The 144,179-nt window shown below is 42.9% G+C and overlaps 1 protein-coding gene and 1 long non-coding RNA gene across 5 annotated transcripts; one reads left to right on the top strand and one right to left on the bottom strand.

The window, feature by feature from the left end:
- Positions 1-11,329: 11,329 nt before the first annotated feature.
- SNX21 (sorting nexin family member 21) lies at positions 11,330-80,291 on the bottom strand. 3 transcript variants are annotated; one of them, XM_073606283.1, is made up of 4 exons: positions 79,884-80,291; positions 37,157-37,340; positions 34,459-34,613; positions 11,330-15,008 (listed from the first exon to the last, which is right to left on the bottom strand). In XM_073606283.1, exons 2-4 carry the CDS (start codon positions 37,338-37,340, stop codon positions 14,328-14,330), a joined length of 1,020 nt encoding a protein of 339 aa, XP_073462384.1. In that variant the 5' UTR covers positions 79,884-80,291; the 3' UTR covers positions 11,330-14,327. The 3 variants fall into 3 exon arrangements, with proteins under 3 accessions (XP_073462384.1, XP_073462383.1, XP_073462385.1); XM_073606282.1 differs by lacking the exon at positions 79,884-80,291 and adding an exon at positions 69,723-69,837; XM_073606284.1 differs by lacking the exon at positions 79,884-80,291 and adding an exon at positions 50,545-50,681.
- Positions 79,910-87,686, top strand: LOC141113265 (uncharacterized). 2 transcript variants are annotated; one of them, XR_012236760.1, is made up of 3 exons: positions 79,910-80,678; positions 83,511-83,656; positions 85,627-87,686. It is a non-coding gene; the product is annotated as an uncharacterized lncRNA (long non-coding RNA). The 2 variants fall into 2 exon arrangements; XR_012236759.1 differs by having other exon boundaries at positions 79,910-80,529.
- Positions 87,687-144,179: the final 56,493 nt, after the last annotated feature.

Below are 144,179 nucleotides of genomic sequence, written 5' to 3' on the forward strand. Positions count from 1 at the left end.
GTTCATCTCTTTGTGTGTTAATTGTTTATTGGTCAAATTGAAGGTGCCCTCTACTCCGACTCTCTTCTTTTTTTGGGCCCTAGATCCTGCCCTGCAGCCCCGATATTTTCTTCCTTTGATTGTGGGTACTGCAGAGGGTCTTTCTTTCGCTGGAGATATTGATTTTTCCAATATGGGGTATTGAGGTTGTCCTGGGGTTGCTGGTCCCTGTGTTGAACCCACGGACGGGGTCTCCCTCCGTGCGGGGGTTGATTCTGAACTTTGGATGATTGACCCCTTCCTTTCCTTAAAAAAGGACGAGGATGTGGGTAATTGTTGGCATAATTCTCTTGATTGTTTCGATATTCCTGCAAGGGCTGAAATCTGTTATGTATAGGTATATCATGGGTATTGGGTTGTGAATATCCATTCTGATTATTCCGTCTACCATTAATCTTTGGTTTCCTTCCTCCTTTGTATATGGGAGTGGAACACCTAATCGGTGAACTCACATATGCGGTGTCCCCTGGGCGAACATTCATGTATCCCGGATGGTTAACAGAAGGCTGTATCGGTATAGGTCGTCTGGACTGCTGTGGAGGTGCAGGTGGCTCTTGAGTGGATATATCTCCTGCCTCATTTCTACAGGGTATTTGTTGCCACGAATAGATGGAATTTTTTTTAAAATCCTCCAAATCCCTATGATATTTCTTCAGTTTCTTTTTTTGCGTCTCTCTGTCAACTTTTTCCAATTTCTTTTGAATTCTAGCATTAAACTCAATGATTTGTTGACTATCTTTTATAGGGTCTAATTGCTGTTGTAGGTCATTTATTCTTGATTCTAAATTGGCCATTTTGCATTTTTTTCTTTGGAGGACTAACTGCTGTAGTTTGAAACCCACACCATTAAAGAAGTCCAACCATTCTTGTATGAAGCCTTGGTCCTCCAGACCATCCTGTGGGGTAACGTCCCATCTAAGGCTCCTAATAATGACCTTTTCTTTAATGTATTGTTCCAGACTACATATGTCCCACCAAGTGCGTACTTGTTTTGCTAACACATGGCTTAGTGCTGTCATTGCTCCATTGTAATTGGTTTGCGTGGTGGTCGGTTTATAACTAGTGAACAAAGCGTCCACATCAATGTGTCTATTACTTAAATACCGTAAGACGGCCATAGCTGCAGAGAAGTAGAATATGTAACTCAAATATAATGTTGTGTGCGCCCGTAGCAAAAAAACAACAATGCTCTGCGCTTAGTACGCTGTATCTAACAGTATATCTATAGCACATAAATAAATAGATAAATGAATAATTAGCAGCCGCTTGGATAACAGATAATGTATATATATATAGGCAATATTAAATGAATTAAATAAATGAATAAAGTCCCTTCAGTATTGCAGCAGCGCTGTGCGCCCCAATTCAATAGGGCCTTCTTCTCAATCCAATTCAAAAAAGTTCAAACAGTTCAAACATGGAACCAACGGCAAGATTCCCACCAATAAACACTATTGCTGTATTCTTGTGAGGGCAGTATTTACTATGAGGGTAGTATTTTCTTCCACCAAGCAATACACCACGTGCTGGGGTCCCCAATGAAAAACACACTCACCAGAAACCCAACTAGTATAAGCCTTGATTATTAATGGTAGATCTACACCGCTTTCCAATACGACCACCAGATGTCAGTGTTATTCTCGGTAGTTCCAATAGGGTATATGGGAGAAAGAGAACGTCCACATAGTGTAATACTGCTAAAACATTTTATTGAACCTTCCAAATATCCCCTTTTAAAACATGCGTACCACAAATATGTATAAAAATGAGCAAAGATATTTAAGTGCACTGTGTCTGTTTGCGTCCTCCAATCGAGAAAACTTGTCAGGAGCGCTCACTGTGTGTAATCACAGCCGCACGCTTCCTGATTCCTCAGTCATTGGAGCGCATACCTCACTTCCGGTGCGTCAAATCCCTGACGTTTCGTCCCTTCCTGGACTTCTTCTGAGGGTGTGACACACCAAATGGGAGGCCGGTATTTATATATGTGACAGGCGCAGCGGCCAATCAATAGAAGCAAACGTCCGGAAGGCTCACAAACCACCGCCCCAATTGTTGAAAACTGTCAGCATTGTATGAAGCTGCTCGCTCCGGACATTCCGCTCCCATGGGTCACGCTGAGCGTGTCAATCCCAGTTGATTGGCCGCTGCGCCTGTCACATATATAAATACCGGCCTCCCATCTGGTGTGTCACGCCCTCAGAAGAAGTCCAGGAAGGGACGAAACGTCAGGGATGTGACGCACCGGAAGTGACGTATGCGCTCCAACGACTGAGGAATCAGGGCTGTGATTACACACATAGTGAGCGCTCCTGACAAGTTTTCTCGATTGGAGGACGCAAACAGGCACAGTGCACTTAAATATCTTTGCTCATTTTTATACATATTTGTGGTACGCATGTTCCCTGCAATACTGAAGGGACTTTATTCATTTATTTAATTCATTCAATATTGCCTATATATATACATTACATTACATTACATGTTAAACATTGGGCCTTGGGTGTTGGTGGTGCCCTAAACCAAAAATATTGTAGGAAGCTATCATCATCAAGATTCAGAATGGAATAGGATAGGGGAGCATAGGCAGTCTTTAAGGGATTCCAGATCCCTAGCAAATTCAATCAGTTACATCAGCATCAGGGGCTTGATAGCTGCTGATCCAGAACTGATTCGTTTTTATAAATGTGAGCCTATCAATGGAGTCTGTGGACAGGCGCACTCATTGATCCATTACAAACCCTCCAGCAGCATTGAATGTCCGTTCAGAAAGCACGCTGGATGCAGGACAGGCCAGTAGCTTAATTGCATATTGAGCAAGTTCTGGCCAGTGATCCATCCTCAAGACCCAGTAACCCAGTGGATGCTCAGTTGGAAAGATCTCCAGGTCTGCTCTTGCCCCTAGATATTCCTAAACCATATAATGCAGACGCTGCCGATGGTTGCTTGAACCTATCAACCCTGGGCACCGAGGACTAAAAAATTTAAAAGCATCGGTCAGCCGGCCACCTTCTCCACCGCTCTTCCTCTGACCGAATGAAGCCTTAGAAACATTGTCCAGCACCAGGAAATGGTAACCTCCCAGGGTCTGGAAAGGTGTTACACAAACTTTTCTGCAAGGCGTCCTGTAGATGTTTCATCCTCTGCTCCAGGGCCGTCTTTAAGGCAGGGCAAAAGGGGCAGCTGCCCTGGGCCCTGTCATTGTTGTGGGGTCCAAAGCAGCTAGCTCATACTGGCAAACTATCCTGGTTTAAACTCCCCCGTCCCTTAAAGTTTTAGTCCTGTGCTGTGTCCCGATATCTCAGTGTGAAGTGCTGCTACTAATTCTGCCCAGCTCTGCCCTATTGTTGTGTACAGATGACTCACCTGCAGACCCTGTGTTTATATATAAATAACCGGCATTGATATGTAAATAGGCGCAGCCGGCGGCATTGATATGTAAATAAAGGCGGCATTCATATGTATATCATACCTCCCTGAGGTCATATCTGCCATCACCTATACTGAATGCTGCCCACTGGGGAGACAAAGGGGCATGCTTGAAAGTTCTACCTGCAACTGTGGTCTTTAAGCCTAACATCAGCCCGTTCTGCAACGGTAAGCAAATTGGTGGGGGAAGGGTAGTTTGGGGTGTGCAGAGGTAGGCAGAGAAGGAATTACAGTTTGGGTGCACAGGTGAGCAAGGAGGGGATGTATAGCGGTAAGAAAGGTGGGTGCAAAGATATAGGAGGCAGGTAGAGTTAAAGGGGTGGAGAGTTGGAGTGGAGATAATGGAGGAGGTTTGGGGTGCAGGAGTTTTAGGTGTACTGACAGGGTGGATAAAAATGTAGGTAATGTGTAGGGCAGCTCATTCATTTCAATGGGCTGCTCTATGCGCTAGAAATGCAGAAGAAAGTCCCTAACGCATTTTCAAAATCACATGGTGCCATAGCACATGTCACCACATGTCTGTGGTGTCAGGAAAGCGATTTTGTACAAGTTCCCGACACAAAAAAGTGAACACAGGCTAAATGTCTCAGTTACATAGGTGGTCAGTGTAAATCTCATTACATTGGGGCTTGGTGTAGAATTCTTTCATTCACACTAGTGGCCAGTGTGAATGTCCTCCTTACATTGGTGGTCAGTGTAAATCCCTCCTTACATTGGTGGTTACTGTGAATGCTTATATTACATTAGTGGTCAGTGTAAACCCCTATTTTATTGGTGGCCATTGTTGAAACCACTCTTTATATTGGTAGTCGGCAATAAAATCAGCATTGCCATTGATCACACCCTTCGCCCCTTACCCCCCAGCCCTGCCACTGATCCCAGGAGTTCTAGGATCTCAGTTTTCTGTCTATTAATGGGTCCCCTCACCTCCCCAGTCCATGGTGTGCAAGCAGTGAGGACATAATGTCCTGTAACCACTAGCGACCAATGAGTAATAAAGTGCAGTAATCTCTTGCACCCAATCAATAAGCAGAAATAATGTGCTGCAACCTTTAGCAACTAATCAGTGAGCCGTAATGTGTGCTGTAACCTCTTGCAACCAGTCAGTAAGCGGTAATGATATGCTGTAACCTCTGGCAACCAATCGCAATCGCTGTCTGATCTGTATCAGTAAACTGATTTTGAGTCTAGCTGCTATTTATTGTGTATATATATCAGAGCAGATGGAGAGCGAAATTGCATTGGGGGGCCCAAGAAAATGTTTGCCCGGGGTCCAATCAGTATTAAAGACGGCCCTGCTCTGCTCCCTCTGCAAAGGCAGGATGAGCTCAGCAACTTTACCCTTGTAACATGGATCAAGAAGGGTTTAGGGTCCATTCGCAGGCTTTGCAGAATCAGGGAGCCCATGCAGCGTAAGTTTGCAGAGGCATGAGATTCTGAGTCCTCTGGGTCACTAAGGATAACATTGTCAGGAACTACCTCCTCCCAGCCACGTACAACTTCTTGGGTTTCTGGGGACTGAAAACCATCCCTTGAAGACTGCTGCGTGTTATCCTTTACATCCATGCTGACACAATCCTCCACCTTCTCTTCCTGTGTGTTTGGCGGCCCAGTAGGAATGCTATCTGCATAAAGGGGTCCTTGAGAGGAAAGGAAGTCCTCCTCTTCCTCCCGCTTTTCTGCCTCAAGTGACCTGTCCAGGATTCCACGAAGCGTGTGCTCCAGCAGGAAGACTAGAGGACAGAGTCACTGATGCATTCATTGTCGCTGCTCACCATCCTTGTGGCCTCCTCAAATGGTGACAGGACAGTAGATGTATCCTTAATCAGTAGCCACTGGCGTGGTGAAAAAAGAAGCCAAGCTCCCCAGAGCCTGTCCTGGTGCCATACTCACACAGGTTCTCATTAATGGCCCTCTGCTGTGTGTGCAGCCATGTCACAAGTGAGGCGGTTGGTGGGCAGGTTGAATTCCCATTGAATGTCAACCAGCTGAGCACTGGCATTGTATGACCGCTGGAAATTACCACAGACTTTTCTGGCCTGCCTCAGGAGATTTTGTAAGCCTGGGTACCTGGTCAAGAAACGCTGCACCACCACCACTGTCGTGCTGTACAAGTGTGAACCCGGCCTAATTCAGGTAATGGTGGGGGCAACATGTGGGATTTGGGGATAGAGTTTGCAGTAATGTTTCCTGTTATATCTATAATTTTGGTGTAACAGGAAACATTGTCTAAAAGGTGGACTATGCTTTTCAGTAAAAAATAGCCTACTAATAACCATGAAGGCTCTTTCACATTTACCATCCCTGCAAGAGCTATCTGCATTCAGAACGCTTTTCAGACAGCATTTGACAGGCAGTGAGGAGGCATTATATTGCTTCCTCACCGTCTGATTACCCTGTATCGCTGCGCAACTATACTGCAATCGTGTACATTGCACCTGGTTGCGGTACGGATGAGCGGTGCCACGTATTGAACTCTGTATCCTAAGTTAAAAATGATGTAGCATATCTCTTGCCCTGTCCATCTGTATTTCAAGGATTGGGGTGGGCAGCTGGTGGTAAAACCATGGCTCAGTCACCTGTTTTTACTGTTCCCTGACCACATATTCGAAAGAGCCCTTTGTTTGTTGCTTAAATGTTTCTTCCTGTTTTTAGAACGTCATATGACCTATCCCTCAGTATAATTTTTGAAACATCGTAGCCTTTTTTAAACACTTGCTGACTGTACTTTTTTCTGACCTTTGTTGTTTACTGCACTGCTGAGGTGTTATGGAAGCCCAGGTTGCTTTGATAGCGGCCTTCAGCTCATCTGCATTGTTGGGTCTGGTGTCTCTCATCTTCCTCTTGACAATACCCCACAGATTCGCTATGGGGTTTAGGTCAGGTGAGTTTGCTGGCCAATCAAACACAGCGATACCTTGATCATTAAACCAGGTATTGGTACTTTTGGCAGTGTGAACAGGTGTCATGTCCTGCTGGAAAATGAAATCAGCATCTCCATAAAGCTGGTGAGCAGAGGGCAGCATGAAGTGCTCTAGAATTTCCTGATAGATGGCTGCGCTGACTTTGGACTTGATAAAACACAGTGGACCAACACCAGCAGATGACATGGCTCCCCAAATCATCACTGACTGTGCAAACTTCACACTGGACCTCTTGTGACTTATATTCTGTGCCTCTCCACTCTTCCTTCAGATTCTGGGACCTTGATTTCCAAATGAAATGCAAAATTTTCCACAGTCAGTGATCCCATGGTGAATCCGCCGCTGGGATCACTTTTATCACGTGCTTAAAAAAAATAAGAAACACCCCCCATTGGAATTCATGCATCCGGCACCCTGCATGTAGATTAGTGGCTGGACGCACAGATAGGGGGGCGGAGCACACGTGCCCCTTATGGACGGGCCGCCACTACTGGATCTGCTAATCATTTTTTATATAATTATATTTAAACTTTACAGACTGTCATGGCAGATTGAGGCAATACACTGATTAATTACACTCTAACACAGTGGAAAGACAGGTGGGATCAGCCTGTTGGATCAAGAGAGATTTCTCTGTAACACCGAGTACTGTGCTCTTACAATATCTCACGAAAGTGAGTACACCCCTCACATTTTTGTAAATATTTTATTATATCTTTTCATGTGACAACACCAAAGAAATGATCCTTTGCTACAATGTAAAGTAGTGAGTGTACAGCTTGTATAACAGTGTACATTTGCTGTACCCTCAAAATAACTCACACAGCCATTAATGTCTAAACTGCTAGCAAATGTCCAAATTGGGCCCAAAGTGTCAATATTTTGTGTGGCCACCATTATTTTCCAGCATTGCCTTAACCCTCTTGGGCATGGAACTCACCAGAGCTTCACAGGTAGTCACTGGAGTTCTCTTCCACTCCTCCATGATGAGATCACAGAGCTGGTGGATGTTAGAGACCTTGCACTCCTCCACCTTACGTTTGAGGAAACCCCACAGATGCTTAATAGGGTTTAGGTCTGGAGACATGCTTGGCCAGTCCATCACCTTTACCCACAGCTTCTTTAGCAAGGCAGTGGTCGCCTTGGAGATGTGTTTGGGGTCGTTATCATGTTGGAATACTGCCCTGAGGCCCAGTCCCCGAAGGGAGGGGATCATGCTCTGCTACAGTATGTTGCAATACATGTTGACATTCATGGTTCCCTCAATGAACTGTAGCTCCCCAGTGCCAGCAGCACTTGTGCAGCTCCAGACCATGACGCTCCCACCACCATGCTTGACTGTAGACAAGACACACTTGTCTTTGTACTCCTCACCTAGTTGTTGCCACACACACTTGACACCATCTAAGTTTATCTTGGGCTCATCAGACCACAGGACATGGTTCCAGTAATCCACGTCCTTAGTCTGCTTGTCTTCAGCAAACGGTTTGTAGGCTTGCTTCTGGGACGACAGCCATGCAGACCAATTTGTTGCAGTGTGCGGCGTATGGTCTGAGCACTGACAGGCTGACCCCCTTCACCCTTTCAACCTCTGCAGCAATGCTGGCAGCACTCTTCCTTCTATTTCCCAAAGAGATCCTCTGTACATGATGCTGAGCACGTGCACTCAACTTCTTTAGTCGATCATGGCGAGGCCTGTTATGAGTGGCACCTGTTCTGTTAAACCGCTGTTGGGTCTTGGCCACCATGCTGCAGCTCAGTTTTAGGATCTTGGCAATCTTCTAGTAGCCTAGGGCCTAGGCCATCTTTATGTAGAGCAACAATTCTTTTTTTTCAGAGAGTTCTTTGCCATGAGGTGCCATGTTGAACTTCCAGTGACCAGTATGAGAGAGTGAGAGCGATAACACCAAATTTAACACACCTGCTCCCCATTCACACCTGAGACCTTATAACACTAATGAGTCACATGACACCGGGGAGGGAAAATGGCTAATTGGGCCCTATTTGAACATTTTCACTTAGGGGTGTACTCACTTTTGTTGCCAGCGGTTTAGACATTAATGGTTTTGTGTTAAATTTTTCTGAGGAGACAGCAAATTTACACTGTTACACAAGCTGAACACTCACTACAATGTAGCAAAGTGTCATTTCATCAGTGTTGTCACATGAAAAGATATAATAAAACATATAAAAAAAAAAAACAAAACATGAGGGGTGTACTCACTTTTGTGAGATACTGTATACACAGTGGCGGCCCGTCCATTGGGGGCGCATGGGCGATGACCCCCATCCATGGGTTTGGCAACCTGATCTACATACAGGGTGCCGGACTATGGATTTCAATAGGGGGGGAGGGGTTTGGTTTTTTTTTTTGAAGCTCGCTATTAGAGCCAAAGGCTCTAATCAGCTTCAAAAAAGGGTGGGCTTGGGGCGCAGAGTCCAGCGCCCCGATCCCACCCAGTTATGTGCCGATTGCAAATGAATATTCGCTATTTTCACACTAAATCCCCTCCCCCCCAATCAGGAAGCGGGTCGTAAGACCCGTTTCCTGATTGGCCAATACGTCAAGCGATTCTATTGGACGCCTAGGATGGAGGTGAGAGGAGGAGACGGTGAGGACACCAGAGCCTGCCGTCCTGGAGGACACCGAGCTGCAGGAGGAGATGAGGAGAGGGGAGATGGAGAGGAGCCACAGCCTGCTACTGCCCACTGTGCTGGAGGACACCGGAGCCACGAGATGGAGAGGACCCTGTGGCTGCAGCTCGCCACTGCATATATCACGTACACACAATTGCAGTAGACCTGCATGTAAACTGAGCTACACACAGTATGTCATAATGCACCACTTCATTGGAAGACGCTGGTGCTGGCAAGAGACCTGGACCGTTAGGAGAGGTAAAGTGCCTTTAGGTCCACTTTAAAGCAGAGTTCCACCCAAAGTAGACTTCCTCCTTCCGACTTCTGACTGCCTAGGCGATTCCTAGGTGGCCCCTCCCTCCTGGCAATGTTCTGGGACACATGACAGGTCCCAGAACATTGACTGGCCATTGACGGAGCGCAGCACGGCTCGCGCATGCGCAGTGCGCACCCGGCTGTGAAGCCATAAACTGTCACAGATGGGTGCCCACAATGCAAAGAGGAGGGGGAGAGAACAGAGGCTTCGGGCGGCCGCATCGCTGGACCGTGGGACAGGTAAGTGCCTGTTTATTAAAAGTCAGCAGCTATACTTTTCTTTAGTTGCTGACTTTTAATAAACTCAAAAACCAGTGGAACTCCGCTTTAAGTTGAGGTTACCTAATAGATAAAATATATAAAATATATATTATTATTATTATATAATATATATATATAAAATACCTAATAGATAAATATATTAATAGATAAAATGTATTATATATATATATATATATATATATATATATATATATACACACACACACACACACACACACACACACACACACACACACCTATTAAAGTGGAACCCTAGTCCCCACAAAAATAGGAACATACACTAGTAGAATTTTGGAAAGAAAAAAGGAAGCTGCGCTAATTACTGGAAAGTCCAAACAATTGCTTGTAGATAAATTAATAAACAGTTCAATCTTAAATTGGATCAATTGGGTGAGCTAAATCAAACAAAACGTGCCGCCACCTTAAAAAAAACCTGCTTACCAGCTGGCAAGCAAAGTCGGGCAAGTGGCTTAAACCCAGCCAGGGCCTTTGCTTGTGTAGAAGATCAGCTAGTAGGCTGAAAACTAGTAGAATTTTGTTCAATTAATTTAATTATTTTAATTTAATTAGAGGGATCCACTCAATGTTTGTTTTCAATCACAGTGATGACAAAATTAGAAGGCGCAGGATGGAAAATTTTTTTTTTTCATCATTTGCGGTTTTGCATTGGCTCCTGGGATTGGGATCTTGGTCAGCTTGGCATCTATGGAAATTCTTGGCCAGCTTGGCATCGTACGGCTCCAGTAAACATTTAACATTGGCATCTATGGAAAATCTTGGTGAGCTTGACATGCCTGTGCCATGCCAAGCTGACCAAAATTGCACCGCACTTTACATGCGTGAGATTGGCAGGTGCATGCTGGCTAGCCAGCATGCACGGAATCCAGGAAGGAGGACACTGTGGCTTCAGATGCCCACACTGGAGATGGTTGTGCAGAAACCACAAAGTAAAAAAACAATACTGCACAGATAGAAAATTGTATGAGGCATGAGTATTCTAGGGGTATTTTTATCCTGAAAGTCATATTTCGGCTGGAACTCCGCTTTAAGATGTCAAAAATTGAACTATTTAACTTAAAACATCTGTGGCTGCCTGGTGGAAAATCTGGTAGAGGACATTAAGCCTGGAAGAAGACCAGCAAATGTCAGTGGCTGTGGACAAAAACATTGCTTGATTGTTTTGTGGTCGTCCCTCCGGCTTTCACTTTTTTCATGCAGATTTGTGACACATTTCATTTAAACAGGGTCCTTGAAACTTTGGCTGGCAACATAATTGGCTGAGGGGCCAAATTTATTCAGTAGTATCCTGATACCAGCATGCATCTGACTCAGCGACGTTTGTCACAATTGCCTAGGCTGGGGGTGGTGGACCACAGTTTGCAATCATTTCAATGTCTGCCATGGCTGTCAGGTCATCCTGTGACATGCATTCTAAATTTTTCACAGCTCCCCCCCACTTCCACAGATTCGATCTGCATTGTACACTAACCTAGTGAGTATATATAGATGATATTCATTTTTTTTTAAACCAAGTTACATGAATTTATGATCCAGTAATGCCTACCTACTATTGTCATTCATCCTGCTGTCTCAACATTGTCATAATCACACTGCAATCAGATGCCTTCATACACATTTTAGTACAGTAAATTCCCACTGTGATATTTTTTCGTTAAGGTTAAATAAACATTCTGAAGAATTAATATTTTTCATTAAAATGGTTTTATTAATTTGGTTATTTGTGTATAAAATAGACATATATAAAAGTATATTAAAATACAAGTTTGAATATTAAGAGTACAAATATAAAATAAAAATTCTGTTCCCCTTTTTATCCAGTTTTGTAGGTCCTGGAGACATGAAGTTGCACTGCTGTGTAGCTGCCTAAATTTCAGATTATTCCTTCCTGGGAACAGCCGCCCTCCCTCACCTTAATCTTCGCATGGCATTTGTGGCTTCACTTGACCACTCTATGTGGTTCCATGCTCCGTTCAGGGCGGATGACTGGATGCTGTACGAGTATGAAAGCCACTGGGCTGGTAAAGGGCAATGGCATGTGTAATGAAGGGAAAAAACACAAGGCAATTTCAAGGCTCTGACCTTTGGAGTGGGTGACCGAGGGTGCAAGGGAGTGCTCATCAAAGTGCAGTTTTATTAAATAATGAGATGATGGTCAACAAACTATTACATTTCTTAGTAGCAAACTGATCACCTGTAAACCCATCTTTGGGGCCATGTGGGATGGGGTGATCACACCCTGATGTCCAACACATCACCAAAGAAAGACAACCCATTTAATGGATTTTCTCCCTCACTGGCCCATGATGCTGCAAAATCTTATTAACAAAGGAGTAACACTTTGCTGGTCAGCCCAGTGAGGGAAGGGCACAGGAAAAAGTATGTAACAAAATTTAGAATGTGTGTGTGGGGAAGGTTCTTGCTACATATATGTGCTAGTGGAGGGTCTCATCCTTGAAGTCAATTAGTACAGTAGTATCTAGGTAGGATTTTAGATACCCCTCTCATTAACATAGAATACATACTTTTAATAAAAATTATGTACAAATCTTTAATTAGATCCAACAAAACATACATAGATTTCTCTTGTGTATTTTTTTTACATTGATATCCTCAATCAATCATTCTCCACCAACTGAATATAATCCATGGTGGTTTCAAGTTGAGACAGGGGAAAAGATTGACGCGTTTCGCAGGGTCACAGCTTCCTCAGCACCTTCTGTCTCTTGTATAGATGTAAGAGGGCAACGCATGCTCTGAATGTAAAAATTACAAAAAAATATTGTATTGTTGCTTTTAGAGCATACGTTGTCCTCTTGCAGCTATACAAGAGACAGGAGGTCCTGAGGAAGAGATGACCCCACAAAACTTGTCAACCCCATCTAATCTAGAAACCACCATGGATTATATCCAGTTGATAGAGAATGGTTGAGGCTATTAATGTAAAAAAAAAAAAAAAAATAATAAACCCACCACACACACACACGAGAAACCTATGCATTTTTTAAATGTTTATTGGATAAAATAAAGGATTTGTAAATACTTTTAATATAATTGATGTATTTTGTGCTCATTGGAGGGGTATCTAAAATCCTACCTATATACTACTTACAAGGAAAAGTATGGTGGCCACACACAAATATAAATAATTCATCTAAACTAAGCAAAATAAAAAAAAAGAACACTGAAATGAAAGACCATTTCATTGATCTTTTTTTTTGTGAGCTCTTGATCGTTTTGCCAACTCTTTTGACTGCAACAAAACTGTCAATTGCTCGAATAAATCTCTGCTTGTGTGGTGGAGAACTAGTCGTAATACAGATCAATGAACTAATCTTTTTTTTCTTAGACTGTTTAATGTTATGTTTTATTATTAGTATTTTAATTAATGATGAATAGTTTGCCACCATTAGCTAACCTGTGCTGGTGACAGGAGCACACATCTGATGAGACTCTTGGGCCTCCTAGGCCATAGGTCTATAATGCCTAGAAGTAGTTGTGCAAAGAACATTCTAATTACTTATGTTGGGGAATTTCATATGATGAATGGGAATTGTAGCCAATTTTTTGTTACTTTCCATACTCAGGTAAGTTATAGGCTACTGTATGGCCACTTATGGAGAAAAGATGGTGTCCTGGCCATCATGTGCCCAGTAAGGTGTATTCCCGATGTATGCGGATAGTCCCAACAGCAAACTTTAACCCAAAGCATGCTGATCATACGACTAGCTGAATAAAGACCTAATCATTGCATTTCCTTCCCAGCAGACCTGATCATTGCATTCCTTCCCAGCAGACCCGATCATTGCATTTCCTTCCCAGCAGACCTGATCATTGCATTCCTTCCCAGCAGACCTGATCATTGCATTCCCTTTCAGCAGACCTGATCATTGCATTCCCTTTCAGCAGACCTGATCATTGCATTCCCTTTCAGCAGATCCGATCATTGCATTCCCTTCCTGTAGACCTGATCATTGCATTCCCTTCCAGCAGACCTGATCATTGCATTCCTTCCCAGTAGACCTGATCATTGCATTCCTTCCCAGTAGACCTGATCATTGCATTCCTTCCCAGCAGACCTGATCATTGCATCCCCTGCCTGCAGACCTGATTATTGCATTCCTTCCAAGCAGACCTGATCATTGCATTCCTTCCCTTATCTCACCCTGTCTATGGACATCTATGCACTAATGTTTTCCCATCATCCTTAACTTGAAACAAGCGCTCAAATTGTAAATAATTAGTAAATTGTAATTTATTTTATCCGGTGAGGTTAGAAGGGTTAGTGTATTTACCATGTTCCAGGACTATGGTTTCTATACTTGTGACCTCTGAAACTGGTGAAAAGGAGCTCAGTAAAAATGATCTCCTGTATAAAAACTGGAAGAAAAGTAAAAGAAAAATGTGTTGAATAAATCGCTGGCTATAATTTTCAAGCTAAACTAGGCAGAAGGTAGGTTTGGCACATTTTACACTATCCTTCATCTAGAGTTTCAGGACCTGTCTATGCTGTCTAGCAGAAGTGTGGATCACAGGACTTCCTGAATAGTATTGGGGTTCATTCACACGCGCTAGGGGGCAGTAAAACTAGGAGGTTGACTGCAGTTTTACCACGTACCTGAACAAGAGCAAAAATAGAAATGTATAGAATGTAGTGATTTATCTGCAAGATACCTTAGGTGTTCAGTTTATGGTCTCTTTAATTAGAATCTCCTTTAGGGTGGGAGCGTTGCTTGTACTGTGTCCAGCCTCTTTCAGCTTCAGCAAGGCAGCCTCAGAGGCCATTTTGTCTCTCCCCACTCTCCAAGACAACTGGATGTGGGCCTGAAGGAAAGGAATAAGAAAAGTCATGTTTTGCTCTTGCGATTCCTGCAGAAGAGCTACTGCCTGTTCGCTGTATGCCTGTGCCTCTGCCAGAGTATCCAGCTCCTGGTGGCACACCACCAGCCCAGCAAGCACAATCAGTCTGTGGGTAGATGCCCACGTCGGACAAAGCTTTTCTTGGAGACGCCAACAATTTGTCAATTTTGGGAGTGCTAGATTATATAATCCTGTACATGTAAGCTGTTGGGCCTTCTGCATGTCGCTCAAGTAGAAGAATCCCAAGAATTGTGGAGAGTATCGTAGAGTGGGTACTGAAGACACATGGCAGAGGAACTGCTCAAAGGCACGACTGCGTTTTGCAATGGTTTCCGCTGTGAAGTTCTTATGCAGACGCTTACGAGGAAAAGACACATTGTTCATTTGTTCAGGATAATGAGAGCGTAGACTTTTCCTCAGCCGCTCTAGATCAGAGTAGCGACAGGTGACAAAGGCAGGTGAAGGATCATATTGTCCTGAGTGTAGAAGGTAAATGGTGTACATCTGAAAAGGAAAATAAAAAGAGGCTAAATGATCATGGCTTGTGTAAAAGCTACACTGTATATTTAACACAGGGGAACCCTTAAAAATTGCTTTCAGGCACCTGAACTTTCTCTGCTGCAGTTTCACTTTCATTTACAGATCTCCCTACCCTGTGAAAAGCAGCATACTGATTAACTCATCTCAGGCAGTCATTCTGCTTTTTCCTCCTATCAGCATGGCTTCTTGCACTGTAGCACACCTAACAGCTGGCTTCTACAAAGAATCAAAGGCTCCATTTACACCTGATCACGGGCGGAATCGTTGCGGGCGAAAAGTGCTGCCCGCTTAAAGTAAAGCTTCAAAAAGAAACCCTGCTGACTTTTGTTTATGAAATTTCTCTTTGCTTGGCTGTCACGCTGACCCTATTGCTTCTGTAGTGGAATCACAAATACAGAACTATGAAAATAAGAAGTTACAAATTGATTTTGACGACTTCCAGTTTATCTACTTGTCCCAGGACAGTAGCCACTGGTCTAACCACGCAATTACCGTTTTCAGAGGGAGGTCAGCAGTGGCAATCCCCATAGTTCTCTCAGGCTCAGGTTGACTTCAACATGGAAGCACAAGAAGACTCACCCAAGCTCAACCACTATGTAGATGGTTGAAGAGTAGAGTAGGTGTACTGGCGTTCACTTAGAAGTCCATAAAAAAAAAAAAAAAAGGATGAGCCGGCAACTCAAGGACTTTATTTGATTTATTTTTCATTTTTTTAATTTTAATTTATGGATATGCAGTATGAAACAGTACTATGACAAAACAGCAATGTCCTGAAAAAGGTCATCTGCTGTAACATAATAGAGATTATCCAAAGCACGTACTATACCACTCTACAATATAGTAACAAATCACAACTAGCACTTCAGGACAATAGAAAAAAAAATTACCATGTAATAAACAAAATTTGAAGGAACATGACTCATATGAACTAACTGGGAGGGTAAGATAACCTACAGGCTCTTATCTATTGTCAGGTAAGGCCATCCATCCAAAGGGATCCAGTGTTCTGCAGGTGACACATTCCTACCAAACAATTGGTGCATATCAATAAGCATTTTCCGATATTTTCAGACAGACATGAGGACACCTTAGGTGTTGAAGAAAAAGGAAAGTAGTGAGGCAAGAGGAATGCATGGGTAAAAAAAATTAAAAAAGGGAGGGGGGAGGGAACTAGGATGAAGTTGTCAGCCAGCACAAGTAGTCGCCTCTCAGGATTGAGTACCCTCAATTAAGGATAGGTTAAGAATTCACAAAAGCTTCTTCTTAACAGGATTTATTAGCACAAAAAAATTCTAACACGTTTCGGCAACAGCCTTCGTCAAAGCATAAGTATAGAATAAAATCAAACTTTGTGTGCATGTGAACAGACCAAGTGAGGTAAAGAGATCAGTGGGAAACTTACCTCTTCCCACTGATCTCTTTAATTCACTTGGTCCGTTTTTGATATAGAAAGTTTGATTCTATGTGCTTAACTTATGCTGTGGCCAAAACGTGTTAGCATTATGTTGGATTATTCATTACAGTTGTGCTAATAAATCCTGTTAAGAAGCTTTTGGGTTGCCGGCTTATCTTTGTTATGGACTTCAGAATGACTTTAAAAATTTTTAAAAAGAGAATGGGGGAGGGTTAGAGCCTCAGATAAGTTTTTATTGCCATCTGTGTCGTTAATGGGGAGAATTCCCTCAACTTCCTGTCCCTTTGTAATAGGGACAGAAATCTCATCCATATGATATAAAAAAAAAGTTAGCTGCTCTATCAGAAGAAGAACTACAAAAAGCAGTGGAGTAATACTTTATTCAACCTATAGGAATTATAGATAACATCTTATTGCAGCCATAGTAACCCCTCGTTACACGCACACACAGTCTGATGTCATTTGTAATCTGAATTTTAAAGAAAGCAGATGTTTTAAAAAAAGCTGGGCATGCTGAACGTAGGACTGACCTTTTATAAAATATGACCAATGTTGCCAAGACCTGCATTTCACATGACTGGTACTGTAAATCCAGATGTTGGATGAACAGCGGTGATGTGGCTTGTTCTGGCTAGGTTTGAAATGTATGCAAAACCCCAACAATTAATTTTATTTAATTTTTATTTGCTTAATTTTGGTCTGTTAAATAGATCAATGAAAGGGTTTTAGATCTGCTCTCATCTGTGCAAAAAAAATAAACTGTTGATCTTGCCAAAAATCTTGTGAGCTGATAACTTCCTGTGCCATTATCAGTTGTCATTGTGGTCAGTGCCTTTTCCTGTAGTTTACACTGACACTTCTCTACTTACTAATGTAAAAATCTCCCATCATTAATGATTTATTTTACTTGGAGGTTACATCACTAAGCAAAGCTTGCAGCAACTCCCCAGCTTATGTAACAAATTATATAATCCTGACAGTGTGCAAAATGTGGAATTCATGCAAAGTGAAGGGTTCAAAGGAGTGATCCATGTGTAATTCAGCTGTTGCGGAACTACACATCCCATGAGGCATTGTAAAACACTGACATTCACAGACATGACTATGCATGATGGGAATTGTAGTTACTGAACAACTGGAGGGCCATAGTTTACAGACCCCTGGTATAGAATGTCTAGAGCGATGAAGATTTTTGTAAACATAAATTACATACTTTGTATAAATTGGGATCAGTTCACAAAGCTGTACACAGGAATGAGGATTTTCAGCCATATGACTAAGGGTCTGCTTCTTTTTCCATACAAGTCAATTGGAAAGTAAAAAGCAGCCTAAAGCAGTTTGCTGCAAATTACAGCCAAACTGTAGGTTTACTTTTATTTTCCACATTTTACTTTTACTTTTTATTTTTGTTTGGACCAAACTGGTGCATTTTCTTCACCAATACACGTGACTGCTGTCAGAACTGTATAAACTGTATGTATTTTCAGCTACATACAGTGCTGTGTTCTGCCAGTCCTGTTCCCAGAACAAGATGGAGTCAGGCCAAGTGCTGCTCAGCCAGGCATTCACAGAAAGCTTTGTATTTTACAAATGAATACAAGTCTCTCTAATTGGCATGGAGAGGCAGACAAATTACATCAAAACCTCTACCTCAGCTAATCATAGGAAGCATTGTATGCAATCATAAAATACAAAGCTTCCTGTGAATGGCTAAGCAGCATTTATATTTTGTTCTGGGAACAGGACGAGAAGTCCTGGGCCATTCACAGGAAGCTTTGTATTTTATGTATGAACACAATGCTTCCTCTGATTAGCTGAGGTAGGGGCTGATGTCATCTGTCTGCCTCTCCACCTCAGCCAATTAGAAAAAGCCTTGTATTCATCTATAAGAATACAAACCTCTCTGTGACTGGTTAAACAGCTCTCAGACCGCCTCCATTTTGTTTCGGGAACAGGACAGAAGTTTCTGTACCACTGCTGGAACACAAATCTATATACTGTATGTAGCTGATGGTTCTCTGGCAAAATATCTAGAGTTCTACAAACTTTAACAAACATCCCCCCATTGTGGAAAGTGGGGGTGTACATTCATTCTGATAAAAGCTTTTCTGGGGATATAGTATGTTTCCTACCCTAGACTTTACAATTAGGCCTCTCACACTTGGTTCTCTGGCCACCTGCACACACCCCAGGATTAAAGCAACAAAAGAGATGATATGTAGTAGACCTTGCCTAGACTTTTTGCCCTGACGGAGGCAAGTTCTTTTGCCTCCAGTGACAATTCTTGATAATGGTATCAAGAGACTGTTTGAAGAGATGTTGTCCCTCAACAATACGCAGGTCAAGTGCTCATTGAGTGGATTTCAGGGGCATGGCACTCCCAAAGCTAGGCTGAAGAAAGGCTGCAACCAGAGACTAGCACTGATGTAGAGAAGAGTCCTGATTAAATAAAAAAAAAAAAAAAAAAAAAAGAAATTTAGAAAAAAAAAATTAAAAAATGCTAGCAGGGAGCTAGGTTGTCCTTTGATCCCCCCCCCCCCCCCCGGGGTTCCTGTAGGCAACATTATACTCAAAAGGTGAACTCCTGTGACCCCCAGTGGACAAGAAAGAAAAGTGCTTTTTGTAATGGATTAATATTTATGGCATTGCAGCATAAGGAAAAAACGGTTGGTCTTCTGCTTACAAAAAAACTATGGGAAGGGGACGTGTCAGTTCGAAGCAGTTTTTTCAGGCAATGGCATCATTACTGCACAATTTTGGCATTGGCCCAGCATGCTCTTGGCACAGAAGCTCCAACAGAGGACAAGCCAAGTATACAGAGATTGAGCATTAAAAGAAACCTGTATGGAAATGATACATAGGGCCACCATTGATGAACTCTTTTGGTGACTAGTTGCTAGCTGTCATTCTGATCCAAATTGCCAATCTGATCCTAGCAGAAAAATCTGATCACTTTGAAAATACTGTAGTTTTTATTTCAGTCTTTCAATAAACTGTATTGAAGCGGTCAATGTATTGCCCAGGTTTGACTATTGGCTGACCGAAATTGACTAAAAATAGCCAAGTCTATGGCCAGCTATTGGGCTGGAGAAGTTTAAATTGAAGTCACAGATTATAATATGCAGGTGGAGGACAATTCATCCATTCACACAGTCTGCTGGGAAAAAAACACAAACACAAACACAAAAACACAACAGTGTACGTCAGCTTTACTCCCGTAATCTGTTTAGCTGCCACACACCTTTGCCTAGCCCTATTAGGCCTTGTTCACATGGGGCAACTCAAAGCGGATCTTAAGCCCGGTTCACACCTATGCAAATTAGATGTGGGTTTCCCCACATCTAATTCGCATAGTAGGAGACTGTGACTGGCTCCCTATGGAGCCAGTTCACATATCTCCAGGGCGGCTGCGGAGCGCACTGCACAAAAACGCTGTGCGTCTTTGGCTCCGTTTCAGGGCCGAATTCAGGCATAGCGGGGAAATGGGGAAGAGGGACGTACAGCGCTCCTGTGCGATCCGCAGCCCGGTATAGTGTGAACCCGGCCTCAGTCATTTTTTTCTGCCAGTAAATACCTTATACAGCCCACTTTCTGTTTCTTGTCTGGTCATTAGCCTAGGCTTATGACATCATGCACAGCTCTCTCACTCTGTGAGTTTGCCAGGAAGGGAGGGGGAGGTCATAAGAGGGCCAATGAGAGCTGCAGAGCTGGAGGTGTGCCTGTGTACATCCAGGAAGTGAACAGGCAAGCAGCTTCAGGTGCCCACAGTTAAAATGGTTGCAACCAGACTCAGTGGGAGGGAGATTTCTGCAGCATATTTGGCAAGAACAGAATCACAGTATATATAAAATATGAAAAGTGGCTGGAGGAAGGCTTCAGAATGGCAAAGATGTTTTTATTACACATTATGTGAGCAGACTGCAGTTCCTCTATAAGCCATGCTTAGCCGCATTAGGATGCACAGGTGTTCCGTGCAGGCAGTCCTATTCACGTACGGCTAGAGCCACTGCTCCCAATATGAAATCCATGCAAGTGCATGTCCTCGAACTCACAAAGCCCCCGAATGCACCCAGGGTACCCGCATGGATGTTGCATTGGGAGCAGCGATGGTCTCTGTGCTCCCGCTGTGTTTGGTATGGGGACGCATGCAACACCTGTGCGTACCCATGTTGGTAAAACAGGGCTCTACACAGCACTGATCAAATCACCTTGTGTGAATGAGGCCTTAAGTTGATCGACAATGATTCCCAGCAGGAGCCCCGCTATGAAACTGCAGCCACTGGTAGCAAGTATAGCAGCTGCACTGGCTAAACAGGTCAGAAATACACTGCTTACCCAGCTATGGAGAAGAGGGATGTGAATGAGACTGTGCGGCTATGTGATTTTTTTTTTTTTAACAAAGTAAATGCATTTTGAGTCATAAAATACTATTTGTTGTAATCCAGTGGGTTCTCAATGGAGTGTGTTTAAATACTTTAAAGTTGTGTGTGTGTATTTTTATTAAACAGGAAATGTGCCCTTCCTTTCTCGTAAAAAGCAGTCCAAGCCATAGGTCACAGGCTATTATGTAAGTTTAATTAGATCTAATTTGCTTCCTCAGCAATTGGGTGTATAAATTCCACATTTGTGTGCAGTTGTCTGTCTAGTGCTACAGGTTCAGTGACTTGTGATGAACCAGACTCACTGAGGGTGGATGAAGTGTGTACAGAAATGTATGTTAGAAGGCTGGCCATTGGCTAGCCTATATTTCTAGGAGGATTCCGGGCTTATGATCCCCCCTCCTTCTCCCTGCGATCGTCGGCCAGCATTTCTGGGTTTCATACAGGATAGCAGGTGGCTACATCATTTCAGGTGTTCTGTCGAGAAGTGCCCCCCATCAAATAGTGCCCACGCATGTGCAGGACGGAGCCACACTTCAGCTGAGTTGCCGATCAGCTGGAATGACATGACCAGGGCGCAAGCGCACATCGTAGGAGTCATCTCTCGATGGGAGATACCATTTCACGGCCAAAATTGAAACCTATACAAACAGTGGGGGGAGACCATAGTTCTCACATTGTGCCTCGCCGTTGCGGGGCGGCTTTACAGTGTGCTGATTGGTCCCATTTTGTCTGTGTTGCAAGGCGGGTTTGCTGTGTTGTACAGCTGGTTTTGCCTGTGTGAAAGGGCGGGTTGCGACACAAACAAAACCAGCTCTTCAACACAGCCACTAGCCGCCCTCCAGCAGCAGCAATGCACAATCTGAGAACTACAGTCCCCCCCCCACTGTTTGTATAGGTTTAAATTGTGCCTGTAAAATGGTATCTCCCAGCGAGAGATAACTCCTACGATGTGCGCATGCGCCCTGGTTATGTCAGCCCAGCTGATCAGCAAATCAGCTGTTGTGCTGTTCCCTATGACGCATGTGCAGTAGATACCGGGCACTATTCAATGGGGGGCACTTCGACAGAACACCTGCTCCAGTTCGGTGGTAGGACAAGCACGGTGGACGTTTTGTTTTTTTTCCGGTTCTCACATGACTATCAGGCTCGGCTGGCGGTTCAAATACTAGCCACGGTTTTACTGGGAAAGCTTTGTCAGCACCGGGGTGGAAGTAGGTGCTGGACAGGGGAGATGGTGGGGGGGGGAGGGAGGAAGGTACAGAGGTGCTGCTGCAGGTGCATGGCTTAGCATGATGGTGGACGTGAGCTGGCACACTGCAGCTACCAGAGCACGTTTGTTATTCTGCTTTGGGGGTTTCACAGAGTCGCTTGTCACCTCGTGCACTGCCACTCACCGAGTTATCCATGAGTTAATTCAGGCTCTCCATCTTGGCTGTGCTCTCAGAGGCCAGGGAACTGGGAGCATCACCAACTTCATCCAGGTCAGGCCTGCTGAGCCCTGTAGTTCCACAGCTGGTGGCCACTACCAATCATTTGGGCCGTCTTTCGTCACATGCACTGCACATACGGGTTCATGCATTACGGGTACAGGGTACATGCATCCTGCTTCACTCAGCCCCAAGCACAGGGGGTCTCACAGCATCCATATTTGGTGATGCATGCTGCAGCTCTCAGGCAGGCAGCGTCGTGAGCACAGGAATTCATAGCTATGTGTTCAGATCATACAGGCTTCCGTCAGTGATGTCGTTTCCAGGTAGCGGTCGGGATGCTCCTCTTTCTCCGGTGTTTGTTTGGAATACACAGAGGGAGGTCCTGTGATGAAAAAGCCGTCAGACACAGGTACAGCGTTCTGCTCAGGTAGGTGCAGGGCGAGGGGTTGGGGGGGAGGCACACTTCTGGGTTCAGGTCTGGTGTGACAGGCGGCACTGTCCTTGTGGCAGTCAGGGTCTGCTGCACCATGGTTTTGGGAGTTTGCCTAGTCACCAAAAACCACGCATGTAGTGTTCCATGCCAGTCCTTGTCGTGGTCAGCCACTCCAGCACCTGGGGTCATTGTCATAGAATCCACTGGCATTCCCAGGCATTCTGCCACATCTCATCATTACCATTTGGTGGCCACTTGTCAGCCCCTCACTGGGCAGCCAAAATCGCGTCATCAGTACTTTGTTTCATGGCGGGCGGGGGGGCACGAGTAGCCTGGTTCAGGTGATCCCTTCATGGCCAGTGTAATTTCTTGTTATTTTTCCCCCATCATTTCGGTGCATACTTCATGGTTTTGTTGCAGGTGGATTCAACGTTTACGCGCTGGAGCAGCAAGGCGTGTTCGCTGTATCATTCAGTCAGGGTCAGTTAGCTAGGTGCATGGCATAGCAGGATCTGTCACGTCTACAGATCCGTGTGGGCTGAGCTTTCGTTTATAAGAATTATATTAGCTACAGTTTTCTCACCCGTACGTCACTTTCATTTCTATTTTCTGCCTACCACGGTCTGTAGGTACCAAGCCCTGAGTGTTCGTTTTTAAATACCTATCTGGGCGCTGCAGGTTACTCGGACTCGCTCACCACACACGCGAACACACGCACACATGCACACACATACACAAGCTGTTTCAGTACCACACACTGTTACTTAGTGTGTTAGGGTATTGTTGGTGGTTTAGTCTGACTGACCATCTCCAGTTGGTTTTTCCCACAGATTTGAACATGTCACACGTATCAGAGTGACAAATTTGCCTTCATCAAAAGTAAAGTTATATAAAGTTGAATCGCTCTAATTAATTCTCAATCAATGCACATCTCACTTCATATAGCATGCAAATAAATAGTGTAATCAATAAAAGTACATACAGTATATGAGAGTGATTAAAAAACGTACTACTAAATCGATAAATATAAATGCGCTCCACCAATCAGTTACTACACGGCTCGCTCCATATAAGTGGAAGTGGGTAATGTGGTTAATACAAAGTGCTTGAAGTGCATACAAATTCCCTGTAATGAACTTGATCCAATAATCAGCCCAGCAATCCATCCGTCATTTAGAAATGGGGGGTTAAACACTATGGTGATTATCCATCCTGTTCATAGCTTAAGTCACTGAAATTCAAAAGACACTTTTCCATATGAATAATAATGATGATGAGTTTCGCTTTGATTCAATGTGTAGTCTCAACATGATTTATGCAAAATATGCAGAGACGATATCATTGCGTAATAATCTAACTCAATAAAAGCTAAGGTTTTAACAGCACAGTGATACACTCACAAGCGCCCGGTTTGTTCAGGCATAGAGGCATAGAAGTTGCAGTCAGCCGCTGTGAAGCAGATGTATCAAACAGCAGTGATCCCCACTGGCTCCTCCCACGCGTTACGTCACAGACCATATGACTTTCTCCTTGAGTTAGATTATTTTAATGAGTTAGATTATTGCGCAATGATATCTTTTCTGCTTATTTTGCATAAATCTATCGCATGTTGAGACTACACATTGAATCAAAGTGAAACTCATCAGTATTATTCATCTGGAAAAGTGTCTTTTGAATTTCAATGACTTAAGCTATGAACAGGATGGATAATTACCATAGTGTTTAACCCCTCATTTCTAAATGACGGATGGATTGCTGGGCTGATTATTTGCATAACTTATCATCCTAATGTTTGATTGATAGTGTTTTCCTTTTTTTCCTTATTCCACTTAAGGACATTGCTCATTCAAATGTTTCAAATTGATAGTAGTATCTACATATTTGTATTATCTCACCACATGGTTTATTACTGATATTTATATCAGTAATTATTATTGGTTTCTTAAATTGATATATTGGCACGATTTTTGTTCACTTAGCATCATTGGATCAAGTTCACTACAGGGAATTTGTATGCACTTCAAGCACTTTGCATTAACCACATTACCCACTTCCACTTATATGGAGCGAGCCGTGTAGTAACTGATTGGTGGAGCGCATTTATATTTATTGATTTAGTAGTACGTTTTTTAATCACTCTCATATACTGTATGTACTTTTATTGATTACACTATTTATTTGCACCTATTTGCATGCTATATGAAGTGAGATGTGCATTGATTGAGAATTAATTAGAGCGCGTCAACTTTATATAATTTTACTTTTGAGCATGGCTTCTGTCCACTTTTATGATTGATAGCAGCTTAATTTATTTTTTCAATCACCATTTTTTAATAACCAATCATTTTTTTTTAATCACCAATTATTGTACCATTATTTATCTCCATTTCAGCGCTTGGTATTCATATACTTTACTAAATTTGCCTTCATCCCTCCTACTCCAGTTAGGGGCTCAGAGCATGGAAGCACTCCATCCCTGAGAAACTGGACTATTCCAAAACTCATAGCTGAGCTCCAATGCAGGGGCATTCCATTCTCGGCCACGGCTAGGAAAGCGGAGTTGTTCAGACTTCTGTTTCCAAACCTGGCCCAGCCGTAGCCATCCACCAGTCCAGAGCACGTGTCGTTACTCACATCTCTGACTCAGATCCATACAGTTTTAAATACACTCTCCACTTCAGTTCAGCAGTTACAGGATAGGATGGACGTGATGGAGGCCAAAGTGGAAGTTTCAGTGGCTTCTATAGGCCCTGTGCCATCCGGAACCTCTGTAGGTAATACCAGTGTGCCGTTACCTCTTGCTGTTCCTTCACCACTATCAGTACTACCTTCCGTTATCTCCTGTGCACTTCATCCCGGCCAATCTTAAAAAAAGACGGACATTCTGGAGGGGAAGGACATTAACCTGGCATCCCTGCTCATAGCTTTGCAGAACATTGTTGAGAGCAAGGCTTACGCTTGCGGGGAAGTCTCGGTGGTCCTCAAAACCAGGGATCCGAGGCTTAATTGCAAACTGAGCATAGCCAAATTTGTTCTCTCCTTTGGTATTTATAGGGACGTTATTTGTGCCGTCAGTCCCGGCAGGAGAGAGGAGTTCGACCTGCATCTCCACAAGGTGGTGGATCTAGCTCACAAATAGGTGGTAATCATAAAATGTAGAACCACCATATAGTTTTCGGCAAAGGTCGCTGCCACTTGGGCGCAGTTTCAGTTAGTCATGTTGGAGCAATATAGACACGGAGCTATTCTGTAGGCATTTCGCCAGTCAGAAGTCTCCAACTTGTGGTAATTGCCAGTCATTTTCTCAAACCTCCAATCGGTGTCCTAACTTGGAACATCCCATACCTACCGGGTCCACCAAGCAGGGGTCCATTGGTTCCTCCACAGGGCAGTCGGGGCAGGTTGACAATCTGGGCAGACCTATACACTATCTTGGCAAGGCTTAGCTGTGCAATAACTTCAACTACATGGTCTGCAACTACAATCAATGTAGACTCCTCCATATTTGTTCCAACTGTTTCAGAGCGCACCTCAAATCTGCCTGTCCCATCAAGTCATCCAGTTCATCATGACTGAGCCAAGTCAACATATCCAGGTTAGATTCTGGTGGTTACACCACCCATCCCCAGCTCTTAGGCATTTTCTTGTGGAAGGTTTTTCTGATGGGTTTCATACGGACCTCATCACTTTACCTTTGGAGTCTTTTAAGTGTGCCAATTTGTTATCTGCTGCCAGGAATGCCCGGTTACTGGATGAATTATTACAGATCGAGTTAGCCAAGGGGTTTGTCATAGGGCCATTTTCTTGTTCACCATTCAGCATGTGGAGGGTTAGCCCCATCAATGTGGTAAAGGGTAAATTTTCAAATAGATTTTGGTTAATCTATGACTTGTCTGCTCCCCATTCATCACACATACTTAGTCTAAATTCTCTCATTCCATCAGAGGAATTTTCGCTGCAATATTCATCAATAGACTTGGCCATTCAGCACATTTTACAGTCTGGTAGGGGCACATGGTTATCCAAAGCGGATATTTCGGATGCCTTCAAACCTTCCCTCTGGCAATGGCATGGGTTCAAATGGTGGGACCAGTATTATTTTGCCACAAAATTGACATCTGGCTCCAAGAGCGGTCACTGGCTTTTAATTATTTTTGCCTCAGCTCTCAATTAGGTATTGTCCAATTGCAAAGGGTGTCGAAAGGTGATTCACTACTTGGGCGATTTTTTGTTATTAGAAAGCCCTGAGCAGTCTCCCAAGGACCTCATAGCACTCACAGAACTGTTCATAGATTTGAACGTCCCCCTAGCTGCACACCAGGTTGAAGGGCCTTCCACTGTGATCACCTTTTTAGACATCTCCTTAGACACCAACCGCATGGTCGCCAGTTTGCCTCAGGATAAGCTAGATAGGATTCGAGGCTTCATTCACAATCTGGTCAGGTCCCGTGTGTGCTCCAAGAAGGAGTTGGTCGCTGTTAGGCATGCTCAACTTTGCCATGAGGATTATTCCTCAGGGCAGGTCATTTGTTTTCAGGCTGTTGGCTCTTCTTCCCCTGTATCAGGACACTGATTCGGGTGTGAAATTACAAGCCGATGCGTGTGTGGATCTGTCCATGTGGGATCAGTTCTTGTGCAGCTGGAACTGGATCACCATGTTTATCCAGCTGCCTATGACCATGTCCCCCAGAATTTTTTCGGATGCCGCAGCCTCAGTGGGTTTTTCAGCTATATTTGGATGCCAGTGGTTGGCCGGCCCATGCCCCCCCCCCCCCGGGCACACAGTTGGTTTCTTTACCGATAACTCAGCCACAGCTGAGATTTTCAATAAAGGTAGATCCGGGTCTCTCCCGGTAATGTCCTTCATGCACAGGTTGACATGGTTGGGCCTCAGGTACCATTTTCATGTTCAGGGGGAGTTCATAAGTGGTGTCTATAATGTGGATGCTGATGCCTTATCTCGTTTTGATTTCCAGCGTTTCTCCCTACAGCATCCAGAAGTAGATCTGGTAGGCAAGCCGGTTCCACCTTTCTCCCCTTTGACATTGGATTAGACGCACTCAGGGCGCAGGCAAGGAACACTCTCAGGGCTTACAAGACGCTGTGGGGATATTTTTGTGGTTTTACATCCCTCTATCCCTGCAATTGGGTTGAGGATGTCAAGTACATGATGGCTTTCGCGGCTTATTGTCATGGCAAGTTATTCCTGTCATTTAACACCATCAAGTTGTACCTGTCAGGTATTTAGCACTTTTTCTCACTTCACAATCCTGACAGACTGTCCATTTTTGCCTCTCATCCCATTAAAGCCCTTCTTAAAAGGTATCCAAAAAAATCAGAGACAGGCATGCATGTCAACCGTGTCTCCAGCCACATCTTCCATGGGATAGCGGATTAGTTGTCTCTTTCACCCTTTGGGTCAGGCCCCAGCCTTGTCCTCAAGGCAGCTATTTTCCTTAATTACTTTAGTTTCCCCTGACCCAGGGAGGTGTCCCAAGCCAGCCGTAATGCACTTGTACTCCTCAAAGGTAGTCTCACCAGGTTACCTGATAATTTTTCACTTCAACTTTCCAACAACAAAAACCGGCAGACAGGTCAGAGTTTTGTGATCAATTATTACAAAACCAAATGCTTTCTGGCGTCCAGTTGAAGTCTTGGATTAGCTCTACTCCATGTTTGTAGCGGCCCCTCTCGATAGCCCTTTACTCCCTTTCCCCTCGCAGCCTCTTGCTTCCGAACAGTTCATATCACATCAGAATTTTAAATGCTAAATTGGGGTTAAACCTGAAACAGTTTTCCGGTCATTCATTTAGGATTGGGGCGGCGTCCGCAGCATCCAAGCAAGGGGTCCCATCCCATTTCATCAAATACATTACATTCCTGATCCTCATGTGGAAGTTAAACAAGCTTTAATGGAAAACATGACAAACAACTAATCCAGCAAAGTTTTTTTTTTTTTTTTTAACTGACAATTTTTTATTAATTTTTCAAGAAAATAAACAAATCTTCAGCACAGGGTACAGAAAATACAATTTGTGGTATTACAGGCATTTCTGGCAAGTAATCAACTAACATTTGGTCGATGGAACATTTCGATGTAAACATATATAGTGATTGACCAAAAGGAGTATGCAGGATCATCATACATCTCTGGTAGTACATCCAATATTACCCTTTACATAGGTGCACAAACATATAAAAAAGGGGAGAAAATTATAATGAAGAGGTGGAGAAAGTAAAAGAGTAGATAGGAAGAGAGAAGAAGAGAGGACAACCACCCGTCCCCAGAGCCCAGGATAGCCCGGGGGGGAAGCCAGCCAAAGGCACTCAAGAAATGCAGAGCATTAGGTCGCAAGAGTCTCCAACAGGACCCAAGGTTTCCATATACGGTTATGTTTATCAAGAGTATCATTTAATGAGGCCGTGAGATATTCCATTCTTTTAACATCTCTGATCCTGGAGTGCAGCTTGGACAATGAGGGGGGATCCCTCTTTTTCCACCTTAGGGCCACCAGACACCGTGCTGCAGTAAGCACATGGGCTAAGAGTTTTTTTGATATTTTAGAGAAGGTAGCAGGTGGGAGACCTAAAAGAAAGATCATCGGGTCGAGAAGCACCCCAGTACCAAAGATGGATTGGAGCAGGGATTGCACCATACACCAATAGGGGATGATTAGGGGGCAGGTCCAATAGACATGAAATAACGTCCCCCTATCTTTATAACATCGCCAACATCGGGGATCCACCGAGGGGTATATGGAGTGGAGCAGGTCAGGGGTCTGATACCAATGGAATAGAATCTTATATTGATTCTCTTTATAGAGCATGCATATGGAGCTCTTAGAGGCTTGAATCCATATGGACTGCCAGGTCGTCAAGGGTAGATCTGTGCCCAAGGCCCGCTCCCACTTATCCATATAGGTATGCCGCGGTCCATCTGGTGAAAAATCTGTGATCAGAAGCTGATAGGTGAGGGAGATCATGCCCTTAGGGGACGAACCCTCTAAACATAGCTTTTCAAAGTCGATTAGGGGAGAGAATCGCAAATTCGGCACTAGAGATTGTGCGTAGTGACGTATTTGTAAGTAACTGAAAAAAGCCTGTTTGGGAATGTCAAAGGCGTTTTGCAGTTCTCGGAAGGATCTTAGTAATCTGGTTTTAGGATCAATTAACTGACCATAGCGGAATAAGGCCTTATCCATCCAGAAATGAGACATCTGTGAGGTTAAGCTGTCGGGAATCAAATATAGAGGTAAGTACAGCGCTGCGCTAAAAATGCAAAAAATATATATACCAATTAGCAGCTAACACACCTATAGACTCAGGTTAGGGTTCAAAATAAAAAATAATAAAAGTGTAGCGCTATATATATTAAACAGGAGGTCTTACATGCGTAAAAACAGTGAATAAAACCTAATCACCCCTTGTAGAACAAAGGTATGAAGTGCATAATAAAGTGACACTGTGTAATTCAAAACAGCAATTGAAATACAATATAAATATTGGTGACCAATTATAAAAAGTAATACAATATATCTGAAAAACTGTGAAGGTTCGGCAGGTCAACCACTCAAATTCATATAAAAAGTCCAAAATATAAATGAATAATAAATTGTGAAAAAGAAACCACCACCGAAAGTCTATGGGGGTTGTGCATTGAAAATGATGGAAATATGACTCCCAAGTTCACACGTAGATGAAATTTGTCACATCCGGCAGGTTGGTAAACAATGAAGGAACCAAAGGTGAACAGAGGGTCTAGATGGGTGGCAGTACCATCACCGGAACATCAAGAGGCTTACCGGAACTTAATGACTTGAAAAGACCTACGTCTTACAAGTCAAAAAGGCTTGTTGACCAACCGGTCTGGACAGGGTAACTCGTCAGATATCCTCAACTTGCAATGGGAAGAGGGGTATCAACACAGCTGAATAGATGATTTTTCATTGTTCACTGCATATAATGAGAGCTAGTAACTCAATCCAATTTCCAGAACTGTTCTGTCATTGGGTGCAGCATGAGCTGGTAAATGTGTCACATGACTTCACATTTACCAGCTCATGCTGCACCCAAACAATGACAGAACAGTTCTGGAAATTGGATTGAGTTACTAGCTCTCATTATATGCAGTGAACAATGAAAAATCATCTATTCAGCTGTGTTGATACCCCTCTTCCCATTGCAAGTTGAGGATATCTGACGAGTTACCCTGTCCAGACTTTCGGTGGTGGTTTCTTTTTCACAATTTATTATTCATTTATATTTTGGACTTTTTATATGAATTTGAGTGGTTGACCTGCCGAACCTTCACGGTTTTTCAGATATATTGTATTAATTTTTATAATTGGTCACCAATATTTATATTGTATTTCAATTGCTGTTTTGAATTACACAGTGTCACTTTATTATGCACTTCATACCTTTGTTCTACAAGGGGTGATTAGGTTTTATTCACTGTTTTTACGCACGTAAGACCTCCTGTTTAATATATATATAGCGCTACACTTTTATTATTTTTTAAGCTGTCGGGAATGTTGGGTGTAAATAGGAATGAGGTGACTGGGGAAGAGGTGGTGGAAAGCGGATATGCCGATTTGGCACGTCGCCATAGTGTACGCTAAAGGGCAATTGGTCCTAGTAGTTGTGCGCTGCCAGGCGTTACATCAGAACTCCAAAGCATGGAGTTCGGATGAACGAGGGCTAACCGTAACTTTTCAATTTGTGTCCACCGATTATAGGCATGGAGAGTACACCAAGAGGCATCCAGCAAAGTTTTGAAACTTTGCTGGATTAGTTGTTTGTCATGTTTTCCATTAAACTTCACATTACTGTACCTAGTTCGTGTCCTTTTTGCCCTCTTTTAAGCATACTCTTACATGCAACCATGGCACACCACAGGTCACCATAGTTGGGGTAATACGTTCCTCCAGTATCCGGACTCTGACTACAAATTATGTTATAATGCTATAAATGATGAGCTGCTGGGTGGTAAAGGCTGTAGGGTACATGTGATGTTAAATTGTAGAAGCATGCAAGCCACATTCCTATACAGATATGCTTAATCCACTACTATAAACTAAGTTTGTATTTTTAGTCAGAAGGATATTCGGAGGCGTAGTATTGGAAAGGAGAACATAGTTGTCAGCAACCTCTCTACCTCTCTAAACAGCTGTTGACTAAGGAACCTGAGCTACAACCTGCTAAACTTCCCAGTCAATGTAAACAGCCTGACGTGGGACTTCCCAGGGTTACATACCCAGGTTAAGGGCCAATTCCTGTTAACTGCCAACACCATGTCAAAAAAAAAAAAAAGAGTTCCTCAGTGACCAGTAAGAGCAAGCTCATTAGACAAGGAAATTGAACTTGGCAAGGATTAGCCCTGAAGTCCAGATTCTAATAGCATACTAAAACTAGTTTTAGCCTTGGTTCGCACTGACTGCTGGCATGAAATCGTGCGAGTTCAGCTGAACTCGCACAATTTCATTCCCACATGTCAGTCCCAACTTCAGGGGCTATTTCAGAGACATCTGTGCGGGTTTATGCACAGATGTCACTGGAAATTGCACCACGAACATTGCCAACAGTGGTACAGAAACTTTTGGGAATTGGTGTGGCACCGAAAATGCGGGGATCGCACCGATTCGAACACTGCCATTGCCGGCAACTGCCGCCGAATTGGCATGTGATTTGACATGTCAAATCACATCAATGTGAACCAGGGCTTAAAGCCAATTCACACCATAGAAAACGCAGTCCGGATGCGTTCCAGATGCTTTTCTGCATCTGCGTTTTTGATGCAGTCCAGTGCATTTTCCCCCTCTTTTTTCTTAACCTTAAAGGGATTGTAAAGTCCTGTTTTTTTTGTTTGTTTTTTTTAAATAACAAACATGTTATACTTACCCCCTTTGTGCAGTTGGTTTTGCACAGAGCAGCCCGGATCCTCCTCTTCTTGGGTCCCTCTCCGCTGCTCCTGGCCCCAACCTCCTGTTGAGTGCCCTCACAGTAAGCAGCTTGCTATGGCGGCACCCGATCCAAGTCACAGCTCCCTGTGTCCATTCAGACAGAGCCACGCCCCTCTCCCCTGATTGGCTAACAGCTGTGGAAACCAATGGCGCCGCTGCTGTGTCTCAGCCAATCAGGAGGAGAATCCCAGGCGTCTAAGACAGCGCTGGAGAAAGATGGGGCTCAGGTAAGGAATTAGGGAGTGCTGGGGAGGCTGCTAAACACAGAAGGGTTTTTATCTTAATGCATGAAGATAAAAAATCTTCTGCCTTTAAAACTCCTTTAAATAAGGATATGTGCGTTCCAGTGCGTTTGATACATTTTGCAGTGTTCCAGTACAGTCCAGTGCAGGAAAAATGCAACACATTCTACTTTTTTTTTCTGGAACTGAACGCACTGGAACTGCAAGCACAAATACTGCAGCTGCTGACTTTTAATAAATGGACACTTACCTGTCCTGGAGTCCAGCGATGTCGGCAGCCGAAGCCGATGAATCGCTCGGCTCTCGGCTGCTGCTGCCATTCTCTGTGAGGGAATCAGGAAGTGAAGTGTTGCGGCTTCACTTCCCGGTTCCCTACTGCGCATGCGCGAGTCACGCTGCGCATCCTAAGTGGTCCCCGCTATCTCCTGGGACCTGTGTGTTTCCCAGGAGACAGCGGGGGGGGGGTGCAAGGGAGCAAGAAGGGGCGTGACTCCCGCAGGAGTCTATTCCAAGAAGTGGGTGCAAATACCTGTATTAGGCAGGTATCTGCACCCCCCTCCCCCCTAAAAGGTGCCAATTGTGGCACTGGAGGGGGGCGGAATCAGATGAGTGGAAGTTCCACTTTTGGGTGGAACTCCGCTTTAACTATGCCATTGAAAATCATAACTTACTTTCCATGCTTTTTTGATGCAGAAAAAAAATAAAATAAAAAATCACTGTGTCCTGTAAAGGCCAATGGATGGTACCACAACAGGCAGTGGGGGACCAGGCATGCGATAACCCCTGGAAGTGTTGGATGCACTGCCACTAATCTATAGCCCTGGTTAACACCAGTGCAGCTTTGAAATTGCGCTACTTCAAAGCCACGGATCAGTGTGATTTGGGCCTCCAATTTCACTGCAACTTGAGACTTCATTTTACAGAAGTCTATGCAAGTCACAATGAAATACCAAAAAAGTAAAGCAGGAACCTTTTTCAAAGTCACTGCGACTTGAGTTGCAATGATTTGGGCGGTTCCATTGCTGGCAATGGGGAGCGACTTGTCATGCGATTTTGAACTGTCAAATCACCTGACAAAATGTACCAGTGTACTCTCTAAAAGCTCGATGGAAGCTGAAAACCCTTGCGTCAAACACTAAGGGCGTTGAATGCCTGGTCCCCAGCTGTTTGATTCCATCTGTCAGCATCTACATCACTATTGTGTCCTGCAGTGATGTAGGGGCCAGCAAATGGTACCATAGCAGGAGATCATGCCTTAGACACTCCCGAAAGTGTTAGATGCAGTAGATTTTTCAGCCACCAGAGCTCTTCAAAAGAAGAAAAAAAGGGAGCACTGTAGGCAGCATTAAACATGTAAAATGGTTGACATGATAACTTAAATAGACCTTTACGATTAAAGTGACCAAGCCATTATACAACAGCGTTCTGCAGATTCAGCTAGAGATAACAGGGCAGAGAAGAACAAACTAAATAGAAAAGCCGACTAGTGCTAGCATTATTTCTAACACCTTTATATATGTCATTAGGAAACATACATTCTGCAGTACTCACCACATACTTGGCATGTATGTCACGCACAATATTAGCCTCCGTCACCTCGAACGTCAACCTGATGGGCACGCCGTGTTCATGAGAATGTGCCCACATCTCTTTCAGTTGTTGTGTTAGAAGAGGATGGGCATTCGGCTCCTCTAGCAATCTACCTTCTGCAAGAGAGCGAGAATGTTTAAATACAGTAAATGAGAACACAATCGAAAGAGGTTTTTAACCTCAAGTACACAATCTGAATGCGTTGGCCATACATGTTCAATCCGATTTAGCTTTCATAAAGCTATGTAATGTAAGGACCTATCAAAAAAATTCACCAAAGTTTCTTTTAATGTGGTAAGCCCTTGTATTACATCTTTGCTCCTGGAGATAATTTGTATAATCAGATTGTAATGTGTATGGTTAGCGTAGCTCGGTAGGAACCCCCCACGGCAATGGTCTCAATAGTAGGGGTGCTAAAGACAAAGAAATAGGTAATTGTTTTCCGGACTATCCTATCAGTACGTTTTTTAGATTGCAGAATAAACCGATGCAAATAGAAGAAAAAACATAATACACATTCCATACAAACAGTGTGCCTGGTGGGCTTGCATTATGGTAGCCGAAACATACTTCAACGAATGCTTCCAAATGTGGTGCCATTCATTGGGAATGTCATCCCAGCACACTGTACAGTATTGGGCAACACACCCATACTGCAACACATTACAATGCAAATACGGTGGGGTTATGGTGAGCTTATTGTTGGGTGCATTGGCAACCCATTTACAATGAATGGGCTGCTTTAGTTCAACACCCATTAAAACACTAATGCCGCGTACACACGGTCGGACTTTTCGTCTACAAAAGTCCAACGGACGCCGACGGACTAAAGCTGGCTGGTAATCCGATCGTGTGTGGGCTTCTCCGGACTTTCAGCAGACTTTTTCAGCCTCAAATCCGACGGACTTTAGATTTGAAACATGCTTCAAATCTTTACGTCGTAACTACGACGGACCCCGAAATCCGCTCGTCTGTGTGCTAGTCCGACGGACAAAAACCCATGCTAGGGCAGCTATTGGCTACTGGCTATGAACTTCCTTATTTTAGTCCGGTGTACGTCATCACGTACGAATCCGTCGGACTTTTGTGTGGTCGTGTGTAGGCAAGTCCGTTCGTTAGAAAGTCTGCTGCAAGTCTGAAAGTCGTTAGAAAGTCCGCAGGAAGTCTGTCGGACAGGCTGTCGGACTTTTGTAGACGAAAAGTCCGACCGTGTGTACGCGGCATAAAGCTTAGTACACACGTTGAGATTATCAGATGAATGATCGTCCGTTTTTTGTTTTTTTTTGCATGCTAGTCTCCAAATCGAAAATGAAGAGGTTACTAAAGTACAGAAAATTCTCATACGACAGAATAAAAATTCAGACATGACGTAATGTATTGTATTGTATTTTCGAATGACAACTGTACCGATTAAACAAAAATCTTACGATCTGGTATCGTACGAGAAAAATTTTCATGTTTGTCCGTTTGAAAAATATTGGACAAAAGCTGTGTACCAACAATCAGATTATCATACCATCACTTTGAAAGCGGTATTTTTTGCATGATTTTCTGATCGTGTGTACGGGCCTTAACCCTAGCATGTGAATCTAGTCTAAACAAATTAAATGTCCTTTGTCTGAGCATTTTGTGTATTTTTTTATAGCAACCGCTTAATGACCTATTTTAACAGATAACAAACTGATGTGTAAAAGTGTTTCAATCGAAAAACAAAACTGCAAAAACAAATCATGGAAAAGAATTGTGATCATAGCTCACTTGAGATCACCATTTCCTTCATACATTAATCTGGTGATAAAGGAATCCATTGCTAAAAAAACAAAAAAAACAAAAAACAAACAAAACAAAACTAAACCCAAAAAATTATATATTATAATAAAAAATAAAATAAAAATAAGGGGGGGGGGGGGTTCAATCCCCCACAGATCTTCAGAAATTAAAAAAAAAAAAAGCCATATACATCTTTTTTTTTTGCAATCTTCAGGTCCCTCCAATGAGGTCACAGGTCCTTCCTCTTTTTACTCGGTCCTTGCCCATATGCAAAGATGGTTACTGTGAGTCCAGGTTGCATGTGGCACACCTGCAGGGAGAGTGCGCATGACAGCCTGGTACCGCAGGAGATGGTTTGGATGATGCTGGTCTTCATTCAACCCAGGAAAAGGAGCAGCTGATGCAGGGCTGATATTCCTGGGGATAGGATGAATAGTGCAGCAAAAGCTGTTTTTTTTAGTTTATTAGGTACATAGTAGCATAAAAGAAAAACAGAGGTGCTGCTTTAAAATTTCACACAGACCCTAAAATGGGGAGCTCGGTATGCATTTTCCATGTTTGTCAATTGCACCCCAACTGCTGGGTCAGGAAGGGTGTCCTGAGCTGAACGTTAAGAACATCCACGTGACGGTAAGCTCGTTTTCCAGTTTTGCATGGTTAATTCAAGCTGAAGCTCCACCATCACAGCAGAGGCAGCAGAATGTACCAACAAAACTATATGTCAATATTATATATTGACATTGCTTGAGGCCTTGAAGAAATGGGCACACCCTGAAAGCTTGTCCTGAAAATTTGGATGCTAGTGCAAATAAAAGAAAAATGTACCATGACAGTAGTATTTATTGAGCTGTAATTTGAGATGACATTTTCTTGTCTATTAATTCAGTACCTGTTCCATCGCTCGTGTCAGAGCCCAGGCTGTCTTCACTCAAACTAAGGGTCCCACTCAGCCGTACGGCCATGTCTGGATCATCCACCAACTCTGCAGTCTCTGGCGGTTCCTCAGGTGGTCCGGGGCCTCTTTGATCTTTAAGTGTGGAAGGACGGAGATGCTTCAGAAACTTGGATGCCATCTAGAATGAGATTTAACATCTGAGTCTGAGTCTAGGCTGATTATAAAGATTCCTTTATGACAGACATAACAATTAAACTTTACATTTGAAAAATTTACCCGTATAGAAGACACTAAATACTTACCTCTTCCAATACCCACAGTGCTGAACGCAGCTTTGATGAAGAGGCGAAGTGTGTATATTAGAGCTGCATGATTAATCGCTAAGAATCGCAATCACGATTTTTTTTCCCTGTTACGATCTTGAAAAAAGGATTTCCCGATTCTTTCTATGCAGAGAATTCTCTCTGCTCTGCTGAAGCCGACAGCCGTCAAAAGAAAGGAAGAAAAAAAAAAAAAAAAAAACACGGGCAGTCTGCCAAGAATCACAACATTCTTTAGCAGTGGAACTAAGTCTAAATATTGTAACAATTTGTCAAAGGAATAGACTTCAGTATGTAAATGAGGAAAGTTTAACCACTTAAACACTAAACCTTTTTCTGACATTTGTTGGTTTCAAGTTAAAATCATTTTTTTTGCTAGAAAATTACTTAGAACCCATATATATATATATATATATATATATATATATATATATATATATATATATATATATATATATATATATATATATAAATTTTTTTTTGTAGTAGAGACCCTAGAGAATAAAATGGCTTTTGTTGCAACATTTTATGTCACATTGTATTTGCGCAGCGGTCTTTCAAATGCTATTTTTTTGGAAAAAATTACTTTAATGAATTAAAAAAAAAACCTAAACCAGTAAAGTTAGCCCAATATTTTTGTATAATGTCAAAGATTTTATACCGCGAGAATCATGATCTTTATTCTAAGAAAAAAAAAAAAAATTGTGATTCTCATTTAGGCTAGAATTGTGCAGCTCCAGTATAATATATATATATATATATATATATATATATATATCAATCACCCTTTACAATTTTCATACTTACCCTATTGTAGACCCACTTATATCACTGGGTCTCTGTGCTTCTCCAATGGATGCAGGTAGGATCATGACTGATGGGAGGGGCCAGCAGGCTGCTGTACATAGCTTCCTGAAAACATCACAGCAGCCTTCCTCAGTACTCAACAGCCCTCAAACCCTGATGCAAGCAGCGGGCTTGGTCTTGGAAGGAGTTATGCAAATATCAAAATGTTTTGCTGGGTGGAACTCATAAAACACTCGTAAAACGCTCGTAAAACACCCAACAAGCAAAATCCTATTCATTTCAATGGCACCTGTTCACATCTGAGCGTTTTGTCACCTGAAGCAAAAACGCCCTAAGCTCAAAAAAAAAAAAAAAAAAAAAAAAAGAACATGAGCTTCGTTGGGGCAGATTACAGGCGTTTTTCTGCCTTTTACATTGGTGACCTGAACAAAATCGTGGCAAAAACGCATGACTTTGAAAGGCTCAGGCTTTGAATGCAGCCTTAGCCTTGTGAGAAAAGTTAGGTGATGCTGGATGTCCTCCAGCCAGGAAATGAGGCTGTATTAGACTTTAACTTTTAAAGCACGGTCTTGACTTAAAATGACAAAAGTGACGCTATCTGGTGTGAAAAAAAAAAAGATTATTATTATTATTATTATGTACTCTCAACTCATAAAAGTCCCTTACGTTGCTCTCAGCTTCCTCTAAATCTTTTTTTTTTTTTTTTTTTTTTGCTGCTGTTATCCGACTTCCTCTTATGAGGTTGCTACTGGGTTTCCCCAAAAATAAGGTCTTATTTTAATTTTGGATACAAAAAACACATTAGGGCTTATTTTCAGGGGATGTCTTATTTACGGTATTCAAAAAAGTTCCTGTCCCCATCCTCTCTCTCCCTGTCAGCATTATAAAAATCTTGTAATCACATAATCCATGCTGTAAGAGGATTATATAATGTCCAGTGTGTCTATGTAACATTATTGTGGAAAATACCTTTACAGCATTGCTGAGCACTCACTTGACCTGCCGGAGTCTCCTTCCCCACTCCGAGCACTGCAGAGGGAGGGGCCGAGATCCCCACTGACGTCAGCCCCGCTCCGAGCATTGCAGAGGGAGGGGCCGAGATTCCCGCTGACGTCAGCCCCGCTCCGAGCATTGCAGAGGGAGGGGCCGAGATCCCCGCTGACGTCAGCCCCGCTCCGAGCATTGCAGAGGGAGGGGCCGAGATCCCCGCTGACGTCAGCGCCGCTCCGAGCACTGCAGAGGGAGGGGCCGAGATCCACGCTGACGTCAGCCCCAATCCGAGCATTGCAGAGGGAGGGGCCGAGATCCACGCTGACGTCAGCCCCAATCCGAGCATTGCAGAGGGAGGGGCCGAGATCCCCGCTGACGTCAGCCCTGATCCGAGCATTGCAGAGGGAGGGGCCGAGATCCCCGCTGACATCAGCCCCTCTCCGAGCACTGCAGAGGGAGGGGCCAAGATCCCCGCTGATGTCAGCCCCACTCCGAGCACTGCAGAGGGAGGGGCCGAGATCCCCGCTGACGTCAGCCCTGATCCGAGCATTGCAGAGGGAGGGGCCGAGATCCCCGCTGACATCAGCCCCTCTCCGAGCACTGCAGAGGGAGGGGCCAAGATCCCCGCTGATGTCAGCCCCACTCCGAGCACTGCAGAGGGAGGGGCCGAGATCCCCGCTGATGTCAGCCCCACTCCGAGCACTGCAGAGGGAGGGGCCGAGATCCCCGCTGACGTCAGCCCCGATCCGAGCATTGCAGAGGGAGGGGCCGAGATCCCCGCTGACGTCAGCCCCTCTCCGAGCACTGCAGAGGGAGGGGCCGAGATCCCTGCTGATGTCAGCCCCGCTCCGAGCAGCGGCACTGTAAATAAGGTATTTTCCACATTAATGTTACATAAAGACAAGTGCTGATATAATCCCTTTACAGTGCTGATTACATGATTTTACAAGGGCTTTAACTAGGGTTTATTCTCATGGTTGGACTTATATTGCAGCCGTTCTAGAAAATCATGATGGATCTTATTTTCGGGGAAAAAAAAAAAAAACAGTACAATTGTTCTCCATGGCCCCACCACATGTAGAATGTGCACTCCCAAGATAAACTAGCATGCATATAACAGTGCACATGACCGCGACTACTACTGCTAGTTCAAAACAGAAGTAGATTTGTAAATTCTCTGGCAATCACCCAACTTTCCCTGACTAAAGCTGGCCAAATAGACAGTTAGGCGGGTTAAATAAAAAAAAACAAAAAAAAACACAACCACACACACACACACACACCGTAAAGATTTCCTTATCCACACAAACAAGGCGAATGGAGGATTCCCCCACACGGAGGCATTGTATTCTGACAGCAGGAGGCAGAGCTGTCAGAATACACAGATCAGTGGCTGCTGATCAATAAAACTTTCCAGCAGGTCGCTTCGACAGAAGCCAAATTTCAATCAAGGTATGGCCAGCTCAACAATAGTTTATGCATTAAAATTAGCCAACTATAACTACCTTAGCTCCAGCACTATTTAGCACTGTGCTTTAACTGGTAATTGCATGGTCATGCAATGCTGTACCAAGATGACATTAAAGCGGAGTTCCGCCGAAAAAAAAAAAAAAAAAAGTCAGCAGCTACAAATACTGTAGCTGCTGACTTTTAATAATCAGACACTCACCTGTCCCAGGGTCCAGCGATGTGGGGGAACGAAGGCCCGCTCCTCTCCCCCTCCTCTCTGCAGCGCAGGCATGGTCACTGTGCATGCGCGAGCTGCGCTGCGACTGGCCGGGCAATCATCTGGGACCTGTGACATGTCCCAGATGATTGCCGAGAGGGAGGGGGGAGAGGTGAACTTCCTTCTGGCGCTGCGGTGCCCCGAGTGGAAGTGGGGGCTGGAAACCTCTAAAAAGAAAGATTCGGCTCCCCCCCCCCCCCCAAAAAAATAACATGCCAAATGTGCCATGTCAGAGGGTCACCTTCCCTTAAAGTGGAAGTTCCAGTTTTGGGTGGAACTCCGCTTTAAGATCATTTTTTTATTCCCACATAAATAGAACTTTCTTTTGGTGGTACTTGATCAGCACTGGGTTTTATTTTTTATTATATATATAAAAAAAAAAAAAAAAGTCAAATACAAAAACAAACCACACACAATATTTTTTTACTTTCTGCTATAAAACATATCTGATAAAAAAAAAAAAACTAATTTCTTCATAAATTTTGACCAAAATGTAAACTGCTACATGTCTTTGGTTTATATGAAAGATATAACGTCTACAAACTATGGTATACATACTGGAATTTTTATTTATTTTATACGACTAAGGAAGAGGGAGGGGGAGAGGGAGAGGGATCCCTCTGTACAGAGCCCTGCGTTGAGGCCGATCAGTAGGTCCCAGCCATGAATCATTGGCTGGGACCTGCTGACAAAATGCCCATTGTGTACAGTCAGGTGTGCCCTAAACCCAGAAATAAGCAGCGACATACCAGTACGTCGCAGTGCCTGTATGGGCCGCCCCAACGCAGTACAGCTCTGGCCAAAAGTTTTGAGAATGACAAATATTAATTTGCACAAAGCCTGCTGCCTCCATTTTTATGATGGCAATTTGCACATACTCCAGGATGTTACGAAGAGTGATCAGATGAATTGCAATTAATTGAAACGTCCCTCTTTGACATGAAAATGAACTTAGTCCCAAACCCCCAACATGCCAAATCACAGCCTATTACCAGCAATGGCACTGTCCCAATTGGTGCGACGCACCAATTTCCAAAAGTAGTTCCTGCACTACTTTTGGTGACTGGGGGCGATTTCAATATACATCTGTGCATGAACCAACACATTTTTCAAATCGCCCCCAAACTCGCACTGAAATGTGGGTTTGAATTTTGCACGATTTCAAACCCGCATTCAGTGTGAACGAGGGCTTTCACTGCATTTAAGCCCTGCCACAAAAGGATCAGCTGACATGTCAGTGATTCGCTCGTTAACACAGGTGTCAATGTTGACAAGGACAAGGCTGGAAATCAATCTGTAATGCTGATTGAGTTAGAATAACAGACTAGAAGTTTTAAAAAGGAGATTGGTGCTTGAAATCTTTGTTCTTCCTCTGTTAACCATGGGTTTTTTTTGTGCAACAAATGCAAGGCTTGCAATAGCACTAAAAAGGAGGGGAAAAAAAAAGTTTCTCATTCAGCGACGATAATTTTATAATTTTTAAGTTTTTGATTACTTGTGATTCTACCCATGTGGACACTTGAATGTCCGTGCAGGAAGCAATACGTGGGCAGAACCACCAGGTGATTAAAGACGAGAATTAATGAGCATGTTAGTAATATAACTAAAGGATTTGAGAGACACGTCTCACGACATTTTAAAATTAAAACACAACAGTGACCCTAAGAAGCTTCTCTTCTATGAGATTGATAGAATCATGGGACATTGGAGGGGGTCAGATATGCTCAAAGAGGTATCAAGGAGAGAAACACAATGAATATATAGATTGGGGTCCTTACAGCCACAAGGACTCAATATCGATATAGACCTTAAATTGTTTTCTGACCAATTTCTGATTTATACACCTTAGATAATCATGTTCCATTAGATGAGTGTTCACAATCTGCACTGTGGATATTATTGAATCATTTATAACACACTCTGGCTATTTTGGGAATAGAGTCTGTCACAGTACCTTGTGCTATTGGTACTAATATATTTATAGGAATATATATTGGAATACGTTAGAGGATATTTCTGTTTGCGCGAGTATGGAATAAGTTCTTTGTTCTGTATCTGGCCGTTAAAAAAACATAATTAATGAATACATTTTTTAATTTGCATATATTCAGCTTTCTTATACATTGATGAATTGATATATATTTAGAGCTATTTTTTTAATTATGTGTCTAAGTATTACACATTGCTGTATTGACTGCGTGTATATTCAAAAGTACATTTATTTAGCTTTTTGTATAAGTGATAGTATAAAGCATGTTGGAATTCAATCTGTGATATTATGTATGTATAAATAAAGTTTTGGGTCCACAATCAGCATCACAGCGGGTTGACTAAATCTCAGGGCTGTTTTCCCATATATAAAAATGGCATGGAGACTTCAGATGTCCTGCCGCTCCGGGAAGACATTGTATGACAAAACGCGTAGGGCAGGGCAAGGACTGACGTCAACTCACTATCCAGGATAACACTCGCGGCTCGCATACCAAGCTGAGCTGCCAGAGGTGATCAGGAACACATATATGCCGGCTATTCCCAGTGTCGGGTCTGACACTTTTAAATGCGAGTTTAATGATTTTAAAAGGTTTATTTTAAAAACCAATACAAACTATATTACAGCATCCTTCTTCCTCTCCTATACATGTGGGGACCATGGCTTGAGTTTTGAAGAGGACGATTGTGTCTCTAGTTCTAGTACTGCAGTGTTACACAATGGCTGTGCTTCATTGCTCCCTCCCATACTGCAAGTCTTATGACTACCTTGAAAACCATGCACTACCCGCTTGGCTGAGGTCATCTCAGACACCTGCATGGCCTCTTCCTTTTAAAATGATTAGTTGCCTGCCTGTCATGCTAATGCTTTGGCACCAATACTTTGGGTCAGAGGCGTTGCTATGGGGGTGCGGCCCGCACCGGGTGACACCCACCAGAGGGGTGACACCGGGGCCGCCGCTAAACACTACTATAGATTGCCTCGGAGCGGTGCGAGCAGGGCATCCAGCAGTGCGGGGGAAGCTGCCTATAACACTCCCCCTTCAGGTTAAGCTGTCACTCGGAGATCTCCAATATCTCCGAGGCAGCCGAAGTTGGTGGGCGGAGCTGGGGGTGTGGCCGCGCCGCCTCCTCCACTCCTCCCACAGACTCCTTCACACTGGCTGATCCCGCAGCTGAAGGAGATAGTGGGCGGAGCTGGGGGTGTGGCCGCGCCGCCTCCTCCACTCCCTCCACTCCTCCCACAGACCCCTTCACACTGGCTGATCCCGCAGCTGAAGGAGATAGTGGGCGGAGCTGGGGGTGTGGCCGTGCCGCCTCCTCCACTCCCTCCACTCCTCCCACAGACCCCTTCACACTGGCTGATCCCGCAGCTCAAGGAGATAGTGGGCGGAGCTGTGGGTGTGGCCGCGCCGCCTCCTCCACTCCTTCCACAGACCTCTTCACACTGGCTGATCCTGAAGTTCATCTGCAGGAATGAGGCATGCTGTAAGTTACTGCACAGCACACTCTCACTGCATAGAGTCCTAACCTGCCCTGTGACACCCCAACCTGCTCTATACTACCCCAACCTGCCCTGCGCCAGTCATCCAAACCTGCTCTATACCACCCCAACCTGACCTGTGTTACCCACACCTGCCCTATACCACCCCAACATGCCCTGTGCTACTCCAACCTGCCCTGTGCCACCCCAACCTGCCCTATAGCACTCCAACCTGCCATGTGCCACCCTAACCTGCCCTGTACCACCCCAACTTGTCCTGTGCCATTTCAACCTGCCCTGTGCCACCCCAACCTGCCCTATACCACTTCAACTTGCTCTGTACCACCCCAACCTGCCCTGTGCCACCCCAACCTGCCCTATACCACTTCAACCTGCTCTGTACCACCCCAACCTGCCCTGTGCCACCCTAACCTGCCCTATACCACTTCAACCTGCCCTGTGCCACCCCATCTGCCCTATACCACTTCAACCTGCTCTGTACCACCCCAACCTGCCCTGTGCCACCCCAACCTGCCCTATACCACTTCAACCTGCTCTGTACCACCCCAACCAGCCCTGTGCCACCCTAACCTGCCCTATACCACTTCAACCTGCCCTGTACCACCCCAACCTGCCCTGTGCCACCCCAACCTGCCCTGTGCCACTTCAACCTGCCCTGTACCACTCCAACCTGCCCTGTGCCACTTCAACCTGCCCTATACCACTTCAACCTGCCCTATACCGCTCCAACCTGCCCTGTACCACCCCAACTTGTCCTGTGCCACTCCAACCTCCCCTATACCACCCCAACCTGCCTTGTACCACCCCAACCTGCCCTATACCACCCCAACCTGCCCTGTGCCACCCTAACCTGCCCTGTGCCACCCTAACCTGCCCTGTACCACCCCAACTTGTCCTGTGCCACTCCAACCTGCCCTGAGGATCCCCAACCTGCCCTATGCCACTCCAACCTGCCCTATACCACTTCAACCTGCTCTGTACCACCCCAACCTGCCCTGTGCCACCCCAACCTGCCCTATACCACTCCAACATGCCCTGTACCACCCCAACTTGCCTTTTACCACTCCAACCTGCCCTGTACCACCGCAACCTGCCCTGTACCACCCCAATCTGCCAATATACCACTCTAACCTTCCAATATACCACCACAACCTGCCCTATACCACTCCAACCTGCCTTGTGCCACCCTAACCTGCCCTGTACCACCCCAACTTGTCCTGTGCCATTTCAACCTGCCCTGTGCCACCCCAACCTGCCCTATACCACTTCAACCTGCCCTGTGCCACCCCATCTGCCCTATACCACCCCAACCTGCCCTGTACCACCCCAACCTGCCCTGTGCCACCCCAACCTGCCCTATACCACTTCAACCTGCCCTGTGCCACCCCAACCTGCCCTATACCACCCAAACCTGCCTTGTACCACCCCAACCTGCCCTATACCACCCCAACCTTCCCTATACCACTCCAACCTGCCCCGTGCCACCCTAACCTGCCCTGTACCACCCCAACTTGTCCTGTGCCACTCCAACCTGCCCTGAGCCACCCCAACCTGCCCTATGCCACTCCAACCTGCCCTGTGCCATCCCAACCTGCCCTGTACCACCCCAACTTGCCTTTTACCACTCCAACCTGCCCTGTACCACCCCAACTTGCCTTTTACCACTCCAACCTGCCCTGTACCACCCCAATCTGCCAATATATCACCCATACCTTCCAATATACCACCACAACCTGCCCTATACCACCCCAACCTGCCACTATACCACCCTATACTACCCTAACCTGCCACTATATCACCCTACACTATAATTTACAGGGGCCGGTTTGGGGTGCGTCCCATGACCGTGCGCTACATGCAGGGTGCTGGGCAGCCTAGACATGAGGGGGGTGACACCATGTTTTACCGCACCAGGTGACACCAACCCTAGTGACGCCACTGCTTTGGGTCACTGACCTGAAAAAGTATAAAGATGCTGCAGGTGTGTCCCTCAAAACATACTGATGCCCAACACAGCCAAGCAAGGAGCATTTTTAGAAAGATTAGCAATGGCAGCTCCCATACATCTGTCACGGAAGGGAGGCAGTGATTGCAAACTGGGTGTCTGCTCCCTCTAGTGGCGTATCTACAAAATCACTAGATTAAAAAAAAAAAAAAAATGGTGTTATGGAAGAGCAAATATGTGCAATTGTAAGGCCTCATGCACACCGGACGTTAAAATAACATTATAAAAATGCCAGTAGCTTTGCAGTGAGTTTTTCTTACGTTTATTAGCGTTTTTCCACTTTTTTTTTTTTTAAACGCATTTTTTTTTTTAAATGCATTTATTTTATTTTTTTTTCAATGGATCAAAAACATCAAAAAACGCTGGCAAGCCGCGTTTTTTGAGCATTTATCACCGTTTTGACGTTAGAGCGTTTTTACAGTTGAAAAACTCCTCAGAACCCACTAGTTTTGGGTTTTTTAAAAGCCAAAAAACGCCCCAGTCAAAAACCGCTGATAACCGTCTATGTGTGCATGGACACATAGGATAACATGATGGGGAGTTTATTGACTGAAGAAAAAAACGTCTGAAGCCAAAAGCAGCTGCTGTAAAAACGTCCAAAAATGTCCAGTGCGCATGAGGCCTCAGGCCTCATGCCCACGGGCGTTTTAAAAAACAAGCTGTTTTGCATTGGCGTCAATGCGCATTTAGCAGTACTAGCTTTCAGCCACATTTCTCTGTCTCTATTCAAAATCCATGGTTCCCTATGGGAGCCCACTGATTTGAATAGAAGTCGCACCAGAAGTTGGATCAAGATGATCCGACTTGCGGTGCGACTTGTGTGCTGAGAATCTTGAAGGGGAACCCCCCTGATCCATACCAGACCCTTATATGAGCACGCAGCCTGGATGGTGGGGACAGACGGACACGAACCCCCCCCCGACCATACCAGGCCATATGCCCTCAACATGGGGTGGTTGGTGCTTTGGGGCAGGGGGGTACCCCATACTCATTCACCTAAGGTGGAGGCCGGGATCTGGGGGCTTCCAGATTCCAATAAGCCCCCGCCTGCAGACCCACCGGGCAATGGTTGTCGGGAAGATTCCCTTGTCCGCATCAACATGGGGACAAGGTGCTTTGGGGTGGGAGGCGCAGGGTCCCCTCTGCCCCGAAGCACCCACCCCCCATCTTGAGGGCATGTGGCATGATATGGTCCAGGGGGGGCCCTCGCTCGCCCCCCCCCCCCCCATTTCCTGACCTTCCGGGCTACATGCACGGATAAAGGTCTGGTATGGATCTTGGGGGACCCCCACACCATTTTTTTTTCTTTTTCGTGGGGGGGTTCCCCTTAAGATCAATACCAGACCGAAGGGTCTGGTATCGTCTTGGGGGGCTCTCGCAAAAAAAATTTTTTTTACATTTTGGCGGGGTTCCCTTTCAAGATTCTCAGCACACAAGTCCCACTGCAAGTCGGATCATCTTGATCCGACTTCTGGTGCGACTTCTATTCAAATCAATGGGCTCCCACAGGGAACAACTGATTTTGCATAGAGACAGAGAAACACCGGATGAGGCTTAACGCTGTGTACACAGCGTTAAGCCTCGTTAAATCGCGTTTAACACCTTTTACCGGCGTCTGGCATTTTTACAGCTCTAGCGCTGGAGCCTCAGAATGTGCTTGTCCTGGGGTTTTTGGGAGCTTAAAAATGCATATGCCACTTACAGCTCCTAAACGCCTTGGTGGGCATGAGGCCATAGGCTAACATGGAGAGGCGTTTTTAAGCTGTGAAAAATGCTCCTAAAAGGCAGCTGTAAAAATGTCCGTGGGCATGGGGCCTTAAAGCGGAGTTCCAGGCTTTTTTTTTTTAATTAAAAGTCAGCAGCTACAAAAAGTTTAGCTGCTGACTTTTAATAAACAGACACTTACCGGTTCCACGGTCCAGCTATGCAGCCGCACGGAGCCTCGCTCCTCTCCCCCTCCTCTCCTCGGCGCATCCATTGCAACTGTGGGCACCCGGGCGCGACAGCTTGCGGCTTCGCGGCCGGAACGCAAGTCGCGCTGCGCTCTCCCAGTGGACAGGCAATCTTTTGGGACCTGTCACATGTCCCAGAATATTGCCGAGAGGGAGGGGCTGCCTAGGAGAGAGGAGGAGTCATCTAGGCGGCCTGTGGGCGGAAGGAGGAAGTGGGACAGGAAGTTCCCACCCCCCCCCCCCAAAAAAAAATTACATGCCAAATGTGGCATGTAAGGGGGGGGGGTGCTTCAAGCAGAAGTTCCACTTTTGGGTGGAAATCCGTTTTAAAGTCAAGTTAAAGCAGCACATAACACAAGTGCTACCTGGAACTACACTATGCTCTTGCTTTAAGGCCTGATTGCACATATGGGTTGTTGCTTGCTGCGTGTTACATTGTAACACATCAAATTGTACATAAAACACACCTGAAAGCTTGTTGACATCTGATCTATCCTACAATGCACTACACATTAGAATGCATGTCAATATGCAATCTGATGTATTTCCATTGATATCAATAGAAAACACATCAGATAAAATGCTTTAGTTGTGAATAACCGTTAAAGCGTATTTCCACTTTCAAATTTTGGAAAACCCAACTATATGTTGTGTTCCAATTCGCACAGCATACCCAACAGCGTGTACCTGCGAGAACCCTGGTGATTAGCTGCAGGAGGCAGATCCATTAAAAGCAAATCAGAGGCTGCTGAATGCTGCAGCCACTCATTTGTAATCTATGTAGTGATCATCTGCTAATGATTGGCCTGCATGTAGACAGTCTGCGTCCTCCAGAGCCGATCACTCGCAGGCGATAGCTGCATAGCAATTACATACAAGCGCTTTCAAAATAATGACCGATTTAAGATTTTCTGGACAGTCTCAAGTGCCTTTGTCCCACACTATCCATCATTAATATACAATGTAGGAGGAGTTTTTTTTAACTTGGGCTGGCCATACAGTCTACATTTTTTTTTTGTTCAACTAGCGGGTTTAGGGAGAACCTAACACACACACGTGCGCACAATTCCCTCATCAACACCATTTGAGGTGGAGGTGTAAATCACTCCCATTGTGCTATGGTGTTCTCATGGCAGCCATCAGAACACAATGATCAGTGTTGCCGGCTGTAGCAGGTGGTTGTACAAAACGTGCTTTGTACACTGGTGCGCAGTCATGTTGGAACAGGAAGGGACCATCCCCAAACAGTTCCCACAAAGTTGGGAGAATGAAATTGTCCAAAATGTCTTGGTATGCCAACGCCTTAAGAGTTCCCTTCACTGGTACTAAGGGGACAAGCCCAACCCCTGAAAAATAACCCCACACCATAATCCCCCTTTCACCAAATGATTTGGACCATTTCACAAAGCAAGGTCCATAAAGACATGGACGAGCGAGTTTGGGGTGGAGGAATTTGACTGGCCTGCACAGAGTCCAAACCTCAACCCGATAGACCACCTTTGGATTTAATTGGAGTGGAGACTGCGAGCTAGGCCTTCCCATCCAACATCAGTGCCTGACCTCACAAATACGCTTCTGGAAGAATGCTCAAACATTCCCATAGACACACTCCTAAACCTGGTGGACAGCCTTCCCAGAAAGGGTGGACCAACTAAACCCTACGGACTGCCATTAAAGTTCATGCAATGCATCAAACTATCTATTGGTGATAGAGGGGGTGGCAGGAGAGAGGGTGCGGCGCCCGTGCGCCCTTATGGACGCACCACCACTGATACATACACACAGATCAGATTCCCTCATCCACACATCGATGTAGATGGAGGAATCACTCCTACTGTGCCTTTGTATTCTAACAGGGGGGAGCCATTCCTGCTATCCGAATACACTGATCAGTGTTGCCCACTATAGCCAACGGCACTGATCATACAGGAAAAACCCCGACAGGCTGGTTGTGTTGTGTACAACCAGCCTGTCGGGGTTTTTCCTGTATGATCAGTGACGTTACCTGGATCTAAATTCATCCAGTCCAGTCAATCTATGAATGTTTGCCCTTGCTATACAGTATCTAAGTGCTTTAATCTGCACTCACCTTCTGCGGACGACTCTGTGTTCTTCAGTTCAGATACTGTACATCTAAAGCTCACAAGGAAATGTCAGGCATGCATAACCAGAAATTTTTATCCCGGGATGTGTTTCTCCTATTCTTATGAATGCAGCTTTTTATGTGGCTGTGTGCCTTGCAACTCTTGACAAATACAATGCTTTCTTGTTCATTTATTTAGATGTGGAGGCTGATTGTTTTCCCTGGGACTGGAGAGCAATTGGGTTCTGTCCACTGGCTAAACCTGAATCCCAGGAGCAGGTTTGTGCCACATCCGGGCCAACAATAACAAAAAGTATTAAAAGAAAAACCTCTAGCTACAGCAATAAAAAGACTGTGTATAGTATTATATAAAACGTTCCTACACATTATGATAGCATAGGAAGCATGTTCTAATGCAAGATGTGATTTAAAAGCACACTTGTACTGAGAGCATGAAGGCGGCCATTCCTGATCTGGCCTTCTAAAAATTCTAATTCTCTGGCTGATCCAGTGAACAGGTTTACAGATTAGAAGTTCTGACATGCTCAGTAGGAATGAGACTTGGCGACTGAAATAGACTTCCCTCTGCTGACCAGCTTTATGGAGAAGCCGATTTCATTTTCCAGCAGGACTTGGCACCTGCCTACACTGCCAAAAGTACCAATACCTGGTTTAATGATCATGGTATCATGGTGCTTGATTGGGCAGCAAATTCACCTGACCTAAACCCCCACAGAGAATATGTGGGTAATTGTCAAAAGGAAGATGAGATACACCAGACTCAACAATACAGATGAGCTAAAGGCCTCCATCAAAGCAACCTGGGCTTCCATAACACCTCAGCAGTGCCACAGGCTGATCCCCTCCATGCCAAGCCGCATTGATGTAGTAATTTATGCAAAAGGAGCCCTGACCAAGTACTAGTGCATACTATACTGTACATGGACATTTTCAGTAAGCCAACTTACCTGTATTAAAAATGCTTTTTTTTTATTGGTCTTATGTAATATTCTAATTTTCTGAGATACAGAATTTTGGGTTGTCACTAGCTGCAAGCCATAATGATAAAAAATAAAAAGAAAAAAAAATGTTTAAAATATATCACTCTGTGTGTAATGAATCTATAAAATATATAGGAGTTTCTCTTTGATTATATTCAAATTATCTGAGATGCACCTGTATATGGTGGAAGGGTCCTAGACTAATTGGCTTCTGGTTTTGTGTATTTGGCCTCGTATTCACGTTGTTTCATCTGCCCATACCAAAAGAAGCCAAGTTTTCCTTATAACATTGTCCAATTCCAGGCCTGTTCACTTAACAGAAGCTCGCCTGTTATCTATTTCTGTCAGCCAAAAGAAAAATTGCCCAAGCCTGGAAAAAAAACATCCGTCCCCTTTCAGGGGGTTCGAGATCGCATGACCAAGTTGATGCTTAATGAACAGATGTCGAGCATCAGTAACGACTCATGCCAAGTTTCTAAAAATTTGGGAACCATGACTGTCATATACATTTCCTACCCTCCCCCCAGCCAGCTTGGGTGGCCTATGACGAATGGTCCCGATGCTCCCAAACCCTTACCTTCTTCCCATCTCTTGGTCTATATCCTTCTGGCGTCCCTTTCTTCCCTAGACTCCTTCCCTAGACTCCTTTATCCTTTCTCTAACTCCCTACTAGGTAGGTAAAGGAACTCCTTTCCTCTAGATTCACCCTTCTGCCTAACTTTCTTCTGGTTTCCGCTCCTTTGTTCCTTTTCAGTTCAGTCTAGGCTGTATATTGCACCACCTTTTGGATATTGGTGAGCCCAGGGGATGACCCGTAGTTGTGGGGAACCTCTCTGGGACCCCTTGGTCCTCATGGTCTCATGAACACTATTTACTGCTGTTGTGTTAGCTCTAATTTTTTTCTGTTTATGCATCACCTTATTTTTGCCTTCCTTTTGAGCCAACTTCTGTTAAAAGCTTAATGCTAGCCTCTGCATGGGTGGAACTTTTGCAGGTTAACAACTTGTTAAAACCAAAAAAAAAAAAAAAAGTTACGTTTTGGATAAAGTACAGAGGGATTAGAATGCCTGTCAGTTTTTACTGCTGTCTGTGTCCAAGGAGATTCACCCTCTCTATTTGTCCTGTTTATCATTAGTGAAAGAAAATCCCAAATTTTGGGTTGTCCCCAGAAAAGTAATAGAGGAAAAATCTTTCAATGGGGACACTAGTTCTGGTGACCTGAGGGCCCCACAAAATTCCTTTAATTTGCAGGTATTTCCTCTCACTTTCGTTTTAGGAAGGTTCCTGACCCTGCTAGCCCTGAACACAAAATAGTCTCAAAAACTCCAGAGACTAGGCACATGCTTCCCGAGACTCACGTTACCAGACGCAAAACCTCTGCCTTAATGGAACCCGTTAACTACTCTCTTCAAACACCTCAGATGCATGTTATTGCCACTTACAGCAACAGTGAAGGAACACCTATGGTGATAATGCCAGCGAGAACAGATACACCAGACCTGGAAAGATAAAAGTCCAAATTCCCAAAGTAGTAAGTGTTCAGTATAAGTGTGGATGCTGTTCCAAAATGAGCTATGATTGCTCTTACCAGAAATCCAAAGATATAAGCAGATGGCAAAAAACCCTTGCCAGGGCCTCTGAGGTATTGGACCAATCAGCACCGTCCGTGGTCAGATCAAAATCCCCTCAATAAATGCAGGAGAAAAACAAACACAAGAAAAAACTGGCCATAGTGTAGTATGTTAAATGTTAAACATGGACAAACGAACATACCAATCACCCTGGTGTGCACATAAAAACAACCAAAAAAAAGGGGGGGAGGGAAGTGAAAAAAAACCCCACCACCGTGGCTGTAGATTGTGCTTACCAGATCACGATGATAAACAGATTCTTAGTAGGTTAGGAGCTGACATAAAGCACCTTGATACGTCCTCATTAACCCGAAGTTCACATCGTCAGTAAACCACCCAGAATATAAAAGGTAAACTCTCCATGGTGAAGTACGTTTAAAAACGAATTTAATAAATTAAATATTGCACTCACAGAATAAAAGCACTTATATCACATAAGTATATGTCGCCGGCCGGCATACAGGCATGGAAGCGAAGCTCGTCCTACTTCCTGGTCTCGTGGTAGCGTCGCTGCGTGCGTACCCAGACGCGTTTCGTCATCAAAAGGACGTTCTCAATGGGGACGAGCAACGCAGTGAGCCACCACTAATAAATAAACATCCAAGCCTCGTTCTGAGTTGCGAGCGCGAGGACGCCATCTTAAATATGGGCAAAAGCCTTGATTCTCCCTGAAGCGTGTGGTTAGCTGATATACAAACAATGTCAACAGGAACAAGTTAAAACACCATAATGAATATGGGCAAGTACCATTCAAGATGGCGAGAACGCCATTTTAAATGTGGGCAAAAAGCCCTAATTATCCCTGAAGCGTGTAGTTGGCTAATATGCACACAATATCTACAGAAACCCGTTAAAACACCATAATGGGTATGGGCAAGTGTCCTAACCATTACAACAAACAAACGTGCCCAAAAAAATATATTAACTAACAATTCTACCAAAATGTGGAAGTTTAATATCGTGAAATATTAAACAAAAAATAAAAAATAAAAAATATATATTACCACATACCTAAATGTGAAAAGGTGACCAAACCCCTAGTAGTAAGACTCATAATGAGAAAAAATAGGTATTGTAGGAGTATATTCAAATCTCCAAACAATATAAATAAATATATATAAATAAAAAGTGAAAAAAGAAGAAAATATCAATAAGTAGAATGCATCAAATAATGAACATGGCGTCCTCTAGCGAACATCCCAGAGCGGGTAATTTCACACATATAAACATATAAAAAATAGATAAAAAATACAATAAAATCACCTCATGAGTTATCAATAAATGCGTTCACATCCATGTCAATGTTTAACCCATGGGGTGTATACGTCCTTAACCTATGGATCCAGCTCATCTCAAGCTGGGATATACCCCTAATTAGTGCACTACCCCTCCAATGAGGTCTAAACTTATCTATCCCTAAAAAAAGGGTACCTGAGGGGTCTCTATCGTGCACCAATAAGTAGTGCTTAGACACTGAATGATACCTGAATCCTGTGATAATATTGGTGATGTGTTCGTTAAGTCGCACCTGGAGAGGGCGCTTAGTCCTGCCCACATATTGAAGGCCACACGGGCACTGCAACAAATAAACGACCCTCTCAGTGGTGCAAGTAACGAACTGCTTAATGTTATACGTTTCTCCTGTGCTAGTGGAGGTAAAGAAGGTAGTCCTTCTATGAGAACATGCATTTAGCCTACAAACCCTACACTTTCTGCACTGATAAAAACCGATCAGTTGATCAAAAAATGTTGGTTTAATAATTGGAGGATTTAAAATATTGGGGGCCAACTGATGGCGTACCGAGGGTGCTCCCCTAAAGACGACACGAGGCCTATCTGGCAAGATGTCATTGAGGGTTATGTCACTCTTGATTACATGCCAATGCTTGTATATTAAATTTTTTATATTATGATGCTGTAAAGAAAAGGACGTGACAAAAGGGACCCCTAAATTGAACTGGCCCCTATCAACAGAACTCCTCTCAACAAGCAAATCATCTCTATTGACAAGTTGTACATTCTCAAGAGCCTTAACAAGAGAATCCTTTGAATAACCCTTTTCCAGAAATCTCTCAGTAAGGATTCCAGCCTGTGCATCAAAATCTACATGGTTGGAGCAGTTCCTTTTAATCCGAAGATATTGACTCTTTGGGATCGACTCCAGCCATGGACGAAAATGGCAACTATCGACTGGTATGAACGAATTTCTATCCGTCTCCTTAAAAAAAGTAGAGGTGATCAATCTATCACCATCCACAGAGATTCTGAGGTCCAGAAAGTTGATAGTGGTCTGGCTCCTCTCATAGTTCAACTTGATCCCAATAGAATTGGCATTAAGGGTGGCCAGAAAAACATCTAAGGCCGAGAGCTCGCCATTCCATAGGAGGAGGATGTCATCTATGTATCTTGCCCACAGGACCAACTGAGGAGTGTCCCTGGCATAGATGACATCCTCCTCCCATTTCCCCATAAAGAGGTTGGCGAGACTAGGGGCGTATTTAGCCCCCATAGCCACCCCCACATCCTGTCTATAAAACTTGTCGCCAAACCAAAAATAATTATGAGAGGCAGCATACCTCAACAAATCCATCAAAAACGATATTTGAACCTGAGCAAGATTGGAATCCCTAATCAGATAATGTTCAACTGCCTGAAAACCCAATAAATGTGAAATGTTGGTATATAATGAGGTCACATCCGCGGTGACCAACCACATTCCTGCATGGTATTGTACTCCCCTAAGCAATCGGATAATATGTCCAGAATCTTTAACATAAGAGGGCAAACTCTGTACTAAAGGTTGTAAAAAGAAATCAATGTATCTGCCCACCCGGGACGTCAGGGAATCAATCCCGCTGACAATGGGGCGTCCCGGGGGGCAGATAGGATCTTTATGTAATTTAGGTAAGTAGTAGATAGTGGGGGTACGTGGGGCCGTAGGTACTAAATATAGGCCTTCCTTCTCCGTCAAGACCCCCATCTGCCTACCCCTTCTAACCAACGACTTCAAAGTCTTCAGGTATTTCACCTTAGGGTCAGAGGGGAGAGGTGTATACGTGGTGGTGTCATTCAGGATTCTATGCATCTCATTGATATAATCCTGTCGATCCAAAACAACAATCCCCCCCCCCTTATCTGCTGGTCTAATGACCAAATCCCTGTTATTACACAGGGAATTTAAACCCTCCTGCAAGGTTGTATTGAGTCTGACCTTTTTAACCTCCAACTGTTCCAAATCCCTAAGGATACCATCTCTGAAAACCCGCAAAGCCGGTGCTAGTGCGCCCGGGGGATTGAACAAGGAGGCATTTCTCAACCCTGAGTGGGTAATCCCCATATCATGGACCTCAGCGCTACTGATAGGACGGTTGGCCATGTATCTTTTTATATTTAATTTCCTGACAAATTTGTGAATATCCATAAAGGTCTGGAATTTATTGAGTTTAGTGGGGGGGACGAATTTAAGCCCCTTATCCAATATTGCTTTTTCAGAGTTAGTTAGTACTTTGGAGCTAAGATTAAAAATCCCAGTACCAACTACATTCTGGGTTTTTTGGGCAGCTCGTAGCCGCCTCCCCCCTCTGACTCCTCTCCTCTTTCTCCCAACCTTTTGATACCCTGATTTGGTTTTTGAAAACCCCAACAGTTGGGATCCATGGAAGCAGAAGCACCCAAAGGGGGCATTTGCCCACCAAGAGTAGGGTATGGCAAAGTAGGGGTATTACCCCCACTTAAGTTAAAGTTCCTATCAGGACCCTCTCTATCTTGCAAAGGGAAAAAGGAGTTGGAAATGGGTATGTTGGCCTCCCATTCTGTTTCCGTCGGGAACTCTAATCCTCCTTGCGAATAATCAGGGTAACCCCTACCATGGGTCCTCCGATCATCATATTGATTCGTAGGGCGCCCTCTACCCCTCTGATTATAATAAGGGCCCCATCCTCTCCCTCTCTGGGGAGGTGGTGTCCTATATTGGGACCCATACCCCTGCTGGTACGTCATGGGGTTGTGATCCAAGGGTTGAGGGAATCTAGGAGGTCCACTGTGCCTTGGTTGTGCCCTAAGGGAACCCCTATGATTAGCATTGTTAGTTCTATAGGGAGATTGTCTTTGTTCATTCCCTACCCTGTGTGTTGGTTTCACATAAGGTGCCCCCCGTTTATTCAGATTATGTGGCATCACTGAAGGGGCCCCACCTGAATAGTTGGTTCCCACCGTTATCCCAATCTCCATCCCAGTGTCGTTTTGTTTGGCTAAATCCTCCAGGAGTTTTTTCTGCCAATCAAAAACGACCTTACCATGATAATCCGTGAGGTCTCTATTGAATTTTTTCTTTTTCTTAATCCTTTGATCCTTATCTTCCTTTTCAAGAATTTTTAGAAGACTCTGGGATTTAGCCAGATAATCCTCACTCCCCATAAGGGGGTGTAGTTTCTCTCTAATGGTCTTAATCTCTTCATCAAGCTTAGTAAGCTTAATGGTTTTCCTTTCTATTAGGAATCTGATTAGAGAGAGACCGGCTTGGTTAAAATATTTAAACCAACCTTCTAAATCCACATCACCCTTTTGGGGTGCCACATCCCACCTAAGGCTTCGGGGGACCATTGAGTGTTTGATATAAGTTTCTAAATAAGCTATATCCCATTTGGTATGGTTCTCAGATACCATGAGGTTCTTAAGCCTCATAAAGGTTCCTCCCATATCACTATCATCACTGCTATAAGCCTCAAAAACCCCTTCAACATTAACCACATTAGTGGCACGAAACTCAAATATATCCATAGCTCTGTGTTAATGAACAACACCAATAATAACCAGCTGCAGAAAATAGGTCAAATACAATATAAAACAGAAAAAATTCCGCGCTAGAAATACAAAAGAATAAGCAGCAGTAAACAGTGCGACAACACCAACCCAACAAATAAAAATAAATAAACTGCGCTAAAACAAAAATTATATGTGTTGGGTGAGTTAATAGTGTGACCAAACCCCAACAAAATATAAAAAACAAGTCCAGAAAATAAAAGTCCAAATTCCCAAAGTAGTAAGTGTTCAGTATAAGTGTGGATGCTGTTCCAAAATGAGCTATGATTGCTCTTACCAGAAATCCAAAGATATAAGCAGATGGCAAAAAACCCTTGCCAGGGCCTCTGAGGTATTGGACCAATCAGCACCGTCCGTGGTCAGATCAAAATCCCCTCAATAAATGCAGGAGAAAAACAAACACAAGAAAAAACTGGCCATAGTGTAGTATGTTAAATGTTAAACATGGACAAACGAACATACCAATCACCCTGGTGTGCACATAAAAACAACCAAAAAAAAGGGGGGGAGGGAAGTGAAAAAAAACCCCACCACCGTGGCTGTAGATTGTGCTTACCAGATCACGATGATAAACAGATTCTTAGTAGGTTAGGAGCTGACATAAAGCACCTTGATACGTCCTCATTAACCCGAAGTTCACATCGTCTAACCTACTAAGAATCTGTTTATCATCGTGATCTGGTAAGCACAATCTACAGCCACGGTGGTGGGGTTTTTTTTCACTTCCCTCCCCCCCTTTTTTTTGGTTGTTTTTATGTGCACACCAGGGTGATTGGTATGTTCGTTTGTCCATGTTTAACATTTAACATACTACACTATGGCCAGTTTTTTCTTGTGTTTGTTTTTCTCCTGCATTTATTGAGGGGATTTTGATCTGACCACGGACGGTGCTGATTGGTCCAATACCTCAGAGGCCCTGGCAAGGGTTTTTTGCCATCTGCTTATATCTTTGGATTTCTGGTAAGAGCAATCATAGCTCATTTTGGAACAGCATCCACACTTATACTGAACACTTACTACTTTGGGAATTTGGACTTTTATTTTCTGGACTTGTTTTTTATATTTTGTTGGGGTTTGGTCACACTATCAACTCACCCAACACATATAATTTTTGTTTTAGCGCAGTTTATTTATTTTTATTTGTTGGGTTGGTGTTGTCGCACTGTTTACTGCTGCTTATTCTTTTGTATTTCTAGCGCGGAATTTTTTCTGTTTTATATTGTATTTGACCTATTTTCTGCAGCTGGTTATTATTGGTGTTGTTCATTAACACAGAGCTATGGATATATTTGAGTTTCGTGCCACTAATGTGGTTAATGTTGAAGGGGTTTTTGAGGCTTATAGCAGTGATGATAGTGATATGGGAGGAACCTTTATGAGGCTTAAGAACCTCATGGTATCTGAGAACCATACCAAATGGGATATAGCTTATTTAGAAACTTATATCAAACACTCAATGGTCCCCCGAAGCCTTAGGTGGGATGTGGCACCCCAAAAGGGTGATGTGGATTTAGAAGGTTGGTTTAAATATTTTAACCAAGCCGGTCTCTCTCTAATCAGATTCCTAATAGAAAGGAAAACCATTAAGCTTACTAAGCTTGATGAAGAGATTAAGACCATTAGAGAGAAACTACACCCCCTTATGGGGAGTGAGGATTATCTGGCTAAATCCCAGAGTCTTCTAAAAATTCTTGAAAAGGAAGATAAGGATCAAAGGATTAAGAAAAAGAAAAAATTCAATAGAGACCTCACGGATTATCATGGTAAGGTCGTTTTTGATTGGCAGAAAAAACTCCTGGAGGATTTAGCCAAACAAAACGACACTGGGATGGAGATTGGGATAACGGTGGGAACCAACTATTCAGGTGGGGCCCCTTCAGTGATGCCACATAATCTGAATAAACGGGGGGCACCTTATGTGAAACCAACACACAGGGTAGGGAATGAACAAAGACAATCTCCCTATAGAACTAACAATGCTAATCATAGGGGTTCCCTTAGGGCACAACCAAGGCACAGTGGACCTCCTAGATTCCCTCAACCCTTGGATCACAACCCCATGACGTACCAGCAGGGGTATGGGTCCCAATATAGGACACCACCTCCCCAGAGAGGGAGAGGATGGGGCCCTTATTATAATCAGAGGGGTAGAGGGCGCCCTACGAATCAATATGATGATCGGAGGACCCATGGTAGGGGTTACCCTGATTATTCGCAAGGAGGATTAGAGTTCCCGACGGAAACAGAATGGGAGGCCAACATACCCATTTCCAACTCCTTTTTCCCTTTGCAAGATAGAGAGGGTCCTGATAGGAACTTTAACTTAAGTGGGGGTAATACCCCTACTTTGCCATACCCTACTCTTGGTGGGCAAATGCCCCCTTTGGGTGCTTCTGCTTCCATGGATCCCAACTGTTGGGGTTTTCAAAAACCAAATCAGGGTATCAAAAGGTTGGGAGAAAGAGGAGAGGAGTCAGAGGGGGGAGGCGGCTACGAGCTGCCCAAAAAACCCAGAATGTAGTTGGTACTGGGATTTTTAATCTTAGCTCCAAAGTACTAACTAACTCTGAAAAAGCAATATTGGATAAGGGGCTTAAATTCGTCCCCCCCACTAAACTCAATAAATTCCAGACCTTTATGGATATTCACAAATTTGTCAGGAAATTAAATATAAAAAGATACATGGCCAACCGTCCTATCAGTAGCGCTGAGGTCCATGATATGGGGATTACCCACTCAGGGTTGAGAAATGCCTCCTTGTTCAATCCCCCGGGCGCACTAGCACCGGCTTTGCGGGTTTTCAGAGATGGTATCCTTAGGGATTTGGAACAGTTGGAGGTTAAAAAGGTCAGACTCAATACAACCTTGCAGGAGGGTTTAAATTCCCTGTGTAATAACAGGGATTTGGTCATTAGACCAGCAGATAAGGGGGGGGGGATTGTTGTTTTGGATCGACAGGATTATATCAATGAGATGCATAGAATCCTGAATGACACCACCACGTATACACCTCTCCCCTCTGACCCTAAGGTGAAATACCTGAAGACTTTGAAGTCGTTGGTTAGAAGGGGTAGGCAGATGGGGGTCTTGACGGAGAAGGAAGGCCTATATTTAGTACCTACGGCCCCACGTACCCCCACTATCTACTACTTACCTAAATTACATAAAGATCCTATCTGCCCCCCGGGACGCCCCATTGTCAGCGGGATTGATTCCCTGACGTCCCGGGTGGGCAGATACATTGATTTCTTTTTACAACCTTTAGTACAGAGTTTGCCCTCTTATGTTAAAGATTCTGGACATATTATCCGATTGCTTAGGGGAGTACAATACCATGCAGGAATGTGGTTGGTCACCGCGGATGTGACCTCATTATATACCAACATTTCACATTTATTGGGTTTTCAGGCAGTTGAACATTATCTGATTAGGGATTCCAATCTTGCTCAGGTTCAAATATCGTTTTTGATGGATTTGTTGAGGTATGCTGCCTCTCATAATTATTTTTGGTTTGGCGACAAGTTTTATAGACAGGATGTGGGGGTGGCTATGGGGGCTAAATACGCCCCTAGTCTCGCCAACCTCTTTATGGGGAAATGGGAGGAGGATGTCATCTATGCCAGGGACACTCCTCAGTTGGTCCTGTGGGCAAGATACATAGATGACATCCTCCTCCTATGGAATGGCGAGCTCTCGGCCTTAGATGTTTTTCTGGCCACCCTTAATGCCAATTCTATTGGGATCAAGTTGAACTATGAGAGGAGCCAGACCACTATCAACTTTCTGGACCTCAGAATCTCTGTGGATGGTGATAGATTGATCACCTCTACTTTTTTTAAGGAGACGGATAGAAATTCGTTCATACCAGTCGATAGTTGCCATTTTCGTCCATGGCTGGAGTCGATCCCAAAGAGTCAATATCTTCGGATTAAAAGGAACTGCTCCAACCATGTAGATTTTGATGCACAGGCTGGAATCCTTACTGAGAGATTTCTGGAAAAGGGTTATTCAAAGGATTCTCTTGTTAAGGCTCTTGAGAATGTACAACTTGTCAATAGAGATGATTTGCTTGTTGAGAGGAGTTCTGTTGATAGGGGCCAGTTCAATTTAGGGGTCCCTTTTGTCACGTCCTTTTCTTTACAGCATCATAATATAAAAAATTTAATATACAAGCATTGGCATGTAATCAAGAGTGACATAACCCTCAATGACATCTTGCCAGATAGGCCTCGTGTCGTCTTTAGGGGAGCACCCTCGGTACGCCATCAGTTGGCCCCCAATATTTTAAATCCTCCAATTATTAAACCAACATTTTTTGATCAACTGATCGGTTTTTATCAGTGCAGAAAGTGTAGGGTTTGTAGGCTAAATGCATGTTCTCATAGAAGGACTACCTTCTTTACCTCCACTAGCACAGGAGAAACGTATAACATTAAGCAGTTCGTTACTTGCACCACTGAGAGGGTCGTTTATTTGTTGCAGTGCCCGTGTGGCCTTCAATATGTGGGCAGGACTAAGCGCCCTCTCCAGGTGCGACTTAACGAACACATCACCAATATTATCACAGGATTCAGGTATCATTCAGTGTCTAAGCACTACTTATTGGTGCACGATAGAGACCCCTCAGGTACCCTTTTTTTAGGGATAGATAAGTTTAGACCTCATTGGAGGGGTAGTGCACTAATTAGGGGTATATCCCAGCTTGAGATGAGCTGGATCCATAGGTTAAGGACGTATACACCCCATGGGTTAAACATTGACATGGATGTGAACGCATTTATTGATAACTCATGAGGTGATTTTATTGTATTTTTTATCTATTTTTTATATGTTTATATGTGTGAAATTACCCGCTCTGGGATGTTCGCTAGAGGACGCCATGTTCATTATTTGATGCATTCTACTTATTGATATTTTCTTCTTTTTTCACTTTTTATTTATATATATTTATTTATATTGTTTGGAGATTTGAATATACTCCTACAATACCTATTTTTTCTCATTATGAGTCTTACTACTAGGGGTTTGGTCACCTTTTCACATTTAGGTATGTGGTAATATATATTTTTTATTTTTTATTTTTTGTTTAATATTTCACGATATTAAACTTCCACATTTTGGTAGAATTGTTAGTTAATATATTTTTTTGGGCACGTTTGTTTGTTGTAATGGTTAGGACACTTGCCCATACCCATTATGGTGTTTTAACGGGTTTCTGTAGATATTGTGTGCATATTAGCCAACTACACGCTTCAGGGATAATTAGGGCTTTTTGCCCACATTTAAAATGGCGTTCTCGCCATCTTGAATGGTACTTGCCCATATTCATTATGGTGTTTTAACTTGTTCCTGTTGACATTGTTTGTATATCAGCTAACCACACGCTTCAGGGACAATCAAGGCTTTTGCCCATATTTAAGATGGCGTCCTCGCGCTCGCAACTCAGAACGAGGCTTGGATGTTTATTTATTAGTGGTGGCTCACTGCGTTGCTCGTCCCCATTGAGAACGTCCTTTTGATGACGAAACGCGTCTGGGTACGCACGCAGCGACGCTACCACGAGACCAGGAAGTAGGACGAGCTTCGCTTCCATGCCTGTATGCCGGCCGGCGACATATACTTATGTGATATAAGTGCTTTTATTCTGTGAGTGCAATATTTAATTTATTAAATTCGTTTTTAAACGTACTTCACCATGGAGAGTTTACCTTTTATATTCTGGGTGGTTTACTGACGATGTGAACTTCGGGTTAATGAGGACGTATCAAGGTGCTTTATGTCAGCTCCTAACCTACTAAGAATCTGTTTATCATCGTGATCTGGTAAGCACAATCTACAGCCACGGTGGTGGGGTTTTTTTTCACTTCCCTCCCCCCCTTTTTTTTGGTTGTTTTTATGTGCACACCAGGGTGATTGGTATGTTCGTTTGTCCATGTTTAACATTTAACATACTACACTATGGCCAGTTTTTTCTTGTGTTTGTTTTTCTCCTGCATTTATTGAGGGGATTTTGATCTGACCACGGACGGTGCTGATTGGTCCAATACCTCAGAGGCCCTGGCAAGGGTTTTTTGCCATCTGCTTATATCTTTGGATTTCTGGTAAGAGCAATCATAGCTCATTTTGGAACAGCATCCACACTTATACTGAACACTTACTACTTTGGGAATTTGGACTTTTATTTTCTGGACTTGTTTTTTATATTTTGTTGGGGTTTGGTCACACTATTAACTCACCCAACACATATAATTTTTGTTTTAGCGCAGTTTATTTATTTTTATTTGTTGGGTTGGTGTTGTCGCACTGTTTACTGCTGCTTATTCTTTTGTATTTCTAGCGCGGAATTTTTTCTGTTTTAGACCTGGAAAGATACAGGACTCATAAGGAACTTATTTAACAGCGGCCTCATGAAGTTTAGGGATTGCCTGGAAAACTAAGTGAGCTGGGGATCTGCATTTAAACTCGTAGTTCAGGAACTCAGCATCCCCACTATGCAAGAACTTGATCTGCTAATTTGTAGATTAGGCCCTCAAACTTCAGACTACAGTGGATATAAAAAGTCTACACACCCCTGTTAAAAATGTCAGGTTTCTGTGATGTTAAAAAAATAAAAAAAAGGACAACTAAAAATAATTTTCAGAACCTTTTATGTGACCTATAAACAGTTCAACTCAATTGGAAAACCAACTGAAATCTTTTTTTTTGGGGGGGGGGATAAAACTAAAAAACTAAAATAATGTGGTTGCATAAGTGTGCACACCCTCTTAACTGGGGATGTAGCTGTGTCCAGAATTAAGCAATCAAGTTCATACTCATGTTAAAAAGGAGTCAGTACACACCTGCCATCATTTAAAGCGTCTCCGATTAACCCCAAATAAAAGTTCAGCTGTTCTAGTGGGTCTTTCCTGTCATTTTCTTTGTCGCATCCTACAGCAAAAGCCATGGTCTGCAGGAGAGCTTCCAAAGCATTAGAGGGTTAAAAGGTATCAGTCAGGAGAAGGTACAAAAGAATTTCCAAGGCATTAGATATATTAGCTATATCATGGAATACAGTCATCATGAAGTGGAGAAAATATGGCACAACAGTGAACTGGACGTCCCTCTAAAATTGATGAAAAGACCAGAAGAAAACTGGTCAGGGAGGCTGCCAAGAGGCCTACAGCAACATTGAGGCTGGGTTCACACCTATGCGAATTGGGTGCAGATTTCCCCGCATCCAATTCGCATGACAGGACATTGTGACCGGCTCTCTCTATGGAGCCGGTTCACATATCTCCGTTGCGGCTGCAGAGGGTCTTGCACAGGAGTGCTGTGCATCTTTGGCTCCGTTTCAGGGCCGAATTCAGGCAAAAATTCAGCCCTGATTCATCCCTGAAATGGAGAACACAGGACCCCTGCTGCGATCCCCATTCGTTGGAGGTGTGAACCCAGCCTAAAGGAGCTGCAGGAATATCTGGCAAGTACTGGCTGTGTGGTACATGGAACAATCTCCCATATTCTTCATATGTCTGGGCTATGAGGTTGAGTGGCAAGACCTTTTCTGAAGAAAAACACCCAAGCCTGGCTAAATTTTGCAAAAACACATCTGAAGTCTCCCAAAAGCATGTGGGAAAATGTGTTATGGTCTGATGAAACCAAGGTTGAACTTTTTGGCCATAATTCCAAAAGTAATGTTTGGCACAAAACACTGCACATCACCAAAAGAACACCATACCCACAGTGAAGCATTATGGTGGCAGCATCATACTTTGGGGTAGTTTTACTTCAGCTGGAACAGGGGCCTTAGTCAAGGTAGAGGGAACTATGAACAGTTCCAAATTCCAGTTAATATTGGCACAAAACCTTCAGGAATCTGCTACAAAGCTGAACATGAAAAGGAACTTCATCTTTCAGCAGGACAACGACCCAAAGCATACATCCAAATCAACAAAGGATTGGCTTCACCAGAAGAATACATTTTTGGAATGGCCCAGCCAGAGCCCAGACCTGAATCTGATTGAAAATCTGTGGGTTGATCTGAAGAGGGCTGTGCACAGGAGATGCCTCCGCAATCTGACAGATTTGGAGTGTTTTTGCAAAGAAGAGTCAAGATGTGCCATGCTGATAAACTCGTACCCAAAAAGACTGAGTGCTGTAATAAAATCAAAAAGGTGCTTCAACAAAGTATGAGTTTATTAGTTGCACACTTATGCAACCATATTATTTTATGTTTACTTCCCGCCACCTAAAAGATTTCAGTTTGTTATTCAACTGAGTTGTACAGTTTATAGGTCACATTAACAGGTTGAAAAAGTTCTGAAATGATTTATCTTTGTCTAACTTTTTTACATCACAGAAACCTGACGTTTTAACAGTGGTGTGTAGACTTTATGTTAAGCTACAAACCATTGTATGTTAAGATATAAACCCTCTCTCATCCATGATCCAAGGCCTTAATCTTACATGTGAGCTATAAGAGCAAAATTGCTTTACTTAGAAAAGACTGCAGGACTTTCATAAATTATCTGACAGAGACACCAGAAGTTCCAGAAACAAAGTGATCTTCTTGAATTGACTTACTACCTTAAAGAAAAGTGGACAATAGGTTTTATGTATAAAAGGCAAAATCAAGTATCCTTCCTATCAGTTTCCTTCTTCTTGGAGTTCATTAGAGATATAACCGAGACCAAGAATGGCCCAAGCTTCTCTGTTGATACATAAATGCTCCTAACTTCACAGCTGTAAGACGCGAGAATCCTAGGCCTAAGTAGAAGGACTTAGGAGGTGCTATCCCTGTCAGAAAGACAGGAATTGCACCCGCTACTGCCAATACCAGTGAGGGTGAGAATGAAAGACAAAATCCTAATTACCACTGCCCCATCCACAAGTCACATCCTCTCAGAACAATGTTGAGCTTTTAGGGAAAGACCCTTGGAGGAATGCAGGAAGTTCCTAAGGAGTCATGATATCTACTTCAGATGTTGTGCATTACAGCACTTCACCAAAACACTGTAAAGCTACCGTTAAGTGCTCGGAATGCGACAGCAGCATGTACGTATCAGCCTTCATCCAGGCTCCTCTAAACAGAACTCTGTACTCACCCACGTTAAGTCATGGCAGAGAAAGCCACAATTTGCCAAAGTGTAGTGATGTTTTCCCCAAAAGACTTGAGAGAAAATGCACGTAACCCACCTCACCCTCCTATTAAAATATCACTAAACCCACATAAAAAAGAAAAAAATACCCAACAATAAATGGCGTATTACATGCTGTTCATACTCACTCAGTCACTATGAGATTCATTTTCTGTATTCTGCAAAAAACCTGGTTCCTGCTGCTTTCTATCTTGACCTTCAGTCCAAGTCCCCAATGCAGTTGGGGATTTTGCAGAGTAGTGTTGGCAGCTCTGCACATGCTCAGTTTTCAGTGAGTTTCCATGCTGAGAATTTAACCCCTATCACATCTGAGAAGCCAATGTGACCATAGAGCCACACATGTCGGTGTATACACAGAGGTAAACGACGGCCCACTCCCTGCCTCCTCCATGCCCACCAACCAGCTAAACACAATGGGGGTGGGATATTACATCTTGATTGATGGAGGCTTCACCTCCCTCGTATTCTAAGACACAGGCTGGAGGGGTATGACAGCCTGTGACCGGAAGAAATCCACCCACAGGCAGACTGTGAAAGAGATGGGTCGTGTGACAGCCATATATCTAAGGAAAAGGTACTTAGACTTTTCTTCATTAAAATAATTACAGTGCCATCAGCCATATACAGAGAACAATGGAAATTAAACAGTAGGGTTGATTTACTAAAACTGGAGAGTGAAAAATCTGGTGCAGCTGTGCATGGAGTAGCCAATCAGCTTCTAACTTCAGCTTGTTCAATTAAGCTTTGAGAAATTGCAGCCTATTGCCGGCACCATCTGAATCGGTGCCACGCCGACTTTGCAACGCCGCACTGATTTCCAAAAGTAATTCTTGCACTACTTTTGGTGACTTCGGGGTCAATTGTAATAGACATCTGTGCATGAACTCGCAATGAAATGTTCAGCTTAACTCACACGATTTCAAACCCGCCTTCAATTTGAACGAGGGCTAAAATCCAGAATTTTGCACGCTCCAGTTTTAGTAAATCTCCCCCATTGTGTGTTTAGTGTCACTTTAACCACTTAACGACCAGCCGCCGTCGTTATATGTCGGTACTTTGACGAGGGATACCGTTATGGCAGCAGATAGCTACCATAACCCCAGTATCCTCTTAAATGGCGGGCAGCTGGCTTTCAGATAAAAGCGGTCTCTGCGGCAGATCCCTTCCTGCCGCGCTCTGGTCGTCTCCGCTGCTTATCGGAGCCAATCGGTCCTCTCTCTGTGAGACTGGATGCTGAGTGAGGGAAAGATGGCCCCCAACTCAGCTTCATAAAATTGGATGACATTGCATCACATAGCAACATTGAATGTCACTTCTGCCCAATGCTCTTAAAGGGGAAAATTTTATCTTTTTTCTTCAAAAGACTTTTTTTATTGCATTCAAGTCTAAATGTGAGATCTGAGGTCTATTTGACCCCAGATCTCACATTAAAGAGGTCATGTCATGCTTTTTTTTTCTATTACAAGGGATGTTTACATTCCTTGTAATAGGAATAAAAGTGACCCACATTTTTTTTTTTTTAAAAGGACAGTGTAAAAATAAAAAAATAAATAGTAAAATAAAATATTTTTTTTTAAAAGCACCCCATTCCGCCAAGCTCCCGCGCAGAAGCGAAAGCATACGCAAGTTGTGCCCACATATGAAAACGGTTTTCAAACCACACATGTGAGGTATCGCCGCGATCGTTAGAGCGAGAGCAATAATTCTAGCATCAGACCTCCTCTGTAACTCAAAACTGGTAACCTGTAGAAATTTTTAAACGTGGCCAATGGAGATTTTTAAGTACCAAAGTTTGTCGCTATTCAATGAGCGGGCGCAATTTTGAAGCATGACATGTTGGGTATCAATTTACTTGGCGTAACATTATCTTTCACAGTATAGAAAAAAATTGGGCTAACTTTATTGTTGTCTTATTTTTTTAATTCAAAAAAGTGTATTTTTTCCAAAAAAAATTGCGCTTGTAAGACCGCTGCACAAATATGGTGTGACAAAGTTTTGCAATTACCGCCATTTTATTCTCTAGGGTGTCTGAAAATAACATATATACTGTTTGGGGGGTTCCAAGTAATTTTCTAGTAAAAAAAAAAACAAAAAAAAAACTTGTAAACCACGAATCTCAATAAGAGGCTTGGCCCTTAAGTGGTTAAAGAAAAAAAGAAAAAAGAAAAAAGGAAAAGAAAAATAGTGCCTGGAGTTCAGCTTTAAAATTTTTCCTCAAGGCAAACCTAAGAAAGCAGTTAAGTTGTATGCTATCTTACACAACCAAAGCTGTCTGTTAGTTGCAATTTCAGAATTCTTCGACTTGTTTATCATAAAAGGGAAATGTTTTGTCCTATACACTGCACATCTGCTGGCTCAGTGAAAATTTCAGGAAGGACAATTTAGACTTTTGATTTTATTATTGCTCATATTGAAGGAACTGTGCAGACTCCTCCTCCTGTACTCACTGAGCGCAATCAATTGCCCAATTACAAGGAATTACCTACACCACCTTCTGAACCTTAAAGGGGAACTTCAGCTTGATTTTTTATTTTTTTTCTTGGTTAAGACAGAAGCTATAAATACTGTGGCCACAGACTTAAAAATCAGGTACTTACCAATGCCTGGGGTCCAGGACCCATCATCCAGCAGCCAGTTCTTTTACAGTTTGCAGGAGCTGACTGAGGCTTCCTGAGGAACCACAACCAGCTTCCCACTCTGCACGACCCAGCTATTTGTGAATGATTCTGCAACCTTGTGGGACATGTGACGAAAAAAAAAAAAAAAAAGAAAAACCCTGTAACTCAGTTACAGGCTGGGGAGAGAGAGCAAACCACTTTTTTAAGTTAAAGAGATTGTTATTTTAGGAAAATAAGAGACTTTACAACCATGTTATACTTACCTTCTCTGTGCAGTGGATTTGCATAGAGCAGCCCAGATCCTCCTCTTCTCGGGTCCCTCTTCAGTGCTCCTGGCTCGTCCCTGTTCAGTGCCCCCACAGCAAGCAGCTTGCTATGGGGGCACCCGAGCTGAGTCATAGCTCCCTGTGTCCATTCAGACACGGAGCCTTGACCAAGCCCCCTCTCTCCTCTGATTGGCTAGCTGACTTTAACAGCAGTGGCAGCCAATAGCGCCGCTGCGGGGTCTCAGCCAATCAGGAGGGAGAATTTCGGATGGCTGAGACACTCGTGGACATCAGGTAAGTATTAGGGGGAGCTGCTGCACACATAAGGCTTTTCATCTTAATGCATAGAATGCAGGGTGGGTTTGATTTGAATCAAGTTGATTTAACCAGTTGCCGCCCGCCCACCGTCATATGACGGCCGGGTGGTGCACCTCTTGTTCTGGGCTGCCGTCAAATGACGGCGACACAGAACCGCCGCTCTCGTGGGGGCGCGCACCGCGGCGATCGTGGCCGCACCGTGTTGCTAGGACACAGTGCGACACCGATCTGTGTAAAGAGACCGGCTGTCCAATCACAGCCGGTCACATGTAAACACGGAGATGCCGGTATTCGGCTCTCCTCACCTCACACTGACAGAGTGCGAGGAGAGAAGAGCCGATCAGCAGCATCTCCTCACAGGGGGACTGCTAGGGAAGTAATCAAGGCACTGATCATCAGTGCCCTGATTACAATAGATAAATAAACTGCCATAAATAAGAAAAATACCATGCCCACCAATGCCAGTGATCAGAGCCCACCAGTGGCAGCAATCAGTGCCCACACTGCCCACAAGTGCCACAAATCAGTGCCCATTAGCCATGCCAGTCAGTGCTGGCAATTAGTGCCGCCTATCAGTGCTGCCCATCATTGCCCATCACTGCTGTCCATCAATGCCCTTCAGTGTCTCCCATCAGTGCCACCCATCAATGCCTATCAGTGCCCATCTGTACCGCCTATCCATGCTGCCTATCCGTGCCCACCAGTGCCGCCTCTCAATACCCGCCACTGCCGCCTATCAGTGCCCATCAATGCCACATATCAGTACCACCTATCAGTGCCCATAAGTGTGGCATATTAGTACCTCCTCATCAGTGCCACCTCATCAGTGCCCATAAGTGCCGCCTCATCAGTGCCCATAAGTGCCACCTCATCAATACCCACCAGTTCAGCCTATCAGTGCCCATCAGTGCCGCCTAATCAGCGCACATCAGTGAAGGTGAAAAATTACTTAGTTACAAAATTTACTGACAGAAAAAAAGTAAAAAAACGATTTTTTTTTTTGTAAAAAATAAAAAACCCAGCAGTGATTACATACCAGCAAAAGAAAGCTCTATTTGTGTGAAGAAAATGATAAAAAAAAATGTTTGGGTACAATGTAGTATGACCGCGCAATTGTCATTCAAAGTGTGCCAGCGCTGAAAGCTGAAAAATGGCCTGGGCAGGAAGGGGGTGTTCGTGCCTGGTAGGCAAGTGGTTAAATCACTAGTAAAAAGGCTTGATTTAAAATCATAATTTTTAAAGTGCGACTGTCATCTTTGTCCTCCAGCGGCTCCTCCTCTGACCCGCTGTTGACTCACTGACAGTCCCATTCACTTTAATAGGACGGCAGTGACACAAGGTGAGGGACGTGGCGGCAGCAAGTGAGTGGATGCCCGCTAACAGGCGCTGCCATGATGGATCTGAAATGACAGGTGCTCTTTAAATGTAAGGACTTATTCTTGCTGGTAGTTAGAATCTTTAATATTTGCAAACAAAATGAAGGTTTTCTATTTAGAATAATAAGCTGTCAGGTTAGTTAAACAAATAAATTATCAGAACCGATTCAATCATACAGTTTGTGGTGTACATAGATTTGCAAAACAATGGGATAAAGGAATATTCTTGAACTTTGTTTTATCTCATGGTTACTGTGAAATTGTGTGACTGCATCAATGCAGTGCATGTTATGTCAGCTTGGATTCATTGAATGAGTTTACCAAAAATGTAAATATTGCAGAATATACAGCCTGATGCTACATAACTAAGCTCAGTTTCATTCTGAATAAACTAAATTATTAATGTATCTTAAATAGGAAACTATCTTTAGATAGATTTTTACTCCAAAAGCATTTTATTAAAATACATTTGATAAAAATTAAAAAAAAAAAAAAAAGTCAGATAAAAAAAAAAAAATCATTGATTTATATCCCCCCTGATAGAATGCATTAAAATGAAAAAACCTTCTGACTTTACAACCCCTTTACGTTCCAATTAGAGCTGCACGATTCTGGATAAAATGAGAATCTCAATTTTTTGGCATAGAATAAAAATCCAGATTCTCTGCTTAACATCTTTCACATTATAAAACAAATTGGGCCAACTTAACTGTTTAGTTTTTTTTTAATGCATTGAAGCATATTTTTTCTGAAAAAATTGCTTTTGAAAGACCACTGCGCAAATACATTGTGACATAAAATATTGCAACGACCGCCAATTTAATCTCTAGGCTCTCTGCTTAAAAAAATAAATAAATAAAATTATATAGATTAAAGGGGTTGTAAAGGTAATTTTTTTTTTTTTAAAATAACAAACATGTTATACTTACCTTCACTGTGCAGTTAGTTCTGCACAGAGTGGCCCCGAACCTGGTCTTCTGGGGTCCCTCGGCGGCTGTTTCAGCTCCTCCCCGCAAGCATTTACCACCTTAATGCGAGCTCCCTCGCATGGTGGTGAGTGCTTGCGGGCGCGCTCCCGTGATACAGCCGGCGGCTATAGCCGCTCGCTGTATCACTCGGCCCCGCCCCCCGGCGCGCCGCGTCATCGGATGTGATTGACAGCAGCGCGAGCCAATGGCTGCGCTGCTTTCAATCCATCCACTGCAGCCAATCAGCGACCAGGCTGAGCTGCAATGAGGACGAGCAGCGAAGATTCGAGGCGTCAGGTAAATAAAACGGGGGGGCTGGGGGCGGCGGTACTGTCAAAAGTTTTTTCACCTTAATGCATAGAATGCATTAAGGTGAAAAAATTTTTATCTTTACAACCCCTTTAATTATATCTATATAATTTTGGGGGGTTCTAAGTAGTTTTCTAGCAAAAAATACTGATTTGCAAAGTGTCAGAAAAAGGCTTAATCTTTAAGTGGTTAAGCTGACCTCATTTGCAGACCAAGTTCACCCCTTTGATCTAAAAAAAAAAAAAAAAAAACAAATGATACAATGTTTCTTTTTATCTCAGTGCTGAGCAATGCTGTGATAAACTTTGCCAGCTGCCTTTTTTTTGACAGCTGTGAGCAGAGAACGGCTCTGCACTTGTTACATGAATCGTGTAAATCAGTGTTAACTACGTTGACTAAAACATTTTAGTCGACTAACCTAATACCATTTTAGTCGACTAAAACAATTGAGATGACTAAAATACAACTAAAACGGTATTTTAGTCAAGAGACTAAAACCAAATAGAAATTTGATGTCAAAATTAACACAGCTCTGTAGTGCATGTTCATACCTCAATACCATAAATAATAACATATTAGATTTTTCACTCCAGCAGTATATGATTTTGGAAATTGTAGAGAAATGCTTAAATAATGCATTACAATTTAACTAAACCCATTAGATTTTAGATGAATAACATGAGTATTAGTCCACTAAAATGATTTTAGTGGACTGAAATGTTCTGGAGATTTAGTCTACTAAATACGACTAAAACAATTGCAAAAGACTAAAATGGGACTAAAACTAAAATGCCGTTTTAGTCCTAAGACTAAAACTAAATTGAAATTTGCTGCCAAAATTAACACTGGTGTAAATGCCGGATTAAGATCGTGAGGCGAGTTAAATAGGGATCGCGATTTATTTTAACAATTTATTTTAACGATTGATTGTGCAGCTCTAGTTCCACTTTGAGTCATTTAGCTGACTTCATCCCAACACTTGACGATAATGCCAAAAATCAGGATTCTGTTAGGTACAGACATCTAAAAGTACACAAGGTATGTCAGCATCAAATGGTTGGAACATGCCTTATACCCAAAAAGACTGACCTATGTTTGCTAATTATCAGAACTGTGCACACAAATGTTAAGCCTCAGATGATGTGTGCCCAGTTATACAGGGAGGTCAAGGTTACATTAACCACTTCAACCCCGGAAGATTTGGCTGCTGAATGACCAGGCCATTTTTTGCGATTCGCCACTGCGTCGCTTTAACTGACAATTGCGCGGTCGTGCGACGCTGCACCCAAACAAAATTGACGTCCTTTTTTTTCCCCCACAAATAGAGCTTTCTTTTGGTGGTATTTGATCACCTCTGCGTTTTTTAGTTTTTGCGCTATAAACAAAAAAAATGGCGACAATTTAAAAAAAAAAAACAAAACAATATTTTGTATTTTTTGCTATAATAAATATCCCCATTTTTTTTTTTTAAAAAAAAGCTAATTTTTTCTCAGTTTAGGCCGATATGTATTCTTCTACATATTTTTGGTAAAAAAAAAAAAAAAAAAAAAAATCGCATATAATATTGATTGGTTTGTGCAAAAGTTATAGCATCTACAAAATAGGGGATAGATTTATAGCATTTTTATTATTATTATTATTTTTTTTTTTACTAGTAATGGCGGCGATCTGTGATTTTTTCGTGACTGCAACATTATGGCGGACACATCAGACAATTCTGACACATTTTTGGGACCATTGGCATTTATACAGCGATCAGTGCTATAAAAATGCATTGATTACTGTAAAAATGTCACTGCCAGTGAAGGGGTTAACACTAGGGGGCGATCAAGGGGTTAACTGTGTTCCCTGGGAGGTGATTCTAACTGAAGGGGGAGGGGACTGACTAGAGGAAGTGACGGATCGTGGTTCCTAGCTAACACACACTTCGGTGTTCTGTCCCTCGTGCTTGCGATCGCTCGTGGCCGGCGGTCATTGCGACCATCGGCACCCACGCAGTGCAGCGGGCGCGTGCGGCCCCCCGGTGGCACGCGCCTGCTATCCCGATACGACGGTTCGCGGGATCGTGCCGACCTGCCACAGTAAAATGATGGCGGCTGGTCGGCAAGCGGTTAAGGAAGTGCTTTGGAATAGCCAACAGTGGCAAGCCTGTGTCTGCTGCAGAAGATCATGAATTCACCAAAACCAAGATCCAAGCCAACATGACTGACAGCTCAAGTATCACTCCAGCAACCTTGTCATCAGTGAACGGCTGAGAAACTCATCAGGGTCTTCTACACCAATCATTGCCCAAGAACATTCTCCGCTTTAAAAGTTAGAAGCAAAGTCTCCCGAAAACCAACTTCAAGAGGAACTTTGAACCACTTTTCACATCTGAGGCCCCTTTCACGTGAGCAGACCAATCAGGTCTGTCTGTCAGTTTTCCAGGTGGACCAGACCGGACCCTCCATTCTCCTCTATGGAGCAGCCGGTGTAACTAACATGTGTCAGTTTCCACTCACCAACATCCAATCAGATCCGATAAAAACAGACGCATGGGAATCTGTTCCTCTCCCATTTAGCAGATCGGATGGGATGGCAGTCGGGTGGTCCATTTACATCCAATCGCCCATAGAGGAGAGTGGGCTGTATCAGGGAGTGCCACCACAGCAGAATATTTTTTGTCTTGTTTATTGTCTTCGCTATGTTCCCCCGCCCGGCAGTTTAGTGTGGCACAATTTTAAAGATTATACCTGCCGTGCTTTCTGCAGGCTTCCACATGTTTGGCAGCCCATTAAAGTGAATAGGCTGCTGGAAACTAGCAGAGAGATGCATGATCGAACGTGCCTATAAGCTGTGAAGACTAGGTTCAAACATCTCACCTGTGTGTAGGCAACCAGTTTATTTCAATGACCTGCCCAACCTGCAGAAACTCAGCAAAAAAAAAGCCCCTGCTCCCAAAATGTGCGTTTTTCCAATGCGTGGGGATGCCACCAAGAATTGATGGCAACCCTGCGTGTCTGCTAAAGAGCAGCGCCTTTTTGCGTGCGGTTTGGGAATGCGCGCAATTTTGCAAGTGTCCTCAACTAATATAAGTGTGAACCTGGCTTAAGGCTTCTTTCACTTTGGCAGCCCTCTAAAGAGTAATCTGCGGTGGATTGCTTTTCAGAGGGTTGGTATAGCAGCGGTCCTACCGCCTCCCGAACAGCTGCTTTTGTTTTTACCCTTCGATTAAAAAAGGGAAATTTGTAGTAAGACAATAAAATAGAAAATAAAAAGCAACTGCAAGCTAAGCGTTTGGCTCATGTTTGTGGTGCCCTCCCAAATCAGTGCTAAAACCAACCTGATTAGATGTAAATGGATTAGACTGTTTAAAAAAGAGTTGTAAACCCTCAAGGTTTTTCACCTTAATGCATACTATGCTATAAAGGTGAAAACCCTCCTGTGCTGCAGCAGCCTCCCTTTTACTTACCTGAACCCGATCGTTCCAGCGACGAGCACAAGCCCAGCAGCTCCAGCCTCTGTCTCGGGTCCTCATTGGATAGATTGATAGCAGCGGAAAGCCATTGGCTCCCGCTGCTGTCAATCAAATCCAGTGACATGGAAGTCAGGGGCGGGGCCGAATCCTGCTGTCTGTGTCAATGGACGCAGCAGCAGGACTTGGGAGCGTGCCCATAGGAGTGCCCCCATGTACTCCTGTGGGCGCCGCTGGGGACCCCAGAAGAGGATCAGGGTTGCTCTGTGCAAAACTCTTTCACAGAGCAGGTAAGTATAACATGTTAAAAAAAAAAAAATAATGAACCTTGACAATCACTTTACGCCCTGGCTCACACTGACAGCGGGAGGAAATCGTTATCGTGTGAGTTCAGCTGAACTCGCACGATTTCATTCCTGCATGTCAGTCCCGACTTTGGGGGGCAATTTCAGAGATATCTGTGTGGGTTGCTCCAGAGATGCCAATGGAAATCTCACCCCGAAGTCTCCGAAAGTAGTACAGAAACTACTTTTGGGAATCGGCGCGGCGCTGCAAATGTGGCGTCACATCGATTCGGAACGGTGCCATTGCCGGCAACTGCCGCTGATTTGACATGTCAAATCGCATCAATGTGAACCAGGGCTGAGACTCATACACATGTTGGGAATATCAGACGAACGATCGTCTAGATTTTTTTGCATGCTAAGCTCATACGGAAAACGAAGAGGTTACTCAATTTACGAAAATTCTCCTACAACAGAATACAACGTCGGAAGTGATGTCATGTGTTGTATTGTATTGTTTTGTATTGTATTTTTTTTTTTTTTTTGTATTGTATTCTTTTGTTTCTTCGGACGTATATTGTACGATCTGGTATCGTACGAGAAAGATTTTCGGGTTTGTCCCTTGGGATAAAACAGTTGTGATCGGCTCTCAAAAGCTGTGTATTAACTAGGGCTGCAACTAACGATTATTTTCATAATCGATTAGTTGGCCGATTATTGTTTTGATCAATTGATTAATAACCTTAAAAAAAAAGTGTGGTGTAAAATTTAGTTAATATGTAAAGTTTTTAAAAAAATGCAAATTTATTCTTAAAAATCTCTATGCAGTGGTAAATATAAATAACCAAACTATATGGTTAGGGAGCAAAATATCGAATCCACTCAGACAGAAGAGATATACTGTATATACTATTAGAGGATATATAGTGTATATACTATTAGAGGAGATATACTGTATATACTATTAAAGGGTGAATCTGGTAAATATCAGACTCAGATCAAACTTTTTTATTAAAAAAACAAAACGTCTTCCTTTAAAAAAAAAAAACGTTCGTTTGATTTTCTAATTGTTAGTGGGGTCAAATTGACGTTCATTTTTAACCACAGTGACAGGAAAATTTGGAAATAGAAAACTTCTTGGTGAAAAGAATTTTCAGACAGTGGATGTGATTTTCGTTCAGAAATTACATTCATTTTCAAAAACAGAATGTTAAAAACAAGTGAAAATTTCAAACATTCTTTCATTCAGTGACAGTATAAAGATTTTTTTGTCTGAAAATTCTCATCTGAAAATTGATCGGTGTGGCCAGCATAAGGCTCGGATCACACCTATGCAGTTTGCATTTGATCTGTCTCTGCAGTGCTTTTTGCTGTGCGTTTTGATTTTTGCGCACGTGATTTTGCTACGATTTGCGTTTTTGCATTTTTTTGGCCAATTTGTTGTTGGGCAGATTAAAAAAAACACAAATTGCTGCAAAAATGCATTAAATGCTTTTCTCCGATATACTTCTCCATTGAAGTATATTGAACCAAAAAAAGCACTGTTTTGCGTTAAAAAAAAAAAAAGTCCCTGACCCTTTCTAAATACGCAGTGGCTGAACGTGTCCATAGGAAACCATGTAGATTAACTGTAGTGCGTTTCTACAAAAAGCACCAAAAAACACATAGATGTGAACCAGGTCTAAGACGTTTAGTAACATAATGGGGTTAAAAAAACTAAAATTAGCCCTTTATAGTACAAAAAAAAAAAAAAAAGCAGATAGTCGCTACTGTAAGGGATTCATTTTTTTTTTTTTACTGTAGAATTGTGAAAGTAATATTTACAGTAGTGATTTGCGCTTTTTGTACTATAAAGGGCTCATTTTAGTTTTTTGACCCCATTATGTTACTGGCCGATTAATCGATTATGAAAATAGTAAATCAATTAATTTCATAATCGATTCGTTGTTTCAGCCCTAGTACTAACAATCGGATTTTCGCACAATCGTCTGTACTAGGCTTTGGTAGGTGCTCATATTTTACCTTCATTCATAAATCTCACACTCGCTATACACATCCATGGGATTACTAGCAGCTCCTGAGGCTGGCTATACACTGTGGGTGGCACAGTGGTGTAGTGGGTAGCACTAGGGTTGCCACCTCATCCCTTTAAAACAGAACACATATTGATTACACAGGTTCTGTGGATGATTAAGATGGTAATTAAACTCACTTGGTGCCTTATCTGAATTAAATTAGCCTCAGAACCTGTGTAATTCATATGTGTTCGGGTTTAAAGGGATGAGGTGGCAACCCTAGGTAGCACTCTCTCCTAACAGTAAAAAGGGTCGCTGGTTTAAATTCCAACCATGACACTACCTGCCTGGAGTTTGCATGTTCTCCCTGTGTGGGTTTCCTCCCACAATCCAAAGACATGCTGGTAGGTAACTGGCTTCTGTCTAACTTGGACCTAGTAAATGAATGTGAGTTATGGACATTAGATTGTAAGCTCCTTGAGGGTAGGGACTGATGTGAATGTACAATGTATATGTAAAGTGCTGTGTAAATTGACGGCGCGATATAAGTACCCTATTATTATTAAACAATGTGATGGAGCATCTCCAATATACAAGCCATATGTCACTATCCTTGCCAGGGGAACTATGTATGGCCATCCTGTGATTGATGTCACAGTCAGTGATTGATGTCACAGTCAGTGATTGATGTCACAGTCAGTGATTGATGTCACAGTCAGTGATTGCATTCATTGGGCAATCTAACAATTATGATACAATTACAAGGAAAATCTGATTGCATTTGACCACAAATTGCTTCTTGACTTTGTTGTTTTTTCTTTTATAAAGTTTATGACAAGCGGTAGGAGACAAGCCCTACCAGGAGGCACCAACATAGGGAAATCTAACAAGCATGAGATTCCCCATAACGATCCTTATTTGCGGCAGATAACGATCGGTACAGCTTGATGAACTTGCCTACTAAATCCAGCCTATCGCTGGATAGCGATGGATACAATTCTGTGTGAGTCTATTTAGTTATAAAAGCAATTCTGTGTGAATCTGTATCGCTCTGTGCAGAGAACGAACAGCTAAAAAAATCTTCTGCCCCCCGGCTACTATAATCCCCCCCATTAACCCTGCATGGTACAGCCCGCTGCCCCGTACTTACTTCCGCTCCTCTGATACTCTGGCTTCTCCTGCAATTCTACTTCCGGTTCTCTCATCCAGCTGTAGGGGGGGGATGGGACTGTCCCTGGTCCGGGCTCTATAGAATTCTGCTGACCAGCACTCTCTGCTCCCCGCCCGGACTGACAGGGCGGATCTCACCCTCTGATGGATGAGCAAATCATATAATTACTCCTAATTGTTGCGGCGGTGACACAATGATACTCGGGGTGTAGAGTAATAAGAATGTGGGAGGTGTTTTATAGGTACTTCGCACTAGTCAGGGGAGGTTTGCATTTAACCCCTTTGCTGCTGGAGTTTTTTGTTTTGATATTTGCTCACATTACTATAATGCTTTTTTTTAACCACTTCGATACCGGGCACTTACACCCCCTTCCCGGTGTTAGCAACCGTCAGTATTTTTACTGGCAGCCAGTAAAAAAACATACAATGTTCTCCTGTCAGTAAAAGGAAAAGGTTGCCAGTAAAAAACATGACTGTGACACTCGGCTCGTTCTGGAGCTGGCTGAGAGCATCCGAGTGCCTGCTACAGTGTGTTCGGGCGACTCTGGCAGAGGTGGTGCCTGAGCATGTCGTGTGATGTCATAGTGCAAGGGAGCCAAGCAGAGCAGCCAGAGTCTTGTGTGCAGGTCAGGAGCAAAGCAGGCCAGAAGGGGGACCGTCAGTGCTGTTTGGGCTGGAGGGACCACCTGGCTTGGAGAGGGACTGTCACTGTGACTCAGGAGGGGGCGTGTCCTATCGGTGATCTGTGTTGCTGCACCCTGCTGTCAATGTCACTGTGAGAGTCAGTTTCATGTGTGTGCCTGATCCAATCTAATTTCTTACCCTCCTGAGTCTAATCCCTGAGCTACTTACTTACTATATCAAAAATAAAATAGGAAATATGCTTTTTGCCTTATTGTCTACATTAAATCATATTACTAATTGCATATTGTACTTGTTTGTAGCCCAAATACTGAAATTTGCATTTAAAACAGTCATTTTTCAACTTTTGGAAATGCCAGTAAAAAAGTTGGCTGTGCCAGTAAATTGTGGGTGTCGTGCCAGTAAATTTCAATCTGGTCGGTTGGCAACACTGCCCCTTCCTGCCCAGGCCAATTTTCAGCTTTCAGCGCTGTTGCTGTTTAAATGACAATTGCGCGGCCATGCTACACTGTACCCAGACAGAATTTTTATCAGTTTGTTCCCACAAATAGAGCTTTCTTTTGGTAGTATTTGATCACCTCTGGGATTTTTATTTTTTGCTAAACCAATAAAAAAAGACCTACAGTTTTGAAAAATTTGTTTCTGTTATAGAATTTTGTAAATAAGTAAGTTTTCTCCTTCACTGATGGGCACTGATAAGGTGGCACTGATGGGCACCAATGAGGCGGCACTGATGGGCATTGATAGGCGGCACTGATAGGTGGCACTGATAGGCAGCACTGGTAGGCGGCACTTATGGGTGGCACTGATATGCAGCACTGATGGGCATCGATAGGCGGCAAATTGCACTGGAGTCCTGTGCATCTTCTGGTCCATTTCAGGCCCGAATTCAGCCAAAAATTCGGACCCAAAACAGTAAACAGGGACTCACCGGACCCCTGCTGTGAGACGCTCTGTACGGCAGTGTGAACCTAGGCTAAAGGTCCACTCTATAGCAGCTATACTGCTACAGGGCGGTACCTCTGCGCCAGCTCACGTATGTATACGTGATCCAACACTTCCGGGTAGGGGGTGTGCATGATTACACACAGCGGGAGCCGAGCGCAGGGACTCGATGTCTGCCGGCACCCGCCGACCATCAGGCAGAAAAACAGAACGGCAATCTGCCTATGTAAACACGGCTGTTCGTCATTCTGACAGGAGGGGAGAGATGACATTTGTGTCCCTGCAAAGCAGTGAATACATTTAATCTCTTCCCCTAGTAAAAGCACCTCCTGCAGTGTAGTAAAACACTGGCTAGGCACACAGTTAACACTTTGATCGCCCCTGATGTTAACCCCTTCCCGGCCAGTGTCATTAGTATAGTGACAGTGCATATTTTTTAGCACTGATCACTTTATCCGTGTCACTGGTCCCCAAAAAGTGTCAGAATTTCAGCCGCAATATTTCAGTCCTGCTAAAGATTGCCAGCATTACTAATAAATAATCAAAAATGCTCTATAGTTTGTAGAAGCTTTAACTTTTGTGCAAACCAATTAATATACGCTTATAGGGATTTTTTTTTTTAACCAAACTGTAGCAGAATACACATTGGCCTAAATTTATGAAGACATTCATTTTTTTTAATGTTTTATTGGATATGTTTTATAGTTGAAAGTAAAACTTATTCCTTTTTTTCAAAATGATCACTCTTTTTTTGTTTATAGCGCAAAAAATAAAAACACAGAGGTGATCAAATACCACCAAAGAAAGCTGTGGGGAAAAAAGGACATATATTTTATTTGGGTACAGCATCCCACGACGGTACAATTGTCAGTTAACGTAACACAGCAAAAAAAAATGGCCTGGTCATGGGGGGGGGGGTATGGGGTTAAATCTTCCGGAGGTCAAGTGGTTAAAGTAGTTGCAAACCCTTACATATATCCAGTGAAGGGACTATCCTCAGGTGACACACAGAGATGAAACAAATCCTCCTACATACGTTGTACCTGTCTATCTGCATCCCTTTCTTCTCTACAGCCATTTAAAGTGCTGAATTTTAAAGCTTGTCAGATAGTTCAGAAAAAGGGGGGCGGAGAGCTGAAGTTACATCAGTGAGGAGAGCTCTGACAGCTGATTGAAATGAAGGGACATAGACCCCTCCACACAGTACACAGGAACAGAGCTGAGGCTGTCAATCAGTTGGAGTTCCTTCACCTGTCACCATTTTTCTCTTGGTGTCAGGAAAATATGTCAGAAGTGACTCATGCTGAAAACAAAGGAATGAAGCAGCAGACAAAAGTGGCACTTAATTGAGACAAGTACACACTATAGATGGATATGCCTTGTTCATATTTCATGTCTGAGGTTTACAACCACTTTAATGAACAGGGATGTGGCCCAGTTTCTCTGTCATGTGACTCTAAAGTCACTGCATGGCATAGTAGTGCCATCAAAGTTTGTTTTTTGAGGGGGGGGGGGGGGTTGTAGGACAAAGAAGATTGACACTCCCAGAAGTGTCAGTTTCTTAAGCAGCATTTTAAGGGCTCACACAGGCAGGCATCTGCCAGCAAGAAACCATCCCCATGCACATGTGTGCAAACAACCAACGCTAGATGGGTATCCTGTACAAATCAATGGCAGGCACCACTGCTGTTCACATGTAACTGCTCAGCCAAGCAGTTACATGCGACTGGGGGGCTCTGACTGGTCCTAGACACAGGTTGTTTGCATCCAGGGCCGACATTTCTGGCTGCACACAAACCAGCCATAACTAATTGTCCGGTTTGTATGCAGCCATAGCATACTACTGCATAGTGCTGCTGCTTTTTTTTTTTTTTTTTTTGCAATACCAACTTTATGCAGTTTTGTTTTTCATCTGACAGGGTCACTTTAAAGGGACAACAAAGTTTTTGAAAAAATTCTGTGTAAAAGAGCAATAATACCTACCCAGCAAGTGGTAACTCCAGTGTTCCCTTTCTTGCAGAGCAGTGATGAATGAAAGATCTTCAGCGTCCAAAAACTTCCAAGGGCAATGGATCACATGCATAATAGGAAGTCACATCTGGCTATCGGAGTGCAGGCTTCAGCTCTCCAACCATCCTTCCAGGTGGGTGTCCTGGTACCATGCAGGTAAGCTTATATTACTCAACCCTCGGAATGTTTTACTAGCATTTGACTGTTCAGTATTTATTTTTTTTCATTCGCGCCCCAGAGTAGGCAAAACAGATCCAAAATTCAATGGAAGGGCCTTAGGTGGACCTTCTTGGTCATTATATGGTATGTGTACTGTATATTTGTGTCAAACATTCCTTGTGGTTGTTCCAGTGGTGGCTGCTCCATATGAGAGGGGAAGGGGCGTGCCCCCCCTGATACATGCTCCTGGCCCCTAATCTACATGCAGGGAGTCAGACGCATGGATTTCAATAGGGGTTTTTTTTTTAAGCACATGAATAGAGCCTAAGGCTCTAATTGGCTTAACAAAAGGGTAGTACTGCGCCCTAAGCCTACCCAGTTGTGTGAGAATAGTGAATTAATATTCGGTAATGTCTTCCTGCTTCACCTCCCAGCTAATCAGGAAGGGGGTCCTGAGACCCGATTGGCCAGGGAATCTTAGGCCTCCTGGCCAATCGGGTCTCAGGACCCACTTCCTAATTGGCCGGGAGGATAAGCAATGGCCCGGCTCCTTCCTACAGCATCTACCCGAGAAAAGAGTGGATCAGTAGCGGCAGCGGCAAGCAGCAGAGCCAGAGCTCAATGTAACCACAGGAACAGCCCAGTGCTACACCCGTCTATAGAAAGAGGGGGGAAGGGGCTAGATTTGGGGACCCCTGTCCCCCTCGCTCTGCTCAGCCATGACTTCAGCCAAGCAGACTGTGACATGGCGCATCACGCTCGTGGTGCTGAAGTCCTCCAAGAAGACGATCTCTGACCCGGAGGGCTTCTTGCAGGCGTCCATGAAGGACTGAGTGGTGCTGTGCAGGCTACCGGAGAGGCTTCTGTTGGGCACCATAGACACGCCTAACCCTGTGACAGCTGGCCTGCTCCACACACGCCCTACACGGGTTAAGGAGCAGCACTGTTGTAAGGGGGTGCGAGTGAGGGGGCCAGGTTTGTTTGACGCCCCCCCAAAATGTTGAGCACCAGCCGCCACTGGGTTGTTCTGTATCATCTTGATAAAGGGGACTTTTGGTCATGTTTTATACAGGACGTCAGTAATAAAATCTTCCATGTACACATGGTGTAGTTACTTTTTCTAGTAATGGACATTTTGTGGTGCCACCATTGGCTGGGCATCTTTTACATTTTATTGACAGTTGGAGACATTGCAATACAGACTGGAAACTTTAAACCAGGGGTCTTCAAACTGCGTCCCTCCAGGTGTTCAGGAACTACAATTCCCATCATGCCTAGTCATGTCTGCAAATGTCAGAGTTTTACAATGCCTCATGGGATGTGTAGTTCTGCAACAGCTGGAGGGCCGTAGTTTGAGGATCCCTGCTTTAAACAGACAGTGTCTGATGCTTGGTCCCCTTCTGCGCACTGTGGTTCTGTCTGCTACATTACTATAGGACATAGTGGCTGACCACTTCTATAGTCCTAGACTGACCACCACAGAGATTCAGGTGAGGTAGGTCCAAAATCTCAGCCAATCATAAGCAATACCATCCCATCTACATAATGGAACCCCATTTAGTTTAGAGATTTTTTTTTAACACCTACACTGTATTTTTAATACATTTTTAAAAAACTTTACAGAACAATTACATGATTCAGTCAGGGAAATTTCTGTGCAGTTTCAGTCTTGATGATAATCTGTACAAAGCTTGTAATAAAATGAGCTATCAAAATCTCAGGATATAATTGTATGTTAATTATATATGATGTTCTAGCTCTAGGAGATCTGATGAATTGCAGATTAGCAGCCCTGTGATTTCCAACATTGTGACAGATTAGGTGCCCATACCAAACTGTCTGCATCTCAGGATGATTGACAACAGCTAAGTGAAGCACAGCAGAAAGCAGCAAGCCGAGGTGTGATCAAATTTGTTATCCCTTTGATACATAACATCTTATAATATGTGATCTATGCTTTATTTCAGAAAGGAAAACAAGTTGTTGCTTTTTACTGTGCATCAAACACAAAGCAACAGAGGTGTCCTAAAGGGATTAAGAAAATTGAGGTTGAACTCCAGACATATATAAGAAAAAAGGAAAAGGGGACACTGTCACCCTGCCCTGAATTCCTCCCAAGCATGTATTCTTACCCAGCTATTGTCCTTGTTGCCTCCTCACTGCAGCATCCTTGCTGGTATAAGATCCAATGTTGACTGGAGTAAAAACTTAGGTGGATGAAATCATGGCCCTCTCTCTTCTCCCCAACTTGACCATGTTTGGGCCTATTGATAGGCCATTCAGATCACGGAGGACACTTGCACCCCCATACTCAGAGACTCCATTTCTGTAAAAATAATAGTTTTTTTTGTGTTTGTAGCAATAAAGCAGGGATGTAGCAATACATTTAAGTATGTTAGGTTACCAGTCAAATATTTTGGTCAAAAAGTACATAGGGGATCTAACATGTTGTGGTGTAGATGGCTGTTTCTTTTTTTTTTTTTTTTTTTTTCTTTTTACATACAAAATATTTAGAGGTCCTCAACTATCAATAATATGAAAGTTAGAAAGGGTTAAACTACAGATCATGACATTTTAACTTGAGTAATAGAGAGGAGAGAACCCAGAGTGGTATAGAGAGGGGAAAATAAGGAAAGGTGTCCAGAGCTTTGGCCAAAATGTATAGCGTAGAAAAGCAAAAGAAGAGGAGAGACGGAAAAAGAAAAGTGGGAGGAAGAAGGAAGAAGAAGGTTATTAAGGGAGATGGGGTGAGGGGTTGGATGGAGCAGGTCACTGATAGAACATGGCTGGGGGAACTAAAACTCCATAAGGCATTTCGTTATTCGTAATGGTAGTAGTTGGGGGTCCACTCTAGGTAATTTGTGATGGTATATCTAAGGAGACCAGGTTTTTAGAAAGTTTTTTGAGGTATTGTTCAGGATAGCTGTCATCTTCTTCTGTATCATAGTGCCCATCATTGTCTGTTTAACTTCCACACAGCACACAGTCGGTTGTTTTCCAACCTTTTGTGATTTTTTTGGACTATATAGGGTTACAAGCTTTGTTTGGTTAGGTTTATGGGGGTCTAAAGCTGGGTTTTTAGGACAATTCTTGCATGAAAATTCTCAGGACATTCAAATATTGTTTGAAAGTAGTTCATGATTTAGTTTAAATTTAACATTAGATTCTGGAATGAATGGACTTTACTGAATAAAAACCACATACATTGTTAGAAATTCATACATTCTAGAAAAATTTTCCACCCCGCTCCTTTGAATTTTCTCGACACTGAGGTTAAAAACAATAGTCGATTTGACCCTACTAATGATGAAAACAATGAATGAACGTTCTTACAACATTGTTACAACAAAAAATGTTGAACAAAATTTTGCTAGTGTATACCCAGCTTTAAGCTGGGTAGATAAACGCTGGCTGAATGAAAAAAAACCTAAACAGATTCCAAACAGAGGTGGTTCTGGCCAGCTCAGTAGATTGCTTTAAAAAAGGGCTGGATTCTTTCCTAAATGTACATAATATAACTGGGTACTAACATTTATAGGTAAAGTTGATCCAGGGAAAATCCGATTGTCTCTCGGGATATCAGAAAGGAATTTTTTCCCCTGCTGTAGCAAATTAAATCATGCTTTGTTGGGTTTTTCACCTTCCTCTGGATCAACTGTGGGTATAGGATTGTGTTTGTGGGATTGTATGTTTTGTTTTTTTTTTGTTTTTTTTATTGGTTGAACTAGATGGACTGTCTTTTTTCAACCTGACTAACTACTGTATGTAAAACAAGGCACTTCACTTATGCCTATCCCATCCCTACGCGTGACGTCACGTTCACGTGACTTCATCAGACGTCACTTCATCAGGGTAAGTCACGTGACCGTGACGTCACGCGTAGGGACGGGATAGGCATCCAAGACTGATATATGCAAACGAGCTCGCCGCTCGTAGGAGATAAGTTTTCTGTGTGTTTTTTTCTTGTAAGTGAAGTGAGTACCCTCACCATTGTTTTAATAAAAACCAATCTCTGATTGAAATACTACACTATCTGGCCCCTTCTTTCCTTTAATCCCCCTCCTGCTCCACTGAGAGACAAAGACCCACTAACAGCTCCATCCAGCCCAGGAATCCAAGTGAGAGGCAGTTAGGAGTACAAGGGAGAAGCAGCCATTACCAGCAACTTTATGCGGTTACCTCTTTACCGCAAGGTAAGAGGCCACTTCACACCACTGTGTGTCCTGTGCACGAAGAGGAGATCACCCCCATGCTATCAGCACCTTATTGCACTTTTTTGCACATTTTCTGATTAGCCACATTAAGAGGATTTAAATTGCATTGGACTACATTCCCAGTCCCATTATATATTTTGCACATGTTTGCCTTTGTTTGAATTTTCATAAGTTCTACAGTGGACTTATTTTGGTTATATGTTTATTATACACTGCATTTGCGATTTTTGCACATATTGATCGCATGTTGCACATTTAATGTTATTAATTGCTGTTTTTTGCACAATGTTTTTTGCCTACTTGGACGGTCCATTGAGGTTTTTAGTGATTGTATATTGATTTTAGTGTTTCTAGTAAGATACTTATCACATCTGGCCTTAAGTCTTTATTGAATGATTTTTTTGCACTTTGCTATTACCACCGATTATTGTGGAATATCCAAATGCACCTATTGGGTATAGAAGTGCTCTATATTGATTGTACTTATTCTTATATTGTTTCTGTTTTGTTTTTATATGTTTATATCATTTTACGTGTTCATTTACCTTTGTACTACTACCTTTAGCAGCATAGGTTTTTTGTTTTTTTTTTAGAACAGCGCAGCACCAATTTTTACATACCTTAATCCAGGGGTCCTCAAACTACGGCCCGCGGCCCACATGTGGCCCGCCGAGGACATTTATCCGGCCCACCCCACCCAGGGCCGGATTCCCGACAGGCCAGGCTCGGGCCGGGGCCAGGTCGGCTCGGCTTGGGCAGGTCCACTCTGCTTCGGCAGGGAGCATATCCGCTCCACTCAAGCCACCTCCCCCACCCCAGTCATCTTGATGGAGGGCTCCGTGTGCCGCGCTGCACGCTGGGAAGTGTAGTTTCCAGCACAGTCCCGTGCGGATTCACGTCTTCTTACTCACGTGGCAGACAGGAGGCGCGGAGGGGACACTCGCCTTGTCCCAGGACAGTGAGGAGGAAGAAGAGTGACAGCGAGAGAGCAGGCTTCAGGCAACAGCCTACTAAGAACAAGTGAGGACCAAGAGGTCGGGAAGACAGTCAGAGGCAAGTCCGTATGTGTAAGTGTCCACCCTACTGTCCCCCCCTCTGTCTCCTTGTCCATCCCTCTGTCCCCCTGTCCATCCCTCTGTCCATCCCTCTGTCCCCCTGTCCATCCCTCTGTCCCCCTGTCCATCCCACTGTCCCCCTGTCCATCCCACTGTCCCCCTGTCCATCCCTCTGTCCCCCTGTCCATCCCACGGTCCCCCTGTCCATCCCACGGTCCCCCTGTCCATCCCTCTGTCCCCCTGTCCATCCCCCTGTCCATCCCTCTGTCCCCCTGTCCACCCTTCGGTCCCCCTGTCCATCCCACGGTCCCCCTGTCCATCACACGGTCCCCCTGTCCATCCCTCTGTCCCCCTGTCCATCCCTCTGTCCCCTGTCCATCCCACTGTCCCCCTGTCCATCCCTCTGTCCCCCTGTCCATCCCACTGTCCCCCTGTCCATCCCTCTGTCCATCCCAAGGTCCCCCTGTCCATCCCTCTGTCCCCCTGTCCATCCCTCTGTCCATCCCTCTGTCCCCCTGTCCATCCCACTGTCCCCCTCTCCATCCCACTTTCCCCCTGTCCATCCCACTGTCCCCCTCTCCATCCCACTGTCCCCCTCTCCATCCCACTGTTCTCCTGTGCATCCCACTGTCCTTCTGACCACTCTGCAGCCCCCCCTCACCCCACTGCCTCCCCCTGTCCATCCCTCTGTCCCCCTGTCCATCCCACTGTCCCCCTGTCCATCTCACTGTCCCCCTGTCCATCCCACTGTGCCCCTGTCCATCCCACTGTCCCCCTCTCCATCCCACTGTCCCCCTCTCCATCCCACTGTTCTCCTGTGTATCCCACTGTCCTTCTGACCACTCTGCAGCCCCCCCTCACCCCACTGCCTCCCCCTGTCCATCCCTCTGTCCCCCTGTCCATCCCACTGTCCCCCTCTCCATCCCACTGTCCTTCTTACCACTCTGCAGCCCCCCCCTCACACCACTGCCTCCCCCTGTCCATCTGTCCCCCTGTCCATCCCACTGTCCCCCTGTCCATCCCTCTGTCCCCCTGTCCATCCCTCTGTCCCCCTGTCCATCCCACTGTCCCCCTCTCCATCCCACTGTCCTTCTGACCACTCTGCAGCCCCCTCCCCCTCACACCACTGCCTCCCCCTGTCCATCCCTCTGTCCCCCTGTCCATCCCACTGTCCCCCTGTCCATCCCTCTGTCCATCCCTCTGTCCCCCTGTCCATCCCTCTGTCCCCCTCTCCATCCCACTGTCCCCCTCTCCATCCCCCACTGTCCCCCTCTCCATCCCACTGTCCCCCTCTCCATCCCACAGTCCCCTTCTCAATCCCACTGTTCTCCTGTGCATCCCACTGTCCTTCTGACCACTCTGCACCCCCCCCCTCACCCCACTGCCTCCCCCTGTCCATCCCTCTGTCCCCCTGTCCATCCCTCTGTCCCCCTGTCCATCCCACTGTCCCCCTGTCCATCCCACTGTCCCCCTCTCCATCCCACTGTCCCCCTCTCCATCCCACTGTCCTTCTGACCACTCTGCAGCCCCCCCCTCACCCCACTGCCTCCCCCTGTGCATCCCGCTGGTGTGGGGTTCTTTGGGGTGCTGTGGTTAGGGTGGTCCACTTTGGGGTGCCTTAGATATGATGGACTGATTTGGAGTGTTGAGATAGAATGGGCCACAAGCTGGTCTAGGTAGGAGGAGGGCGGGACTTTTATCACAGCGCACTTGAACTTTTCACAGTGAGCCGTGACACAGCAGCAGGAGATGCCCGATGTGCACACACACTGACTGGTGAGACATTGTTTGGCACAGTAAGGCTGAGAGGGGGGCTTGCAATGATGGTGAGGGGGGGCTTGCACTGATGGTGAGGCGGGCACTGATTTGGCTGCGCTGGCGGGCACTGATTGGGCTGTGCTAGCGGGCACTGATTGGGCTGCGTTGGTGAGCATTGATGGGCACTGATCAGACTGCATTGATTGTCTCTGTGTGGGCAAAGTTATTGCTGGTATATTGTTTTTGTAGCGCTATATATATATATATATATATATATATATATATATATATTGGTATTTTACTAATAGCAATTTGGAATCCCTAGGAAAGAATTATGTCAAGAAAAAACAAAAATTGACTCGGAGTGTAGGATATTCAAAGAACAGTGGACTTATGATTACATTGTCATGCGGTACAAGGAAAGAGCTGTGTGTCTCATATGCCAGAATATAGTGTCTGTGTTCAAAGAATACAATTTGCGTCGACACTATCAAACTCAACATAAAGATAAACATGATTGTTTGGTGGGAGAAGTGAGAAAAGATAAAATATTAAAACTGAAAAATACATTGACAACTATGGCAAAATACTTTTGTGAAGCAGAAGCAGCTAAATATTTCATCACTGCGAGCAAGTTTTCAAGTTGCCAAGCTAATAGCGTGCACTGGCAGACCATTCGTGGAGGGAGAATTTGTAAAAGAATGTCTTCTTTCTGTTGCCAAAGAGATGTGTCCAGAGAAGACCGATTTATTTAGTACAGTGAGTCTTTCAGGACCTACAATTACACGAAGGATTGAAGAAATGGGAGACAATTTGCATCAGCATTTGCAAAACTCTGCAAAAAAACTTTCCTATTTTTCCTTGGCACTCGACGAAAGCAATGATGTTTGTGATTCTGCACAACTTCTGATTTTTATTCGTGGGACAAATGACTATTTTGAAGTCACAGAAGAGCTTTCTGCACTGCAAACCATGAAAAGAACAACTACAGGAGAAGACATCTATGAAAAGGTTTGCCAAACTGTGAATGGTTTGGAGCTGGACTGGGCTAAACTAGCCAGTGTGACAACTGATGGTGCTCCTAGCATGGTGGGGTCTAAGAAAGGAGTAATTGCTCGCATTAACCAAGAGATGGACAAACATAACCATTCTCATCCAATAGCCATACACTGCCCCATCCACCAACAAGCGCTGTGTAGTAAATCATTGAAGTGGGACTCTGTTATGAAAATGGTGGTATCTTGTGTTAACTTCATTAGAGCTCATGCACTAAACCACAGACAATTTCAGGAATTTCTGTCTGAGCTAAATGTTGCATATGAAGATGTTCTGTACCACACAGAAGTCCGTTGGCTGAGTCGAGGGAGAGTTTTGAAACGTTTCTATGACTTACTTCCACAGATTACAGCTTTTCTGCTTTCAAAAAACAAAGAAGTACCAGAGCTCAATGATGCAGAATGGAAATGGCACCTTGCCTTTCTGACAGATGTAACAGAGCTACTCAATAGTTTCAATGTGCAACTTCAAGGAAAGGGGAAGCTCATCTGTGATATGCAATCACATGTGAAAGCATTTTAAGTAAAATTAGGCCTCCTCATCAAACAAGTGAAGGAGGAAAACTTCTGCCATCTCCCCACAACTCAAAACTTGTTAGCGGAAAAACCATTGGTTGCATTCCCAAACAAAACATGTGTGGATTTACTGGAAAAGTTGCAAAAGGAGTTCCAATGTAGATTTAAAGATCTTCATCTCCATGAACAGGACATACAACTTTTCCGTAACCCATTTTCTATTGACATTGAAAATGTGGATACAATTTACCAAATGGAACTGGCTGAACTGCAGACTTGTGACTCTCTGAAAGACGCATTCATGACAAGCAGCCTTCCTAATTTTTATGCATCTCTCCCCTCTGAGACATATCCTATTCTCAGGAACCATGCACTCAAAATGGCAACCATCTTTGGCAGCACTTATGTCTGTGAACGGACTTTTTCCAGAATGAAACATCTGAAATCTCCAACCAGATCTAGACTAACTGATGCACACTTGCATCACTTGTTACGACTAGCAGTGACGAATATGGAACCGGACATTGACCATCTCATTAGCCAAAAGCAGGGCCATAGTTCCCATTGGATCGAATACTGGTAAGTTTGTTGATTTAACTTTACTTTTTCTTCATTTTAAATATTGTATTTGTTCCCGTTTTGTTTTTTCACTTCAAAATAACATATGTGCAGTGTGCATAGGAATTTGTTCATAGTTTTTTTTTTTTTTTTAAACTATAGTCCGGCCCTCTAACGGTCTGAGGGATAGTGAACTGGCCCCCTGTTTAAAAAGTTTGAGGACCCCTGCCTTAATCCATCTATTGCCAGTTTTTGTAGCAGAGCTTCCCAGGGTTTTCTGGGGAAAGAGATGCTTAGTACTAACATTATGAGGTTATAGACCTGTATCCATAACATTTTGACATTATGGGGCATTCTCACCAAATGTAGAGAAGGGAGTTTGTGGTGGTACAACCTCTAAAGCAGTTTGAAAAGGCCCGGGAGCTAATTTGACAATACGTGCTGAAGTAATTTACTACTGAAAAAGTACCTTGTGGGAGTTTTCCGGGCTAAGATCTTGATCAAACATTCGGCAGCTGCCATCCACATTTTGTTCTGTTCCGGAAGATCTAGATTTTCCTTAGAATAATATCTACTTTCAGATTGGCTTTAAAGTGAATTAGTTAATGTAAGGGTAATGATGGTTATTAATACATTGATGATTAATTAGGAGAAGAGGAAAATGGAGGATGGTGTGTACAGAACAAAGGTCTTAATAAATTGTAATGTTTCTATTCCAAGTCTGCCATTTGTTGTCAAAATTGTCATAGTAGAATACAGAGGAGGGTTTTTATTTGTATATGTCGGTGTCTCAAAAGTACAAAAAATACCCAATGGATCAAATGTGGAAAAACCCTTTAAAAGAAGTGAAAGAGAAATGGAGACTGCCATTGTGGGCCAGCTAAAAATAGTAGTTACCTGGCTGTTTCTGGCTTCAGTAAACAAGAAGCTCCTCAGGCAAAGCAAAGTCAGAAATTTGAATCTGCATATGATTCAGAATCTGCATATGATTCAGGAGTTGTAAGCAATGGAATCTACAATGTTTACTGTCAGTTGGGGTTTACTTTAAGGAAAGAAGTATTGTTCTGACACTTTTTCTACTCACAGTCCTCAAGGGCCATAATCACACCTTTTTAAGCACTTCTGGGTATCCGGTTGTGTATATCACAATTTAAAACATAACAGGCAAACAGGTACATACAAGGATGATATAGAAAGATGGGAGCTTTTTTCCTGCTAAAGTAATTGTATTTCTGTTGATCCAGTCCTAAAATGTACTTAATTTTGGCTCAAAACACAGTCCTGCCAGGCCAGGGAGGAGACCTTAATTCTTTAGGCAGTTAGGTTACACCTACAGGTCTTCTTTATACCCTAGTACAAACAAATGGCCACTGCCCCACCTATAACTGGCCTTCGCAGCAAGAAGCACATGAAAGGGCAACGCATGTCAAAACCAAAGAAAATTCCCAGCTCAACTCACCAACCAGCCTGCAAACAATCAAATTATCCTTCTAACAGTTTGTATTAAAAACAGGAGTTTAGTTTGCACACATTGTAAATACATGTGTAAGCTGCAGAACCACTTCACGGCACCCCAGTATTATCTGCAGTCCTAACGCTATGCATTTTTGAGAGCCTCCAGAGTGTAAGCACATGCATATTAGTGGATAGATAGAGGACAAATAAGCATGGAGGGAGCCCTTCTTTTTAGACGGACTTGTGTCTTTTTGCAACCAGACTATGTGAAACAAGGCAACTGGACAAATTTTTCCTGCCGGGACAATGTAATCTGACAGCAGCACCCGATGCAGTCAGAATTCACTGATCAATGGCTACTGAAAAAGTACCTTGTGGGAGTTTTCCGGGCTAAGATCTTGATCAAACATTAGGCAGCTGCCATCCACATTTTGTTCTGTTCCGGAAGATCTAGATTTTCCTTAGCATATTATCTACTTTCAGATTGGCTTTAAAGTGAGTTAGTATAACAGCCAGACAAGAATCATCTTTAAAAGGTGCTCAGCAGTGACAGTTCTCATATTTCTTTCAGGAAAGGTTGACTTGTAAAGGGTATGAGAGAGCTTGTATTTGATGGGTAATACAAAGGGTAATGATGATTATTAATACATTGATGATTAATTAGGAGAAGAGGAAAATGGAGGATGGGGTGTACAGAACAAAGGGCTTAATAAATTGTAATTTTTCCATTCCAAGTTAGCCATTTATTGTCAAAATTGTCATAGTAGAAAACAGAGGAGGTTTTTTTTTTTTTGTATATGTCGGTGTGTCAAAAGTACAAAAAATACCCAATGGAACAAATGTGGAAAAACCCTTTAACAGAAGTGAAAGAGAAATGGAGACTGCCATTGTGGGCAAGGTAAAAATATTAGTTACCTAGCTGTTTCTGGCTTCAGTAAACAAGAAGCTCCTCAGACAAAGCAAAGTCAGAAATTGTAATCTGCATATGATTTCCGTGTCTCAGAAGGTCTCAAAGCCATCGAAGCAGCATGACATCCAAGCATCCACCATTTTCAGGAGTTGTAAGCAATGGAATCTACAATGTTTACTGTCAGTTGGGGTTTACTTTAAGGAAAGAAGTATTGTTCTGACACTTTTTTCTTTCAAATTCCTCAAGGGCCATAACCACACCTTTTTAAGCACTTCTGGGTACCTACTGTGTATATCACAATTTAAAACATAACAGGCAAACAGGTACATACAAGGATGAAATAAAAACATGGGAGCTTTTTTCCTGCCAAAGTATTTGTATTTCTGTTGATCCAATCTTTAATCTTACATCGTTTTGGCACAGAACACAGTCCTGCCTGGCCAGGGAGGAGACCTTATTTTTTTAAGCAGTTAAGTTACACCTACAGGTCTTCTTTATACCCTAGTACAGTGATGGCGAAGCTTGGCACCCCAGATGTTTTGGAACTACATTTCCCATGATGCTCAACTACTCTGCAGAGTGCATGAGCATCATGGGAAATGTAGTTTCAAAACATCTGGGGTGCCAAGGTTTGCCATCACTGCCCTAGTACAAACAAATGGTCACTGCCCCCACCTATAACTGGCCTTTGCAGCAAGGAGCACATGAAAGGGCAACACATGTCAAAACTAAAGAAAATTCCCAGCTCAATTCACCAACCAGCCTGCAAACAACCAAATTATCCTTCTAACAGTTTGGGTTAAAACAGAAGTTTAGTTTGCACACATTGTAAATATATGTGTAAGCTGTAGAGCCACTTCATGGCACCCCTGTATTATCTGCAATCCTAACGCTATAAATTTTGGAGAACCTCCACAATGGAAGCACATGCATTTTAGTGTATAGATAGAGGGCAGATAAGCTTGGAGGGAGCCCACCCCTCCTTAAAGACACAGGGGCACACTGGACAACCAGCATATAGCACAATGGCAGCAAAGATGTCCAGTGCGACCTCTCACCAGTATTCTAGCAGTACAAACAAATGGCGACTGCCCCTACCTATAACTGGCCTTTAAAGCAAGGAGCACATGGAAGGGCGATGCATGTCAAACAAAACTAATGAAATTTCCTAGTTCAACTCACCAACCAGCCTGCAAACAACCAAATTATCCTGTCTTATAGTTTGCAGTAAAAACAGGGGTTTAGTGTGCACACATTTGCAAATAAATGCATAAGCTGCAGAGCCACTTCACGTCACCCCATTAATATCTGCAGTCCTAACGCTATAAATTTTGAGAGCCTCCACAGTGGAAGCAAATGCATAATAATGGATAGATAGAGGGAAGGTGAGCCTGGAGGGAGCTCACCCCTCCTTAAGGGCACAGGGGCATACTGGACACCCAATATAGCACAATGGGAGCAAAGGTATCCAGTGCATCCCCTCAATAGTATTCCAATAGTACAAATGTAGCAGAGTCTCTAAACTCTTCCAGTCTAATGAGAACCATTGAGGGGCCACAGGCCGCTGACATCCTTTCATATGTAGCGGGTTGTAAAGCATAGTGGGTGCAAAGATGGTAAAAGTAATGTGGTGCCAGACACTTCTTGGATGCAAAAGAGGTTTTATTTCTTGTAACGGTCCTTTTGATATTTTGCAATGGAAAGAGGGTTTGGGGCAAGACACCCTTAAGTGGTTGCAATTTCAGAGTCCGAGACTTCAATAGGGAGACAGCTGTACAGGGAAAGGCCCCAGCAAGCTGCCACTTCTGCACGTGCAGGTTTGCTGTCCCCTATGGCAACAGTATTTAACAGTTCCTAACATAACTTCAACAGTTCTCTCAGTTTCACTACAATGTCCACTTGTAGCTTCAGTTTGAAGTTCAGCTTCAGTCCCCTGAGCTCCCAGTCTCTCACTGGAATCTCTGATTCACTGACTCAGAATCCTGTGAGTTCCTCAAGGCTTTTGCGGTGGTATTTCCCTCAAGCGTCACCCACGCTTCCCTGCTTTGTCCCTAGCTTGGCACTCCAGATACCTTTTAAACTTCACCCCTGCTAATCGGCTTGGTCCCTGGCTTGACACACAAGGCTGCTCTGCAAGCTTCACCTATGCTGGTTGGGTCCCTGACTTGCTCACCACCTGAAGTTTCCCGATTCTCCACCGTGCCCGTTCGGTGAGAATGTTTCTCCGGCACTCGCTTCAGTTGCTTAGTCCCTTAGTGGCAACAGCTTCCCTTTTACCTCTGACCACAACAGGTTCTCAGAACGGTCATTTTTGGTTGGACTGCAAGCCGCAGTCCCATCCCTGCGCTGCCCTCTTACTTCTGGAGAGGCCCTCACACAGCCTGGCAGCCAGATGTCCCAGGGATAGGCCCAATCTCCGGCCTAGCAGCCCAGGGCAGACAACACACATCCACCCAGATGGCAGTCCGAGTGGCACAGAACATAGATCACCTGACTCCACCCAAATATATAGGTTCTCCCAGCAGGCTACGGGATTCAAGAAAACTCCTGCCCATTGGCTGAGATATCCCATATACCCATAACTTGACCTTGAAATGTGCTCACATTTAATGCCACCAAGTGCCCGGCCGCCTAGTGGCAGAAGAGAAGTACAAAGTAATAGCATCGATTCAATGAGACTTCACCAATAATGTCTGGGATCTGGCAGTGTTACATCTTCTCCTTTGGCATTCACAGTGACAACATGGTATTTAACATCTTGCTTTTCTGGCCTACGGAGGATAACGCTTTCCAGATTGATTTTGCGGCCGTAGCCCCAGGTTTTCAGCACCGAAAGGTATTTTAAACAAAAATTCATCCAAGCTCTACCGCATGATTGTAGAATGATGAGCTGAATAATGGTGCTCAGTCTTGTTGTGTCCCATAAACATCATGCTTCTTCTTAAATCTTTATTGAGCACTAACAGCAGTGCGACATCTAAAGTGCTAGGTTTTTCCCAGATGTTTTAGGTGATAATTTCAGAAAATCCACCTTGAGGGGTATTTGGAGGAATTCCTGGATGGCCTCATCCACCCACTGCATTTCCTTCTCCAAGATCTCCTCTTCTAGATGAGGAGAAATGTAGCGGTATAAATACCCGTAATTTTCTTCTACTTTCTTAACGATGATATGTTGGATCTTAGACAGCCGAGGCAGGGTTTTAGGGTCTCTGTACCCAGAGAGAACCCGAGCATCTGGGGTGTGCTGAACTGGATATCCAGCAACCACCTCCAGCTTATGATCCACCTTGGAGCTTGGCATGGGCATAATAGACCAGGCTGTGGGAACAAATTGATTCCCTTGATCCTCTTCAAAGGACCTGGCAAAGCTAATCAGCGGAGCTGCACTGGCTGACAGCATAATCTGCATACTTGCGGTGGTAGTAGCAGGTGTCTCATCTTCCTGAACATTGCTAGTTAACTCTTCATCACTCTCTCCCCACTTCCCTGAGTAAGACAAAATGTCCGAAAAGAGTTCCGATAGCTTATCAGATGAAATGTCCGGATCTGAGATAGTCGAACACTCTTCGGCCGGCAGATAATTTCTCTTGGCTTTCACCTTGGTTAGCACCTCTAGGTCAACTCCCCTTGAGGCCACCGCCACACTACGCTTACTGCTCACTGACTTACCCGACCCCGGTATATTTCTTTTGGGGGACTCAGTCATCAATGCAAGCAACCTGGCCTGGCCTCGGCCCTTGGTAGCGATTGGTGATTTGGGTCCTGGGGTAGCTGCTGTGGTAGCAGGTTCCTGCACAACTTGGGTGACTGCCGACAAACTTTGGACATTACTCTCTGAAGGGACAGCAACACTCTTGTCTCAATCCACGTGTAGGACCCATGGAGGTAGGGTTGGAGTGGTAACCTCAAACAGATGCTCCCCACAGCGTCCACAGACGATCCAAGGCTTCAACTGCATTTCCATTTTCCACAAATCAACCCTAGAGACTCGTAGCCTCCAGCCGTGTACAAAGCAAGCTGACCAATTGGCGTGTACCACACTCCGGTATCGGTCCTGACAGGTTTTTCGCTCCTCGGGTCAACGTAGACGTAGCGTACATTCTTCAATCCACCATCTCACTCACAAACTGTGCCATCTCCTTCACTAACCCACAATCAGATACACATGGTGGCACTTCCTTATCCTCCTCTGCAGAGCGGGAACTCCCTGAACTCCCCCCCGCTAATGGATTGGTGCAAATGTTTCTTGGGAACTGTGGCGCCCACTCCCCTGTTGCTGCGGTGTGCCAAAACTGTAGTCCATTTTGGGGCCTGTTTTAACCCTTACAGCACTGGCGGGAAGTGTCAAAAGACCAGGCTGATTCTCTACCGTGAGAAGTGAGACTTGTTGGTTCTTCCACACACTGATGGTACATATAACAACACAGTCTATAAGAAGAATAAATGTTACTTGCCACCTTCCCAAGGAGCCAGGTGAAGTTCTGATGGAGCTGAAGCCGGTTGCTATGGACGACTGCTGTAAAGACAACACCTTAGCCCCACATTGGGCGCCAAATGTAGCAGAATCTCTAACCTCTTCCAGTCTAATGAGAACTTTTGAGGCCACAGACTGCTGCCATCCTTCCATATGTAGTGGGTTGTAAGGCATAGTGGGTGCAAAGATGGTGAAAGTCATTGGGCGCCAGATAGTTCTTGCATGCAAAAGAGGTTTTATTTCTTTTAACAGTCCTTTTTATATTTTGCAAGGGAAAGAGGGTTAGAGCCAGGACACCCTTAAGTGGTTGCAATTTCAATAGGCAGACTCCGAGACTAGGGAGATAGGGAGACAGCCGTACAAGGAAGGGCCCCATCAAGCTGCCACTTCTGCATGTGCAGGTTTGCTGTCCCCTATAGCAACAGTATTTAACAGTTCCTAACACAAAGTTCAATAGTTCTCTCAGCTTCACTACAATGTCCACCTGTAGCTCTTCAGCCCCCTAAACTCCCTGTCTCTTACTGAACTCTCTGATTCACTGACTCCCGTTATCCTTAAGGCTTTTGCGGTGGTATCTCCCTCAAGCGTCACCCACGCTTCCCTGCTGGGTCCCTAGCTTGGCACTCCAGATACCTTTCAAGCTTTACCCCTGCTAATTGGCTCGGTCCCTGGCTTGACACACAAGGCTGCTCTGCAGGCATCACCTCCACTGGTTGGGTCCCTGACTTGCTCACCGCCTGAAGTTTCCTGATTCTCCACCATGCCCGTTCGCTGAGAATGTTGCTCCAGTACTTGCTTCAGTTACTCACTGTGGTCCCTGGTAAAGGTAGTTGGTCCCTTAGTGGTGACAGCTTCCCTTCTACCTCCGAATACGATAGGTTCTCCAGCCGGCAGAACGTTCACTTTTGGTTGGACTGCAAGCCGCAGTCCCAACCCTGCGCTGCCCTCTTACTTCTGGATAGGCCCTCGCACAGCCTGGCAGCCAGATGTCTCAGGGATAGACCCAATCTCTGGCCTAGCAGCCCGGAGCAGATGACACACGTCCCACCAGATGGCAGTCCGGGTGTCACAGAACATAGATCACCTGACTCCACCCGAATATATAGGTTCTCCCAGCAGGCTACGGGATTCAAGAAAACCCTTGCCCATTGGCTGAGATTCCCATATACCCATAACTTGACCTTTAAATGTCCTTCTTACATCTAATGTCACCAAGTGCCTGGCCACCTAGTGGCAGAAGAGAAAAGTACAACAAGGCCAAACTTAGGGAGAAATCAATGGATCTCTCACAACTATCTACAGTAGCTACCCCTGACAAGGAATTTGGTGAGGAGCTCCCTGAATAAACCCTAGGGTGCTACACAAACAAATGGCCACTGCCCCCACCTATAACACCTTTAACTGGCCTTCGCAGCAAGGAGCACATGGAAGGGTGACTTTTTGTCTTCTTTATACCCCACCTTGTGACTAAACATTGAAAGGAAAATCAGCAGACTGATGAGCTCATCTCTCTGCCATTCTTACCTTTCCTCCTATCAGCATACCCTTGCATTGCAATACAACTGACAGGCTCCTTGTGCTGTTTTGCCCTCATCCAGTCTGAGTTCTACTGTAAAGGGATGCAAGAAAAGAGAGCTGCATTCATTTGAGTCTTTTATATCTGCTTAGGGTTCACCTTTAAGGGAAGCAAAATAATTTCAGCTATAATTCTACAAGGAGATCTGGAAGATATATAACCTTTTAATGGTCTCCGATAAATGGAATGGGATACACTATAGGAAATCATAATAACCAATCAATTATCAGCTTTTTGATTTGTAATTAGTCACTATGGAATACTAAAGTATTTACTAGTGATGTGTCTACTAAGTTAATAAATGTTAATATGGGCCTGACTTATAAAAACTAATGACAGATGACTGTGTAGCATGCAGCAAATAAGTCAATTATCTTTGTTCTAACGTTCACTTAAAAGGACAGCCAGACTTTGCGTTTATGGACAATATCTGCACTTTTCAATCCTCTAGCTGTTGTTGGTCAATGTATTAGTACTTTAGCCTGGGTGTATACTATTCCATATGCATGCAGTGTGCACATTAGCACACACATATGTAGGTGCAAATGGTCCCATAGAGTTTACCTTGATCTTTTACATTAACCTGCCGTGCATTGATATGAAATAGCCACATAGGAAAGAATGGAATTTCTATCTGTTTGATATGCATTTTCAGTTTTGCTGCCATAATATGGACGAAGCATGAATAGGCTCTTTATATTAATCATCTGTGAACTCCACTGCGGAACCCTGGCACTTCCTTTTTGTCTGAAGGCACTTAGTGGGGTTGAAGGAAAATGTCGATGAGGGCTGAAGGTTTTTAGACTCTGCTTTTTGCCTTCTTTCTAAGTTCAGCTTGTGCTTCCATATTTAGGAATCGGGCTGAGTCTGCTGGCAAGCACTTACTTGGAATGTCTATTAATACCTCAAGGAGCCATTTGCTGCCGTTTGTCAGCTTCTCCCATGACAGCTGTACCCCTTTAGCTATACATTTCTGTGTGCCAGTCTTTAAGTTGATAAGCCTGATTGCTTAGGATTTCTATGCCACTATTTTATACAAGGACAAAATGAACAATGGCAAAGCAATAATTAACAAAAAATGATAAAACCCTGTAGCCATATAAATAGAACTTTACATTAACCAGGGATTATAAAACATTTATAAGTATTCTGTGAGCATTAGCTGCTGAATCTGATATGCTCTCCAATCTTGGATGGCATATTGAGAGAACCTCAAAGCCTAGTATGCTAACTTCCCCCTTGCCAACCTTGCAACAAGACCGTCCCTAGGATTGCCAATATATTACCATCAGGCCATTATACCTTAAAAAGTGCTTGTTTATTTCATTTGGACATGAACAAGTTAATCTTTATTGTCACATTACAGGTCCAGCATTGCAATAGAAACTGCTACTGTACAGGACATACTGTATACTGTACACACACACAAACAGGGAATATACTGTAGTTACCAGCATGGACTGCTGTTTATTCTGCAGTTTATTTCTATCTAACATTTGGCTAGTATACTTATACCCTACTTGATCAGGCAAATATAATTATTGCATGCATGTTTGCCCCTGGACTCAATAAAGCATTGCACAGTGCTAAAGAAGTCTTTACTCTCCACTAATGCTTTGTGAGTGCAAGCAGCTTGGTGGGTTTCTTTATTGTTTGCGTTTAACAAGTTTAGCACATTCTGCTCTAAACTAGCAAAATATGCTTTTAATGCAAGCCCACTCAATGACAGATTATGTTATCAGTAATTTATTTAAAAAATTGACGCTAAAGACAAAAATCCAGGTGCACAAACCAGAGGCCAAGTGAAAAGTCAAAAAGAAAAATTAAATGTAGATGTGGCCGCTGCTGTCCAAAACTCATAGACAAAAGAGGACAGAAGATATAATGAAAGGGGTGAACAGCGCTGATCAGCAGACATAAATAGGAACCTCACAGGCAGGGGCGTTGCTAGGTCTACAAAAGATCTGGGGCTAGAGCCCATAGCAGCATAGTAAAGAAAGTCATAAGTTTGGGCGGGCATACACATGTATATACAGTAATATACCTGTGTGTGTGTGTGTGTGTATATATCCCCAGAGAGCCCCCACTTACATCAGGGTCCCCAGAGAGCCCCCTTACATCAGGGTCCCCAGAGAGTCCCCCCTTACATCAGGGTCTCCAGAGAGCCCCCCTTACATCAGGGTCCCTAGAGAGCCTCCTCCTTACATCAGAGTCCTCAGAGAGCCTCCTCGTTTCATCAGGGTACCCAGAGGGCCCCCCATTTACATCAGGGTTCCCAGAGAGCCCCCCTTACATTAGGGTCCCCTGAGAGGCTCCCCCTTAAATCTGGGTCCTTAGAGAGCCTCTGCCTTAAAATCAGGGTCCCCAGAGAGCCTCTCCCTTGCATCAGGGTCCCCAGAGAGCCCCCCACTTACATAAGGGTCCCCAGAGAGCCTCCCCTCCCCTTTGGGGACCCCTGCAGAGACTCGGGGCTATTGACCCTAGATTCGGGGCTATAGCCCCAAAAGCCACCCCCTAGCAACGCCCCTGCTCAGAGGCAAAGTAAAAACTTTTTATTATAGTTAAAAAATAATAAAATGTTCACCAAGGCATACAGCAGTCAATTGATGGTCATGCAGAGACTTGGATTAAAAGACTGACAGTACCTAGAGGCTGGAGCCGCATGGATGACACAGGGGCTTAGGGAAACCCAGCACAAAGCCGTTGGACAAAGAACACAGGAGCACCGCTGATGGGGGGCCCGTCCAGGACCGTAAGGCCAGGGGTCCGATGAAGGGGGAACCAAACTGCAGGCACAGGAACTGTTGAGGCCAGTATAGAGCGGGCGCTCACACTGTGTACGAAGCCCGGAAGTGATGTCACTTGCCTGGCGGAAGTCAGCCAAAGGAATCTGAAGAGTATGGGCCAACCCTGTTGCTGGAGCCAATTAGGAACTGCCGATGCCAAGGGAGCAAAGAGAGTTACACATCGCCAACTGGAGACACTACATGTTTCGGGGATACGCCCCTTCTTCGGGTTATCTCGGTTTCCCTAAGCCCCTGTATCATCCATGTGGCTCCAGCCTCCAGGTACTGTCAGTCTTTTAATCCAAGTCTCTGCATGACCATCATTTGACTGCTGTATGCCTTGGTGAACATTTTATTATTTTTTAAAAACAATAAAAAGTTTTTACTTTGCCTTTGAGGGTCCTATTTATGTCTGCTGATCAGCGCTGTTCACCCTTTTGATCATATATTAAAATTTGCCTTTTCCAGTTTGGCAAAATTGCTAAATATATATATGTGTGTGTGTGTGTGTGTGTGTGTGTGTGTGTATAGACCTCCAACACCCTTATATTAACCTCACCAGGGTTTCCTCACCACTTACTTTCTCTCTGCAGCCATCAACAATAGGTGGCACTTGTCGGTATAGAGGAGCATATAACTTTTTCCCCTGTGACCGTACTCAAGTCTAGTAGCCATTTACTAGGCCCAAACACTGTCAAATAACTAAGAAAGTGACCTTACCGCTCCCCTAGGTCATGGACACCAGTTATTTCAGTGCCAGCTGCGAAGGAAGGAGCAGTGAAGGAAAGTTGGCATGGTGAGTATGGGGGTCTGGGGAAGGGGGAACCTTTTGTGACACATGGACAAGGTGACAGTCTCTCTGTAAAATAAACCTGAAGTGTGAAATACTTACCTAATCCAAAGCTGTCAACACTCAGCAGGCACCTCTGGGACCCACATGTCAGGTCGTTTTTCAGTTTAGACATTCTCAGGTGTCTTGCATAGATGGTGCTTTGTTATGCACCCAGATTCTTCCAAAAAAAACCCTTGAATAACATTGGTGAAATGCTTGGCCCCACCTGCATCTAAGCCCCATTTGTGGCCTCAGTAGCCAGCAATCAGGCATAGCAGTTGGGAGGGAGAAGGTCCAAGCTCTCAACTCAGGGAGTATGTTGTTTATATATCACGGCATCCAGGCACCCTGGGTGGTTACAATGACTGTCAACCTGGCATTTAAGTACCCAGAGATGCTTTCTATATGTTCTCACATCTGATTTAGGTATTTTTGCACTGTACAAAGATTTTGTTTTATTTTTTATCAACAAGCTTTGAGTGTTCCAACTGCAGAGAAAAGACCAAATACATGGCGAAATACAAATATTTAAGCTGTTTTATTTATTGGTGTTTCAAATCCCTGGTACCTACTTCAATCAGCGGTTCCTTCCACTGACCCCAATGTCGCTACTGTGTCCTGACTTAGGGGTCAGTGAAAGGAATCACTGAGTGCAGTAGGGAACCAGGAAACCGACACTCATGTAAGTGTCAGATTCTTTATTACAGTGGTAATTGACAACATGAGTGGTGGTTGAGGTAAGTATTAAAGCGGAGTTCCACCCAAAAGTGGAACTTCTGCTTTAAGCACTCCTTGTCCCCTTACATCCCACATTTGGCATGTAATTGTTTTTTTTTTTTGGGGGGGGGGGGGAGTGGGTACCTAGTTTTGACAGGTACCCAGCTCCCACTTTTGCTCTCGCCGTGCAGGCGACTCCTCCTCTCCCTCCTTGCAATCTTCTGGGACATGTCACAGGTCCCTGAAGATTGCCTGGCCACTGAGAAAGCGCAACGCGACTTGTAATGCCGGTGCCGAGAAGAGGGAGAGGAGCCAGGCTTCGTGCAGCCTCATAGCTGCACCGTGGACAGGTAAGTGTCTGTTTATTAAAAGTCAGCAGCTACACTTTTTGTAGCTGCTGACTTTTAATAAACTTAAAAATGACTGGAACTCCGCTTTAACTACCTTCTATGCAGAGAGCCTTTTTTGGTAGTTTGATACAACCTCAATTCCAAAATAGTTAGGACACTGAGTAAAATCTTCATAAAAACAGAATGCAATGATTTGCAAATCTCATAAACCCATATTTAGGTCACGATAGAAAACATATCAAATGTTTAAACTGAAAAAACTTATCATTTCAAGTCGATTTGAAATTGATGGCAACAACACATCCAAAAAAGTTGGGACAGGCCATGTTTACCAGTGTAACATCCTCTCTTCTTTTAAGAATAATCTGTAAACGTCTGGAAACTGATGAGACCAGTTGCTGGAGTTTTTGGGAGAGGTTCTAAATGCTCAACAGTCCTGGGCCTTTGTTGTATTTTTTTTGTTTTTAAGATGTGCAATCATTTTTATTTGGTGAAAGGTCTGGATTGCAGACAGGCTCTTCTACTTTGAAGCCATGCTGTTGTCATAGATGCAGTATGCGGTTTAGCATTGTCTTGCTGAAATATGCAAGGCCTTTCCTAAAAAAAATGTCTGGATGGCGGCATATGCTCTCTAAAACCTGGATATATCTTTCATCATTGATGGTGCCTTTCCAGATGTGCAAGCTGCTTGTTCCATATGCACTAATGCACCTCAATACCAATAGATAGGAGGATTTTGAACTGAGCACTTATAGCACGCTGGAAGGTGCCTCTTCTCTTTAGTCCAGAGGACGTGTTGTCGATAGTTGCCAAAAAGAATGTCAAATCTTAGTTTGTCTGACCACAGAACAGTTTTCTACTTTGCAACAGACCATTTTAAATGAGCTTCAGCTCAGAGAAGACGGAAGTGTTTCTGGGTCATGTTCAGATATGGCTTCTTCTTTCTTGCTTCTTTTTTCTTGCATGATGAATTTTTTGACATACTATGAAAGTGGTTGTAAAGGCAGAAGGTTTTTTACCTTACTGCATTCTATGCAGTACAAATATTTTGATGCTATTATGTACTGTATTGGATGATTTAAAGTCTTTGCAATTATATGTTGAGAAACAAGTTCCTGCACTATTTCCTGTGTGAATCCAATGCGAGTTCAGCCATACAAATGTATGGCTGAACTCACATTGCTCAGAGATCGCATGTGATCGGCGCCTGCGGTGCGGGTGCGAATCACATGCGATCTCTGAGATCGCGGTAGTGTGAACCCAGGCTTATGGTGAACCTCTGCCCATCTCTACTTCTGAGACGCTGTGACTCTCTAAGATGCTTTTTTTGTACTCAATCATGTAAGGCTACATTCACACCGGCCATTTAAGCTAGGTATTGTACACACTATCAGTTTTTATTTCATTCAACCCAGTGGACGGAACGCAAAAAAACAGAGGGACTCGAGAGGAGCTCGCTGTTTTAACTATCCGATGTTAGTACAGTAATCTCCCCGTTGAGCTATTGTATTCTGACAGGGAGCTGTTGCTGTGTCGGAGACTGCGGATTCCTCCCGTCACTCCCTTCATTTCATCTGTGATCAGAGCTTCAGCGGCTGCCTCCCCGCTCCACACTACTACACTAGTCTTTAGAATATTTTAGTTTCTTGAGATACATTTGTTTAGCATCTGATGATTTTAGATCTGGGAGGAGGTAATAGGTTTGCTCCAGAACACCATCCTGATATTGAGTACTAATGGTAGGAATATGGCTCATTTATAGCCTGGTACACATACCGCATGGATGGGACCATGGCAAGATGGAGTAGGAGGTGGACCCATACTGCTGTGTGAAGGTCTGTGCGGTATTCAGGTGTGAATGCCAGCACAGCTATTGAAGTAGATTAAGCTTATGGACAATAGAATATCCTCAGGCTACAAGAAAATGGCTGATTACTTAACAGACTGACACACTGTCCAATCAACATCCCCCTGAGGAAGATACATCAGTTCCCTGTATCTACACGCATTGGGGAGGAGACATGATGGTGCAGGAGGCAGCTGGTCTGCTTTAGAGTGGAGAAACCTACGACCTCAAACAAGTTCCCAGTGTTTTAATGCCTTGAATAGAACGGTGCACTGACGCACCAGACCCATGTGAGTACCCTAAATTGGGGCTTCTTTGTATAATAAATTCACTGTTTACATATGAGGAGACAGCGCTACCGAGCAGTTTGGTATTCCGCAGTTAACTTAGAATCCAGGAGGTGATTCACATGCGTGGTTTGACCAAGCTTAAATGTTAGGTCACATACTCAGAGGTGAGCGGATATTACCTAAGGGTGGGGAGCACCAGAGTGCGAACACTACAACACGGTTTTGATCACATCTATCAATGGACTCACAGATTTAAGCTTGATAAGGACTCTTTATGCAATTTGTGTTGCACTGATCCATGTGGTCAGAGTATCACAGTCCTGTATGCACTACAGCACTTTTCTTTTCACTTATTTTGTCACTTTTACTTATTCAGGATATGTTGTAATGCACTTTGTTTTATCATTGCATTAGTGTGATGTATGAGATGTGGAATGACTTTATAGATTAAATGGTCATATCATTATAGTATTTCTCATCTCTCAGCCATGTTATGAATTTGAGTTTGCACATTTGATGAGTATAGAGCATTATTGATATTTTCAACTTTAGCACTGCTGTGATAGGAAAAATAACAGGCTGATAGTGCGGCACAATTTTCTTAATTTGTATGCTATTGCACAGCTATATGAGTACGTGATTAGTGCCAGCAGCTGTCCACAAAACTTCTCAGTCTCAGGAGGTAGCTTGCAAGATTTTGTACTCTGTTTTTTTTAAATCCAGGTTGTATGACAGATATTGACAAAGTCACATTAACCTAATCCTAAAGCACATAATGTAGGCCTAACACTATCCTTTGTCCAAAACGTGTACTTTAATGAATCGTGGTAAAGTGACAATAGCAGGCAGGGTAAGTAACCTGGTGAAGAATTTTCATCCCTAATTCCTTTCAAGCTGAACTCCAGTTTTTGATATACTTAAAATAGCTGTCCAAAACTAACTAACTATGTCTGTTATTGACATGTGAGGCCACTGGATGTGCGGTATAAACTGTAAGTAGCTGAGACTACATACAGCATGCCGCACTGTGTTCCTGGTTCGAGCCCAGACCTTTCTGATCAGCACTCAGCCATTCAGAGAAAGCAATGTATTCTAACAATGAATACAAAGCTTCCTCTGATTGGTTGAGTCAGAGTATGTGACATCAGCAGCCCGCCTTAGCTACATACAGTTTATACAGCACATCCAGCAGCCTCACAGGTTAGTGAGGGACATAGTTAATATGGGCCAAGCTGGCCCAAACAAACTATGAAAAGTATTTCAAAAGCTGGAGTTCAGCTTTAACATGAATAGTGTCAGGATTCACCATGATCACTGGTGGGTAAAAAAGAACAAACATACACAAAATACACAACATGCTGGAAGACATTTATAGCTGTTCTTCAGGTTTCCAACTTTTTGAGATGATTACAGCTACGCCAACCAGTACATGCTAGGAAGCTTTTCCTATTCTAGATAATACGGAAAAATTGGCCTGGATGGAGCTGTCAGATTTCCCTGTTTTCTGCTCCATCGTGTAAGACGACAATACCACCTGTTCACCGTTACCTTCCGCATAACGCATGCTTGCTTAGGGACATTCCAAACGTTACACACCGAAGGAGAGGAAATTAGCTCAGGACAGCTGCACATGCCCTATTAGACTGCTATATGCAGTGTCAAAGGAAATTTTTGCCCACCTCGGCCACCTCAACATCGTTATGCTACACTCAGTGTGTCTGTATATTTGGGGCTGCTAAAAAGGTTATTTTGTGAAAATTAATACAAGGAGCCCCACCAACCTTGCTCAACTTTTTACATTTGTAAATGCTGCTACAGACCTTCAGATGCAGATGAACGCATGCTCTGTCTCTCTCACTGTTGAGGTTTGCTCAGGACAGGGCAGTGGTCACATGCTACAACATTTCCACATGCACACATGTAGGAACAAAAATGCATGCGTCAGGGGGCCTATGCACAAAAACATCAATCGATACACATTATGTCTGACTAAGAGCAATAATTTTAGCCCCATTATTTTTGGTTAACTCTAAACTGATGACCTGTATGGGCTTTTAAAGTGTCACCTATATATGCATGCAATTTAGGTTTGACACGTTGGGTATCTATTTACTCTGCGCAGCCTCATCTTTTTATATTCAATCAACAAACTGAGTACTACATCGTGTTTGTGTGCCCTACAATTAACTTTAGTGTATTTTTCTGAACTTTTGTGTTTTTTTTTAAAAACCTTTTTATTGAAATTTCAAGTAACAAAGAATCACCCATGCAGGGGCCTTACTGCCGGAGCATCGCGCGGTCGTACCAGTATGTAGCATTGACAACACAAAAACAGAGAAAATAAACTAAAAGGTGTGTGCGTGGCTCACCCTCATACAACCAAAAAAATATAATCTGGATAGCTACCCCACCAGGCCAGACCCAACACACATGCCCCCCCGCTGTAATAGAAGGACATGCGTGAGAGGTGCAGAATAGCATTTAACCCTTAAGAAGAGACGCCTGACATATATGCTGTGAAGTCCTCATTTAGCCATTTAACTCAGACCTTGTCGAACATTCGTGGGCACCCTCTATTGTAGAAAGTGTCTTTGTAGAGTGGTATTGCAGAGTTGACCAAGTTCATTCACATTGAAACTGTAGGGGGAGTAGGTTTTTTCCAAGACATGGTTATTGTTTTTCTGGCATAAAATAGGAAATGTCCTAGCAACATGCGTTCAGAAATAAGAAAGGGCTTTTTTGGAACTTTGAGTGAGGCACAAGACACGTGGTAGGAGAAATGATAAAATTGTTTAATTGGCATATAAACAAAGCATACCTCATAAACATATGATACATGGTTGAACATGAGTATTTGTATCTATATACAAGACGATGGCATACAGAAAAGAAGAATTCATATATTTACACACATACATGCATCTGAAATTGCATATTATCCCATGGAAGTAATTAGTATAAAAAGCCAAATGCTTCTTGAGTAATGGATACAAATGGGTTATAAGATACAAATGAATCACAGTTGAGGTCAAGCTATGTGTTGGGAACATGATGACATTGATAGGCTCAACGCGTTTCGTGGCCAGTCGCCACTCATCAGGAGAAAACGCATAGCATAAGTATAAATTGTTTAGATAAGCAGTGTTGCAAGTCAGGATCTGCAAGGAAAGTCTGTCCCGGGAACTGAGAGAATCAACCTAAGGAGGAAGTGAGCGCACCAACACACCCCAGGAGCACCCTCCAAACATAATAGGCAAGGGTGAAAAGATTACAAATATGTGTATAAATTGTTCTAGATAAACAGTGTTGCAAGTCAGGATCTGCGAGGAAAGTCTGTCCCGAGAGCTGAGGGAATGAACCCAAGGAGGAAGCAAGCGCATTGATACACCCCAGGAGCACCCTCCAAACGTAATAGGCAAGGGTGAAAAGATTCCAAATATGTCTTGTGATGTTGCACAGAGACAAGCTCTGAGACATGATGTGCATGTGTGAGGAGAAAAATGTGCGTTCAGCCACTAGGCCCAATAGACATAAATGCGGGGAGGGGGGAAAGTCTTTTCCTGAAACTTGTTGTACAACACAGACCACTGCCTCCCAGTACTGAGCAATGACTGAACAGGACCAGAAAATGTGGGTGAAGTCACCCCTAGAGTGCGAACATTTCAAGTGATCCAGAGCCATTTTGTGAACTTTGTGTAGCGTGTAATACTCTCGTTATACAATTTTGAATTGAATAAGGCGTCTCTAACGGAAACAAGTTGTTTAAAAGGGAGATCCCAGATATCAGACCAGTCATCCCAATCTAGATCTGGCATATCCAGTAACCATTTATTCCATAAGGCCGATATCTCCCCCAAATAAACTAAACATAGATGGTTATACAGAACTGACATAAGTTTGGAGGAACAGTCAGACCGCACCATCTTCTCGAGCACTGACGTGGAGAGATACACAGTAGGGGAATGAAATTGGCTGCCAAAGGCATTGCATAGTTGCCAATATCTAAAATAATAGGAGCAAAGAACATTGTATTTTGAACAGATGGTGGGGAAAGGAAGCAATGTACCCTGTTCAACTACATCTAACAATGCTTTAATTTGATATTTAGCCCAGGCTTGAGGGTCAGGGAGGGAGTATAAATGGGTTAAGGTGGGATTAATCTACAGGGGGGTGTATGGTGAATACTGTGTGGGGGCTCTCTTTTCAAGGTTCAAGCCCACTTTCCAAGCTTTAAGAGTGGTAACCATTGGAGACGTTAAATGATATTGGGCCTTGTTACCCCGATACAATAATGCTGCCTGCAGGACTGTCGCCATATTAGAGGTATCTGGCCACCAGTGAGTTGTCACTAGCTGCAACACCAAAAAATATTTGAAACAGCTCTGCATGACTAGACCCCCTTGAGAATATGAGCACATTAAAGTAGAGATCTTGTAATGGGCTGGATGGGGAACCCACAAAAAGTAGGTCTGTATTTGATTTAAAGAATAAAAAAACTTTTGGGGGAGCCATTGGGGAGAGTTACGAAATATATAGATGAATTTAGGCAAAATTTTTTATTTAACAAGGTTTATACAACCTAGTAGCGATAGCGGCAAGAGTTGGACTTCAATTGCATATATTCCTGGGCAGATCTAGAGATGATTATGCTCAGGTATTTAAATGGTTCTATCCATTGTAAAACAATATTGACCTGTGCATACCTCTTAACCTCAGGGTCCACCGGAAAAAGCTGGGATTTTGTCCAGTTAACCCAGAGGCCTTTGATTGCCGAAAAAGTGTCAAGGATGTGGAGAGCTCTCTGCAAGGAGGGATCTGGGTCGTTTAAGAAGAGGAGAACATCGTCCGCAAACAAGGCCACCCTCTCCTCCAGCCATCCAACACGTAAGCCCTTCATTTCTCTGAAACTATGGAGGGCCTCCGTTATCGGTTCCATGGCAGGAGGAGAAAGGGGACAGCCTTGTCGCTTACCTCTGTAAAGTGAAAAAGGCTCTGATAGGCGCCCTCCTAGTTTAATAGATGCAGTGGGACATTTATATAGTGTACACATCCATTGGATAAAGAGAAGCGGGAACCCCTATGCGCCTAAGGACCTCCCACAGGTATTCCCACTCCACTGTCTCAAACACCTTTTCAATATTTAGATTCGCTATTACGCAAGTACCACGGTTGCAATGTGGGGTATGGAGGTTGGTTAAAAATCTATGAATGTTTTTTGTCTGGAATATATAACTGTGGGAAGAATGCTGTTCAGTCTACGTGTGAGAAGCTTGGTGAGAAATTTGAAGTCTAGATTTAATAACGCTATAGGCCTGTAGGAGGCACACAGCGCTAGGTCTTTAGGGCTTTTGTGGATCAATATAATATGTGTTTCACCCATGGAAGAGAGGGTGTCCTCTGCCAAACAACTTGTGTATAGGCCAGCTAGTCTAGGGGCCAACTGTGCGCTATGGGCCCTGAACATTTGCGTTTCATAAACTGTTGCCCTAATATCACGTGACACAAAAAACTATTGTTTTATTCTCTAAGGTGTCTGCTTTTAGACAGTAGTTAATTTTTGGGGGTTTTAAAGTGTTTCTAAAGCCTTAAGGTTTTTTACCTTATTGCATTCTATGCATTAAAGGATATGTCAACCCAGAATTTCACATTTCTGATATTTGCCTGCTGTACCATGTACTTGTATGAAAATGTATTCTGTTCTCTTTGTATTGCTTTCATTGTGTGGGAATTGCCTGATGGTCCTGCCAGTCTCTCTGCTTTCCTATTTAAAATTGACCACACTAGGCAGGAGAGCACAGTGTGGTCAATTTTCTAGCCGTGCTGGGAGCTAAGCCTGTTTGTCCTCCAATGGCCAAGACTTCTGCTGACATTTCCCACCCCTCCTGTACAGCCATTCACTGGGAAGTTCAGTGTGCTGCTGCTTCTTCCTCAGCTCTCTAAGATCCTTATGCAGCTGAGATTATGTGATCACATATAAAAAAGGGGAAAAAATGCTATCTATAATGTTTTATATATATATATATATATATATATATATATATATATATATATATGTAAATCCTAACTTTGTAAAACAACAAAACAACCCATTAAGTTTGAAATGGAAATCCAAAACATTAGTGTATGTGTGTACACATACACTAATACATACATATATACACACACACACTAATGTTCTGCATTTCCGTTTCAAACTTAATGGGTTGTTTTACAAAGTTAGGATTTACATATACTTTAAAAACTTTAACGTAGCCCCCACTTATACTTACCTGAGCCTGATCTCGATCCAGCAATGTGCATGAGAGCAGCGGCTCTTCCAGCTATGTCCCTCCTTACTGGGCAGATTGATACCAGCGGGAGCCATTGGCTCCTGCTCCTGTCAATCAAATCCTGTGACAAGGGAGCGGGGAACGAAGCCAAGCCCCACTGTCTGTCAATAGATGCAGACAGGGTGGCTCAGGAGAGTGCCTGCTCAAGTGCCCCCATAGAAAGTGGCTTTCTATGGGGGCACTCAGCGGAGGGGAGCCAGGACTGCTGGTGGGGGGACACGAGAAGAGGGTGAACAGGCTGCTCTGTGCAAAACCATTACACAGAGCAGGAAGGTATGACATGTTTACTATTTTAATTAAAGCGGAGTTCTGCCCCCCTCCTTCCAAAAATTAAAAGTCAGCAGCTACACATACTGTAGCTGCTGAATTTTTATATTAGGACACTTACCTGTCCTGGAATCCAGCGATGCTGGCACCCCAGCCAATTTTTATTGCTGGTAAGGGACCCGGCAGTGAAGTGAAGTTTCCATTGGCTGTCGGGTGCTACCGCTGCTATTGCTGGTAAGGGAACCCGGCAGTGAAGCTTCACAGCCAGTTCCCTACTGCGGATTTGCAGCAGGGAAAAGCGGAGGGGGGCCGAACTTCTGACATACCCCGCCGCGGCGAGGTCCGACAGAAGTGGGGACAGGGTACCTGTCAAAAAGAGGTACCTACTCCCCTTGAAAGGTCCCAAATGTGGCTCCGGAGGGAGGAGGAATCAGATAAGCGGAAGTTCCACTTTTGGGTGGAACTCGGCTTTAAAAAAAATGGAATCTTTACAATCAGTATAACTAATCTTCAGGCCTTAAATTATTTTTTAACCCCTTTTCCTCTAATGCCCCATACACACGATCTGACATTCCGACAACAAAATCCATGGATTTTTTCCGACGGATGTTGGCTCAAACTTGTCTTGCATACACACGGTCACACAAATATTGTCGGAAATTCCAAAAGTCAAGAACACGGTGACGTACAAAACGTACGATGAGCCAAGAAAAATGAAGTTTAATATCCAGTGCGGCTCTTCTGCTTGATCCCGAGTAAGCGTGGAACTTTGTGCGTCAGAATTGTGTACACATGATTGGAACTGACGACAACGGATTTTGTTGTGGTAAAATGTGAGATCCAGATCTCAAATTTTGTGTGACGGAAATTCAGATGGAAAATGTCCGATGTAGCCCACACACGGTCGGAATTTCCGACAAGCTCCTATTGAACATTTTCCGTCGGAAAATCCGAACGTGTGTACGGGGCATAGGGGGAAAACAAATATTATCAAAAAACAAAATCAAAAAAGAAACCTATACACACCCAAAGGCTACCTCCTCAAAATTTAGCTATATGCAAAAAAGTATAAAGTAGAACAGCATCACAAACCCCAAGTACCCCCCACTACTCTCCCCCCCCCCCATCCTGCAGCTATTCCCCTACCTACAAAATGGGGGAAGTTCTGGCACAAACTGTAGTTCAAAAGATGCCAGAAAACCTTAGTCTGTGATATTGATATAGGTAAAAGGCACAAGCCATATAAATTGGATGATGATATCCAGTAATAGAGATGAAACAGTCCACAACTCAGGGCTGGCCTCTTCAGGGTAGCAGAAGCACGCTCCAAAACATGTAGATAAAAGGAAAGAGAGAGGCGCCTTCTAAGTACGAACTGTTTAGACTTTATAGTACAATAAATAAAACTACTCACATTCAGGATACAAGAAATCAATATTGAGAAGGTGTCCACGGGTGTTCCACAAGCGTCTCAGCCCACCTCTCTGCTTTACCACCATACACAGAGTATACAGAACTGGTGGACAGCTCCCTACGGGTTTATGAGTGGCACAGCTTGATGGACCAGCGAGCCAGGAGACGCACCGCTTCAGGACACCTTCTCCAAGCTGATTTCTTGTAATCTCAATGTGAGTATTTTTATTTATTGTACTCTAAAGTCTATACAGTTCATACTTAGAAGGCGCCTATTATTAAGTGTTCTTGCATAGCAAGACCACTTATTGTTATCTCACATATATATTATTAAGTGTTCTTGCATAGCAAGACCACTTACTGTTATCTCACATATATATTATTCTTATTATTATAGCCAAATTTACCACCCTAACTCCTCCCACAGTTTTTACACTACATAGACAAGTAATATACCGAAACGTGCGGATTGTTCCCGAATGGTGTGCTATTACTTTGTGGAACGTTTCGCCGAATGGTTCACAAAATATTGTCGTTTTTGCGGCGAAATTGGTCCCATAGGAATGAATGGGGAAACTAGAGTGGGAGATGACAAAAGCTGGAAAATCAGAACATGATTTCTAAACTGCCGCCACTCCCTCATTTTCAAGCCCACCTACACAAATCTTATATCAAAACGTTCAGCTATCCCTGCTGCCACTAAACATGTCCACGGCTAAGCCATAGTCCTGATAGTTTTCACAATATGACCATTTGTTTGCAACTCACGCCGTCCATTGACATTCATTGAAACTACACTCTAGCCCCCTCCAAATTTGAAGGGCAATTTCTAAACTGCGACTGTGCCTTCATTTTTAATATTTCAGAGACATACTATACATCAAAATCTAGGTCTGGGTCTTGTGATTCTCACAATATAAAGATCTTCGCTGTAGGATGTATAGTTTTTAAAATACGGCCATTTGTTTAGAGGTCATTTCAGGAAATTTTAGCCATTAATCAGAGTGTACTGTTAGTGTTTGTTTTGTTGCCATGGTTACCAAAGCTTCTGTTATACACAGGGGGGAGGTGGCTGGAGCATCTCAGCTGATTACAGAGCCCGGGGGAGGGGACAGACACACCATGTACTGATTTATAATAGAGGAATATGATGGGGCAGTTTTGATGGGGTAATTCTGATGGGGCAGTTTTGATGAAGCAGTATTTGGGAAGCATAAACAGGGCATGAGCGTTGCTAGGAAACAGTGGTTGTAAACACAAGATGCTGAGACACCCCAAATGCATGTGACTTCATCTGCTAGACTTGATAATGCTTGTAGACTCCTCCCACAGTTTTCACACTACAGAGACAAATAATATACCGAGACGAGCGGATTGTTCCCGATTGGTGTGTTATTACTTTGTGGAATGTTTTGCCGAATGGTCCACGAAATGACGTTTTTGCGGCGAAATTGGTCCCATAGGAATGAATGGCGAAATGTTCAAAACTAGAGTGGGAAGTGACAAAAGCTGACAACCCCATGATCAGCCAAAACATTATGACCACCCCATGATCAGCCAAAACATTATGACCGCCCCATGTAAAAAAAAAAAATATTTTTGAAAAAAAAAATAATTTTTGAAAAAAGTAAAAAAATAATTTTTCAAAAAAAAAAAATCATTTTTGAAAAAAAAAAATATATTTTTGAAAAAAAAATTACTTTAAAAAAAATAATAATTTCAAAAAAAAAATTATTTTTCAAATAAAAAAATTCATTTTTGAAAAAAAAATTACCTTTGAAAAAAAAAATTACTTTTGAAAAAAAAAATCATTTTTGAAGAAAAAAAAAATCATTTTTGATTAAAAAAAATTCATTTTTGAAAAAAAAAATTACTTTTGAAAAAAATGTTCAGCTCTTTCAGCGAATGATGGAACTTTTTTACTACTATTTATACTTTTTAAAATATTAAGCTTTTTAACACTTTTCACAGTTACTCAAGCCACTCCACCCAGTTACTCCGCCCACTCCAGTTGTAGAGGCAAGAACACTTTCACAATTTCCCCAGAAATTGTACCTTTTCTAGTTCTTATTATTATTATAGCCAAATTTACCACCCTAACTCCTCCCACAGTTTTTACACTACATAGACAAGTAATATACCGAAACGTGCTGATTGTTCCCGAATGGTGTGCTATTACTTTGTGGAACGTTTCACCGAATGGTTCACGAAATATCGTCATTTTTGCGGCGAAATTGGTCCCATAGGAATGAATGGGGAAACTAGAGTGGGAGATGGCAAAAGCTGGAAAATCAGAACATGATTTCTAAACTGCCGCCACTCCCTCATTTTCAAGCCCACCTACACAAATCTTATATCAAAACGTTCAGCTATCCCTGCTGCCACTAAACATGTCCACGGCTAAGCCATAGTCCTGATAGTTTTCACAATATGACCATTTGTTTGCAACTCACGCCGTCCATTGACATTCATTGAAAGTACACTCTAGCCCCTTCAAATTTGAAGGGCAATTTCTAAACTGCGACCGTGCCTTCATTTTTAATATTTCAGAGACATACTATGTATCAAAATCTAGGTCTGGGTCTTGTAATTCTCACAATATAAAGATCTTCGCTGTAGGATGTATAGTTTTTAAAATACGGCCATTTGTTTAGAGGTCATTTCAGGAAATTTTAGCCATTAATCAGCGTGTACTGTTGCCATGGTTACCAAAGCTTCTGTTATACACAGGGGGGGAGGTGGCTGGAGCATCTCAGCTCTGATTACAGAGCCCGGGGGAGGGGACAGACACACCATGTACTGATTTATAATAGAGGAATATGATGGGGCAGTTTTGATGGGGTAATTCTGATGGGGCAGTTTTGATGAAGTAGTATTTGGGAAGCATAAACAGGGCATGAGCGTTGCTAGGAAACAGTGGTTGTAAACACAAGATGCTGAGACACCCCAAATGCATGTGACTTCATCTGCTAGACTTGATAATGCTTGTAGACTCCTCCCACAGTTTTTACACTACAGAGACAAGTAATATACTGAAACGAGCGGATTGTTCCCGATTGGTGTGTTATTACTTTGTGGAATGTTTCGCCGAATGGTCCACGAAATGACGTTTTTGCGGCGAAATTGGTCCCATAGGAATGAATGGCGAAATGTTCAAAACTAGAGTGGGAGGTGACAAAAGCTGACAACCCCATGATCAGCCAAAACATTATGACCACCCCATGATCAGCCAAAACATTATGACCGCCCCATGTAAAAAAAAAATATTTTTGAAAAAAAAAAAAATTTTTGAAAAAAATAAAAAAATAATTTTTGAAAAAAAAAAAATCATTTTTGAAAAAAAAAAAATATTTTTGAAAAAAAAAAATATTTTTGAAAAAAAAAATATTTTTGAAAAAAAATTACTTTTAAAAAAAAAAATTATTTTTGAAAAAAAAAAATATATTTGAAAAAAAAAAATATTTTTGAAAAAAAAAATTATTTTTGAAAAAAAAATTACTTTAAAAAAAAAATAATTTCGAAAAAAAAATTATTTTTGAAATAAAAAAAATCATTTTTGAAAAAAAAAATTACCTTTGAAAAAAAAAATTACTTTTGAAAAAAAAAATTCATTTTTGAAGAAAAAAAAATTCATTTTTGAAGAAAAAAAAATCATTTTTGAATAAAAAAAATTCATTTTTGAAAAAAAAAATTACTTTTGAAAAAAATGTTCAGCTCTTTCAGCGAATGATGGAACTTTTTTACTACTATTTATACTTTTTAAAATATTAAGCTTTTTAACACTTTTCACAGTTACTCAAGCCACTCCACCCCACCCAGTTACTCCGCCCACTCCAGTTGTAGAGGCAAGAACACTTTCACAATTTCCCCAGAAATTGTACCTTTTCTAGTTAAGTGTTCTTGCATAGCAAGACCACTTACTGTTATCTCACATATATATTATTATTATAGCCAAATTTACCACCCTAACTCCTCCCACAGTTTTTACACTACATAGACAAGTAATATACCGAAACGTGCGGATTGTTCCCGAATGGTGTGCTATTACTTTGTGGAACGTTTCGCCGAATGGTTCACGAAATATCGTCATTTTTGCGGCGAAATTGGTCCCATAGGAATGAATGGGGAAACTAGAGTGGGAGATGACAAAAGCTGGAAAATCAGAACATGATTTCTAAACTGCCGCCACTCCCTCATTTTCAAGCCCACCTACACAAACCTTATATCAAAACGTTCAGCTATCCCTGCTGCCACTAAACATGTCCACGGCTAAGCCATAGTCCTGATAGTTTTCACAATATGACCATTTGTTTGCAACTCACGCCGTCCATTGACATTCATTGAAACTACACTCTAGCCCCTTCAAATTTGAAGGGCAATTTCTAAACTGCGACTGTGCCTTCAATTTTAATATTTCAGAGACATACTATGTATCAAAATCTAGGTCTGGGTCTTGTGATTCTCACAATATAAAGATCTTCGCTGTAGGATGTATAGTTTTTAAAATACGGCCATTTGTTTAGAGGTCATTTCAGGAAATTTTAGCCATTAATCAGAGTGTACTGTGTGTGTTTTGTTGCCATGGTTACCAAAGCTTCTGTTATACACAGGGGGGGAGGTGGCTGGAGCATCTCAGCTCTGATTACAGAGCCCGGGGGAGGGGACAGACACACCATGTACTGATTTATAATAGAGGAATATGATGGGGCAGTTTTGATGGGGTAATTCTGATGGGGCAGTTTTGATGAAGTAGTATTTGGGAAGCATAAACAGGGCATGAGCGTTGCTAGGAAACAGTGGTTGTAAACACAAGATGCTGAGACACCCCAAATGCATGTGACTTCATCTGCTAGACTTGATAATGCTTGTAGACTCCTCCCACAGTTTTTACACTACAGAGACAAGTAATATACCGAAACGAGCGGATTGTTCCCGATTGGTGTGTTATTACTTTGTGGAATATTTCGCCGAATGGTCCACGAAATATCGTAGTTTTTTGCGGCAATATTGGTCCCATAGGAATGAATTGCGAAATGTTCAATGTCATTTAATTGATGTCCTATTACCTTGTGGAACTTTGTGAAAAGCTGAAAAATACCAGTGTGAATCCGGCCTCAATGTCATTTAATTGGTGTGCTATTACTTTGTGGAACGTTTCGCCGAATGGTTCACGAAATATCGTCGTTTTTGCGGTGAAATTGGTCCCATAAGGAATGAATGGTGAAATGTTCAAAACTAGAGTGGGAGGTGACAAAAGCTGACAACCCCATGATCAGCCGAAACATTATGACCGCCCCATGAAAAAAAAAAATTATTTAAAAAAAAAAAAAAAAAAAATTATTTTTGAAAAAAAAAAATTCATTTTTGAAAAAAATGTTCAGCTCTTTCAGCTAATGATGGAACTTTTTTACTACTATTTATACTTTTTAAAATATTAAGCTTTTTAACACTTTTCACAGTTACTCAAGCCACTCCACCCCACCCAGTTACTCCGCCCACTCCAGTTGTAGAGGCAAGAACACTTTCACAATTTTCCCAGAAATTGTAGCTTTTCTTGTTATTCTTATTATTATTATAGCCAAATTTACCACCCTAACTCCTCCCACAGTTTTTACACTACATAGACAAGTAATATACCGAAACGTGCGGATTGTTCCCGAATGGTGTGCTATTACTTTGTGGAACGTTTCGCCGAATGGTTCACGAAATGACGTTTTTGCGGCGAAATTGGTCCCATAGGAATGAATGGCGAAATGTTCAAAACTAGAGTGGGAGGTGACAAAAGCTGACAACCCCATGATCAGCCAAAACATTATGACCACCCCATGATCAGCCAAAACATTATGACCGCCCCATGTAAAAAAAATAATAATTTTTGAAAAAAAAAAATATATTTGAAAAAAAAAAAAATTATTTTTGAGAAAAAAAATTACTTTTGAAGAAAAAAAAATTCATTTTTGAAAAAAAAAATTACTTTTGAAAAAAATGTTCAGCTCTTTCAGCGAATGATGGAACTTTTTTACTACTATTTATACTTTAAAATATTAAGCTTTTTAACACTTTTCACAGTTACTCAAGCCACTCCACCCCACCCAGTTACTCCGCCCACTCCAGTTGTAGAGGCAAGAACACTTTCACAATTTCCCCAGAAATTGTACCTTTTTTAGTTAAGTGTTCTTGCATAGCAAGACCACTTACTGTTATCTCACATATATATTATTCTTATTATTATAGCCAAATTTACCACCCTAACTCCTCCCACAGTTTTTACACTACATAGACAAGTAATATACCGAAACGTGCGGATTGTTCCCGAATGGTGTGCTATTACTTTGTGGAACGTTTCGCCGAATGGTTCACGAAATATCATCGTTTTTGCGGCGAAATTGGTCCCATAGGAATGAATGGGGAAACTAGAGTGGGAGATGACAAAAGCTGGAAAATCAGAACATGATTTCTAAACTGCCGCCACTCCCTCATTTTCAAGCCCACCTACACAAATCTTATATCAAAACGTTCAGCTATCCCTGCTGCCACTAAACATGTCCACGGCTAAGCCATAGGCCTGATAGTTTTCACAATATGACCATTTGTTTGCAACTCACGCCGTCCATTGACATTCATTGAAACTACACTCTAGCCCCCTCCAAATTTGAAGGGCAATTTCTAAACTGTGACTGTGCCTTCATTTTTAATATTTCAGAGACATACTATACATCAAAATCTAGGTCTGGGTCTTGTGATTCTCACAATATAAAGATCTTCGCTGTAGGATGTATAGTTTTTAAAATACGGCCATTTGTTTAGAGGTCATTTCAGGAAGTTTTAGCCATTAATCAGAGTGTACTGTGTTTGTTTTGTTGCCATGGTTACCAAAGCTTCTGTTATACACAGGGGGGAGGTGGCTGGAGCATCTCAGCTCTGATTACAGAGCCCGGGGGAGGGGGACAGACACACCATGTACTGATTTATAATAGAGGAATATGATGGGGCAGTTTTGATGGGGTAATTCTGATGGGGCAGTTTTGATGAAGCAGTATTTGGGAAGCATAAACAGGGCATGAGCGTTGCTAGGAAACAGTGGTTGTAAACACAAGATGCTGAGACACCCCAAATGCATGTGACTTCATCTGCTAGACTTGATAATGCTTGTAGACTCCTCCCACAGTTTTCACACTACAGAGACAAATAATATACCGAAACGAGCGGATTGTTCCCGATTGGTGTGTTATTACTTTGTGGAATGTTTTGCCGAATGGTCCACGAAATGACGTTTTTGCGGCGAAATTGGTCCCATAGGAATGAATGGCGAAATGTTCAAAACTAGAGTGGGAAGTGACAAAAGCTGACAACCCCATGATCAGCCAAAACATTATGACCACCCCATGATCAGCCAAAACATTATGACTGCCCCATGTAAAAAAAAAAATTATTTTTGAAAAAAAAAAAAAAATTTTTGAAAAAAGTAAAAAAATAATTTTTGAAAAAAAAAATCATTTTTGAAAAAAAAAAAAAAATTATTTTTGAAAAAAAAAAATATTTTTGAAAAAAAAATTTCTTTTAAAAAAAAAATTATTTTTGAAAAAAAAATATATTTGAAAAAAAAAAATATTTTTGAAAAAAAAAAATTATTTTTGAAAAAAAAATTACTTTAAAAAAAATAATAATTTCGAAAAAAAAATTATTTTTGAAATAAAAAAATTCATTTTTGAAAAAAAAATTACCTTTGAAAAAAAAAATTACTTTTGAAAAAAAAAATCATTTTTGAAGAAAAAAAAAAATCATTTTTGATTAAAAAAAATTCATTTTTGAAAAAAAAAATTACTTTTGAAAAAAATGTTCAGCTCTTTCAGCGAATGATGGAACTTTTTTACTACTATTTATACTTTTTAAAATATTAAGCTTTTTAACACTTTTCACAGTTACTCAAGCCACTCCACCCCACCCAGTTACTCCGCCCACTCCAGTTGTAGAGGCAAGAACACTTTCACAATTTCCCCAGAAATTGTACCTTTTCTAGTTCTTATTATTATTATAGCCAAATTTACCACCCTAACTCCTCCCACAGTTTTTACACTACATAGACAAGTAATATACCGAAACGTGCGGATTGTTCCCGAATGGTGTGCTATTACTTTGTGGAACGTTTCGCCGAATGGTTCAGGAAATATCGTCATTTTTGCGGCGAAATTGGTCCCATAGGAATGAATGGGGAAACTAGAGTGGGAGATGACAAAAGCTGGAAAATCAGAACATGATTTCTAAACTGCCACCACTCCCTCATTTTCAAGCCCACCTACACAAATCTTATATCAAAACGTTCAGCTATCCCTGCTGCCACTAAACATGTCCACGGCTAAGCCATAGTCCTGATAGTTTTCATAATATGACCATTTGTTTGCAACTCATGCCGTCCATTGACATTCATTGAAAGTACACTCTAGCCCCTTCAAATTTGAAGGGCAATTTCTAAACTGCGACTGTGCCTTCAATTTTAATATTTCAGAGACATACTATGTATCAAAATCTAGGTCTGGGTCTTGTGATTCTCACAATATAAAGATCTTCGCTGTAGGATGTATAGTTTTTAAAATACGGCCATTTGTTTAGAGGTCATTTCAGGAAATTTTAGCCATTAATCAGAGTGTACTGTTAGTGTTTGTTTTGTTGCCATGGTTACCAAAGCTTCTGTTATACACAGGGGGGAAGGTGGCTGGAGCATCTCAGCTGATTACAGAGCCCGGGGGAGGGGACAGACACACCATGTACTGATTTATAATAGAGGAATATGATGGGGCAGTTTTGATGGGGTAATTCTGATGGGGCAGTTTTGATGAAGTAGTATTTGGGAAGCATAAACAGGGCATGAGCGTTGCTAGGAAACAGTGGTTGTAAACACAAGATACTGAGACACCCCAAATGCATGTGACTTCATCTGCTAGACTTGATAATGCTTGTAGACTCCTCCCACAGTTTTTACACTACAGAGACAAGTAATATACCGAAACGAGCGGATTGTTCCCGATTGGTGTGCTATTACTTTGTGGAACGTTTCGCCGAATGGTCCACGAAATGTCGTTTTTGCGGCGAAATTGGTCCCATAGGAATGAATGGCGAAATGTTCAAAACTAGAGTGGGAGGTGACAAAAGCTGACAACCCCATGATCAGCCAAAACATTATGACCACCCCATGATCAGCCAAAACATTATGACCGCCCCATGTAAAAAAATATATATATTTTTGAAAAAAAAATATATATATTTTTGAAAAAAAAATAATAATTTTGGAAAAAAAAAAAATAATTTTTGAAAAAAATAAAAATAAAATCATTTTTGAAAAAAAAATTATTTTTGAAAAAAAAAAATTTTTGAAAAAAAAAAATTATTTTTGAAAAAAAAAATCATTTGTGAAAAAAAAAATCATAATTTTTGAAAAAAAAATCATAATTTTTGAAAAAAAAAATCATAATTTTTGAAAAAAATGTTTAGCTCTTTCAGCTAATGATGAGACTTCAACTTTTTTACTACTATTTATACTTTTTAAAATATTAAGCTTTTTAACACTTTTCACAGTTACTCCAGCCACTCCAACCACACAACAGTTACTCAAGCCACTCCACCCAGTTACTCCACCCACTCCAGTTGTAGAGGCAAGAACACTTTTCACAATTTCCCCAGAAATTGTACCTTTTCTAGTTATTCTTATTATAGCCAAATTTACCACCCTAACTCCTCCCACAACTTTTACACTACATAGACAGTAATATACCGAAACGTGCGGATTGATCCCAATTGGTGTGCTATTACTTTGTGGAACGTTTCGCCGAATGGTTCACGAAATATCGTCGTTTTTGCGGCAAATTTGGTCCTATAGGAATGAATGGCGAAATGTTCAAAACTAGAGTGGGAGGTGACAAAAGCTGACAACCCCATGATCAGCTAAAACATTATACCCACCCCATGATCAGCCAAATAATTTATGGCTACCCCATTATCAGCCAAAACATTATGACCAAAACATGATCAGCCTAAACATTATGACCACCCCATGATCAGCCAAAATATTATGACTGCCCCATGATCAGCCAAAACATTATGACCACCCCATGAAAAAAAAAATCATTTTTGAAAAAAATAATATTTTTTGAGGAGAAAAAATAATTTCTGAAAAAAAAATTTTTGAAAAAAAATCATTTGGAAAAAAAAATCATTTTTGAGAAAAAAAATCATTTTTGAAAAAGAAAAACATTTAAAAAAAAATCATTTTTGAAAAAAATTCATTTTAAAAAAAAATATTTTTGAAGAAATCATTTAAAAAAAAATCTTTTGAAAAAAAAATCATTTAAAAAAAAATCATTAAAAAAAAAATCTTTTGGAAAAAAAAATCATTTTTGAAAAAAAAATCATTTTTGAAAAAAAAAATCATTTTTGAAAAAAAAAAACATTTAAAAAAAAATCATTTTTGAAAAAAATTCATTTAAAAAAAAATATTTTTGAAGAAATCATTTAAAAAAAATCTTTTGAAAAAAAAATCATTTAAAAAAAAATCATTAAAAAAAAAATCTTTTGGAAAAAAAATCATTTTTGAAAAAAAAAATAATTTTTGAAAAAAAAAAACATTTAAAAAAAAATCATTTTTGAAAAAAATTCATTTAAAAAAAAATATTTTTGAAGAAATCATTTAAAAAAAATCTTTTGAAAAAAAATCATTTAAAAAAAAATCATTTAAAAAAAAATCTTTTGGAAAAAAAATCATTTTTGAAAAAAAAAATCATTTTTGAAAAAAAAAATCATTTTTGAAAAAAGAAAATCATTTTTGAAAAAAAAAAAAAAATCATTTTTGAAAAAAATGTTCAGCTTTTTCAGCTAATGATGGGACTTCTTCAACTTTTTTACTACTATTTATACTTTTTAAAATATTAAGCTTTTTAACACTTTTCACAGTTACTCCAGCCACTCCAACCACACAACAGTTACTCAAGCCACTCCACCCAGTTACTCCGCCCACTCCAGTTGTAGAGGCAAGAACACTTTTCACAATTTCCCCAGAAATTGTAGCTCTTCTAGTTACTACTGCCCTTCCAAACAAAAACCCAATCCAATACTCCCTCTACACTTATGATAGTAGGTAGGGGATTAGCTGCCAGATGAGGGGAGAGTTGTGGGGGGTAATTAGGGTTTGTGATGCTGCTCTACTTTATACTTTTTTTGTATATCATTAAATTTTGAGGAGGTAGCCTTTGGGTGTGTATATGTTTATTTTTTTTTTGTCATTTTGGATTATTGATGTTTTGTGATCACACCCTCCCTGTACTGTATGGGTAGCACCATCTCAAATTATTAGAATTATTACAAGCAGTGGCGGCTGGTGCTAAATTTTTTTGCCAGCCAGCCACCCCAGCCAGCCAGGGGAGCGGCGCCACTGATTGCAAGGCTCCCAGGACCACCAATTTTTTTGAATAAAACAAATATTAATCCCTAAGCACAATTTTGCAACTTTAACATGTGTTAGTAAAACTGTACATATCCTTTTTTTTTTGGCTGTATATTTCTTACTACCATAATCTACCACCAAAGAACAACCCAAAATAAATGCTCCTGCTCCCAACAATCGCAGTGATACCACATGTGTATGGTAGTTGTTGTATGTACCCATAGTACAGCCCATATACAATATATACTGACCCTGACCTTTGACCCATACGTGAACCAAACACTAACTGGCACTGACCTAGATCAAACCTTTGATATTGGTATTTTTTCTTTATTTTTTTGTTTGTTACACTTCTACAAGAAGTGAGATCAAGCCTCCCCAAAATCAGGGAAACCCCATTTTAAAAAAATAAAAAAGTTTTGCCTTTACATACACAGTAACGTGAAAGTCATGTCCAAACATTGTAGCAATAAAAACGAAATGTGCATGCATTGAAAATGTACTTTAACATATACAGTGCCTTGCAAAAGTATTCACCCCCTTGGCATTTTTCGTGTTTTGTTGCCTCACAACCTGGAATTAACATGGATTGTTTGAGGATTTGCATCATTTAATTTACAGAACATGCCTACAACTTTGAAGATTTTTTTTTTTATTGTGAAGCAAACAACAAATAGGACAAAATAACAGAAAAAGTCAATGTGCATAACTATTCACCCCCCTAAAGTCAATACTTTGTAGAGCCACCTTTTGCGGCTATCACAGCTCCAAGTTACTTTGGATAAGTCTCTGTGAGCTTGCCACATCTTACCACTGGGATTTTGCCCATTCCTCCTTGCAAAACTGCTCCAGCTCCTTCAAGTTGGATGGTTTGCGCTTGTGAACAGCAATCTTTAAGTCTGACCACTGATTTTCTATTGGATTGAGGTCTGGGCTTTGACTAGGCCATTCCGACTCATTTACGTTTCCCCTTAAACCACTCAAGTGTTGCTTTAGCAGTGTGTTTGGGGTCATTGTCCTGCTGGAAGGTGAACCTCCATCCTAGCCTCAAATCACACACAGAGTGGTACAGGTTTTGCTAAAGAATATCCCTGTATTTTGCACCATCCATCTTTCCCTCAACTTTGCGCCAGACATAGCTTTACTTTGATGGCCAGAAAGTTACATTTTAGTCTTATCAGATCAGAGCACCTTCCTCCATACATTTTGGGAGTCTCCCACATGCCTTTTTGCAACCTCAAAACGTGCCATTTTGTTTTTTGCTGAAAGTAATGGCTTTCTTCTGACATAAAGCCCAACTCTATGGAGCATATGGCTTATTGTCGTCCTATGTACAGATACTCCAGTCTCTGCTGTGGAACTCTGCAGCTCCTCCAGGGTTACCTTAGGTCTCTGTGCTGCCTCTCTGATTAATGCCCTCCTTGCCCAGTCCGTGAGTTTTGGTGTGCGGCCATCTCTTGGCAGGTTTGCTGTTGTGCCATGTTCTTTCTATGTGGTTATGATAGATTTGATGGTGCTCCTAGGGGTCATCAAAGATTTGGATATTTTTTTATAACCTAACCCTGACTTGTACTTCTCAACAACATTGTCCCTGACTTGTTTGGAGAGTTCCTTGGTCTTCATAGCAGTGTTTGGTTAGTGGTGCCTCTTGCTTAGGTGTTGAAGCCTCTGGGGCCTTTCAAAAAGGTGTGTATATGTAACGACAGATCATGTGACACTTAAGCCTCGTACACACAATCATATTGTTGGCCAACAAAACCGTGGACTTTTGTCCGAAGGGCATTGGCCCAAACTTGTCTTTCATACAAATGGAAAGGAATTGTCGGCCAACAAACACGAACGTACTGACGTACTACGTTTCAGCTCTTTAGCGCCACCCTTTGGGCTCCTTCTGCTAATTTCATGTTAGTAGAAGTTTGGTGAGTGTTGATTTGCGCTTTTCATTTTGCGCTTTTCAGTTCGTGCTTTTCAGTTCATTTCTGAATGGCCATTGGTCAACCAAACATGTTGCGGAATCAGAGGAGATAACATGTTATTTATTATTGGCCTTGAAGTTATTGCTTTGACATCATTTTTTTGGTTGAATAATGATTTGATTTGGTATATTTTCTATATTTTTGGATCTATAGAATGCACTTTTTGGTTAGGTCCTATTGGCAGATAGCATGTCTAATATTTTTTTTTTTCAATGCACAATAAAAAAAATGTGGAGAATGATACTTTACACTGCTATGTGTTTTACTTCAAATGACAATTTGGGAGTAGGAAGTTACATTTTAAAAAATACAATGTAAAATTGACAAGGGACACCAAAATAGTTGTATCTTTGATCTTAAAAACTATGGGATAATGATGTTGTGGTAATTTGCACAAATAAAAATAAATAAATAAATAATAATATTATTCTTGATATCACTTAAAAAAAAAAGCCTTTGAAAATTCGTTTGAAATAACTCCATCAGTATCACCAGCAAATCAGCTTCATTATTATCCCATTAAAGAAGAAGAGAATTGTGCGCTGCATTTGGAGATTTCATAATTTGCCACGTTACGAAAGTTAATTCTCCATTACGACCGCTAGTTTACAAGACCGTCTTTGCTTCCGAGCATGCGTGTTTGTACTTTGGACTTTTGTCCGATGGACTTGTGTACACACGATCGGAAAATCCGACAACACACATTTGTTGGCGGAAAATTTGAAAACATGCTAGCCATCATTTGTTGGAGGAAAGTCCGACAACAATTGTCCGATAGGGCATATACACGGTCGGATTTTCCACCAACAGCCTGTCATCACACATTTCCAGTCGGAAAATCCGATCGTGTGTACAGGGATTTAGAGTTGGAAAATAGTTACGTTTTTTAAGGGTCAAAGTAAACCATCAGGAATTGGTTACAGGTTAGGGATGTGTGGGAAGTTTATTTTCAACTGCAGCCTCTTGCTGAAAATTAACCCAGTGATGCATTAATGTGCTGACATATAGCTTGCATGGAAATCTGGGCCCTCTGTTCTGCAAATATCTACAGTGCCTTGAAAAAGTATTCACAAACCTTGAAATTGTTCACATCTTGTCATGTTACAACCAAAAACAAAAATGTATTTTATTGGGATTTTAACTGATAGACCAACACAAAGTGGCACATAATTGTGAAGAGGAACAAAAATGATAAACGTTTTTCAAATTTTATTACAAATAAGTATCTGAAAAGTGTGGCATGCATTAGTATTCAGCCCCGCTAAGTCAATACTTTGTAGAACTACCTTTCGCTACAATTACAGCTGCAAGTCTTTTTGGGTATGTCTCTACCATATTTGCACATCTAGAGAGTGACAATTTTGCCCATTCTGCTCTGGAAAATAGCTCAAGCTCTGTCAGATTGGATGGAGAGCGTCTGTGAACAGCAATTTTCAAATCGTGCCACAGACTCTCTATTGGATTTAGGTCTGGACTTTGACTGGGCCATTCTAACACATGAATATGCTTTGATCTAAATCATTTCATTGTAGCTCTGGCTGTATGTTTAGGGTCGTTGTCTGGCTGGAAGGTGAACCTCCGCCCCAGTCTCAAGTCTTTTGCAGACTCTATTGCTGTGTACACACGATCGGACATTTCAACAACAAAATCCATGTTTTTTTTCCGACGGATGTTGGCTCAAACTTGTCTTGCATACACACGTTCACACAAATCTTGTCGGAAATTCCGAACGTCAAGAACGCGGTAACGTACAAAGAGCCGAGAAAATTGAAGTTCAATAGCCAGTGTAGCTCTTCTGCTTGATTCCGACCATGCGTGAAATTTTGTGCGTCGGAATTGTGTACACATGATCGGAATTTACGACAACGGATGTCAGAAAATTTGCGATCCAGATCTCAAATTTTGTTTGTCGGAAATTCCGACGGAAAATGTCCGATGGAGCCTACACACGGTTGGAATTTCCGACAACAAGCTTCCATCGAACATTTGTTGTCGGAAATTCCGACCGTGTGTACGCGACATAACAGGTTTTCTTCTAAATTTGAGAACCTGCTAGCCAACATTTGTTGGCGGAAAGTCCAACAACAAATGTTAGATGGAGCATACATATGGTCGGACTTTCCGCCAACAAGCTCACATGCAAGCACGTGTTTACGGGGCATAACAGTTGTATGTACTGGCATACACAAAATTTGAAACCCACAATAGTAAATTTTGTCTACTTTGTAAAATAATATCACCCTAAGATTGTTAGGATTTGAAAATCAAATTCAGTTTGCTAAATTAAAGCATATTTAAACCCAATGACAAAAATATAATATATTGTAACTCACTAGTAGTCATTGGTGTGGTGGCTGCATTTTTGTTTTCTTTTCTTTTCAAGCTTTTTTGCTTTATTTCCACCTAGTAATTCTGCAAATAACCCCCATCCTTAGAAAACTAATGCAGCCAGCACATCTAAGGGCTGTAAGCTGCAATACAATGCATTTTTGTTCCTTGGCATGATTTTAAAGCAGAAGAGAAATACTATGTTTCTCCTGCATTAATATTCCATTACCTACCTGTATGTCCTATACCAGTTGTGCATGCGCAGCTCAGTGTACAAAATCCAGCAATGCTAAGATAAACTCCTGTGCATGCACCGGAGTGACGTTATCTCATCCGGGCCAATGAGAGCGACTGAAGATCAATAACTGGAAGCTGATCCGGTCAAAGATGAGAACGACTGGCGCAGAGCTCCAGGAGACCGCAGCGCTAGATAGAAAGCGAGTATAGTTTCGCTTTAAAGTATGTAAAATTCTTTAAAGAAGAGAAGGAGTGCTCTACATCAGGGGTAGGCAACCTGGGGCTCTCCAGCTGTTGTGGAGCTACATTTCCCACGAGGCATTGCAAAGCTGGCAGTTACAATTTCTCTTAGAGGCATGATAGGACTTGTAGTTCTGCAACAGCTGGAGGGCCCCAGGTTGTCTACCCCTGCTCTACACACCAAAAATGTCACACGAAATGCGAAAGGTGGTTCTACAAAGTATTGACTCAGAAGGGCTGAATACAAATGCACGCCACACTTTTCAGATACTTATTTGTAAAAAAAACTGAAAACCATTTATCATTTTTCTTCCACTTCACAATTATGTGCCACTTTGTGTTGGTCTATCACTTAAAATCCCAACAAAATACATTTATGTTTTTGGTTTTAACATGACAAAATGTGAACAATTTCAAGGTTTGTGAATACTTTTTCAAGGTACTGTAGATATTTGCAGAACAGAGGGCCCAGAATTCCATGCAAGCTATATGTCAGCACATTAATGCATCACTGGGTTCATTTTCAGCAAGAGGCTGCAGTTGAAAGTAAACTTCCCACACATCCCTAACCTGTAACCAATTCCTGATGGTTTACTTTGACCCTTAAAAAAACTTTAAGTGGGGTTCCACCCAACAAAACAAAAATACCTGAAAAATTCTAAAGAAAAAAACAAAAAAACATTTGGATATTTTTTTTTTTTTTTTTACTTACCTCTAAATGCCTGTTGCTAGGTGGTCCCTCGTAGTCTGCCTCTTCCTTTGCCTGGGCTGGTGACATCACTTCCCCCTCGGCTCAGGAAGGGCTCGGCTCTGCTCCCTCCCTCCTGTCAATCATCTGGGACCCATTACAGGTCCCAGGTGATTGAGCGGCCAATCACAGCGCGCGGCGCCGCTCGCGCATGCGCAGTGGGTGCCAGGCTGTGAAGCCACAGCCCGGCGCCCACAGTTGAAATGCCGGCGCCAACGAGCGGAGGGGGGGGAACGAGCGGGGCTTCGATCCCCCGCATCGCTGGACCCAGGGACAGGTAAGTGTCCAATTAAAAGTCAGCAGCTGCAGTATTTGTAGCTGCTGACTTTTAATTTTTTTTTTTTTAATGGACCCCCTGGGTGGAACTCCTCTTTAACTCTTTTCCAACTCTAAACCCCCGTACACACAGTCAGATTTTCTGACGGGAAATGTTGGATGTCAGGGTGTTGGTGGAAAATCCGACCGTGTGTATGCTCCATCGGACAGTTGTTGTCGGACTTTCCGCCAACAAATGTTGGCTAGCATGTTTTAGGACAAAAGTCCACGCATGCTCGGAATCAAGTATGAGCCGGAGATATAACTAGCGTTCGTAATGGAGAAATCACGTACGTCTTGTACATCACTACGTTCGTAATTGTTGGCCAACATTTGTGTGATCGTGTGTATGCAAGACAAGTTGGAGCCAACATCCTTCAAACAAAAATCCACGGTTTTGTTGTCGGAAAGTCCGATCGTGTGTACGTGACATTAGTGTTTAAACCAAAGTGATGTTCTTGCAATGGTTTGCCCTGCTTTTATTGCACAGACTGAACTGGGCACAAAGCTCCGTAGCAGTAACCCACATGTGGCACTTCACTCTACACTCAGTACGAAGCTGTAGCAGTATGTGTTAATGACTGCACCTACTGTGTTACGTCTAGAGAGGCTATGAATAGGCTGATCCATGTTTTGTCTCTGGCACATGGCTTGCTTTGAAGAAGCAGCCAGGCTAAATGTTAAATTGTTACCATGTATACCAGTTCTTTTGAAAGCCATCTGTAATGCATTACTGACCAGCTACCATCCAGATAGACACACTTTGAATTGGCATTTCAACAACTAAATTTCAGTGTACACTTTATAGTTAGGGTCGGTTCACACTGGGGCGACTTGGGATCCGACTTGTACGCCCTCAAGTCGCCCCAAGTCGCCCCAAGTCGCTTTGCATTTAGATTATTATGGTAGGCAATGGGAGCGTCTTAATTGACACTACTGAATCGCTCCGACTTCAGAAAAGGTTCCTGTACTACTTCTATCCGACTTGTAGGCGACTTGTACCCATTCAACTCAATGTAAGTCGCCTGCAAGTCTGATCTCTCAAGCGACTTTGCAGAGAAAACCCCTCCCTCCCCCCTCCCTCCCAGAGAGGTGGTTGGCCACAGGCGAAGTCGCCTGTCATGGAGGCGACTTCAAGTCGCCTCGTAATTTGCCGAAGTCGCGCTGAAGTCGCGCTAAAGTCGCGCTGAAGCCGCGTTGAAGTCGCGGTACAAAGTCGCGCTAAAGTCGTGTTGCCCATGTGTGAACCGACCCTTACTAACAACTGAGGAATTGTCCAAAGTTTTACAAACATTTCACCTTGGCTTGTCTCCATGGTCATTGTTTGTGATGAGGTTCAGATTCACCCCTTTATTGGTTCGTGGTAAATCCTGTGTGTTTGCGGTTTATGGTTCTATCGAATTAATGCAGACTGAATTTTTTTGTAACCATAAGGCACTGCATGGCATTAAACAGTTGGCTTATAAGGAATAATAATAGGGACTTTATGTGCTAGCCCCTTACTATACCATAATATATGGGTTCACAGTAGTCATTTGTCAGTGTGTTTTGGAGTAGTTTAGTGAGAGCTGACAGAGTGTGGAAGTTATTTTTTTGTGCTATTAGTGAGATTATAGTACAAGGAGAGGCTCTGGGGTTCTGGGTTTTTTTCCACAGTGTCATAATTACATAGTTACTCTGGTTGAAAAAAAAGCACAAGTACATTCAGTTCAACCAATAGAAGGGAAACAAAATTATACCATCCTATACCCACAGATGATCCAGAGGAAGGCAAAAAACCCCAATAAAGCATGATTCAATTTGCTCCAACAGGGACTGATCCCCAAAGAGGCAATCGGATGTTCCCTGAATCAACTTTACCAATATATATTAGTATCCAGTTATATTATGAGTAGCTAGGAAAGAATCCAAGCCTTTCTTAAAACAATCTACTGTGCTGGCCAGAATCAGCTATTGAGGAAGTCTATTCCACATTTTCACAGCTCTTACTGTAAGGAGGCCTTTCCATATTTGGAGATAAAATCTCTTTTCCTCGCTCTCCTATCCCAAAATCTCAAAACTGATGATGACATTCTACGGTAGACTATCCCTGAAGGGGGCAGACCCATTTCAGAACTCACGTGGTAAGTGGTTGGTATTACTACCTGAGCTCTCAGATGAGGGCTGGGAGAAGGCCACTGAGGTTTGTTTCCAAGATATTATCAGTACTGCTGACCAGTTCATCCAATTTAAATTTATACATCACCTTCACCATACTCCAGCCAAGCTGTCCCGAATGGGATTGGGTACTGCATTCGCTTGCCCCAGATGTATGTTGGCTGAGGCAGATTTGCTTCATATGTTCTGGAGTTTTCCGGGGCTGGCCTCTTACTGGAGGGACCTGTTCAAATTTTTTGAGGACCAACTTGCACTTCCTATACCTCAGACCCCAGAAGTAGCACTCTTAGGTATATTAAACAATTTTGTACACAGAACCCTCCCTCGAATTCTACTCCGCACAATTCTATATTATGCCCGAAAGGTTAAATTGTTACAATGGAAGGATGTAAACTCTCCAACAACGAACTCCCCAAGCTCAAGTTAATCTATAAGAGTAGGGCTTGTACAAAGAAAATTACTAAAATATGGCAGCCATAGATGGATATCACTAACTCATTCTGGGGTACTGTCTTGTCGCCCCAGATGACCTAGTCTGGTCTGGACTACAGTGAGTCATATCCCTAAACTTTTAGAGGCATTGGTACTTTTCAACTGGAAGGGGCTTTATATGATACAAAGCTTTTGTCTCAATTGATCTTGGGAGTGAGGTGGGCTGGGACCTAAATAGGTCTAAGGTGCATCAGTGTGAATGATTGAATGAATGTGTGTGTGACTGCTCTTGTATTGTTAGGGGTACCTTCTGGCTGCATTCTAACTCCCTAATCCCCACCCCATCTGGGGGGGGGGAGATGTTTTCCCAGGGCTCTGGGATAGTATATGTGCCTACTAAGCCACGTCACTGATTTTATTGGGTCGCTAAGGCTCCCAAATATTTTTGTTTAGACATGTGTAATTGGTCCCCTGTTAACCCCCCCCCCCCTTTTTTTTTTGTTTTCATGTATTCACTTTACTATCCTGTGATTGTTATGTTCAATTGCAAAACCTATAAATAAACACTTTTAAAAAAAAAATCTCTTTTCCTCCAGACGTAAAGGGTGTCCCCTTGTTCTCTGTGATGACCTTACAGTGAATAGCTCAACACCGAGTTTACTATATGGACCACTTATGTATTTATACATGTTGATCATGCCCCCCTTAATCTCCTCTTCTCAAGAGAATAAATTCAGTTCAGCTAATCTTTCCGCATAGCTGAGCTCCTCCCTGCATCTTAACAGTTTGGTCGCCCTTCTCTGGACTTTCTCCAGTACCCCAATATCCTTTTTATGAACTGGTGCCGAATACTGAACTGCGTATTCCAGATGAGGTCTTACTTTCTCCCTGCGGTCCTTGCCTCTCTTAACACAAGAAAAGATTTTGCTCGCTTTGGAAAACACCTCTTGGCATTGCATGCTATTATTAAACTTATGATCTACCAGAATACCCAGATCCCTCTTCCACCATTGGAGTGTCAGTGACTCTATATTCAGGATATGTGATGCATTTCGGTACGTTTTGAAGAGGTTATCTCTAGCGTTCCTCCTGGAGCACACACTCTCTGGCCCAGTAGACCAGGCACTGGTGGATGAGTGTTCCACTAGCTGGAGGAAGAGGAGGACTTGCTTTGAGGACCAGCAGTGTCCTTTGCCTATGAGGCAAAGTGTCCCATCCCTGTGAGGTAGAAGCAGTAAGAGGAAGAGAAGGAATATGAGGCAGGAGGTGGGGATGCTGGCGGTGAGGAGGAGGAAATGAGGAAGGCTTCAAAGGAGACATTTAATCCTTTTCAAACCGCTGAAGTTGTACATGAGAGGGATGAGATTGTTGAGTAAAGGGTTGCCCTCAGCAGGCAGCTTGTGGTCAATTTGGGTCATGAAAGTGATGGACCACTATTGGGTGGTCACCCTAGATCCCTGATACAAGGGTAAATTGGCCCATCTACAGCCACCATTCCAGAGGTAGCCCAAAATGTGTCAGTTTGAGAAGACACTGTGTAAAAACCTCTTTACCACATTTCCTGATGATGGCAGTATCCCCTTTGTTAATCAACAGGCCTCAGATCCTCTGATCTATTAAATGTGAATCAGCAGTGGCGGCTGCATCAGCCTCACTTTTAGAAGTTTTTTCAAGCTCAGCTGCCTGGGCCCAGCTGCAGCTATCAGTGTAGAGAACCGGGATATTTCAGAGCTCAATATCCAAGTGAGGGTACCATGACTGACCTCCCAGCTGAGGTAGTACAAGCCCTAAGGAAACTGTTTTCTCTCTAAGCCATCAGGGTACTTCAAGGGCACTTAGTGAAAGAACCAACTAAGGACCCAAGACAATCCAATGCTCCACCTCTCGAAGAACTCAAACTTGGGTATCTAAAACTATTCAAACTCCTCCCGATAGCTGCTACATAGAGTCAGCTCACCCTCCAACTCCACTGGCTGGTTCTTGAGCGCAGGAAGTGGGTACACACCCCTCTTCTAAGTCTGCAAGGAATCCCCCAAAGAATAGAGTACCATGACAGGGAAAAACCCAAATTAGAACTGCCAAGCCCAACCCAGACAGGTTTCCAGACAAGTTGGTAGACCCATCACCTGTTATTTCCATACAAGTGGAAGGAGTGTATGCCAAAGCACTGCTGGATACAGGGGAGCAGCTGACCCTGCTCTATGGAGACTTTTACAAGTATCTGCAGCACATACCCCTGCAGAAGCTCTAAGAACTGGAGATCTGGGGGATTGGGACTCAGAAGTGCCCTTATGATGGGTATATCCCCATCCGCCTATGAATGATTTCCACCAAAGGTGGCACAGGTCACAACATGATAACATTTAACCTCTAAGACAAGCGAGAGAAGATGAGCTGTGTGGAATATCTGCACTTTGCTCTGGACTGGCTTTATGACAGATTTCACCGGCTGTCACCGCCTGCCTTACAGGAAGCTCTGGTGACAGATGTCCAGTTGATACCCAGAGAATTTGTTGGGTGTAAGCGATCAGACCATGAGAGAGGATGCTGATCATGCAGGCACCATTCATCAGCAGAGATGATGTATTTGCAGAGAGGGGGTTTTACACAGCTTGGATAGGTAAACATGACAATGTGTGCAAATTTCCAAATTATTTCAGAGTCCACTGCATCTGTAATCTATTTCAGTAAGAATAAAGGGACACATCCTACTACTGTTTTGCATTATTAGTCATGACATCTGCATTGAAGTATAAGAGCACACAAAACTGATATTTTAATTATGGATGGATATTGACGGGTTGAGTCAGTCACTTATGTTGGCCATACATGGTTTGAAATTCAACTGGGACTGGCTGGATTTCAATCCATGTGTGGCTATTGCAGTTGAACAGAAGTCGATCTTCTGAGCGACTTCTGTTCAACCACCCTGTCGGATGAAAGCCGCTTGATCAGCATTGCAGGCAATAGACTGTAGCACTTATCTGTGAATTCTGATGGTGGGGGGAGGTTCCCCACTGTCAGAATACAATAGCGCAGCAGGGAGGATTCCCCCATCCACCTTAAATAGGTGGATGGGATGCGTAACCCATCATAACCATTACAAAACCAAGATTGAGGTCTTACAACTTCTGCTGCATTTTCCAGTAGGAAAAGAGATTCTCAAGTCATTAAATGAGTAATACATTTAACAGTTTTTTTTTGCAATGGGGAATGGACAAACGATCGCGTATCTGTCTGTCATCCATTTGCGCCTTGTTTGTGACTGGCAGAATATTTTACATACAGCAGAAGAAAATAAATTTGTTTTGCAAGGTGGGAGCTGAGTTCCAGGCTGGGACCACACTTATGTGAATTGGCTGCGGGTTTCCCCGCATCCAACTCGCATGACAGGAGAGTGTGACCGCCTCTCAATGGAAACGGTTCACACATTTCCAGGGCGACCGCAGAGCACACGGCAGAAGAGTCCTGTGCATCTTTGGCTCAGTTTCAGGTTCGAAGTCAGGCAAAAATTCGGACTTAAAAAGGTGATAGGGGACGCATCGGACCCCTGCTGTGTCCCACAGCCGCACAAAGTGTGAACCCAGCCTAAAGCTAATGACAATTCAAACAGCTATATTTACATATGAAATAAATATTTGGGAGCTAGTTTACCTGTCAAGGGGGTTTCTAATTCTGTTTATCCAGTCCTGAGATTGAAAAACGTGTCAAATTAGTTTACTTGTATTGAACCTGACAAGCACGTTGAAAGGAGGTGAGAGTAGAAAGATGACCACATCAGTCTGTTGCTGCCCCTTCACTGCCCAGTTATGGCCTGGGGGCAGGGGGAGACTTACCTGTGTTGCTTAACTGCAGAGGAGAAAAGTTAGGTGACCAGACTGGCTGTGTTTTCTGAAAGGGGTGCGTAAAGCAGTCCATAGATGATGCAATTATCTTTCCTTCATCCATGGGTGGAAGGAAAGAAAATTGCTCGATTACCCCATCAACAGTTTTTATGGGGAGATCCCTCCCCTAGAAACATTGTGTTCTGCCAGTGGGGAGCCTTCCCTACTAGCAGAACACAATGGTCAGTGATCACATGAAAAAACCCAGACAGGGCTTGTTGTACTGAAGTTGATTGCTGGATCGACTTCACTACAACCAGCCTGCCCATAGATGGATTGAATCTCGGCCAGTTCCTCCTGAACCAGCCGAGATTTGATCCCTCTATAGTCAGTTTCAGGGCTCATGTCAATAAGTGTTGTTTTTCTGCATTTGACGTGCGTTTGGAACACACATCAACAGTAGGTCAGCAAAATCCTACTGACATTAAGGCTACTTTCACACTGGGGTGGTGAGGGCGTCAGCGGTAAAGCGACACTTTACCGTCATGTTAGCAGTGCTTTTCGGCTGCTAGTGGCCAAAGAAGGAGTTAATAGCGCCCGTGTAATAGCGCTTTGCAGGCACTTCGGCAGCGATGCCCATTCATTTCAATGGGCAGGGGCGTTTTAGGAGCGGTGTATACACCGCTCCTAAACTGCCCCAAAGATACTGCTTTCAGGACTTTTTTTAAAATCCCGCAAGCGCACTGTTCCAGTGCTTTCACACTGGAGTGGCAGGAGAGGCGCTTTACAGGTGCTATTTGTAGCTCTAAAACGCCTATAAAGCACCTCAGTGTGAAAGTGGCCTAGGTAAAGTGGTTCTAAAGGCAAGAGGTTTTTTAACCTTAATGCATTCTATGCATTAAGATAAAAAAAGCCTTCTGTGTGCAGCCAGGGCCGTCTTTAATATTGATTGGACCCTGGGCAAACATTTTCTTGGTTGCTAGAGATTACTGGACATCCTTACCACTCACTAATTGGTTGCTAGAGGGTAATGCACATTATTACTGCTCACTGATTGGTTGCTAGAGGTTACTGCATATCATTACTGCTCAATGATTGGTTGCAAGAGGTTAGTGCACATCATTACTGCTCACAAATTGGTTGCTAAAGGTTGTAGCACATCATCTCACTGCCTGCACACCATTGACTGGGGAGGTGAGGGGACCCATCAATAGACAGAAAACTCCTAGGGATCCTAGGACTCCTGGGGGGGGGGGGTGATCAGTAGCAATGTCGGGGGGTTGATTGGATCAGTGGCAGTGGTGGGATGATGGGACTAGTTAGGAGGCAGTACACTGTGGCAAATTCAGAATCATGTAGAGCAAAGCTGGAAATCTTTGGCAAATATATAGTGGGGTATTCTACACTGACCACCAATGTAATGGGGAATTTAAAATTACCACCGATGTGAGGGGAAATTTGCACTGACCACCATGTAATGGAGGATTTTGTGCCACCCACCAATATAAAGAGTGATTTCTACACTGACACCAATGTAATAGGAGCATTTACACCAACCATCAATGTAAGGGGGAATATACAACGACCTCCAAATAAGGGGGAATTTACACTGACAACCATTGTCGAGGAGATTTGCACTGACCACCAATCTAAGGTGACACTTCTACACCGACCACCAATGTTAGGGGGGATTTACACTGACCACCAACGTAAAGGGAGATTTACACTGTCCACCAGTGTAAAGGCAATTCTGCACTTACCACGAATGTAATGGAAAATGTACATTGATCACCAATGTAATAGGGGACTTTACATCAACAACCAATAAAGAGGGATTTTTACACTGGCCACCAATGTAAGGGGGGATTTACACTCACCACCAATTTATAGGCGGCTTATACATGGACCGCCAATGTAAGGGAGGATTTGAAACTGACCACAAATGCAAGTTTGGATTTTTTTTACAGATATAAAGAGGAGTTTCTACACTGGCCACCAATGTAGTGGGGATTTGCACTGGCCACTAATGTAATGGGGATTTACACTGACCACTAATGTAATCGGAGCATTCACAGTAACCACAAATATAAGGAATGATTTACACTGACCACCAATGTAAGGGGGACCTTCACACTGGCCACTAGTGTGAATGAAAGGATTGTACACCAAGCCCCAATGTAATGAGAAGATTTACACTGACCACCAATGTAACTGAGACATATAGCCTGCGTTCACATTTGTATGTGCCGGGAATGCATGAAAAATCTCTTTTTGACACCACAGAAACATGCTGCCCTTTAGCAGATACACAGCAGTGCCATTAATTGTTAATGACACCCTCAAGCATCTGCTGAAATGTGCGTACAGTATTTACATGCACTAAAATTCACGGTGCTGTGGCACCATGTTATTTTGAAAAAAGGTTCCACCTCCAATCTGCTTACCTTTGCCGAACAGGCTGAAGTTAGGCTTAATGACCGCAGTAATGTCCCTTTACCTCCCCAGTGGGCAAAATTCAGCAGAGGTGATGGTAGATATGACCTCAGGGGGGCATGATATACATTTGAAAGCCGCCTCTATTTACATATCAATGCAGCCGGTCCGCAGCTATTTACATATTAATGCCACCTCTAATTACATATCAATGCTGTTTTTTTACATAGGGTCTGCGGTTGAGTCATCTGTACACGGCAATAGGGCAGAGCTATGCAGCATTAGTAACAGAACTTCAACTGAGATATTGGGATACAGCATGGGACTAAACCTTCAAGGGACAAGGAAATTGTAACTGGGATAGTTGGTAACCATGAGGCAGCTGCTTTGGGCCCCACAACAATTATGGGGCCCAGGGCAGCTGCCCCTTTTGCCCTGCCTTAAAGATGGCCCTGTGTGCAGCAGACTCCCCCCCCCACCATCCCAATCTATTACTTACCTGAGCCCTATCTCGATCCAATGATGTGCATGAGAGCCGTTGCTCTGTGGGCACTCTCCCTGCTCATTAGCTAAGACGCAGCAGGCGCCATTGGCTCCTGCTGCAGTCAACCAAAGTCAGTGCGCCAATAAGGAGAGAGAGGGGGCGGGGAAGAGCTGTGGCTCTGTCCAAATGGACAGACAGAGCAGTGGTTCAGAAGCAAGCTTACTCGGGTGCCCCCAGAGCAAGCTCCTTGCTCTGGGGGCACTTGGCAGGAGGAAAGGGCCAGGAGCGCCGGCGGGGGACCCAAGAAGAGGAGAATCAGGGCTGCTCTGTGCAAAACTACTGCACAGAGCAGATAAGTATGACATGTTTGTTATTTAAAAACAAAAACATAACCTTTGATATCACTTTAACAACTTCAGCCCTGGAAGGATTTACCCCCTTCCTGACCAAGCCCTTTTTTTGCGATGCGGCACAAGTGCTAACCACTTAGCCACCGTGCTGCCCTATTCCTCTTCTTCTCAAAACCATTCTCCCCATCTCATACACCCTTTGAAAGGCCCGCTCTGTCTACAACAAAATCACCTCTGTCCATTACTTTTTTATCACCAACTCTATTAACCACTTTAGCCCCGGAAGATTTGGCTGCTCAATGACCAGGCCATATTTTGCGATTCGGCACTGCGTCGCTGTGACAATGTACCCAAACAAAATTGACGTCCTTTTTTTCCCATAATCAGAGCTTTCTTTTGGTGGTATTTGATCACCTCTGAGGTTTTTATTTTTTGCGCTATAAACCAAAAAAGAGCGACATTTTTGAAAAAAAAGCAATATTTTTTACTTTTTGCTATAATAAATATCCCAAAAAAATATATAAAAAACAAATTTCTTCCTCAGTTTAGGCCATTTTGTATTCTTCTACATATTTTTGGTGAAAACGCAATAAGCGTATATTGATTGGTTTGCGCAAAAGTTTTCGCGTCTACAAAATAGGGGATAGATTTATGGCATTTTTATTATTAATTTTTTTATTAGTAATGGCGGCAATATGTGATTTTTATCGTAACTGCGACATTGCGGTGGACAGATCGGACACTTTTGACACTATTTTGGGGCCATTGGCATTCATACAGCAATCAGTGCTATAAAAATGCACTGATTACTGTGTAAATGTCACTGGCAGGGAAGGGGTTAAACACTAGGGGGCGATCGAGTCCGCGGGACCCGCGGGCATGCTCCTGCTGCGCGCGTGCACCTGTTAGCCGCCGATGAGAGTGACGTACGGGTACGTCGTTTTGCGCACCCATGCCACTTTGCCGATGTATATCGGCGTGAGCCGGTCAGCAAGTGGTTAAGCAGTACACATCACAATTAAGAGGCTGTATACGTATTATATGCACTGTTGTTACTGATTTGTTTTGAGGGGATGCGCACATATTATTATTTACAGTGCTTCTCAAATTGCAGCCTTTGTCACCTGAAGGGAGATCTCCCCTCAATTCTGTGTTACAAAG

The sequence above is a fragment of the Aquarana catesbeiana genome, linkage group LG12 (assembly GCF_042186555.1).
Source record: "Aquarana catesbeiana isolate 2022-GZ linkage group LG12, ASM4218655v1, whole genome shotgun sequence".
Taxonomy (NCBI): domain Eukaryota; kingdom Metazoa; phylum Chordata; class Amphibia; order Anura; family Ranidae; genus Aquarana; species Aquarana catesbeiana.

Excerpts from the sequence above, each read along its gene's own strand:
- SNX21 (XM_073606282.1), bottom strand. The coding sequence starts at position 69,749 with ATGATGGGTCCTGGACCCCAGGCATTG. Across the intron at positions 37,341-69,722 it reads GTCCTGGACCCCAGGCATTG|ATGGCATCCAAGTTTCTGAA; the intron begins GTAAGTACCTGA and ends ATCTCATTCTAG. Across the intron at positions 15,009-34,458 it reads ACATACATGCCAAGTATGTG|ATGTACACCATTTACCTTCT; the intron begins GTGAGTACTGCA and ends TTTCCTTTTCAG.